Genomic DNA, 144179 nt, shown 5'->3' with positions numbered 1-144179 from the left:
TAATTTAAATTAAAAATTATGCTGTATGACTTTCCAGCTAAGGACCTTTGTTGCATGTCCATCTTTAATTAAAATTAAAATTTATGCTGTATGACTTTGCATTACATACAATGCTGATACCACCATTTTACTGTGGTGGATATAAACTGGAGGAAAACTGTTTTGGAGTGAAGATGGACAGGCATTGAAACACACACTTGTAGAAAACACAAGATTTAAACCAATTATTTAATCTTCCTGACTACATGATTCTATAAGACAAAGGTAAGTTGAAACAATCTTCATAATGTTTCCTCTGTGGTCTAGTGGAAATATCACTGCCGCGCTCCTTCAAAGGTTTGTGGTTCAAATCCAGCCTGGAACCATTTTTTTTCCAGTTTGTCCTTGAATGCTTATTGCTGCATTGATCAGAACAAACTGGAGCTAAAACAAGTGCGAAAGATGATGGTGCAGCAGGAAGGCGTGTGCCTCTCATGCACGAAGTTGCCGGTTCAAGACTAAGTTAAGTCTCTGAGGAAGGGACTCAGAAACGAACAAACAAATGAGATTCCCAACTGCTCATGAAATAGAGGATGATGGACAAAGTCAGCTGCAACTTAAGAACGAACGAGATTCCCAACTGTATGTGAAAGCAAAGAAAGATGGTGAAACTCTGCAAACAAAATGTCGTACGAGATTCCCAAGAGTACGTAAAATGTCATGGAATGAAATCGTGTGATAGCTAAGAAAATAAGTCGTCAGACAAGTGTAGAGGACAGTTGCCAATGGGAGCAGGATGTGAATACAAAAAGGAAGGAAAGCTTCTTCTTTTTTCAAAAGCAACTTTTTAAAAAAATTTCCTTTTAAACTCAATCAGGGTTTGAACCCTCAATCTTCTGAGTACCAACCTCAACCTTTACCACTGCACCACCAGCTCCTTCACATAAACATGTAGGTTTAAGATCTATTTGACAGACCGGAGGTAGGATGGGCAACCACAAAAAAAAAAAAAAAAACACAAAATAACTACAAAAACATAACGACAGAAACTCATTTACGTATGTATATACGTAAGGCCCAGTGTAAAGTCTGTTTTTCTATTTTTTTTAAATACTTATTTACACAGCCATTATCTTATATTTGTAAATGCAAAAGACATGAACTCATTTCTAAAAAGTGACACATTTTTCCTAACTTATGTCCATTGAAATCAAATCACTTTTTCATAGCCAAACAATAAGCTATGTGGAGACTTTTTACATAAAATCTACTGTATGTTGTAAAACTACCCTTTTCCTTGTAATTTGTCCTCATTCACATTCAGAGAGCGAGCTGAACGAAGATCTGCCAGGTGATGAGTGTATTACAGATAATCTGAACAGGGTTTAAGAGTCAGAGGAGGGGGCACTCACTGGTAAAGACGGATGAACTGGGGATGAGGGTTGACTGGGTCCATGGGTCCGTAGATCATGTGCACTGAAAGACAAGAAAGACAAAATGAAAAAATGAAGGGAGGAACACTGAGGAATGATGTAGATGTAATGGACTGAATGTTTAACTGATGGACTAATAACTGCATATGGATGATCAACCGAACTGACAAATTGTTAATTGTATTATTTTAAACCTGCATTAGCTGATTTTTTTGTGGCCACTTGGGGGCAGCGGAAATAAGCGGTAATCCCAACATTGACATATTAAGCCGACATGGCTAATTTGTTAGTAAACAGTTGCTTATTTACGCATCCAGCAGTTACGGAGCAACATTAGCTTTCATTTTGAGTCATGTTTCAGTGAATCCCGAGTCCGATATTCACTCTCCTTATAGCTCTGTTTTGGTCTTCACCAACTCCAGAGGGAAATATCTGGCTCATTAGTTGCTAAATGCTCCACTGTGTTCTCCAGCAAGTTGCTAACTTTGTCTATCTGCTGTTTGGTAGCTGCAGGTGGTGTACAGTGGGTGTTAGGAGCTTTAGCTTGTTTTTTTTTTGTTGCTAAAAACAGCTGCCTGTGTGAACAATGAGCTAAAAGATGCTATAAAGCTCCTTAAAGCTGACGGAAGATAATTATCTGTTTGTGCGACACCTTTTACATACATGTAGTCATTTCACCCATTGCTAATATAAAAATATTGATTATAGCAGCTTTAAGTACTCATTTGTTTTATTGGTTTTTTTCCCTCTTTTTGGTCATACTTTTGTGTACTTTGTACCTTTTGTTTAAAACTTTAAGTTATACTTTTCAGTTTCCCTTTGTTTCTCCTTTTCCTTTTCAAGAACACATATACATAATATATGTACATACGTAATGATCGTACGAATGCAAATAACTATACGATGTAAACAATTAACGCTTGAAATATTGAACAAACAATACTAAGAGTCTACAGCCATGCTAGGGACTCTGTGAGGCTGTATTTGGGCACAGCGGTGGCTTGAACTAAATGCTAACGTCAGCATGCTAACATGCTGATGTTCAGCGGGTATAATGTTTACCATGTTGACCATCTTAGTTTAGCATGCTAAATTTTGCACAAATTAAAAATTTGACTTGATGGTGCTAGAGCAAAATTAAGGGATTCCCAAAGTCATTAGGATTCATCCAACCTTTCAATCATTCTCATTTACTCACTGATACGATGATTCATAAGAACTGGCTAAGAAATCATTGCTAAAGCATTTTAACTGCATTTGACAGGATTTTTGTGTCAGTAGCACACACACATCCCTACCCCCACTTCCCCCTCCTGAGCTCAGGATCACAGATGGACGACGAGGCTTCTCCTCACAGTTTAAGCAGCTTAGCATCAGCGGCTTTCTGGCCGAGGCTGTTGGGTTAGTACACCTTAAGGAAGTGTTTAGTTTACAAAAAAAGAGCTTCAGCTCCCTCTGATTTATTAACATGCACATCACAATGTCTGATGCAACTGTGAACTCACGTGGGACGAAGGTGGAAGTGAGCGCGCCCACCCATCGCTCTCTGTGTTTTAATCTCTGGTTGATGTACTGCAGAATACTGGGAGAGAGGAAGAAGAGAAAATTAGAAATGAGTGAACAGAGACGAACAGCAGCAAAGATAATTAAACACAAAGCAAACACACACAGGCACACACCTGTCCAAAACTAAGTTGCCATCGTTGTAGCGTAAACCCGTCCACATGTCCCAGAACTCAGCGTCTGTGGGCTGCGTGTACGGACCAAACACGTCTCCAATCCTACCAGAAAACAATATAAATAATGGAAAGTATATTAATGCATTTACATACTGGTGCAAACATATATTCCAATCTCCCAATTTGGAACAAAACTGTGGTTCTCTTACCCCTTTTGGAAGATCATATAGTTGGTGAGACGTGTCAGAACTGGAGCCAGAAAACTGGAGTCCTTCAGAAGCTTTTGGAGACAAAACAAAAATGTCTCAGGGAGAACTTCGACAGCCAAACAGCTCTCCAAATTCCAGTTCAATCTCATCAGCTTTTTAAATTCTTACGGCTTACATTACATAATTCCACATGAGCTGAAAGGTAGGATGAAGAAAACAAAGGAGACTCACCGTCTGCAGCAGCCGTGGGTAATGTGTTTCTGGGAATATTCCTGTTGGAAATAAAAGTGTCAGCACAGACTGCGACTTTCACAGCAGAGCAGTCAGGTTTGGGTAAAGTTGGCTATAACTAATGATTCCCAGAACACAAACTGAAGTCATTAAATTGTCATTAAAACGTGTTTTGTCCGACCAATGGTGCAAAACACCAAAGATGTTCAATTTACAATGAAATCAAAGAGATAAAAGTAGAAATTCCTCATAATTTAGCTAGATCTAGAAAATGGGAATGGAGTATAAATGGAGTTCTTGTTGAGAAAGATTTACTCTTTTTCTACCTCACTGATTACAGAATGTAAAATCCCTGCTTTTGGTTCAGAAAAGCTGCTATCTACAACACGACCAAAGAAAATAGACCGCAGTGTACCTCCATTTGAGAGACACAGGCTATTAAAGGTCAGGTGACCTGTACGATTTTGGTCACTCCTGGTTTGGGAGCAGGAGAGAGAAAAAACAACACAGAGGAAGGGAGGGTTGGTTAGCAATTTATCTTTTACTTTTGACAATTTACATAAATACAATGGCACAGACACACCTGTAGAGCAGCTCCAGGGCCACAGTGTCTCCATAGTCATGGGACACCAGATTCACTCGCTGGTTGCTCAGACCCAAGTGAGCCACCAGGGCCTCCACCATGCTGGCCTGCTCAAAGATGGAGTACCTGTGGGGTCGCTGGAATGGTCAGGCACAGGAGGAAATGAGTTATGGGTAAGTGAAGAAACAGAGCATCATGCAGGAAATTTAAGAAACAGAATTGTAATAGTTATAGATCCACAGGGGGAAATTCAAAATATGACATTTAGACGGACACAAATTAGACTCACTGGCTTGTCACTAAAGCCAAAACCCAGGAAGTCCAGTGCAATGACTCGATGGAAGCGCTGGGTGAGTGGCTCCCAGATCTGTGTGGGGAAAAAACACACAAATTTGGTCTCTGGCTGGTTCACATAAGAGCTTTTTTTTAATTGTGTGTTGATTAGCTACTGAGCGCGTGCAGTGGGTACCTTGTTCCAGTCGAAGCTGGAGGTGGGGAAGCCATGGAGCAGAATGACGACATCGGAGCTTCCCAAAGCACCATAGGAATCTGGTTTGAAAGTGAGAAAAGAGAAATACATGTGTGCTAAGCACAGAGGCAAATATGTTTCTAACAACATGTGGTGAAAGAAGGCAAAGTGATATTTTTTGTGTGTTTTACTCCAAGCAGAAATGTGATTAGGTCTCTAAAAAGTCACATTTAACACTTAGATTTTAAGTAAATTAATCAATTAGTCAATGTCACAATTATCTGGCAACATTTTTAATAATCACTTCACTTAATTGATTTAGTAATTTATCAAGCAAAAATGACAGACATTTTCTTATGTTTCAGCTATTTAAATGTGAGGATTTGCTGCTTTCCCCTGATTTATATCATAGTAAACTTCATCTTTGCTGAGCTTCAAAGCAGGGTCCATTTAGTAGCTGTTCTTGAGCTTTCGATCATATTGCATGATCTTCGTTTTGTGCATTTTGAAGCCAACATTGGTAGGAAGTTCTTAAAGTGCTCAGAAAATGTGGAAAATTTCTAAACATCTAAAAGTTCCATGACAACTACGCAAACTCCATCTGCTGACGAAGATCATGTGATATGACTGAAAGCTCCAGAACAGCTACTAAACGGATTGTTCTTTCAACTGAATCTCACTGTGGATGGGGAGAAGTTAAAAGTCCTCTCTAACCTCTGTAGAAGATCTCCCTGCCTCTGAAGTGGAAGGCCTCTCCGGCGCTGTGCCACTTCTGCAGGGCAGGTGACAGCTGAGGGGGCGGGATGTGCAGGTAGACGGCTACCAGCGGGACGCAGATCAAACCCACATGAATCCACCACTCTCTCATCTTGAGCTCAGCGGTGGGGGGGTCTCATTCCTGCCTCTGACAGCAAAAGACAAAGCACACAACAGTAGATGACAGGTTCAAGTTCATTTCAATCCCTACAGGTGAGATCAAGGGTATGTGGAGGCGTGTTCAGAGGCTAACTCTGCCACCTACATTGTAGACAGTAAGATATTACTATACAATATGATAAACTAATGTGTACCTGTGGGGTTCTCTAACAAGAAACAGCTAAGAAATCCCGCTGTAGACGACTGACTTCACTGTCACTCAAATACGATAAACCGTTAGAGTAAGTTAGCTAACATGCTCGATTTCTAGAGAAAAGGCAACAACTCATGAGAGCCAAACAGCTCTAATCATCCACTATACTGATTATACTGCTGGTTATATTCCTTTTATTAGGCTCACACTGTAGCAGACTACAGTACTTACAGAAATGTTGCGACCTGTCACTGGCAGACCATCGCCCAGTGTTTAGGATCCATTACTGCACAACACATTCCTGCGGAGCGGAAAGGAACGACGGTTTGCAGAGAGGCGGAAAAGCGCAGACGTCTCACTCTCTACCTACTTCCGGGTTCCTCAAACGTTTATCGAATTTCATCATCGATACAAGCAGTCGATTGAAATTTCCGCAGGCTGGGAAATCCTAGCAGCGTACGTACTTGGTTGTGGTTATTGTCACCCGTCAAGAAGACAAAACCGAGTGACTCATCTTACAAATAAACAATCTTTGTTTAAAGGGATACAGGCCAGGCAGAGGCCCGTAGAGAAGTTTACCGCCCTCTGCTTGTCTGGATGTGCAATGACATCAGATGAGATATACAGTATCTTAATAAATCCAATATACATTATATTTAGATATAAATTCTAAGTGGATTTCGATTAATCAATTAGCAGATCATCAGAATATTTATTGGCAACAAGTATGATAATCTATTAATCGTTTAAGTAATTTTAAAGCCCTTGAAAAAAAAAACGTTGTTCTATATGACATTAAATCTTCATGACTAAATAAGCAACAATTGAAGCTAAAATGCTTTAATAAATTAGCTATATTTATTTTGAGTTTAGCAATCAAAAACACTGTGTGGGCGTTGTTTGATTAAAATGTAATTGACAGTGCTGGCACCATCAATCAAACTCAGTCCCGCCTACCAGTAAGGTAAGCAAGGAAAGCAAAACAAAAAATACTAAAATAAAAGCTGATTGAAAAAATAGTAACTTCTCTCTTGAATATTTTCTTAGTCTTCTATGTTAGACAAAAAAAACAACAACCTCAAAGTTCAGTTTACTCTAGGTTAGACAAAACAAGCAATTTGAAATGTGATGGGCATTTTTCACTATTTTCTGACGTTTTATAGACCAAACACTCGAATTATTGAGCAAAATATTTGGCATATTAATCGATAATGAAAATAATCAGTTGCAGCCCTAATTATACCTGCAGTACTTACAGTATGATACTGTCTGGGTTTGTTTTTGCCAAACATGCTTTTTTAAATAAATATGATTTAAGTAAATTTCACTCTTGAACAAACATTTTAAATGATTACATGTAATTGTGCATTTTCCTCCATGTTGCAGGGTACCAGATAAATAATTGTAATGTATATATGTTCATATATGAAAAATATACAGTCAAAAGAAGCCTTATGAATAGCTAAATTGGTAATTTGGTTCCCAGTGCTTTACCTGCTTCCCATCTGCAGAGAGATAGTAAGAAGTGGCCTACAAAGGCTTCACTGTGCAATACTCACTGACAACCAGCAGTTATCCTGACAGACCAACTGTTAACAAATATAACTTGGTTACTCCAGTCAATGTCTGTAACTAAAGAACTGTTCTGGAAAATTGATTGATTGATACACAATTTCAGGCATTTTCTAAAAGATCTCTGGACATGAATCTGACAAAAAGCTCTCACTTCATAATTTTTAATTAAAAGGTACAGTTATTACATATATTTATGTAGGCTGTTAAAAAATGTATGTTTACACTAGGCTATGTTTAGCAGTAATTTGGCTACTGTGTTCATTAGCTATAATCTAATCTAAGCAGATTTCTTGTGTGAAATCCCCCTCACTCAAGGCCGAGATTTTCTGCCACACGTCTGCACTCTGCAGCGTCCACATCTGAATGCATAACGCCATAAACACTGCATGGTAAATGAAAAACATGGCCCTGCCGTTAGGCTAAATACATTTTTTATTTTTAAAAACCATACACATTACTCGACAAGTTTCAAATGTAAATCCAATCACGATATCAATTTAAAATGTTCAAGATAAACAGACATGAAGTACTTTTATTTCCAAATGTTAAAAGATAAAAAAATAATAATCCATAAAACAGATGGAAAAAACATTCATTCCCATTACAGGAAGAAGCTACAGAACAAACTCCTCATATGGATTCCGCTTGTCTTTTCAATTTCTCACTTTGTATGCAATCCTAGCTGCTATTTTTTTCATCTGTAAAACAAGGAAAACAAACTATTTCCTCAGAGAACATTGTGATTTAACATCTCCACTGTCCTCTTCCCCTGTCCACAGCCCTTCAGGTGAAGACGGCCAGAAGGCTGCAGGTAGAATCTGCAGCCTGCTGCCCGAGTCATCCTGTGTGGTTGACAAGCACCGTCCCAAACGTTGAATTAAGTGTGGTAATATACAAACTATAAGAGGCCTGTTCTCTTTCACACCATTTGCACCCTGAGATTATTATGCCAGAACAACACACATTTTAGTGGCCAAAACCATCGCCATATAACGTGATTGGTGTCAAATCATCCAAAATTGATTTAGTATGATGAAAGGTATCATCAGTATCGTCATAAAAATACAAAGGTACATTTTTATTATGATTTGTATCAAAATTCTTTTTCCCCCAAGGAACGCTATGAAATAAAGTACCCTGTGCAGATAGATACCAGTGTATGCCTAGTCTTTATTCTTGAAAAATGCACATGTCCAATTCTTTAGCGTTTCCAGTACATCAGGTGTCAAAAATATTTTACAAACAAATCAAATGCAGCAACATTTATTCATGCTGAAAGGAGTCTTATGGGCAGGGTCGAAGAAAAAAATAAGCCTTTTTGTTTTTGATTTTTAAAATGTCAACAAACCAGAACTCGGAGGAGTAAAATAAAGTTTTTCCTAAGGCGTGATCTTAAAGATTGAATGAAATATGAAAATAATTCACTTGCTTTTTTTGACCAAGACAATGTTTTACTATCTAAATACACAAAGTCTGAAGTTAAAAGGTTCTTTATTTATAGATTCCTTTTAAATTAAATACTTTTTCTATGCCTGAGTAAACAAATTACAATATTGTACATTGGCAGGGGGCTAACGCTTTGCTGAGAAAAACAAAAATAGAAATTAAATGCACCAATTTAAAAACTGTTTTTTTTTTGTTGTTTTTTTTTTTTAAACAAATGACGACCAGGGTCCATATTTATCAAGCACCCAGAGAGAGAAACTCAGTCATAACTGGCTCAGAATGAGGCTTATTTGGTCCTACTTTTAGCTGTAGGAGTAACAGTTACCTGCAGGTGGCAAATGATGGGACAAAGCATCGTCTAAATTGTTATTGTAGCCAAGGCACATTCACGTTTAGTCTATATGAACGTCTTATTGAACAATAAATAGGTGCACTGGCTGAATAGCTCACAACACAGCGCTGGTTTGAACTCAAGTGGTCGTAAAAAAACAAAAACAAACAAGCTTTTTAACTGTAAGTCATTATAGTGCTTTTATGAGTTTTGGCAAAAACAAATTTTTAGCCTTAACGTGCATAAATTAGCTTGTCATACACCCACGAGGGAAGCTATTTTCTTTTTCCCGCATCATATAATCTGAATCAGCCTCTTTTGAATGTAACTAATAACTACTACAAAAAGACATTTTAATTTTACGGTCCAAAGTGTTGTAAAACCACAAAAGTCTAAAAGGAGAACTTCAACTTCCTGCTGAAAAGTGACTTCATAAAAAAGGACCTCATGTCACAACTCCGAGGTAAGACTTTGTTTCCTAGTCCAACTTACAGCATGATTCTAGGTGTCATCCTGAGATGCTTGCTAAATACGGGCCCAGAAAAATTCTTAACTCCCTTTAATGAGTTAACCTTTCAACATGTGGAAATCCTTGAACACAACATAATGAATGAAAAGAGAATCCAGAACTCCAGAAGGTTTTGTGCACATGAAAACTATCGAAGAAATGGAAGAAGTAAATATTTATAGCAACGTTAATGGACAGAGGCCTTAATAGTCTTTCCCGTCCCATCTCCTGTGAAAACACCTCGCCCCATGGACCTCTTTTCTATACAAGCCTTAGTGTTTATTGGTTTGGCTAGAAGGTTCTACATTTATCTACAAATATATAACAAATAAAACTTGCAGGCAAAAATAGTTAAGTTTCAATAGAAACACCCTTTTTTCCTGAAAATACAGCAGTATCTGAAATAATCCTCTCATTCATTTTTTATTCTGTCCCAGTTTTCTGCATCATACATCAGGAAGCTCTTTTGCCTACAAACAGAAAAAAAGTATCTACAAACTTTGTAAACAGACCTGCTTTTTCCAAAAACATAAATAACTCAAAATATTAACAGCCAATGGAGCAGAAGTAAGTTTTGAATGAGCAAGGGCCAAAGTGATAAATATACAACACCATTCAGATAAAAGAGAAGCTAAAGGTTCTTTCATAATTCTTACAGACAATCTTCAAGCCAGGAGGACCACCTCCCCTTCTCAATTAAAATAATAATAATAATAATAATAATAATAATAATAATAATAATAATAACAACAACAATAGAATAATAAAAACAGGTCACTTTCAATCTGAGTTTATAATCACCCCTTGTTTACCGAGAAAAACAAAAGTTACCAAGGAGGGAGGGGTTGAGACAGAGTCCTTGTGTTGCAGTGGGGTATTAATAAGAACCAAAAATAAAAGACCAAAGCATCCACACCAAGCCGTACATTCCTCTGAATGTTTGCTGTTCTTTTAGTCCAGCCCAAGCCAAGCTCTCACAAGACTCCGCTCTCCTTCTAGCCCTCCGTCTCTCCTCTCCAAGTGTTCGTTCGTTTTGTCTGAGTTGAGCTCCTTGGTGGTGGGCAGAAAAGTGGTGGTGACGTGTGGAGCGGGGTCAGATCAAAGGGAGGTCTCCAGGCTGTGTAGGGGGCTCCCTGGGGCCGAGGGGGTTCCTGATTTGGGGCCCTCTGGGAGGAGATGGTTACTGCTCTCCACAGCGTTATTGTTCTGGTTTGGGGAGGGAGAGACCGGCGTGGTGGGGGCGACAGTGGCAAGCGTGGGTGAGGGCGGCGTGGGCGTGGCGTTGCGGGGACTGGCTGAGTTGCGCTTGGTGGGAGCGTCGTCTTCTGCGTCGGTGTCGTCTATGAGGGGAATATGGGGCTCAGAGTCCTCTATCCGAAATTCGGGGTGGGTCATGAAGTTGTGGATTGATGTTCGCGACTCGGGCTTCTCCAGCCCCTCATAGAGGGAGATGGAGCTGCGGAATGCATTCACCACCCGGATCTGGAGGGACGGAGAAGGGACAGGGAGCGGGAAAGGCAGACATTTAGTCACATTCAGTAATGATACATGTGTGTTTTGTATTTTAACACCTGAATAACACCACAGATAAAAACCGAGGGCGCAGGTTTTATTGGGTCAATAATAGGTGAGTTTCAGGGACAAAAACTGAGTGTGAGGGGGGAAACTCTCAGAGACACGTGCAGGTGTGCAGTTATGCTGAGTTGTAAAAGTTCACACTAGCTTCAAAGTGTCAACAGGAACAGCCAATATTCTTCAGTTAAATTCACATTTCACTTCTGTCTCTGTGTGTCACTTCTGTTTCTCTAAGTGAACCTCTGTCCTGTCCTGAAATGTAGACATGTCACTGAATTAAAAGCCTATTTGATGGGGGGGCATAAAAGACTTCAGGTTGCAGTAGTGTGTGACAGACTGGACTGCAAGCCTGCAAAGAACCAGTTCAGATCGCAGTGTTGTTTAAAATAAAAGTGTTTGAGAGATCGAAAGCCTTAGTTGCATTCGGTGGAGACAAACCTGACACTTCACTCTGTGCTTGTAGAAAAACTATTCTTAAAACTCATGTAGTAAATTCAAGAATCAGCCTCAGGAAGGGTACAAACCAGTGTCAAACCCAATGCAGTGTATATTTTTTTTGTGAGTACAGTAGTAGTATTTCACAAAACACTTGGTAGAGGCCTGTGTCTGATTAATCAAAATGCAAAAAAGGAAACCAAGATATAAGAGGAATGCTGTTCTTTAGACAAGAACACATCCAAAGAGAAAAAAAGGAGTGTACTGTTGTTGGACATGCTTTGGAAAGAGTGAGGAGAGAGAAGGGCAAGACAGAAAGAGACAGGAGAAGAAAGAGAAAGAGACAGAGAAAGAAAGAGAAAGGAGAGAAACAGGCAGAGAGAGAGAAGACAATCAGAAAGAAAAAGAGAAAGAAAGACAGAAAGGGGTGGTCAGTTATAGCTTATGTTTGTGGAGGAAAAACAAAAAAGCTGCGGCAGCCAAGCATATCTACAAGCTGGTATACATGTCAAAAACAGCACAAAGAGAAAAAACTCACAAACGAGACCAGAGACTTTGAACCCATGCAGAGCGCGGCGCTACCTTGTGTTCAATGGTAGTAAACCTTTGAGTATAGCCCATGACACATTTCACAGAATCTAAAGAAGAATATGTGGGGGGTCAGTGGTATTCATTCTTTTTTGGGTCATTTTGGCAACACATTGCCAGATGGACACATTCTGCCAACAAACAAATATACACATAAAAAAAAAAAAATTATTTTCCAGAGCACCTGAAAGGAAAAGTTCAGAGTTTAGAAGGGAAGCACCCGCTGGCATGTCCAAGAGATTTAAAGGAGTCCCACCTGAGACAGAGACCTAAACATTACTGCAGCATTGCATAATGTTTCAACGTGCCAGGGAAAAACATTGGATCTGCTGTTAATGTGTCTGGGGAAAGTCCCACATGTTTACATTCAAGAGCACAGTCATTTATTCCATTAAGCTTTTTTCGTGACATCTGTTAGACATTTCAAATCCACTGCCGGTCAGACGGTCTCTGCCTGGGAAGATCTGAAAGAGAAAAAGAGTCATCGTCAAGAGCCACACAGTTCTTTTAAGGGCACGGTCAAGAGGTAGGTCTTTGGAAATACCACCATCAAATGATCCGTATCCGCTCTCGACGTAGTGATCTTCCACGACTGGCATGATGTAAAAGGCTGCCAGACCTTTCAAAACTATGCACAGCCTTGCATGCAAACACACTAACAAACTGTGTCATTATCAACTGCAGCTGCTTATCCACTATAGGGTGCTCTCCCCCCTCTGCCACCCTCCACCCCCTTTTAACATACCCTCTTTTTCACAGCAAAGTCCCAGAAACAGCCACAGCTGGAGAAGAAAAGGTCATTATTTCACCACTGACTGACAAGACATCCACTGACACTCGGTAGATTTTCTCACAGGGGTCCATGTCATGGTTTGTCTCTATTGTTTTAGACCGTGATCATGGGCGTATACTCAAAACATTTACCCGACTAGGGACTAGTGCTGAGAGCTGCGACACAGACCCATGGGTGCTACAGGGGTACAGAGCAGCTGCAGACAAACCTGGTGACTGTCAATCCAGAATGTAATTTTTGTCAAATAGAAAATACCCCCCAAGATAACAGTAAAATCTTTCCATTTCTGAGACCAAAGCAGAAGCAGAACAGAAAACATGATGACACAGAGAAAACACCTTGACACTAGCAGCGACCTGCTTACAGGGTACACATATATACAGCAGTGTTATCAAAGCAATATGGAAGATGTGGTATTTTTGGTGTCTTTTTTTTTTTTGGAAGAAAACAGGGGGGCACATTAGGAGAAGCATGAGAGAGTAAAAGTGTCAACGTTAGGTGAGAAGAAGAGTGGAGGAGGAAGATGTTAGAAGAACAGAAGAAATAAAAGTCTCATGCACTAGAGGAGAACACGCACTCACACCCCACAGTGGCAGAAGCGGTGTTGGCGGCAGTGGCAGCAGTGGTAGTAGTAGAAAAGGCTACATGTGTAGGGCTAGAAACATTGGTTACATCGTGCTGTTGTTGGCTGGAGTTGGAGGCCTGCCGCCTTAGAGCCCCCTGAAAGGAAGTTCCACTCTGGAACGCACTCACTACATCCATCTGCAAAGAATCAGACAGCGTGACAGGAGAAAGCCCAGAGGAAATAAAACACAACACAGCCAGAGGAGAGAGAAAAGAGAAAAAATAAAGAAAAGGCACCAGTAACCATAGAAAAAATGTCACTTGGAAATTTGATTCAGGCATTATAGTTAAGAGAGAGAGAGGACGGTTGGGTTTAAAGGCACTGATCGGAGGGAGCTCTCACAATCTGATCTCACTTTCACTCTTTTCTATGCAGAATCCTTCCATACTTCCAGCTATAGCCATGCCAATACTCTTTGAACATTCAGCTGTTCTAGTGTGCTTTCCATCCAATCCAATTGCTTCTCATCAGTACCTTCAAACTAGTCGTGTTTTAGCAGATAAGATTCAGGCCGAGTCAGAAATAGGCATAGGAACCCGCTTTAGCTCACAAGCAGAGCAGAAAAATTAGAGGGAAGGCTTTTGTTTTTAGGGCATAAGCCATTCTTTAAGAATGCCGAGAGAAAGAACAAAACATAGATTTTAAGCTGGAAGAGCAATAGAGAGTTAAAGGGTTTATGGCTTTTGATTCCCTTGGTGGTGGGTGCGGTGTTCGGTGGTACAGGGGACGGTCTGTAGATTATTACCTGAGTCTGGATGCGATTGAGGCCTCTGAACCAGAGGATCTGGCCTCGGCGAAGCTCCCGTTCAGCATGATCTATCTCTTCCATCTCGTCCAGCTCGTCCAGCTCCTCGTCTGGGATCTCCTCTTTCTGGGTGCCGTGGCCGGCTGTTTTCAAGAATTTTAAGCGGCTGGTGGGTATCGAGGAGATCACCTGGAAGAGATCAGGATTTACATGAGCAGCACTGACTTATGATAATGGTCATAAGTCAGTGCTGTTATAATCTTTTGCTCTTTCAAGCAAAAATGCCAAACATTCTGATTTCAGCTTCTCAAATGTGAGGATCTGCTGCTTTTCTGTGTCACAAGTGATTGTAAACTGAATATATTTGGGTTTTGGAGAAATAGTCAGATACAACAAGCAATATGAAGCTGCCACCTTAGCCTCTGGGAAATTAGAATAGACTTTTTTTTGACATTTTATAGACAAAACGATGATTCTGTTAATTGAGAAAATGATCAGCACATTAATTGAACACAAAAATACATCATCATATTTAAAAATGACCCCAGCAACTGCTGCCGAGAAGTAGATTAAGTACATAACAATGCTAAATAAATAAATATTTAAATCACAATGGCTGACCTTAACTTGCTTATTGCACACAGTAAAGTTAAGTTACACTTTATTAATAACCTATGGAAAATAAATGTTCTGCATACACCCCATCCTATTTGAAAGCAGAGGGCAGCAACAACTCAGAGACCAGCTTAAGGCCAGCACCTTGTTTAATGGTGACCTTCCTTTGGAACCAATAATCTTGGTCCTTCATGCCTTTTCAGTTCTACCACTGTCAGCTGTTAGTACTTACATGCGCTCAGCGCAGCCCTGTTTATTTGTGTCTTGTCAGAAAACGTTGGCGACATTGTTCTTTTTGAATTGACGAGAGTGGATAATGACATATGTGCACTGCTCTGTGGGAGGAGTGTGGGCAGTACAAGCAAACTAGAATTACATCAAACATTCATTATGACTCTCTGCCATTGTCAGCAACAGTGGTGAGGAATCTCAACCCCTCAATCTCTCACTGTCAACAATTACAAACAGACAATTATTTTAACTACAATATGGCAAACAAACTCAAATAATATACTTCACATTAGTCAATTCTAAAAGTAGATGATTATACAGAGTGAAACATTTTTAAATTGTTCAAAATTAAATAAAAGCATTGATAAAAATAATGTATATAGATTTCATCAATGTAAAAGGTCTTTGACAGTGTGACAAACAAATTCAGGTGGGTACATAAAAATTTAAGTTTGTCTAAAGCTATGTACTATGCAGTATAACTACACCGTATGATTTGTTCAAAATTGATTTAATATTAATTTTGAGTTTGGGAGTTTACCCATCTCTTCACAGCAGTGGAACATACTGTACTGTTACACCTCTTTGCCTCCATTAGATGCCCACTAAGCCAACTCCAACACAGGGGGGCAGTGTCACACCATAGTTTTTGTATCTGGCCAACTGAACTTGAAGCTCAGCTGTATAGTCCCATCATACCTGTCCCCATAGTAGAGAGCCAAAGCCTAAGAAAGTGCACCACAGCCACTGGTCGACAGTCAGAGCCACGCAGCTGAACGGCTTCCCTCCGAACTGCACTATGACGATCTAGAGGAGCAGGAAGAGAGGCAGAACTTATGAGAGCAAACCTTTAGATTTAACATTTGTAGGTTGCAAGTCTCAAGGGACTGATAATCTTTTTTCATGTATGAGTCACCAAGCACATTCACAAAACCCCAACAAGTTAGCCACAGTAGTCTTCAGTCTACTTTACCTGGATAATAAAGGTGCCAAAGACAATACTACAGAAGATAAGGTTGTTGAAGATGCCTTCAAAGACATTCCTTTCACCATGGATCTTGCGGGCATTGATCTCGTTGAAAAGCTGCATCATCACAAAGGTATTGAAGACAATGGTGTAGTGTTCAGAGGGAGGGGCATGGAGCGGCGTATTTCTGCCGTTGTCAATGTCAAACACTTTCTCTCCTACAGGAGCAGTCAGAGAGAATGTGTTAAAATAAATGAATCTATTTATCCAAGAAACACACAGTCCACTGGCTCTGTGTACATGAAGAACTACACATCGTTTCTTACCGGCAAAGAGCAGAGTAAAGATGATGATTAGCTGGTACACGCCCTGGCCCAGGATGTTCTTCATCATGGTGCGGGAGATGAGAGGCTTGTTGCGGCCATATGGCTTCCTTAGCAGCAGGGCTTCTGTGGGGGGCTCTGTGGCCAGGGCTAGTGAAGCAAAGGTGTCCATGATGAGGTTGACCCATAACATCTGTACTGCTTTCAGTGGAGAGTCCTGGCGGTAGATAGAGAGAGAGGCACCAAAATAGATGGGAGAAGAGGGGGAAAGATCATTGTCACTGTCACACATACTGTAATATCTCAAACATCATGGGAATTCAGAGCATCTATTTGAGATATTTCAACTGATATGAACCAAATTGCATGTGGAAAAACAAATTATTTTGTGGTTTGCAACATAACTGACGGCACATTTAGATAAGCTGTGGAAGTATGAGCATTGAGGAGTGTGTGTTTTGACCAAGTGGCTGAAAAATGAAGCCAACACGAAGTGCCAAAAACTGCAGTTCATCAAATGGCCGCTTGAGGCTGGCTACAAAAGCGAGTCAATGTTAAAATGCCCAACTTTAGAGCAGAAATAAACATGTATACAGCCTGATACAAAAAACAGTTTTGGTCTCTATAGCTAATTTCCCCCTTTATGACAACTATGGGTTACGTCACGGACACTGTGTCCATGTTTTATACAGTCTATGGTTTTGACATGAGGTCTAAGACTTCATAAGAGTGAAATGACATTTGGTTTCTGTTCACATGTGCGAATGGTGTCAAAAAAAATTAGGAGTTATGTTTACAGGACAGGATGTCTGGAAATCAAGACAACTTTGGTCTCAGAAATATATTGAATATTTAAGATAGATCTGCAACATTTTGGTAGAGATATAAAAGAAGAAATCACTGCATTAGGCTGCAGAAATAAAAACATGATTAACGAATTTCATTGCTTATATTGCTTTAATTGATTATAATTTCTAATGCATGAGGAAAATCAATTAAAAGGCCTCTTTAGAAACAAATTTTCAAAATAATATTAGACCCTGTGTTTCCCCTCAGATTCTATTGCTGGATCTTCACAAGGATATGGTAAACTGATTACTTCACCGATTTGTGATAAAGCTTTAGTTATTTCAATCTGTTGCTGTTTTTCTGTCAGTCAAAGTGTGAACTAGTGAACAAAACATTTAACAGTTTAAACCACGTTTCAACATGAAACAGACTCTTTTGGCGCTAACCTGTGTGATGCAGGCTCCTGTAAATGCTACAATGACAGCCACCACATTGACAGTGAGCTGAAATTGGAGGAACTTGGAGATGCTGTCGTAGACGTTGCGTCCCCACATGACGGCTTTGACGATGCTGGAAAAATTGTCGTCAGTCAGGATGATGTCAGATGCCTCCTTGGCTACATCTGTGCCGGCAATACCCTGGAGATAAAAGAGATGATGATCAAGAATATGTCTGCATCTGATCACAACATTCTTAACCAGTATCACTGAAAATTAAATGTTATGGCACAGTTAGCAAAAAATGCTTTCTATGTATAAAATTACCCATTTTGTCTTTTTTGACTAGACCTCTATTCTAATTAAAAGATAGTGAACACAGAGAAAACTCACCATAGCAAAGCCAACATCAGCTTTCTTCAAAGCAGGACCATCATTGGTACCATCTCCTGTCACTGCAACTACTTGTCTCTGTTCCATCACTGTGCTGTCAATAATACCTAGAAAATTAAAACATGAATATTTTAAGTTGAAACCTTGAAGCCTAAAACAATAAAACTAACAATAACTTCGTAAATTCTTCGTCCATTTTAGTCAAACCACAAAAACAGAATTACCTTTCACTAAGGTGTGTTTGTCTGTGGGGGAAGAACGAGCCAGTACTCGTAGTTTGGGCCAGATCTTGTCAATGCGTTCTTGTTCAATCTAGAAACATGACACAAAACCCTAATAGAATCCCAACAGTACATTTTCAACAGTCTCTGAGGTACAGTATTTTGCTGTAGCCCACCTCTCCTTTTTCATTGCGTATCCTTCGGTTGAACTCTTTGCCCTCCAGGCAGATGAAGTCATCTCCAGGCTGTAGGATGCCACACTTGGTGGCAATGGCTCGAGCTGTGTTGATGTTGTCCCCAGTCACCATCCGCACCGTGATGCCAGCACGCTGGCATTTCCTGATGGCGTCTGGGACCTGAAGGAAAGCGGAAACACAATGAATGAGGAAATGCAAGCTATTTTTGCATTTCACTGGGGATTTCAAAATTAAATTCCCTGTTTTGTGAAGTGGTCATAACATCAAACTCAGCTTTACACAGTTAGGCTTTTTTTCAGGTTTAGATTTATATAGAGACTGTATAGTGAAGTCTCCCTGCTCTTATCAAGCCCCGTCCAAACCACAGGAAGTTGTTTCCAGCAAACAAGTTGAGTGTGCTACCTGCCCACTCATTTAGTTGTGTCACTGTGGAACCACTCATTCAAAAGCCTCAATATCATAGCTCCTGTACTGGTTCAGTATTTGATGTCGCTTGCACCGAAGTGGAGCCACTCCTCATGTTATAAAAATGGCTGATGCAGCATCTCCAGGCATTCAATTTTCTTGCTTTACTGAGAAAGCCTTGGTGCCCAAAAGTCCAGTGGAGCAAGCTACCCCATTAAGCTGCCAGTGTGCTTCAGAAGTGCTTGTCGGATGGTTGAATACCCCCTCCACCCGCACCCGTTCCGAAACAGACAATGACACCCAATTCATGCTGTGATTGACCAGCTATGTGGAGGTGAGAAGGGAACGAAGGTTTGAACTTCTCTCTCTAGCTCTCTTTTGTCATTCTTGACACAACTACGGTATTTCTGTCACCGAGTGCAACACTATGCATGTCTTCTTGGTGAGACTGAAAATGTGCCCTGTTAACCGTATATATAAATGATATTGCGTATCCCTCCGCTCTATGATGGCTGGCTTTTCACCCCCCCTTCGAGTGTGGCTCTTTGGATCAGGTATAAACACTTTTGCCTTCAGACATGGTCGAACAACCCATCGTACAAACTACTACTTTTGGAGCATAACCTGCCCTGGGGCAGCGGATGCTAGCACAACACATGGAGCTGATAAAGTCACAGCACAGGCCCAACATCCAGTAGGACAGCGCAGCTTTACTTTGCAAATTGTGCAGCTAAAAAATCTAGCTAAAAAGCTAAAAAATCCCACCATGGGATTTATCTTTAGTGCTGGATGTCGTCTCCTGGACACCATATGAACAGTTTTGTTAAATCTGTGAAATTTATTAGTGATATTCACACACTTTCATTGAACCCACAAGCAATTTTGTCTATGAAATTAAGTTCTCTCTACCTGTTTCAATTAAAACAACAACTTTGATGTAACCCTAATGCTGATGTGCATCCTTGCATGTGTAGCCACCAACCTCGGGTCTCACGGGGTCTTCAATGCCCACCACGCAGACACAGGTCAGTCCACTGAGGATATCATTTTCATTGTCCCAGTCAGGCTCACCCTCAGAGGCAGGGAAATCTCTGTATCCTAGGCAGATGGTCCTCAGGCCCTCTGAGGCCATGGGCTCAATCACTTTCTTAACCATGTCATCTCTGTCCCGAGGGCGAAACACCTTGGACTCACCATTTGCTGTCAGGATTTTACAGCACCTGGGAGGTGAATAGGGGATATATTAACATATAAGTGTAGAAAAGATTATACAGAGGAAATAAGACATTAAGAGAGATGTAGCTGAGAAATGTGGATGAAGGAGGAGATAGGTACAGAATTAGAAATGGAGAAAATAATTTAGATGAGATAAAGGGTTAAGGGCAGAGGAGAAGACAAAGCGTTTCAATGGTGAGCTGCAGTTGTAAGAAATCACACTAAGCCCTCTGTGGGTTAAAAAGAAGCCTGCTTGGTTAAGAGGCTTACAGAGTTGTTACCGGCTCATTTTCTCAGCGCCTGTTTTTAAGTCGCAAAGTAAGGGGCTTGGGTGGGATGCACTTGAACTTCTTAGCTGCTTAAGCCATTACACTTATCATTTACTGCAAAGTCGGGCCAGCTGGAACAAGCAAAAAATCTACGGAATAACCTTTCATTCAGTAGAATAATTTATGTGGACAGAAGTGATCGCACTTCATACATCAGTGCATATCTCTTCAGTATAAAATTCCAAGAGAAACACAGATATAAAGATAAACCATACAATCCTATATATAAAAAAAACATAAAACATGCAAAGTGAACACCAAAGATGAAAACCGTTTTCTTACTTTTTTAGGAGAATTTCTGAGGCCCCTTTGCTGAACATACGGTAGCTGCCATCAGCCATCTTCAACACAGTGCTCATAGACTTGCGGACTGAGTTGAAGGTGTAGACTTTGTACAGTTTCTCTTCAGGGATCTCGTTGCGAATAGCCTGGTAGTCACGTTTCAGGTCATTAGAAAAGCCAAGCAAGGCACATTCGGTCTTGTTACCCACCTGCCGTGGCAGGCCCCCTTCTTTCTCTGGAGGCTGAAGGCAAAGGTGGGAAGACAGCAAGTAAGGCAAGATTCACGGTGATACATAGTGTATTTTAGAACTATTTTGCTTTCCTCATGCCTACCATGATCTTAGTAGTGTAGGCGCAATTGACTGCGATGCCCAGAATCAGGATGTCTAAAATGGAGGAGGGGATGTTCTCTGGTTCGGGGACCTTCTTGTAGTGCTTTTCAGCGATGAAGGCTTGCACCACAGTCATGCGGTTCATGGTGAGTGTACCAGTCTTGTCCGAGCAGATAGCGGTAGCGTTGCCCATAGTCTCACAGGCATCCAAGTGACGCACCAGATTGTTGTCTTTCATCATTTTCTGTAGGAGGATAAAACAAAATAGCAAATGATCAACAACTAAACATGAACAACTAAATTCAGAGTGGCCAATCAGAAATTTAGGCCAAAGAAATATGTGTAAAGGCTACAATATTGAAATTAATAGCTCCTTGATTGGATAAACCCCTCTGTTAGCTAACAAGTTCAGCACAGAGGATCATAGCTTGGCTTTAGGGTATCAGTTATCCAAGTCTCCTTGTCTTAACAGCCTGGCCTGCTAGTTTTAATAGGCTAAAGTGTAAGCTGGTCAGCACTGGACACAGGTCACTTGGCTAGGAGACTTTACCTTAACGGAGTATGCCAGGGAGATTGTTACAGCGAGTGGAAGGCCTTCGGGAACAGCCACCACCAGAACAGTGACACCAATGATGAAGAATTTCACAAAGAATTGGATGTAAATGGGTGTGCAGTCCTTGATCCAGGGCAGATTCTGGATCCAGAAGGTGTCTACTACAAACAGCACCACCAGGATAATAACAGTGATGGCCGACATAACCAGTCCTGAGGGGAATGAGATAATGAGAAAGAGGGTTTACCAACATGTTAGTTATAACAGAAGTAATTCTGAATAGAAAACATTATAGAATGTTGGAGATGTAGACATTAAAATGACAGTGAATGAATGCACATACAAATTTGTATGTTTTACAATCTACAGCATTCAGCTATGCCAGAATAACGTGTTTTTGTCTGACTCACCTGCTTTGCCAATCTGTACAGCTAATTTGGTCAGTTTGCCCTGGAGAACAGACTTCTCTTTCTTAGGCAGGCTGGTTTTCTTCTTCTCCTCTGCTTCTCCTCCCTCATCACTGTTCAGAGGCTGCATTTCCATTGCAGCACCATCCTGTGCTTTAGCTGCAGCAAAGAATAAGAAAAAGTTGTTAAATGAAATGACCTGACAGTTTCACGTGAGTATTGGCCATTACATTTTTGTGGTATCAAGTGACGCACACAAATTTAAAGTACACAATTTGATTTGTATACAAAGCAACATTGTGTTCATTGTCTTCATATTTTAACAGATTCCAGAGCATGTTTCTGAAATGAAAAGGATTTCTGATCAAACCAGTCTAGCAGCATAACCCAAATAACACACAAGAGCTGCATTCTTCAATCAGGCACTCAATGAAGCCTATTTAGATTTGCACATTTGCAAAATCTGAAATATTTACTTTGTTGTTACACTAGTGAATGGATAAACTGTATTTGGTCAAATAACAAATGAACTGTATTTTATTTAAGTATTTTCACCTTTAATATTTTCATTTTCTATATTCCCTGGTATGATTGTGTTAAGAACAAATAGATCAACAAGTTTAGAATAGATTTTATCTTGACATTTGGTTATCTGATCTGAAGTCACAGCAAGTTGCTTCAGAACAGCATGACAAAAATACTGTTTTATAGAAATATTTCAAGTATAAGACAACAGAGCACTATATTTCAAGATAACAGATTAAATGAAAAGTGACTTCCAAAAGATGAGATGTCACATTGCTCAAAATTTAAGCATGCTTTTTTGACATCCCTTTCATCCATGGAACTTGGGAAATGTCACTGTAATTATGTTTGCAGTGATCTGACTGCACAGTAATTAGCTGAAAGATTTGGAAATGTAATTACCATGCTCCCACCTAGAGATTCAAAGAACAGGTTAACTAGCTAGTAGCATTGGTATCTGTGAGGAATCACCTCCTCCTTCGACAGCAGCCACAGCAGTTGTTGCCAGTTAAATTCCCATAAATCTCTTTCATCTTTTCCTCAACATCCCTCTGGACCCCCCTCCCTCGCATGCAGAACTGACGGGAATCTCAAACCCACATCTAACCAGGTAACCTTGGAGACGCAAAGCCTCTAATGGCAAAGGAGGGAGGAGAGCCAGCCGGCAGGCCAGCGGGGGCTGGTCTCTGTCGTGTCACTCACCACAATAAAATCATTTGCCGGGCACTGCTGCTACTACTTCTGCTGCTACAGGACAACTGACAAATCTTTTCCATCTCTCACTTACTGTCATTTTTTTGGATATTATTACCATACACTATTTTGAGTGTCTAAGCATAGGCAGCCCATGTCCAATTTGTCAATGCTAAAAGCTCTATTTACTATGGTATGGACAGTAACATGGTATTGTGTGTGAATGTATGTAGCAGGAAGAGGAGGAAGAGGAGGGGCATTAACACTAGGCTACTGCAGCTGCTGTGGACTGCGGCTTGTACTGCACTTACATGGCCTGTGTAATCTCAGTCTAAAGGATTACTGTTGATTCCTGGCAGGCAGAGGGAATCTGTGCACCAGGGGCTAGCGCCAGGGTTGTGGTCACAGACCCAAGCACTACTGATCATAGTGTCCCAGCAGGACTACAAGCCCAGCTAGCTGGCTGAGTTACCACTAAAAAGCTTCATTATCACTGTTGTCAGTCTGAAACTGCACCAGTGCAAGTCTTACAGTTTGACTCTGAATAGTTCAGACTGGGACATCAATAGAAATCAAATTGTGGGAGCCTGAGGGAGAGTCAGAAAGAGAGAGATGGGTGGGAAAGCAGATGTTCTGGCCCCAGAATTGTTGCACGGCTTTAATCTCCTCACCACTAATCGCTATAACTGGATTCAGTAGCACCTGCTGCTCAAAGCGCAATGAGCCAGGGAAGGACGAGAAAAGAGGAGATAGAGACAGAAGGGAGGGCCAGACAGTACAATGGATAGGCAAGAACAGCCAGTACTAAGTATACACTGACATGGGGTCATGCAAAAATATGCAACTCCTCATTACTTGCCAACCACTGCAGGCAATTATTAACAAATTGAGGCTTTAACCTACATCCAGTGCTGTTAAATGGAGAGGGAGACACTGATAAAGCTAAATGCTAATCCATAAAAGGTAGGCGCTAAGCTGTAAGGCAATTATATATGGCTGTGTGTGAGAGAGTATGTATGTGCATGTAGGTAAGCAACTTACCTTTCTTACGATTTTCCACAGAACCATCCTGCTTCTTGTCTGTGGAGAAATACACCATGGAGTCAGTAGTAGTAAGTAAAATAAAATGATGGGCATTATACAGCAACTGTACTATTAACCACTATTGTAAAATATTATGTATGTATATAATTATGTCACTTCTCTTTCATTTAAAAAAGGAAAGAAAATCCTGAAATTCTTGCAAAGCAATACACCACTGCTGTGATTTTATGACATACAAAAGGTTCTCTTTATTCTATATTTTATTAAGCGTTAGTCCAACCATTCTTAGTGTTTCGAATGTCAAAGCTAAAAGAACTATGTCCATAAGTAGAGCTGCAACAATAAGTCGATTAATCGCTTAGTCAACAGAACGTTAACCAGCAACTATTTTGATTATCGAAGAATTGCTTTAGTCATTTTTAAAGCTAAAATCTCAAACATTTGATGATGGTTTTCTTTGTCTTCTGTGATAGTAAACTGAATATCTCTTGGACTGTTGGTCAGACAATACAAGACATTTGAAGATGTCAACTTGGGGTGTGGCAAACTATTAAGGGCATTTTTCACATTTTCTGACATTTTATAGACGGATTAATTGAGAAAATATTTGGCAGATAAATCCATAATGAGAGGAATTGTTAGCTGCAGGCCTATCCATAAGAAACTGCAAAACCTCCTGCAGCTCAACCCTGGACCTTGAATCTGCTGCTGAGCTCTTAGAGAGGCATGCAACTACCAAGTCAACTACACTTTTCTGCACCAGCTCAGCACTCACTGCTTTCAATATTATAAAAATAGTCTCAATGGAAGATGATGGAATCTTTCTGTGAGATGCAAAACTGGTGGTAGAAAATGGAAATGTCCGCACAAACACGTCCACCTGCTGCATACACTGATCAATACCAACAGAAATAGGAAGGGAAATAAGCAGTGAGCATACTAACTTTTTCTCTGTTTCTTCTTCTCCTCCTTTTCCTTTTTCTTTTCCTCTTCATCTTCGTCATCATCCTCGGCACTCCCAAGTAAAGTGAAGATAATTCCAGTTTGAGAGTTGACACCCACAGCAGTGACCAGCATTTTCCCTGAGCCTTCCATTACATGGGTGCCTTTGGACAGAGGAGGAAAATTAAATGTCAGTCAATAAGGGAGGGAGGGAGGGAAAGGGTATGTACACTATCTGACTAAATGAGACGTGATATGTTGCTGAGATTGCTTATACCATATTTCTGTTTATACTTTGGCACTAGCTTTAACCCTGACCAAATATACATTTCTAACTTATTTGTTGCTTTGACTTTTTCATTTTGGTTCAGACTAAATGTTGAGCTAGATTCCTTTGCTTACTGAGAAGGTGGTTTAGCCAGGCTTTCAAGTGGCATGTTCAGCTACAAACAAGGAGAAAATAAATGCAGGTTTTCAAATGGAGGCAATAAATACAAAAGGAATGGTGCACTTGCAAGTAAAAAGAGAAAGAAACACAGTCACTGATGCAAATACCCTCCAAACCTTTAATCAACAGCCTTTAATCAAAAGCCAATTGTCAGTCTGGGTGAATGAATGGAAATCTGCGAGGCTACAACAGGGTTTCTCCAGAGTTTAATATCTCTGGGTCTCCATCCCTTCCAGGGCATGGGAAAATCTTGTCGATTTACTCAGAAAAAGCAAATAACAGAAGAGAAAACAGATAGAGAGAAAGACTGAAAAGAGGCATGAGAGAACTTTTATAAGTTTTCCACTTCTCTGTGTTAACTAAAGGATGCTTTCTGTTCATTCGTGAGAGTGATGGCAGAAGGGATACAGCCTGTGCTGAGGGAAATCAAAAAGCAGTGGTAGAGCAATGTGTACACACATACACAGAGAGTACACTCCTCTGTCTTGGAGGTGTGCCAGTACACTTCTTCTGGGGAACTGAGTGGAGCAGTGAAGACAAAGCTATCTGACAGCACAAACACAGTGTTGAAGAGGCTTTGTGCACATGAAATGGACTCTCTACACAGCAAAATTGAAACTATTACATCTGGGGAGTGTTGGATGGCTGATAATTGATTACACTGAGCAGTAGGATAGGGACACCAATTCACTTTCAATTTCTAATCCAATACCACAATACACATAGAGACATATTGTTAAAAGCATAAGGAAATTAGCCAGAACAGGAGTTAAATACTGAATAATGATAAATTCTTAGGGTTCTATTACTTTCAATCTGCAGCTGCAATGGCTCATTTGTGAATATCAAAAATTAACTTAAAAATTCAGTTAGTGGCTTTACCTGTTCTTAGCTGATTTAAGTAAAATCTTCTGGCCTCAATAAAGCATCTTTGTGTCAAGCTAGTACTTGTCAAAAGGTCTCACTGATGGCACTGTGCCTCAGTCCCTCATAGGTCTATTTAGGGTGTTTTTCTTCTAAGACGTCTAAGAAGCTGAAGATAGCAGACCAAATATCAATTTAAAAATCAAGGCACTTAATGGACAATATTGTTTTAATTACTAGAATACATTTTTTAAAGTAAGATTAAGGTCAGTTTCCCCATTGAACTCCATGTGCATGTGACCAAGTCTTAAAAAATGAATTGCATTTTGATATGATGAAATTGCAGAAGGGTTATCTGTCATTTTATTTTAATAAAGACTGAACTAACATAAAGCCAGACTTTGAGCTGCGTTAATTTAAATAGAATAAACATCATCTTCAGTCAGTTTTACAGATGTCTACAAGCATTAAAGATCACGTCTTAATACCAAGTTAAGATGTCTGGCAAAACAAGTCAAAGTCATGTTTTCAATCAAACCCTCTTTCAAAAATCACAACCTTCATTCGTTGTCTTCTGGTAACAACCAGCAAGGAGAGAACTTTTGAGAAGTAAAATAAAATCGAGGCTTCGTATTACCTGATAACAGCATTGGATCTTTTTCTTGTGTTTTCTTGACATGGTCCGACTCCCCTGTGAGTGAGCTCTCATCAATCTTCAGATCGTTGCCTTGGATGAGGATTCCGTCGGCAGGCAAAAGGTCACCTGAAACACACACACACAGACAAAACACGTTTTTAATTTGGAAGAACTATAGTGTGAAAAAGATTTGAATTGTGCAATTATTTTTTAATGTAACATGGATTACATAATATTCATCATAAGCATTCTTAATTGATAGATTTATATTTTATCCACCAAAGAAACATTTACATTTAATTAAATGACTTGAATAACATAGTTGACAATCTCTTCTTACCATATTTTATTTGTGCAACGTCACCGACCACAATCTCAGCCACAGGAATTTGGATAACTTGTCCTCCGCGGACGACAGTAAATTTCTGTTCCTGCTCAATGCGGCTCTGGAGGCCCCTAAACTGCTTCTCTTTACTCCAGTCGTTGAATGCAGTCACCAGCACCACACAGATAACTGACAGAAGAATGGCGGCACCCTCGATCCAGCCCGCTTCTGACTCATTTTCATCATCCACACCACCAGCAGCCCTTCCACAGTCTGCAGAGGGACAGGGGTAACTCTTAATACTTTTTGTATTCACTGACAACTTTCACATAAGTCACCCCAGCTTATCACATCATCCCATCACTCAGGCACAATGAACAATGCACAGTAGGATTGTAATGTAGTGTTTTGCTTACATTCTCTTTCGGCATCTGGAGGTTTATAAAAAGAAAGGCCTAGTGAAACTATGGCTGCCACTTCTAGGATAATCAGTGTGACATCCTGTAGCGCCTCCCACACTAACTGTAAGAAGGTTTTGGGCTTTTTGGGCGGTATCAAATTCTGCCCAAAGACTGTTTTCCGCTTCTCGATGTCTGCAGGCTGTCCACTTAAACCTGGGGAGGGAAAGACAGAGGACAAGAGCATTTCATTCGTAAGATTTCCATTATGAAACTATCTTGAATCAGCTTTAGACTCACAGGTGCCCATGTATACTACTGTCCTGTTATAGAGTCATCTCCCTGACACATCACACGTCTGGTTGGCCTGAGACCCATTCATCCATGTGCACAGAGAGCATTCTGCAGCCACCCATTCAAATGCCTCCACATTCAAGGCACAGTCATACATTCAAAAGGGCCTTCGCACATTTGATGATGCATGACAGTTTTTCAGTTCTATTCATGCCGACTGACTGTGTGGGTGGCTGTGCAGACTGGAGCTGTGTGTGTGTGTGTGTGTGTGTTTGTGTGTGTGTGTGTGTGTGTGTGTGTGTCTGTTTGGCAGAGAGTAGGTGGAGCAGAATTGGGGGCCAGGGGAGAGTGACTGCGTGAAACTGCTACTGACAGGCAAATGGGGGTGGGTGGATGGGGGAGGGTGGCTGAGGGTGCAAGGGATTGAGACTAATAAAGAGTGGAGCTACTGATGGCTGAAGGGAAGCTGCACTCGGAATAGCAGCGTCTTAAGGATCAGTAGGGTCAACGTATGGACAGACAGACTAGAGGTACAATGCAAATCATGACACCACATTTGAATGATGAGTCTGTGCAGTGAATAGCATAGAGGGTAGGGTACATTGTTTTTCTTTTTTTCTTTTGAGAATGAGACAATTCTCCTTCTCATATGCAAAGAAATGCTGTCAAAATAGAGCACTGATGGTAGTCGAGCTGCAACAATTCAATTAGTTGATTGACAAAAAATGAATCAGCAACTATTTTGATAATCGATTTAGTCATTTTTCAAGTAATAATGCCAAAAGATATCTGGTTCCAGCTACTCAAATGTCAAGATTGGCAGATTTTTTTTGGTCAAATATGATAGGGAATTAAATATCTTTGGGGTTTTGACTGTTGGTCAAATAAAACAAGCAATATGAATCCACATTTCCTTTGGCCGTTGGAAATTGTAACAGGTACTTTTTCACTATTTTCTGACATGTTATAGACAAAACAATTGATTGAGAAAATAATCTCTAGATTAATTGATAATGAATATAATTTTGGTTATGTCAGGCAGAGGCAACAGATTTCGCTATGACAAGGCAAAGTGAGAAAGATGGGGCTACAACAGTTTCGTGAAGAACTGCTTGTTGACAATTTAATCATTAGTGGAATTTGTCCACGTTCCTGCCATCTTGAGATAATTAAATAGCTACACACTGCCTCACTGTCCTGATTATACTTTCTTTTCACTACAATGTGCCATCTGAGAGCACTGAAAAAAACAATTCATTTAATACTACCTGTATCAACTGTAAAACTGCTATCTATACATTTCTGATGTATCTGTTTTTCAACCTTTTAGTTTTAGACACTGTCAAGTTAACATTTTGATAGTTTTCTGACAAACAAGTAAAATTTCCATCCCCAATCAACTGCTATTAAAACACAGCCACTGTGTGCATTATCCAGCTGTAAAAAGGTTTCTTTTGGGATTTCTAGGTGGGTAGTTGAAAACAGTGTTAAAGTGATGTTTACATACCATACATACCAAATCTGATTCATAAATCAGTTTTTGAGTCAGTATTTATTTACTAGCCAGGAGTATTCCCTTAATTTCATCTTCCATGATTCCCAGAAGTATGTGACAAGTCTAAACCTCTGTTTTTTCCCCCAAATTACTGTTGTCCAATCCTATCCTTGAAGATGGTTTTGCTAGTAACCACTCAAATTCCAAAACAATCAATAATTATAATGACCAAGATAATACGATACTAATACAGTAATAATAGGACTGTAACTACATATTATTTTCATTATCAATCAATCACTTAAATAGTTTAACTTAATCAATCAGCATGTAAAATGTCAGAAAATAGATGAAAAATTTCCACAAAATCTCAAAGTGAATCAATCAGCTATCAATTGACTAAATGATTAATCAGTTGTCCATTGAGCTCTAAATAATTTTGAGATACTTCAGTAAATAAAATGAGCATTGCATTTACAGTCAATCCAAACTGTTTTGTCCCTGTTGATTCTCACTGTAAATTAACATTATAAATGCTCATAATTAAATTACATCAATGACAATGGGACTGCAATTTACTCTTGAATGAATTGTTTCAATATAATCCTAAAATGGGAGACACTGTTAAGCAGACTGGTGCATGTTGCGTACCATCATGTGTTTAGATCCAATTTAATTAAAACATGGCCTCTCTGGCCTCTCATATTTCTCTCGTTTCATTGCTTGCTTTAAACAATTTTGGTCTACTTCATTAAAGAAGAAAATAATCCTGTATCACTAGGTACATCGTTAATTGACATTACAACCTAACACTAACACATACTTTTCTAAAAGGGAGGTGAGAAGAATGACGATGACTCATCAGCACAGCACATTAAAAGGTTATGGGGTTTATCCTGCATAGCTGCCTGTTGCTGCTCCCTGGCTGTCTCTCACCGTCTGCTTTGATTCTCTATGCCTCTAATGAAAACATGTTGACAGCTAATACCCCATTCAATTTTACACCACATTTTCCCTTTGCATTAGAGCAATAAATACAAGTGACAGAGGGCGATCAACATGTCGTCTCTCCATTGGATACACAAACAGAAAATAGGTTGGCCTTGGCCCCTCACATCAATTTAGCACCCAGAGTCTGTCTCAAGTCAAGCAGCAAATCATTAACCATTTAATTTGGATGCTTGTCCCCAGTTGACCCCTCTGAGTACTGTCATTTTAGCCACCAGTGAGGGGTCAAGGTAAGCCTTCACACTGGGCCTGTCACAATAAAATTAAATATGGTCACAATTTTTCTTTTACTGCTTTCACATAACTGACACACACTGTCCAGTACAATGGGGCACCCCTCACTGGACAAACTACTTCAAAGCGAATATGTAAAGATTCATGCACATGATAACCCACTTTGTGTAAACAAAATGCAGCAACGAGAAGAATCGGTTCTGCACACAATCTTCTTACTTGTGGTAAATTTCAGTAAAAAAACTGGGGTTTTTGGGTCATTAGACCTTAACCAGACCATAGATGGGTACTCAAGGTAAGAACTGCAAGTATGACGAGACTGATTTCAAGAATTACTCGTCTGTCTACCCACCCACCCACACCCACACACTTCATTATATGTAGAGCTTATATACAAACAGATGACAGTCAGGGCATTTACATTTTGCTTTTCAGTTCCCATAAGAACTTTCTTTATGTAGATTAATTTGCTAAACAGTGAGTTGAATCCGAGAAATTGGTAGTTTACTTAAGAATTTGTTCTGTGTATTGTCAGTATTTTTGGATGAACGTCCTCCGTGACCTTTGTAACACAAGCAAAAATACAATAAATGGATTATAATGAGACAAAGGTGTTTGCAATGCTGAAAGGTTGACCCCAAATCTGGGTATGTTAATATGATATTACGTTCACCAGAGTCTAGCACGGATAATTGGATTATGGGATTCCCATCACCTCTGATCAAGTTATAGTATTACTTTTATCATGCAAGATTATTAGGGTTCACACAAGGTACCCACTGGGTAGCAACTGATACACAGTGAGAGTAGTTTTGAAAGATCTTTCATTTAGTGGAACAACAAAAAATGCTGCATCAAGAGACACATTGAGGTGGACTAAGTCCGCTCAAATGCTAAAAGTATGCCTGCTATTTTATAAAATTACCTGTTTTTTATAAAATACTAAAATAATATTTGGGGTTGTTTTTTTTTAACTACCATTAGCTATCATTTTAGCAATTACTTCCCAATGCTTCTTTCCCAATAACAAGTGATCATGGCATTTTGGGTGTTGTTGCACATAAGAAGATTCTGTGCTAATGAGCAGGGCTTTGCTCAACAAATGGAACAATAGTCCTGCACCCTCATTACTATATAGCATGATCATTTCACCTCCAAAAATAGTGTTAAATGAATATCATCATGCAATTTCACAGAAAATGGAATACACTTCTCTGAAACTAATATCATCACTCTACTCTCCCCCAATTGGAGAGTATTACCATACCATACCATCACCATACTGGAGAAGCAGGCTAGAGTACAAATTACATTAAGGCCAAGTGTCTACACAAACTAAATATCTGAATGGTTTGTACTAGAGAGTCTGATCAATCAGCAGTTACTCAAAGTGGCATAACTAACTCAAATCAGGTTTTAACTGTTATCTACATAACAGCTAAAGTTTCTAAACTCACCAAAACCATAACCTTTAATAACTAAATATAACAAAACACAAAAAACAAATTATTAGCGCCACTAACAGAAGTAGGGTCTGGCTATATTCTACATCCACTCACTAAAGCCCATCTAAGCACATCATTTTGAATTCAGACATGAAGACAAGCTACACCAGCCCCCTGAATTACAAAGAGTAAACTATCATTTAACAGTCTGAACCTTCCCATTGAATGAGGGGGTGTGGTGTCTGGAATGACAGATACAGAGAGCCTGTCAGCTTTTGTGAATTGCAGTCCAATTGTGCAAGCCTCTCAGCCCACAGGCGATTGGATCAATAGGCTGGAACCCAAATATTTGACTACACTAATATAGCAATCAACAGGGAATAACTGTGAAAAATAGGGGAACACTGTCAATAATACTGATGCGAAATAGCCTTGCCCGTTTTTAAGTCTCATTATGCAGAGGAAACAGAGGATCCCATTGGGAGAAAAGAAATGCTAGTGTTAATAGGGCTTGCTAAAAATATTGATACTATGGTGTGATTCTCCCCCCCCAATATTACAGCTGAAAATGACAAGATATTTCACACCTCTGTTTTTGTTTTGTTTTTACCCCCAAAACGAGCAATATCTCTGCTCCTGTAGGTATGTTTGCAAGTATTTTCTGGGCATCTACAGCCGCTTTTAAGCATCAACTTGTTTGGTTGCACAAAGAAAGCATCTCCAAGCCTTAATGCAGACATCTGGGTACACTTTGGAGTACAATACCATGACCCTGAGCTGCGATATTCAATGCTGAGAAAATGTGGTAAAAGGGTGGGAATTTTGCTATAACAGTACTACAGTGATTTAGTATTGCTCTTACAAACAGCTGGGGGACTCACGAGAGACAGATTAAAAAAAAACAAGAATGGTCACAACCGATGCAGTAGAGGCTCAGATGTTCTGACTCATCAAGCAAGACCATGACAAATAAGAAGAACCCACTTTTCACTGGACCCTCCCTGCCTGGTAAACACCCATGTTTTTCAAACTCCATGCCCCAAGTATGTAATGCAGGCTTCCAGTTAAAATGTCATCTCCAAGCCCAAGCCAATGTAACCCTGGTGGCATCACTGGTGTTATCTTATCAGGCTTGACAAAGCTCCTACAAAAGCCTCAGAAAACATTATACAACTATTTTCACAAGCCAAGTAGTGCTCCCTGTGATGAGTAAACTGATTTTGATGTGTAAAAACATGGTGGAGTTACCCCTTAAATGTTATTGACGTTTATATAACTGACTACACAACTAGGAAGATAAACAGAGAGAGGGCAAACTGAAACTTAACTGGTACTTATTTCATGACAGTTGCTTACTTAAGCAGAGAAAGCACCAGAAAAAATAGTCTGCATGCTGAGGAAGTGAACTCATACAAATAACACCAGGCCAACTGCTAGAGCTTCAGGTACTGGTCCTCTCTTTCCACCACACAAGGGGATCCTCCCCACTATGGAAACAGGGTTTGCTTGAGAAGTACAGCATACTAGCAAAACTAGAAGAAGAAATGTTATACAAGAAATATTTGATATAAATATTTGAAGAAGCTTTTGGCAGTGTTCATTGTCACAATTTAGAAAGCACATTGTGCACTGTGCATAATTAACTCTTTTCAAACTCAGAGCATTGGTATGTTAATTACCAAAATCAATTTGAATCACAGCCCAGTAAATTGAAATCTAATTGCATTTGGAGATCTTAAAGATACCCAGCCTTATGTGGTAGCATGGAAAATAGCAATGGCAGTGCCATGATAAATTGTATTTAGCATAATTCAGGCTGACAGGCCATGACAACTAGTCAAAGTAGAGTGGTACATCCATGCACAGCTGCAACAGAGAAGTTCAGTCAAACTTCTTTGGGTGAAAAAAGAAGCTTGGAAATGTGGGGGATTAGCAAAAGATTGGCTTAAGAGGTTCGAAAAATGACCAACCAACTAATTAGAAATCCCTTTTCAATTGTCAAGCTCCTGTAATCTTAAAAGATGGCTTAATATCCCAAACCACTGACGAATGAGCTGATTGAAAGTGGAAGTATCAAAACTTGGTGGCTGCGTACCAAGTGGAACAGCACCTGCTGTGAGGGGAAACAAAATGTGGACCTATTCAAGCGTATCAGTACAGTGGCAAAAAACAGAATTTAGTAAAAACAAAAATGTAGAAAAATTGCGTAAAAGCTGCCTTTGCTTTGTAAAGGAGCAAGCCATTTTATCAAACGATTTGCTAATCCAACTATCATCTTATCAACTATCCATTCTTTTTTTGTAGTATAGACTAGGTAGACAACTACACTCGCACCTGTTAAACAACCAATGTCACTCATGCTACAAATATGATAGGACTCTACGTTCACCAACTTGACAGAGCCTCATTCATGTTTGGATGCTATCTCTCAACAACCACATTCCTATTCAGCAATTTCTCCTCAGTTCAGACAATGGCCTACTAGTCTGCATAACAGATAGTGAAAGCAGCAAAAGAGACTGCACGGTGTACCTTCTACACTTAACATATTGTCAATAAATGAAAGGTCAAGAATTAAACAGTGAGGTGGTGATTCTTGAATGAGAGATGCTTTGTGCTGTCGTATACCATGGTATCACATTCCTATTGGTTTGATGAAGCCCAGGAATTTTTTTCCTTGCTTTGAGACACTGAATAGAGGACTGTTGCTGCTACAGTGAATATGTGGTGCCGTTTTAATCTGGGATCAAACTGAAAATCCCCTCCCATAAGAGTTCAGTCAAGGTCATACTGGCGATTAGGCAGACTGTCTATAGAGAGACAAACTGAGACAGAGAGAAAGCGAGTGGTAGAAAAGGGAAAAAAGAATGAGGTGCTGTCAACCACCACTGCCCCAGTGGGGTCCTACCGTAGCCTAACTAGTAATTTTTCCAAAACTCTTAGCATGGCCCTATCTTTATGATTAAGAGTTTGGTGGTGAAAGTGTAACAGAGGAGACTTTCAAAAGATGAACTCACTCCTTCCCTAACATGCCCAAGTCATTACTACCCAGCCTTACAACCTCCAGTTTTGTCCGCCACATGTGGGACATTGACCTGCCTGCAGCCTGGTGCTGTGCCCAGGCAGACAGCTGGTCTGTCTGAAGCCTACACACAGAGACACAGACACGCACACACAGAGACACAGAGGTGAAAAGGGAGAGAGGGAGGGTGTGAGGGACATATCCACAGGCCTTGAAATAGAGCAGGACTGGCCCAGGTCAGAGCCAGCCCGGCCACCTGTCTAGCATATGAGTTTTCCAAGGAAGTGATGTCAAGGTATCCACAGTGTGGATGACATGGCCAATGACACGCCTCCTAAACTATGTGTGCAACACATTAGCATTCCAACAGCACTCGCTACTAGCACTGTTGAGAAAACATCCTGTATTTGATCCAATTAAACAGTTATGTTGAGTGTAGTGGAAACGTTACTCTACCATCTATAGGTGATGTTTTTAACCGATTGCAGAGTCCTTTAATATCCTCATAAGTTTCCCCAATTTTGCTTATCGCCTCTGTGCCTCTCAGTTCCATAAGGGAGCGCAGTTCTTTGAGTGTGCAGCCAAACTCTCCATCATGGTTGGCCTCCACCATGGAGTTCTTCACCCCACTGTACGAGTTATTCGCCATTGTCTCGCCGCCTCCCCACTCTATTGCAAAGCGTTTCTGCTTCGGTTCAACAGTGGGGGTACAAAAGTGTTGTCCTGGAAAAGCTTAATTCCTCAAGAGTACAAACACAGTGGTAGTTCCCATAAACAGCTGACAGGCCCTTCAGAGGCAGCTGGAGTCATATGGCAGGTAGCAGGGCAGGGATATTACAAAACAAGCCATTTCCCTGGGAGAGCTCCTAGTCTTTCATGGTGACTGAGGATCACCCACATAGGCGGAGATCACCATGCATGCAGATCTGAAAGAGAAGAGCAAACATAAAAAAAAAAATTCATTAGTGACACTATCAAGTTATTTCATGTACAGCAAGGTTCCCCATACATTTTGTGATATCACACTGACTGAATGATATTTGGACAAAATGTCCAGGAAAACTTCATTTCAGGTTTGTTTCATGTTCTGTGACACACTGGATGATGTATCACACATTCCCAAATTAATTTTCACAATAAACAGCATAAAGAACTGCAATATTACAATGAGATTTTTAAAGCTGGAAAGTTGAGCGGAGGAATAGACTTTTTTGACAAACATGAGAGACATGGTTTCACTTTGTCTAAGATCTTTAATGCAGCTGTGTTCTTACAAGCAAGCAATGTTACAGAGCCAATCTTCTGTGTCCTCCAATATAAGGATTCATGATTCTTTGCTTTGCAATACCATCAGCTGTGTAGTTTCTCTTAAGTGTTTTGACCTATTACTGTATGAACTCTTGTGTGGACTTTTGTGATAACTTATTTTCAATGTGGCATGTTAAACAATATGCTCATGTTACCATTTCTGTTTCTGTTATACAGCTACAGTATACTAGCACAGACACTTTTGTTGGAACATTTTTCTGCTGCATAAGAGGAAAGACGGGAACCCTTAGACAAAACCACTTGGCTGCTGAGACAGGTAGCAAAGTAATTAGCAAAATTGCCTAAGGCCATTGCCAAGAGATTTTGATTAGCTGTACTTGAGTTGCAATAAAATAATAATAATTTTGTCATCTGGACAAAACGTCAAGTAATGTGAACTCCCGGTCAGAGAATGTGAGCAGAGAGGCAAATTAGAATTCAGTAATCACTCTACTCCGAGCTGCTCCCAGGGTTTTTCCTGCATAGAGAATTTGAAGGTAGTCCTTTCCTCTTTGCATTGTTTATCTACTGTTAATACAAACTTTTTGCAGCCGTTTCACTGTAAAGGGCTTCCAGCTGCAACTCCCTGTTTCTTGCCATTGTTGGATTTGAATTGACTCACTGTGTTTGGTTGCATTTGCTTTTGGTGTTTAACAGAAAATAAGGCATACAGCTAAAGAAACTGTAATAATTATTGCAGTCATAGTAATAACCACAAGATAAACTGATAATAACTATTCAAGATATTTGTAACTTTGGTCTAGGCGAATAGTCCTAGACCAAAGTCTGAAGGATACGTGTTAATGCACATGAGATGCTTAATTGCTGGTCAAAATTAATTTTCTGGCCAGTAGTTTATAACCTACTTATGAACCTTAACAGTAGCAAGACAGTAAACCACAAGACAAAATTCTACCTGCTCAACAAAAACAAGAATATTTTCATTTAAAATGTGTTTCCAATTCAAATTTGAGTTTCTACTGGCTTACATGGTTGCAGAACGTTCCACGGAGCTACTAAAATTCAATAACAGCACCATGTAACTATTCTATGATCCACTTTAAAATGCACAGTGCCTGACTAAAAGGGCACCTAATTATTTGTAGACTGACAACACAGGTATTTGGGGCTGTAATTAATACTGAGGTAGGTAAGGAAAATTACACACATGCTCTAAATGGAATAAGAAGTTACTGGATAGTGGGTGCAACTTGAAAATGATCTGTAGAGACTTAAATGCCTTAACTTTTTTAATTTTTATCATGTAATTTATTATTACTCACTATCTTGATTTTGTTCTTACTGGTTCATATGTTGTTCAATTTATATTTATTATTATAAATGTGTTAATGATTCCCCTTTATCCCTCTCCACCCCCACAGAGGACTCTCACGCCTATGGGAAAAGTTTGGTGATGATCTTACTTTTAAATACCGAGTGGACAATTACAATTACTTTACACACTCTAAGGGCAATCTGCATGATAAAGAACAGCAGAGTCCCTGATCTAGTATGACCAGTTGTTAAGTAATGCATTACAGTCAAATCCTTTCATCTAGAAAGCCATTTCCATAAGTCTGGTATCACAGTACCCTGCCATGTTCAACTAACATTGTCATTGAAAAAAATCAAAATCAGAAAAAAATCCACTAGCTTCCCTGCAATGTAACTGGTGTGGCAACGTAGTGAGCAGGGACCAAGTGACTGATTACCTCAGGAAAAGCCTTCAGTTTAATCTAATCAAGACTATCTGTGGCATCAGGGAGCTCCATGATACGCTACATGGGAGAGTCCATTCTAATGAGAGGCTGCTGTCCATTCAGCTTTAATCAGCGTAACACAATGAGGCTGATTCATTCATCATGTTGTTGATAGGAATTTGTCTTGGTGCAGCACAGATAGAAACAAAAAACAATCACTGCATACAACATCACAATACCATTGCAAAGGCTGAAGCACTGCAGGTTTTAATCTGTTTTAAGGAGAACTTGATTTGATTAATTTATTAATACCATTAGGGACAAAACTGGATTTATTGGAAAGATTCAGTAAGATGGGATTGATTTCTAGTCTGAAACAATTTTATAAAATATTGAACATACACTGTATTTTCAGGTGGAAAGCCATGTCAGACTATAATTTACACTGCACAGGGAACAGGGTATCTGCACATTTTTTAAGTACAAATTTAATGACTTTTAAGACCTTTTTAATAGGAAAGGAAAAAATAATACCATCACTGCGGCAAAAGAAATCGACAAACTAGACTACAGTATACACCATTATTGAGTTTTATTGAATTTGAATAACTGAAATATTCAGTGCACATTAGCTAACATAACAACCCACTCATTAACGAAAATAAAACTGTATGGCGGTAGTCTGATGAATGGTAGCTGAAGGCTTTGCCAGAGCGGCAGTGCTGGTATTCAGCTACTTCCCTGAAGTACTAATACCACACTGTGAAAATACTCCACTACAAGTAAAAGTCCTGCATTCAAAACCTTACTTACGTTAAAGTATGTTAGTATTTTCAGCTAAATGTACTTAAAAAGTATCAAAGTAAAAGTACTCACTGTGCAGTAAAATGTTCCCTGTCAGTGTTTTCCTATTATATCTGATGTTTCTGGATTAATCTTACTGCTGCATTAATGTGTATGTTATATTTTACTGCTGTAGATGTTTAAGGCTGAGCTAATTTTAACTACTTTATATACTGTTGAGCTAGTTTAATCTACAGCATTATCATATTCTATAAGATCATCATATGTTTGTAGCGTCACTGTCCTGTGAGAACCATGTTTCTCTAAAACAACTTTTCATGAGCTCAGAAAAACAGCCCTGTTTTCAGCTCTGTGACGATGCATTTTCCAGCTAATCCAAGGGGTGGGGTGTTTAAATAGTTTATTTATCTTAAAGAAGTATGAGTTACTACCGCAACCTACCAAGCAGAGTGTACGCTACCTATTTAACGTACAAAGCATATAAATAGATATTAGATGTTGTGGAAATGGTCATTGTTGTGAGATACAGGATACCAGTAAAATAAAACATAAAAATTGAAGAAAAAAACAAACAAACCCCCCCCCCCCCAAAAAAAACCCCAGAAACGCTCATTCATTCTGCCCCAGATCAAATGTAATGCCTTCCCTCCTACAATTCGAGACATTTTTAGACCTTGAATATCAAAAACTAAATTTACGAACCTGAACTCAGCAATCTGATTCATAAGAAAGGCACCAGTGCATGTGGACAGGGACGTTTTTCTTTGTCTGTACAAAATGCTGCAGCTATCTCTCAGCTGAGGAGGTTTTACTCACTTTCTGCTTTTCTGGCTATAACAAAAGACCAAAGCATTTTTAAGAGAACACCATTCATCTGTCTTTACATCAAACAGGACTTCAAACATGCAACTCCAAACTAACATCCAAAACTCAAAATGTCAGAACTTTAAACTGGGACGCAGATGCACAAGTACAGAAAATGTAGCCTTTATTATTGCTCACTGCACAAATGAATGCTTGCAGCTTATTCCATTGAGATTCTTGGAAACTATTCTGTCACATGTTGAGATTCTATTTGGAGCCATCTGCCATGGAAAACGGGACAGAATTTATTATTTATTACATGGCATAATTGCAGGGCCGGGTGTATTACTGAGGTGGGAGAGATTGCAGAAATCTCTATTTTGAAGAGGAAATACTGACTACAGGTTTAGGGTGAGGTCTTCAATGCATGCTGACATGACATTAAGATATTTCATCATTTTAAAATGTTTCATGACAACGTGACTCATCTATTAACATATGCCATCACTTATTTTTCACACCACTGTTCTGATTTCCATGAAAAACATAAAAAAGGCATTTTCTTGGGGCTTGGACAGAAATGCCAGGGAATACAAAACCAGCCTTTCAAAAAATGTTTAATTAAAAAGGTTCATCTCTCCATAGTACAAGTTAGATCCAAGGACTGCTAAGCAGTACCTGGCCTTCCATCATGATAAATGACATGTTAAAACTGTTGTCAAATCCTAAAGCAAGATCTTCGTGTTGCCCAATGACTAACGAGACAAGCATCCCATCTCTTGGATTAGGGAGTCATCCATACCATAATTTCCAACATACAAACTTTCAGTGCTTTTATCAGAATCAGAAATACTTTATTTTTATATCAGATTTTATATCAGATGGCCTGCTATGTTCTCTTAGCCTTCGGGGCAATTTTAAAAATTGTGATGTATTTTGATGACATATGATAAAGTAAAAATCACTAAATGAGAATGCTGACACTGCTCAGCTCTAATGTATATATCTTTTTATGTTTTAAAACACTACGTGCTAATATGTAGTTACTGCTTCACTGGTTAGAGGTTCATTATTTCCCATATGCCTGACACCATCATATTAAACTAAAAAAAATAAATTAAAAAAACTATACAGAATAAAATAGAAAACTAAAAAAAATAAAAAAAATTAGAAAAGAACAACTTGCCCAGTCAGCCTATCTCCAATTCACCATGTACACATCCTAACACCCAACCCTTTCACATCTAAGAACAAGAGTTTTTGAATTCCTTGTGCCCAACAGTAACCCTTTTTCACAAATTCCAACAAATGGACAAGTGAATTTCAGGAGCCATGGGTAAAGTGCATTTCATCTTGCACCTTGCAATAACGTGGCTTTTAAAATGTGTAAATGGTCTTTAAATTACTTAAAAAGGGTAGGAATATTTCCCTTGCCGCATGGGCAGCGCACATGTGCAGCCTATAGTAATGAATGCAATTCTCTGCCTTCTCCATTTCCCTGACTTCATGTCTTACTCTGTGAGCCCTCTCCCACATTCACACCCCCTAACCCCACGAGCAGCAACATCGCCAAGATGAACAAAGTGCCAACATTTGCTGCGCTGCTACAGTTTCGGGTTGCGGAGCAGGTCACATGTCACAACAGTGGAAAATCATTGTGATTGGATCTCCAAGCCAACAGCTGGCATGGTATGGTTGAATGACAGAGGCTAAGGTTAACCCTTTCCACACAACAGGAGCAAAACCATAGCTCAGCATGAATACGGAGGTGGTTTTAGAGTCTTGTAAGTCGCAAGTCTCTTCTCTACCCAAGCTATTTAAGGCTGCTATCACACATTAGATGCACACTAAATCCGCCACCCTGAAGGCTGTGGCAAGTGGAAACAAGTAGATAGGACAACAGTGGTGGGCATCTCAGAAATATACTCATGTCTTTGTTTCCATGTTAAGGAAACCCTCTGGCAGTTTGTACACTGCTACGTGCCAACAACTCGATGCAAGTCAAGGATAGCAATTCTAGGGATCCCTCTGCAACGGAGCTGCCTAATGCGAGGGGTGGTATTTTTAGCTTCCCCCAGACTGTCCCCTCCCCCCACTGCTAACCGTTGCTGAACTGGGTCAGGCCATGTAAATGTGGAGGGTACAAAGCAGAGACACCCAGCCCTCCTTGTGCTGCATGGCTCGAAGCTGATAGCGCTACTTCACCCCACAGACTGGATCCTCTACACAGCTCTCGAATGCTGTCAGACTGCCAATTCATATGAAAGCACAGTCAGAGGTGTCACCATCAACACACTTTTCCTCTTCAGCTATTCTTACTTCATGTATGGAGGGACGTAAAATGTAAAATGAAAATAAATCATAGTCTTGACCCGGAACTAAGGTGCTGCAATTAATTAGGGATGAGACATTAACTTGTTGTGTACACAAGTAAAACGTGCGGTCACTGGATATAAATATTATTTTAGATACTTCTAACACAACTGCTTTATTTGATGTGGTTAGGAATTACTTTTTTTTTTTTTTAAGTTATTCATGTATAAATAAGTAATTTTGTACAAGATCAAATTCCATCCCTGCATGCTCATGGGAAGGTGACTGAGTTGTTCCTATTAAATGTGTTCTTGTTAAAGCTAGGGTAGGTAACGTTGAAGAAACTAGCAAGAGACAGCTAGACTTTGAAAGTATCCAACCAAAAATCCCCCCGCCTTCCTTCAGGCCTCCCTCAAAGCCACTGAGTGCATGGAGTCCACGCAGGTAGGCCATTACAGGCCTGTGCCAGCCCCAGATAGCAGATTCCCCCCCACCCACACATTTGATTTATTGATTGCTGTCAGAATGTAAACAGAATTTCAACAAATACAACAAAAAATGCTTCTGAAACACATTACCTACCCTAGCTTTAAACATGAAATTGTCATAATCAACAAAATACAGCTGACGTGAAAGCTGGGCTTTTAATGTAAGCCAAAGTCAAAGGAGGAGGAGAATCCACGATCCATCAATTACTTGGCATTTGGAAAACCTCATCAATGTACCATGTAAGATGTAACACAAAGTTTATAGTCTTCTAGTGTTTCTTCAGATGTATATGAAAATGGTGAGAGGTCATATGGTGCAATCATTTACTTCTCATTTGCTCAACAAAGTCCTGAAAGACTATCCTGTTGATATGGTATAATTAATGACGGACACATTTTTTCACACCATTAAAAAACATGTATATTTTTGCAGAACAAAATGTACCATAAAACATTTTAAGTACCAAATATTAATTAGCTTTGTCCCAGCCTTGGTATTGTCAATAGTGTAGAGTCATCTTTAAACTGTGACTGTGAAAATATTATAATATTTTTCCTTTAGGTGAAAAGAAAACCAGGAGGGATGGTTTTATTTAGCTGTTACAGAGTCCTTTGTGTCCATAGGATGGAAAATATTCCAAAATGGAGCATCTTTCATCGAGCCACTTTGAAGATGAGAAGCTCTCTGTGCTCTTTGTTATGTGTGATTCTACATAGCAGCTCAGTGGCCTGAGGTCCTGCTGCCCTGCCATTTGCTGCCACAGTCTGACCTTGCTGTCGTTACTATTTCAATTTCAGGACACACTAGTGTTGAGCACTAAACTAATTTCACAAAGACCTGTGGTAGGGAAGGCAATTTGTGATAGATTGAATCGTCTATAGATGGTAAAAATAAATAAATAAAGTGTTCTAAAGACAAGACACCAGACAGCTAAATTTGAATAGTCTTTTGAAATTTGATTTTTCATATTTAGTGTCACTCAAGTAATGTCACCAAGCTCTTAACATTAGGATTATTACAAAAAACAGTTATTTGGCTACACCAGTATGACAAAGTAGCCATTGGCCTGTCTCCACTGGCCTGGTATAGCAAGGTTTTAGAAAACTGCTACAATGACATTTGGATGTGTGGAGAAGGTTACGCCAGCATAAGATTGTGTACTTCATGCCACCCGTGATACTGTTCATCACAACCAGCAATTCTTAGCAGTAAAACAACTCTGAAGTCTAGCAGTATGGTTATGTTTTTCAGAAATGCCAAAACTAATATAAATGCCTGATAGACCGTAGTTAGACCTTCTAGCTGTCTTGATGACTAATTCACGATATTTTGCAGTGTGTGCCTTAGAATTGTTTTAGTGGGCAGTATCAGAGCTTATCCATATTATTTTGGTCTCCCTGCAACTATAAACGTTAACTCCTGTGTTTTAAAAAACAGCAAATTAATGTTAGTCACACCTATGTAGTTCATTTCTACTGCTTTGCCAGGCAAGATTTAAATGAATAAGTAGTATTTGCAGTCAAATGGCATGTAACCTAAAACCTTTGCTTGAAATAATCTTGGCCTTACAATCCACACAGTAAGAAAGATAAGCAAAACTCCATCATAAGTAAATAGTACTATAAATATATTGTACTTAATGGTACAAAAAAACCAAACAGACTATGTTTAGCTTTCTTTGTCGGTTTACATGAGGTTCAATGTCACCTTAGATTAATGACCTACAGTGGCTTGCTCTCTAAAACAATGCTTTATACTAGGCAGTTACAAAAATTTTACTGAAGAATACAAACTGAACGGACGACAAATGTTAGCAACTGTTGCTATTAACAATATGAATTAATCTTTTTGAGGCTATGCTTGCAATTGGCTGAAGTGAAGAGCATGACACTGAAATCAGTGGACATATCAAGCAGCTTTAAGGGGGACCCATCCGTGATGAGTTAGGGACAGACTTGACAGGCGATAACTGCCTGGAAGAAAGTGTTCTCAGTGTACTGCATTACTTCGCAGTGACTATCGCTATGTAACTACTAAAACCTCCTGTGCCATGAGAAGCAAAGAGAATTTTAACAGCAAGCTATAATGTTAGATTAGTAGTAATAATTATAACAACAATAATAATAACAACAACTTTATTTGTATAGCACTTTTCTAAACAGTGTATATAAAGTGGATGGGTTTTACAGTATGTAAAAGCACTACAGAATAAAATGAAATAGATAGATAGATAGATAGATAGATAGATAGATAGATAGATAGATAGATAGATAGATAGATAGATAGATAGATAGATAGATAGATAGATAGATCTAAAAAAGACACTATTAAGAACAGATCAAAAACTATACATACAAGTTTATAAAAGTGTGTTTTTAGAAGGGATTTAAAAGATGAAACTGATTTTGCTAGCCTAATTTCCTTAGACAGGCCGTTCAAAGTAAAGGCACTCTAGTAGAAATTGCATCCTCTCCAGCATGGTTAATTAACCTCATATGCATTAAGGATGAAAACCTAGAGTTGTAGTCTTGAAAGGTTGTTGGTCTACAAATATAAGTAGGGAAAACACTATCCAGCTGAACCACACTGCCAAAGAGGTCAAGTGATCTTGCTTCTGAGATAAAACCCTTTTCCAAAAATAATTTGCACACCAAGTGTAACAACTACTGACTCATATCCTTTAGTCAGGGCGAGCAGTGCAGGCAAGTCAGCCATCATGAAAAAGCATGGTATAGCAAGGAATAAGAAAGGATATTTTTGTCATTCTTGAGTGACAGCAACAGTCTGAGTTCAAAGGGCTCAGACACAGCAACAGATTGTGTTACTGTTGGTGAATCATTAAAAAGGTGGAATGTGTAAGAATTGAGACTACCCTCCACCTATTGAATTCATACTTCAAAAAAATAGGGGGCGGCATATCACATGTCAGGTCATAATGGCTGCTAATTGCCGTTAGGTAGTTAGCTCAGTTAGCTGTGGGGGGGAACAGCGGGGAATGCTGGTAGGTGCCCGAATGGGCACCAGAACCGGAGCAGGCGAGCGGGCAATGGTACCGGGCTCAGCAGCCCCCCAGTGAACATAGCCGGACCGGGGGCGACAGAGGCCAGTTTGACGACAGGGAATACAGTACTGAGGTGATTTACAGAAGCTCCGACCAGGACTCTGACTCCGGGGACGACAAAGACATGGCTGGTTAAGGCGCGTTCAGGCGGGGGACAGCAGAGGCATTACGGCGGGAGAGGAGCGAGAGGCAGGTCGGGCATCAGAGAGGCAGCGACAGCGTGTAGAGCCAGAATATTTTTCACATCTAACTCGGTGAATTAAGGATTTATTTCGACCAAATCAGAGTTGATGATTGTTAGAACAGTGGAAAGACTAACCAATGACTAAAGACGGTTTTGGTGAGTTTTATTTAGTTTCTGTCAAGTTTGAATGAAGTGTGTTTTACGATGAATTAATAAGGCAATTAAGCTGGTCTTAGCTGGGTAAAAGAGAGAAACTGAAATTCAGAATGTGTACGGTTGTTTAATAAGGAAAATAGGTGTACGAATATTTTCTTTCTTGACATTTAATGAGTTTATTTTGTTTATTTGTTACTAAGAGAGCTTGTGTAACGTAGTGAACTTGTTGCTCGCACACATCTCCCAGCTGAAACTACAGGAAGGAGGCCTGAGCTATTCTGTCGGACTATCGCCTCTTTAGGTAGTTAGTAGTATTACGAGACAAGATGGGCTAGGGCTAGCTGGTTAGCATGCTAACTTCAGTAGATATATGTGCAATGCAATACATAGACGTCTTTGACATAACTTCAAAACTGTTATTTCTTGAATGTTTTAAACTCTTAAATTCTTCCACATTGCACCTTTAAACAAAATGACACTATGCTGAGCTAGATAGAATTAAATATCACTCATTGGTTAATGTCTAATGTAGTAAAATATAAAGAAAATTCAGACATATTACTATTCAAAACTGAAAGTGAATTCCATCAACTGTCATTACATCTAGCATATACTCTGCAACAAGATATTCTGGCTATAATGCTTGGCCATGGAATTGCTTAGCTGACATTATATTATGTAATAGGTCTACAGATACCATACTACAATGACTGGCACACCTTGTATCATTCATTCATCACAGTCTATTCACTTTAAGCTCAAGCTAAATTCTGTGTTCAAATGCATTTTGATTAAACTACGACACTATTTGCAATCCACTGTAGGATCACAAGTCATTGCACAAACGCAGGAAGACACTGCTGGCGCTGCAGCAAACCGGGTGCTATTTAATTGGATAAGGAGTGATCCCTTCAACTAGACACCAAAAGGTGCTCAGTGGCTGCACTCCACATCAACCTGGAAACTTGCAGGCAATGTTAGCAAGCGCGAAACTATATTACATTGTCCATCAAGGTCAAGAATGTAACATGTAATATACATAATCAACTTGCAGTAGCTGGAAAGCTTAGGAAAATACAAGATACAATACCGTTATACGGTAACATAGCATGGTAATATTAAAACAACATGCTACGTTCGAGGTTTCGCAGTTGCCGTGCTAGTCATAAAGTGAACGTTTTTTTCTTTTAATAGTGTTATAGCTTGCACTGATGAGAATGCCAGGCTGCAACTATGACATGTAGGCTTGGTAGGTAGCTTAACTTGATAAGACAGGCACGGTGCAAAATAGTGTTTCCCGTAGAGACGCCCTCCGTGCTCGGGGTTGGGGTTAGGGTTGGGGTTGGGGTTAGGGTTGGGGTTCAGCATCGACAGGCTGACGTTTCGGTTAAAGGCTGGGTTCTGGATAAGGTAAAGGGATAACACAAATCCCAGGGGAAAGAGAATTCGACACAACGCCTGTAAAAGATATTCCCCGAATGGATGTTTAACTTTGACATCATGGTAATTGATTTTCGCATTGAATTACACATTTACAGTGTCCACTCTCTAGTGACAATCAGTGGACAGAATAACTTAAAATGTGCCTACATGCGTGCCTCTCTGAGCTCCCCGAATTGTCCGCGTGAGCAGCGTCAGCGCGTGGAGTCCAACACTCGGACAATACCGTTCCAGGCCAGTTATCAATATTACCCCACAAACGATAGCTTACTGGCATTATCTTTCTGCCTGTAAAAGGGGATCCACATAACATTAAACAGACTGATTGACAGCTCGTAAAACGCACCCTAGTGTAGAATGAAATACAGGTAACTTTCTCGTAACGTTGCGGAGCAACGTTGTAGAGGTCCACATTTTAAGCGGGTAGCGTTTTTTCACAGGCAGTCTCTAAATGATGAGCCTCAATGTGTTAACGTAAATCGGCCGTCCACGAGCGACTGTCGCGTGTAGAGTCAAACGTTAAAAAACAACGTTCCGGGCTAGCGTACAATGTTAGCCAACTAGCTCCCTGGCGTTAGCTTATGTTGGTTGTAAAGAAGGAAAATACACAAAAGCCACTACCAACAGATTGACAAGTCGAAAAACTTCGCCCAGGGTAATGCAAAAGTCTAAATAAACTAAGCACAAGCAAAGAAAATCTGGCAGCATCTTGGCTGATTAGCTACCTGGATTGGAAAGTGAGACGCCCAATGTCAGTATGTATTCAAGATATAACGTTAGCTAACGATGTTAGCTTGGTATAAAGCTAACTACCCAAGGCAGCTACCCACCGGTGGCTGGCCCTCGTTGATCATTGTACACAAAAATGACTTGACCAGTAAGGTAAGGCTTTTCTATGCAACATTTAAAACACTTGGAAGCAGCCCTTATCTTGCGGCATTTTGTCGCGCTATCACAGAAAATATAACCAAAAATACTTACTCCGTTCTCTGAAGAGCACCCCAGATCCCTTTCTCTCTTTAACTCCCCCTCAGTCTCACCAAAGACTAGACTCTCTCCCCTGATCTGAGGTAAAATCCCGCCCACTGCGCTGTCACAACCACAACCAAAGTCCCCAAACAGAACTGTCAAGATAGTTACCATCCCATTTGAGTCCATGAATACCCATGTCCACCGGACCGGAAACCATTTAACACATGCGTACAGCTGTTTAAACTGAGCTGTCGCTATAACAGCTGTTATAACGGTTAACTGGCACCATGTTACCACAACGAATGTACCTAATAGCTAACTTATCTAAAGACTACTGATGAATTCAGTAATCATTCATAAAATATCACTTCATCATAGAACAGGTGCAAACCAGAAGCACCTGCTTTTTCATTGATACAATTAAATGTATTTGTGTGGTAACACTATCATCACTTTTCTGAGACTTTGGGAATTACAATCTATGTGAAAAGATATTGGACAAAATTTGGGACACAGCCAGCCAAACGATAAGGGGTCCAGTTTATCTAACGTAGATTTTGACGAAGGCGGAAGTAGGCTGACGGAAATCATCTCGCTTCGCCTAGTTCCTTTCTGTCACAACACCGCCGGGGACATGTGATGCACGTCAAAAGGAGGATGGGTATGTACCGCTGGTGTGGATTCCCATTGGCTTAGCCAGCATATCAGTCGCCTATGGAAACGGTTACGTCATGATTCCCCCGTACTCCCTCTTTGCTCCCCTGTCGCTTTATAATAATAGGATTATTCAACAGTTCCCCCCATCATATGATGCAGCCTCTAAAAAGTACGCACCGAAACCTCACTGCCGCATCGTTTCTGCTGTGTGGCCGCCTGAACTCCACCTAGGCTACACAAGGTTCTTCCCTCGGCGTCCAATCAAACCTGACGTCATTCTTTCCATGACGTAGCGCCTTTTTTTCTTCTGCGGATTCAATGCCTGTATTCTTTGCGATTCTTTAGTCCTGCTGAGAGGGAGTTACACACTCGACAATCAGCCCTCCTATTATTGAGGCCAACTGTCAGTGAAATGCAGTGAACTGCACTGTATTATAATGTAAGCAGAGGTCCATCTTTCCTTTTACCATTCCATTAGACTTCTATTATGCAATACAAATTAAACAGCACATTGATATAGTAACCAGAATATGCTTCACAATTATGGTGCAGAAAAAAGTCTCCTATGATCACCTAAGTGTATGTATGAGGTGCAAAGCCCCAGCAGTCTAACAAATCAGTGACTTAGAAATACAAAGTGGATTACAGTATTTTTTCATTCAAGGTGAATAGTAATCAAACATCTTGACTTTGCACAAACCAAGTCAGGTAAAGAAACCATCTTTTGACAAATGACTTTATCTTAACTTTTATGACTATGTGGTGGTGGACCCCAGGTTAAGTGGTGGTAATGATAAACAGAAAACAACTCCGGTCGAGGTCAAACCTCAGCGTAATATACTTGCTGTCTTGACATAATGGGATTTATCATTAACACAACAGCCCTAAGTGCACATATGCATTCACCTCTTCAAATTTTTAAGCAGGTCAAAAGTTCAACAGGTTTATGACTGTGTGCAATTTATAAGGTGGAAAATGTTGTTTCAGAACTCGTGTCACATCTCTGTCAAGAGGAGCAGAAATTTGGAAAGAAAGAGGAAGAGAAGAAGCAGGAAAAAAAACATGATTTTTGTAAGTTGACTTGTGCAATCATTTGGTCTTATGTCTGTGTGATTTGACTGAGTTGGTTCAGTCAAAAGAAGGAAGAGGAACAATTAGTCAAGATGCATAGATAGACAAAAAGATGTATACGATAGATAGATAGATAGATAGATAGATAGATAGATAGATAGATAGATAGATAGATAGATAGATAGATAGATAGATAGATAGATAGATAGATAACTACAAATGTATTATGTGATTATAATGTAAATTGGCATCTGATTTGTACATATTATGCTCTAAACAACAGTACAGACAGTATACTATAATAGATATTTAACCTTGGGTTCTGTAAAATATGGTAGCATTTGGTTGTGGTTAAAACATACAAGATTTGAGGAGTAATATGGGTAGAATTTTGACCAATGTGAGATGATACAGTCAGTCAAGTCTGGGTGTCACATATGCTTCCCCACACCCTTCACACATTTTTAGCTACCAGTCAATCTTCTGCTTTCAAACTTCAAACTAGAGCCGTTGCATAGCAGCGCTTCAATGCTGATGTGTTTCAGTAACACAGGCCTCAGCTGAGCTAGCGCTGACAAACTTCAAACCCCGGAGCGCCAAAGTAGAGTCGAGACCTATTTTTACGCCTACCATTTTTCCAGTTCACTGTCAGTGGTTTTGGTGGCTTTCCGATTGGCAGCCTGCAGTGCTTTGTGTTTGGCCAACCCTGAGCAGATGTCCCTCTAACATGACACTGATGCCGCCTATTTCTCTCTCTGTCTATCTTTGTCTGTCCATCAGTCTTTGTATCTTCCCTCCCTCTTTATCTCTTACTTGTTCAGATACAGCAGAAGCCAGGGAAATATGCTTATTCGCTTTCTAATGGAGAGTTAGCTGAGAAGAGCAATACCACTCTCATGTCTGTACGGTAAATATGTAGCAACAGCCAGCAGCCAGTTAGCTTAGCTTAGCACAAAGACTGGAAACAGGGGGAAACAGCTAGCTTGGCTCTATCCGGCAGTAAAAAAAAATCTGTCTAAAGATCACTAATTAACGTTATATCTCGTTTGTTTATTTTGTACAAAAACCAAAGTGTAACAAGGACAATTCACTGTTTTACAGGGTGTTATGTATAATTTAACGTGTTAATTAGTGATCTTCAGAAGTGCTAGTTAATGGATTTTTGTGTCAGACTTAACCAGACTAGCTGTTTCCAGTCTTTGTGCTGAGCTAACCAGCTGCTGGCTGTAGCCTTACATTTAACTGACAGATATGAGAGAGGCATCGATCTTCTAATCTCAGAAAGCGAAGTGCATTTCCCAAAATGTCCGACTATTCCTTTAAAATGGATTATATTTTAAGACAACCTTAAGTATGTAAAACATTAAAAACAAATCACACAAACATGAGAAGGGCACTCAAGCATGCACGCAGACACACACACACACAATTACACTATAAACCATTAGAAGAGTTCATAAAAATGTATATATATCAAGTAAAAACAGAATTCTTCATGCGGAACTCATCAACTTTCCAAGACAACATTTCTTTCCAGTCAGGGGCTGATGTTTGTAGTGTCTATTCTTTATGTAAATATGACAGACAATAAATTGGAATTCTTCCTTGTGTCATCATAGTCTGTTTGTTCAGTTGAAACCACTTAATCTCTGCTTCAATCCGTTTAAACACTTTGGGACCACAGAAGTGAGCAAGATGGTGAAGCCCCACACGAAGGGCCTTTTTAGCTGTATCCACACAATAATCTGCGAGCTGTTTGGTCTTTCGACTTGTTAATGGAGACAGTGAAATAATTTACTCCTGGAAATAAAAGAAAAAGAGAATATGTATCTGCAACAGAGGGTAGAGCAGCAATCTCAGGAAATTAACCACTGCAGAAAGATTTATTTTAAAGTTTTTAAATTGATTAGACCAATCATTTTCCCCACAGCTGTTGTCTGATTCTTGCTGTTGACTCAGTTTCTCAGTGGAAATTTGCCATATGCTCTGGAGCATCTTGTGAACTACAGTAAATGTCAAGTGTCATTAGCCTTTGTGCATGCTAATGTGTTGTTTATGCTGTCTGAGTAAGCATTAATGATGAGGCATGCCAAAACTCTCCCAAAAGGGGATGTTGCCTTCAGGGTTACTTTTACATTTATTAAAACACTCAAAACAGAACCACTTTATTAATTTAGGTTGAAAGAGAACACATGGTTTCACAGAGGAAGACAAAAAAAGTTAGGCAAAAATGTTGGTTGTGTGTGTGCTGTATGTGTGTGTTCATCCCAACATAGAACTTTAATTACTAGGGTAGAGCACTACACACCATGAGACAAGATAGCTTGACAAATAATTGCAGGTTCAGTTGAAGAGTGTCTAGCAACTGGCACCGCGTGAATGTGTCTGCTGTTCTAACTGAGAGAAGAACTTAGTTGCAGACTCGGCATCTTATCACATTTTAGATAGCACGCTGCTGTGAACTGATTAAGACATTTGCACAAGTAACCATGCACAATGGAAAAGCCAAAGGGAATGGAAAAAATAAATCATAAGCCACAGAGAGATTAACAGTTATTTCCTAAACAATTTTTAAATAAACATATGACTGCGGTGGAAATGCCTATGGTGCACTTGGAGATCATGTGCCTCTTGAGCAAAGGCAAGTGGAAAATGCGAGCGTGAAGATGTTTCATTAGTCGACTTACACAACCAGGTCCCTATCAGTGAGGACACGCTGTATGAATATTGCTTCCCATGGTCAACAGATCTTTCTACACCACTTTATTTCTTGAACGGACATTGGATTTTCCACTGGCTCAGCACATTGGCAAAGAGTTAGACGTGGAGGGGGGGCTTCCTTCTTTTGAAGAGGAAGAGGAAAAATTGTGTTGCATACTTTAGAGAAAGACTGCTGATCATGGGTTGATGATGTGTGAGAATTTTCCAATTGCAAATTAATCAAAAGTCCTGTTTTTAACCAATTCTTTGCTTGTATTTCTTAGTTTAAAGAGTGTGTCATCTTCTAAGCCATAGTGTTAGAAGGATGCATTAACATTAGACTCTTTAGACCTATTATTCAAGCAGGACAGTAGCTATATCAATTAGACAAAGTTTATAGTAAGGATGGGTCTTGCACATTGTAATAACAAACCTTTCTTATCTAACACGTCATTAGTCTGCCACAATTACTGTAATCACCTTTTTCCTGAAGTCCACAAGACTCCAAACACTGGTTTATGTCTGCTGGAGGAATCAACAATTATATGATTAACATTCACAGTCTGCTGACTGTGACACAGACACATGAATTACACCTATGATGCAGGTAAACATATAAGAGAAGATCTGAAGTGAGCCCTTGTGAAGCAGCCAGACACACAAAGACCCCTTGTGTGAAGGAAAGCTGAGAGGTGGTGGTGGTGGTGGTGGTAGGTGCGGTGGTGGTAAGGAGGGGTCTATCATGACTGAGCTGCTCCTCCTAGGCTTGTGCATGTTTGTGTTTCCAACAACCCCTGGAATTTACTGCAGGCACTGGCGAGGGCAGCCACAGAAAGGTGAATGGCCCGCAGGGTAAAGGCCAGAGTTGTTGGGAAAAGAGTAGTGGAGAGAAACAGAAAGAAGAGAAATAGAAGTTGTAGAAAGGGAAGAGAAAGATGGAGCAAAAGCACAGGCAGGACAGACAAGGAGTTATTGTAAAAGGCAAAGAGTCAGCAAATAAGTGTGAACTGGAAATAGAGATGGTAAAACAAAAGCTGTGTGTGCATAGGGCGTGTGTGTGTGTGTGTGTACAGGGAAGGAGACAGTGGTCTTACTCAGCCCTGAGCCAGCAGCACTGAGATTATCTGGCCAAGTTTCCACTCACAAACAATAATTCACCTCAAGTGCCCATTGGGTCTAGACTTTGTCAGGACAGTGACCCACCCAGCCCAATATGAGGGTGTGTGAGTGGAATAGACTGTATGGTTATAGTATGCCTTCACCATATAAACCTGTGTGTGTGTGAAGTCATAGAAGAGCCATAGAAGGGTGTTGGGGGGGGGTGTCACTGCCACTGCCCTCTAGGACATGTTTTCCATGGTCTGTTTTCAGTTGATATCTTCTGTATGTACATTTGGCTCTGCTAGCGTTGGGGCTGGAAAGTGTACTTCATTCAGGCCGGTGAACATTTACATGTCATAAAATGTAGGGCATATAAATAGTCTTGATTCAATTACCGCCAAAGCAGAGAAACCACCTGAGATTCCACATTTAGACTAGTGCGGTGCTCATGGAAAATACTGCCATTAGAATCCAACAGGAATGAGCGTGGAAAACAAAACATACAAGACAAAAATATTGCAGAATCAAACACTAGCTTTGTGTGTTTCAGGCTCAAAAACAAGTTTGCCAGAAATTATGTATACATGATAAGGAAATGTAAAGTGTTTAAAGTGTTTATACATGATTTATCGATAGAAAGGACAAATTATAAAAGAGAGGAAGCTTGTGTGCTTAAATGCAGCTAGACGGTGAGGGCTAGTTAGCTTTCTGACAGAGGTGACTTAGTGGCAACAGGCAGTAATTAAGAATCGTTTTCACTGTGTTTAGTTGTTCAGTTAACCGTGGAGCCCATCAGCCCTATAAATCTGCTGTTCTCTTCCCCCAAAGTCTGAGCAGTGCCACCCGGGACCAGGCAAAACAATTAATGGCAACTTAATTACAGTGCCATATCAGATTTTTGCTTAACCCACAGAATGTGCAGAGAGGAAGAGAAGAGGCACATTAAAAGTGCTTGCTTCCTTAAGCCAGCGCCGAGCTTTTGCAATGTCCAAAGCAGAGTGGCATAGACTGGGCACATATGGGGCATAGAGGAGTAGATCCAATGGGAACTCGGTGCCCTTTACACCCCATTTCTTCCCTTTCACATGTGGGCTTTTCCCCTGGGAAGGAAAGGCATGGGGAGGAAGAGAGGAAGGGTTACAGACTAGGACCTATGATTCTTGGTGCAAAAGAACCCTAGAGCACATGTAAGCACACACTCAAGATGCACATACGCACACAAACACACACCTTGCCCTGCAATAGGTGATGGCCTTGACCTTCCTAGCAAAAGGAAGAGTACAAGTGAACATACGTGTGTCTGGATGAGAAAGAAGGAGGTGAAAGGTTTCAAAGAGAAGCAGTGTGTGATATGAGAGACAGAAATAATTCAAGGATTAAGAAATAAATCAACTATCTTCAATAAAACAGATCACATGTGATGCTTAACTACAAAATACACAGTATACCGTATATATACACTATATACCAAATTACAATTTTAAAGCAATAGTCCTTCATTTTGGGAAATATGATTATTTGCTTTCTTGCAGAGTTTAATGAGAAGATCAATACCACTCTTATATCTGTCTATTATACAGCCAGCAGGCGGTTAGCTTAGCGCAATCACTGGAAACAGAGGGATATAGCTAGCCCGGCTCTGTCTGGAGGTAACAAATTTCACCTACTGCCTCAGGAAATCAATAATTCACAAGTTTTATTTAAAGCTAAGCTAAGCTAAGCTAACCGCCTGCTGGCTGTAGCCTTTCAATGGACAGATATGAGAGTGGTATTGATCTTCATATTATTAATAAAACGTAATTCCCAAAATGTTGAACTATTGCTTTTAATATCCATTCATAATCAGGGCTAGGTACTGATGTTAAATACTTTTGGTATCATCTGAAATGTATCTGCAGTACCAAGTATCAACAACAGAACTACTGAAAATTGGCATTCTTTGATTAGACAGTTCCTGATTTAAATAAATATTTTGCCAATTTAATTTTATTTAGGCAAAGTTCTTGTACAGCTGCTTGTGTTTTGACACCATTGAACATTTGAGGACGGTGGCTCCTATACTCTAATGAAAAAAAATATATAAATATTGGTTCACATGTTCATAGGGCTATGAGATTGCTCTGTATTGGTGTCAGTAGTAAAAACTCAGGTACTGTATTGGAACAGGTACAGAAAAAAACCAACAATATTTAGCATTACACAATCAATGTGAAACAAGCATTTAGAAGCGTTTAGACGTAAAATCGAATTGAACTGATGCACTCAAAAACGGAGAGGCAGAAAAAAATAGGGAGAATCTGTAATATGTGAGCAACAACAGACACAATCCATTCAGTCATCCTTATAGGATTAAAGGATTTTAAGAATTTCAACTGTCTTTTTCATTTTATTGTGCAAAACCAGGCCAATATGACATGTTGCTCCAGAGGAAATGTAAATGTGGGTAAAATCATAGCCCTGCTTAGTTACCAAGCTATGATCAGCCCCGTGATTACATGTCATGTCCCCATCATCATTACCACTGGCACACCCCTTACCCCGATTTAGAGGGAGAGGGAGAGAGAGAGAGAGAGAGAGGGGCAGATCCAACATGATCCTACCATAGCAGATGGATATGTCAGATATGCCTGCTTGGGCTTATGGAGATGCTTAGTGGTAAATGTAATGACCTGTGTGGGTTTGTGTGTGTGTGTGTGTGTGCGCCTACCCCTCAATCCACTGTTCCAATTACCCTGGGTCTCTCTGGGGAAAACGCAGTCACTTTGCTGTGACAGAAAGGCAGGACAGAGCCAGAGCCAGTTATAACTCAGATTCTCCATTCCTGATTGATAGACCGGGGGGAGGGAACTTTTGTCAGTTTGAGACAGAAAGAACGAAACAACTCTGTTTACTTTGTTGGTTAAAATGACAAATTACCAACTACTATGGCTGCCAAGATGACAGGGTGGAAAAAATTGCTTGAAATTGTCCTCTAACAAAAATGCTCATGGTTACAACCAGCTGGAGCATTATCAGCTGCATGATTAATATGTAAACATACATGTGAAATTTGATGGCTTCAGCTTTGTGGTTTGGCTGAGGATTAATCTTCTTCTTTTCTTCAATTAAACAAAGATAAAACTGAAGTAATTGTTTTTGGAGCCGAAGAGGAACGATTAAAAGTCAGCACTCAGTAATGTTAAAAACCACAAACCAAGCCAGAAATCTCGGTGTAGTCATGGATTCAGACCTGAATTTCAACAACCACATTAAAACAATTACAAAGTCAGCCTTAACTATATATCCAGGATTAAAGAACGTATATCTCAGGAGGATTTGGAAAAACTTGTCCATTAATTAATTTTCAGTCGACTTGACTACTGTAACGGTGTCTTTACAGGTCTCTCTAAAACAATTGATTAGACAGCTGCAGCTGATTCAGAACGCTGCTGCTTGCGTCCTCACTAAGACCAAGAATGTGGATCACATCACTCCAGTTCTGAGGTCTTTACACTGGCTTCCTGTCTGTCAAAGAATTGATTTCAAAAGACTGCTGTTGGTTTATAAAGCACTGAATGGTTTAGGGCCAAAGTACATTTCTGATCTTCTGCTACATTGTGAACAATCCAGACCTCTCAGGTCATCTGGGACAGGTCTGCTTTCTGTCCCAGAGTCAAAACTAAACATGGAGAAGCAGCGTTCAGTTTTTATGCACCATATATCTGGAACAAACTCCCAGAAAACTGCAGGTCTGCTGCAACTCTTAGTTCTTTTAAATCAAGGCTGAAGACTTTTCTGTTTGCCGCTGCCTTTTATTAAATCAAATAATGATTCATTTCATACACTGCACTGTAACTTTTACTCTCCTGTTTTATCTTGTTTTTATTTTCTATTGAACTCTTTTTAAGTGTTTTTAAATGTGTTTTTATATTGTCCTATGTTGCTTTTATGTTTTATGTAAAGCACTTTGAATTGCCTTGTTGTTGAAATGTGCTATACAAATAAACTTGCCTTGCCTTCTTCAAAAGGCCCACACAAAGGAGGCAAAAAATCTCTGCCCATTCAAGCGCATTAGTTGTCTTATAAATTGAACACACTGGGCGCTGACCTGGTTCACTGCAATTCAGGAAGTCAGTTTGGTCTACTTAAGTTTAAAAAGAACACAATGTGCCCTGCAATTAAATAAAAAAACACACTGACAAGGTTCAACGAGGCTGCGGTTCAATTCCTCTGAGTCATAATATGGGTGATGCCGAGCAGTCATTGGTCCTTTACCATTTTCCCCTTGCTGTTCGTTAATTACAAACTTCTAGGATTTATTTAGGCACAAATGACCTTTTCCGATATGGTGATCTGGTTGACGTGAAGGTTTTCCTCTCATCCATCCTTTACAGAAATGTTTACCTTTGGTTACTTGCTAGACTGCATAGTTCACTATAAACACAGTTTGTTTAATCTAATTCAGAAATATTGTCACAAATCTCCTCTCCCTTGTCCTTCAGCCCTCCCTCTCCTCTAAAGTCACAACCTTCAGCTGCTGTCCAACGGTTAATGGAAACTTTCCTCTTTGTTAGTGTGTCATATGAAGGGCAAGGCAGGAGTTTTCCAATGCTCTGTCTGTAGAAAAACACCCATCCCTGGTGTGATGCATCAGGAGCCTGGAGAAAGGAGGGCATGTTTGTCAAAGCTCTTTTGGTGGGCTTCCTGTTTTGACCTTCAGGAGGGCAAGGGTTTGTGTGTGGGTTTGTGTGTGTGTGTGTGTGTGTGTGTGTGTATATTCTGTTTGGGGTGGAGGTGTTTGGCCTCTACCTGGCATCGGAGCGTGTTCTCGGAAGGCTTTTTTTCTCCCCATGCCACCTGTGATGTAACGATTTACACCTCATTTCACTAATGAGCGACACAATGACACAAGTGATATCTAAAAATGTTTCTGTGGAATGGCATTGAAGTTGAAGCACTCTCCATCATCGTACCTCTCCTTGGTATTTGTTAAATGTCGGCTGGTGCAGTCTATCCATTAGCCTTGTCTATGTAAAATTCCACTCAGATCTCCAGTATGTGAGAAACCATAGAAACAGACTGGCCTTTGTTTCTTGTGCTCGGGAAAGTGTCGTGTGAGCTGAACTGAGTAATACTGCTGTGGCAGATGACTGGCCCACTCACACGTTCAGTGTCGAAGAAAAAAATGGGTGAAAAATTACATTAATAAAAGGTGTGACATTTCAAAGGGCTGAAGATGATTTTCCATCAACTCTTTCTTTCTGATAAACTCTCTCTTTGGGTAAAGACTCTTTGTAACAGTCATAATCATGAATTGTGATGTTTTGTTCGCCTATTCGCTTTTTGCAGAGAGAAGATTGATACCACTCTCTTATCTCTATGGTAAATACATATGTAGCTGGAGCCAACAGCCAGTTAGCTTAGTAATATATACGTAATATCTTGTTTGCTTAGTGGTAAATGTAAATGTAAATCTGCACAAAAACCGAAAGACTGTTTCTTGGCCAGTTGCAAGGCAACCAGTGAAAACTCCAGGAAGTTACCAAGAAATAGTCTGGCGCATAACCACCCATTAAAACGGCGAATTGTCATTTTTTTCACTTTGGATTTTGTACATATTAAACAAACAAGACAAAGGTGTTAATTAGTGAGCTTTAGAGATTTTGTTTATTTTGGACAGAGCCAGGCTAGCTGCTTCCCCCTGTTTCCAGTCTTTATGCTAAGCGAAACTAACCGGCTGCTGGCTCCAGCTACAAATTCACTGTACAGACATGAGAGTGGTATCGATCTCCTCATCTAATTTTTTAATAAACATATTTCCCAAAATGTTGAACTATTCCTTTAAGTGTCTATATGTCACCAAGTTAGACAAGTCGGCAGTTAGATTCACTTTTTGGGAAATAGAACTTAGCCTCATTAGAGTGACCAGACAACATGAAGCCTAGTTGGAGTAGTCTGCATATAGCCTAGTTAAGGGCTACCCTACTTTCAGCTCCAATAGCCCAGTTACAAAAACACCCAGAAGAGTCAGTCTCTCCATGAGAACAGAGTCCAAATAAGTAATGGCAAATCTGAGCTAATGCTTGCCCTAAAATAAAGAGGCATCTATCTGACAAGCTTGTCCTCAGTGACTTACAGGATCTTGCTCAAGGACACCTTGGCAGGACATATGGCTGTTAATGAGCACTGACTGCAGTTGTAGGGAGACTCACTGGCAAGTTTAGTGACAACTATACAATTATTTATATTTGATGGTATGGCTAAAATATCAGACTTTTGCCATTATATGTGAGAAATATTCTGTTAAATGAATTACAGTATTTTCAGGTCTCCTTTAATAACAGCGTGTCTAGCTGCTTTCAAGGTCTGGTTGGCAAACATTAGCCAAGACCATTGATGTGCTCCAGGCTGAAACGAAACATGGGTTCTTTCCAGTTTACTTCCCAATGTCAAACAAGTGCCTCTTGACTGTCAAATGCAGGGGAGCAGTGACTAAATACATTCCCCAGAGCAGTAGCATTGAGGAACTCCTTGCTATAAAAGGGAAAAAGGATAGAGAGGAGACCCTGGTTAGAGGCTGCAAGTCATCATTAGTGTTATTATCTGGAACTTTATGTTGGATGTTCTGCAAGCCGGCACAGTGCCAGTTTTAGTAGATGCTAATTGCTATCATTATGGATAGACTGTTTGCTCAAGGTATAAACTGTGCTTTGCTGATGTGAAATGGAAACGATCAACTGATAGGAACACCAAGCAAAATAAAATAAATGTGAGGGCTTGTTTTAGGAGTTTTAAATCATCATCATTATGATCACAGACTTTCCCTCCTTTCGTATGTCTTATCACCGTCCTGTTGAATCACTGCTCTGCATCGTTTCAATCCTCCCTTCCTCTTGTTTTATGTCTCACCATCCTATCGTTCCTTTATCTCCCCGAGATGTTGTCCCTCCTCCCCGTTTATGTAGGTCACAGCCCAGAGAGATGATAAAGAAGCTCCAGGGTGGTGAAGGTTTCTGGCAGGGCGGCAGCAGCAGTGGTGTTAGTGGTGGAAGGGGATAGCATTGGGAGTGTCGTTTCCGGAGCCATGTGGCATTGTACCTGCTCATCTATAATGGATGAGGGTCAGCAATAATGGATGAGGCTGGTGAGTAACCTGAGGATGCAGTGGGACATGGAGACTTGCTTCGGCCTTAGCCTCCTTTTCCTTTTCCTCCTCCTCCTCCTCCTCCTTCTCCTGTTGTCAGCCAACAAGCCTTTCTCAAAAAACACAGAACATGATGCTCACCCGGACACGGCTGCATTGAAAACAAACATGGTGGCCCTCAAATAAATCCATAATAGCATTTCAACAAACAAGCTGCCCAGGGATACATTTGTTGTTTTAATTGGCTCAGCGCCAAACAGCCGACCCACACAGTCAGCGACTAGCTAGTGAACATAGTGGAGCATTTAGCAGCTAAAGAGCCAGATAATTCCCTCAGGAGTTGGTAGAGACCAAAAACAGAGATAAAAGAGAGTGAATATATTCACTAGATGTCCAGAAACACGACTCCGAATACATGCTAATGTTGCTCCGTAACTGCTGGATGTGTAAATTAGCAACTGTTTGCTAACAACTTTTCAGTCAATGTTCACAACTTGTTTCCGTGGCCAAAAAAAAAAATCAGTTCGAGGAGTTTTAAAATCTCATTGTTCTGCTACATATTGTAAAAGCTTCTGATGCAGGCCATGAGGGAAAAAAATGTATTAAAGGGGCATTCCACCAAATTCAGTTTACTTGTCAAGAGGTGTAGAACTCAGCCTGTGAAAATAGTTGGCTCTGGAGGTAGCTTTGTCAAATCTGAGAAAATAACCCTGATGATGTCATAGTGATGTTATCAGGCTTGGGCATGAGGCTTACAATTTTTAACAGTCTGCATTGCAAACTGGAGGTGTGGGGTTTGTAAGAAGTGGACATTTACAGCATTATGAAAATTGTGGTGTCCAGTATTTCTGGAGCTTTACCCATATTAGGGATTAAAAAACAGAATATCTTGGCCTCTGCTGCTCCATTTTTGACTATTATTGTTTAAATCTGTCCTGTGAGTCCCCAGACTTGGAAATGCAGTACTAAATCGCTGGAGTACCCCTTTCAAGGCAGCCTTCAATTTAGCCAATTTACTGTTCATAATTTTAATTGGGTGGGATGAATCAGCCAGTGATCCAACAACTAAGTATTAACTGTCCATGATGAGATCTTTGAGTCAGCTGGCCCCCACAAAGAGAGCACTGTACCCAAACAGCTGCCACTGCCCACACCCGCCCCACAGTTTAATGCAGTCATTCGAAATTCAATACCACAGGGCCCATCCCCCCTTACAGTAGCAATCAATGACCAGCACTTTTGACAGGCGACACTGCTGTCTACTGAGTACAGGGTGACAGATGGGAAACAGGGATGGCTCTGTGTGTGTGTGTGTAGGAGGGACGGTGGGTGGGGGGACTAGTGAACTAGTGGTGCTCATCCTCAGTCACACTGACAATGGCATGCTTAGTCACACACCTGATGGACTGTGAGAAAGAGAGTGTGTATCCGCATGCAGGCAGGAGTCAGGGTATTTCAGAGGGTGACTTGACTCATGGCTGCACCGAGGGTGGGATCCCGAAAAGACAGATTGTACTGCCCTCCGCACTCTTCCCCTTTCACCACCCTCCTCATCAGCTTTGTACCCTTCCCCAACAATGATGCACTCCATTTATTCAATTAGAGCCCCCTCACTTCTAAGTGGCTGCCGATTGATTTCTTCAGGTACACAAAAGCAGAGGCAATGTCATTGGTGAGTGGGCCAAGAGCTAATGAACCTTTAGGTGTGAAAGTAAAAAGGATTTCCAACATACTTTGTGTGATTACATAGCAAAGGTTTTGGCTGTGGGTGTGTAGGCACAAATCTGCCAGAAAATCAATCATGCACATCGATCAGCATAATCAGAATCAGAAATACTTTATTGATCCCCGAGGGGAAACTCTTTCATTACAGCTGCTCACTATCACGTCAATGCACACTTGAGAATAGAAGGAATAGAAGTACTAAGCAAATCAAAATATAATACACTATAATACAGGTAAGATAAATTAAGTACAAAGTGGATATAAGTATAAAAGCTAAAATAAGTGTAAGTACCAAAGTGGATTTAGAGGTTGATAAGTATGTATGGTATAATACAATGTAATAATAAAATTAATAAGTAATAGTGCAATAATGAGTACTATCAAGCTAAGTGTAGCTTATTAAGATGATTATGAAACGGTGGATATAGCACAGCAGTAATAGAAGTATGAATAAATATCAATAAATAGGCACAGGAGTATTAAACAGAGAATATTGCACAATTATTTCAAGTATTGCAGTGATGTTAATGATCCAATGTCCAGTTTAGTGACTTAGGGTCATATAGACTGACACTTAGAGGGAGGAGTAAAAGAGTTTGATGGCCACAGGCAGGAATGTGGCGCTCTGTGGTGCATTTTGGGGGGATGAGTCTTCCGCTGAAGGTCCTCCTTTGTTTGACCAGCACGTCATGGAGTGGATGGGAGACACTGTCCAAGATGGCATGTAGTTTGGCCAGCATCCTCCTCTCTGACACACCCCCGACAGAGAGTCCAGCTCCACCCCCACAATGTCACTGGCCTTACGGATCAGATTGTTGAGCCTGTTAGTGCCTGCTGCCCCAGCATGCAACAGCATACAGGATAGCACTGGCCACCACAGACTCATAAAACATCCTCAGCATTATCTGGCAGATGTTGAAGGACCTCAGCCTCCTCAGAAAATAGAGGCGGCTCTGTCCCTTCCTGTAAAGAGCTTGAGTGTTCTTAGCCCAGTCCAGTTTATTGTCCATGTGTACTCCCAGGTACTTGTAATCCTCTACAATGTCCACACTGACCCCCTGGATGGAAACCCGGGTCACTGCAGCCTTGTTTGAGTGGAGCAGAGGTTACAGTTGGGTGAGGGGGGGGGTCGTCAGTCTGGAGAGAGCCGTTAGCCTGAGAGCCGGTTGAGGGGGGAGTAGGACCCTCCCAGGAAGATGAAGGAGGGGGGAGCAGTGTGAAGAAGAGCAGTAGGAAGAGCTGTATGCATCCTTTACGTTAGCATACAGCAGGTCCATGATAATACCATGTGAGCATACGACTCATGAGTCAGCCTGAGAGAAATAGGTGTTGGTACAGAGTGAGTGTGACTATCAGGGAAAATGACAGCGAGAAATGGGGAGAACAAGCAGATGCATTCACGGCTTGGTAGATAAAAAGCAAACTGTAACAATGGGACAGTCATTCACAAAAAGCCTGTGATGTTCAGCAGAGAAAGATGTGGAGGAGGACTGTGACATCTTAGGCATGTAACCGACACTTTTCTAGACTAATTCTGATTGATCTGAACATAAAAAGCAAATGTATGAGGAACTCTGTGTATAAATACGTTCCTTAGTCAAATACATAGTGGTACATTTGCTCAAACTTGACAATAGATTATTTCATCAGAAAATATAAAATTTACATCGACCACGCAGGCACCTAAACTGTCAGCATATATTATGCACTTGAATACAGCTACTGTTGATTCTAATTCATGGGTTGAAATCTTGACAAAAATGCAAGGTAGTTGGTAGAGTTGGCAGCCAAAGTATTAATATTTAACACAGCCAGAGAAATGATTGACCCTTATTTCCAACTCCCACAGCTCTACTTTTTTAGATATTTGCAATCAAAACAGAAATCATCAAGTTTATAACAATCCTCAGATTGTAGTTGTTACTGCACCTGACAAACATGTGTGCTATAGTATGATTATTATAAAGTGTTCCTTGCTTTCCACTCTTTAAACAGTGCTTAACAGTCCTATGTGCTTGTGTACACATGGGATGCTCTGAAAGTCAAGGAAAGGTCACCATACAATATAAATATGAAACAGCACTAGCAGCAACACTGTACTAATCCAACGGCACGTAAAGCCTTCTCCATGTTTGTGTGTACCGTGTGTCAACTATTTAATCTTCCCTGCAAAAAACAAACAAAAAAAACAAGCCATGTTCAATTTCTGCTGAGGCACTGATAATGCTAGGCCAAGAAATCTCACTTCCATTTGACACCCTCAGATTGCTCATTCGGAGTCATGTCAGAGAAATGATTTCTGTAAATCCATTTCCCAAGTCTGGAATGAGGTATCCATTGGGCTGCACCCCAATGGATACCCCTTGTAAAGCACTTCATTAGTTCTCTTCAACTGAATCACAAATTCACAACATAATGCTGTTGCTACAGGAATCCAGATACCCAAATGCATTAAACACACCATCTTTTGACATGATTTGTCATTTTGAAAGCTTATTTGAATTTTTGCTGTTGGGGAATCTACATTTTGGTCATTACTTGCCGTGACTTGACTCAGACATCTTTAGTTGACCAGTTACCATCAGTGGATTAGTCATTTTGAATTTCATTAGTCATTCTGTAAAGTGTGCACTACGTCCCAGATTAATATTTGCAGTCTATATCATTCATCAAGCCTACAGCTTTTCACACACACAGTATATTTAAATTAACATTTAATCCACTTAAGTACCTGGATGCATGGTTATACTAATTTCTGCAAGCAAAAAATGGTCACCCGACAAACATTATCAGAATCAGAAATACTTTATTGATCCCCGAGGGGAAACGCTTTTGTTACAGCAGCTCACTATCATCAGTGCACACAGGAATAGAGCAAAAAATATAATACACTATAAGGTGGGGAGGGGGGGAGTCATTAGTGTGAAGAGGGCCGTTTGCCTGATAGCCAGTTGAGGGGGGAGTAGGACTCTCCCAGGAAGATGGAGGAGGGGGGAGCAGAGGACTCAGAGGAGTCAGAGGGCTGACAGCAGCTGAGTTAGAGGGGGGATGAGCAGGAGCCGGTGTGTCAAATCTGTTAAAGAACAGATTAAGTTCGTATTAAAGGTCTAGTATGTAGGATTTAGTGGCATCTAGCGTTGAAATTGCAGATTGCAACCATTTAAATACCGCTCGTACCATACTCTCGTTCCGAGCGTGTAGGAGAAACTACGGTGGCCATGAAACTCACGAAAAAGGCAAAAGGCCCTATCTAGAGCCAGTGTTTGGTTTGTCCGTTCTAGGCTACCGTAGAAACATGGCGGCCTCTGTGGAAGGGGACCTGCAAGGGGACTCCCTCTGTAGATAAAAACGACTTATTCTAAGGTAATGAAAACACAACAAGTCTTATTTTCAGGTGATTATAGCCTACACTAATGAAAACATACTTGTAAAAATTATATTGTTCTTATATTTATACATTTCTGCCAATAGCTCCTCCTAAATGTTACATAATGGACCTTTAGGATTCCTTACTTACCGGAAATGGTGGCACAAGTTAATTAAACTGAAAGTAGTAAGCAGAGCGGGCACTGTGCACATCTACAGTACCTCCTACACCATGAAACCGGAAGTCCCCATGTGGTAATTCTAAATGATTGCATTTATTTACATGTAGAGCTGCTCTCTTTTCTACTCTATTTCTAATTATTTTCTGGATTAATCCATTAATTGGTTTGTCTATAATAGCGTTTCTCATCATTTCCATTGCAGCGACTCTTTACTTACAGTGTTTCTGTCAGCTTTCTGTGGCGCACCTCCATGCTGCTTTCACGGGAACGGGACGTCAGAGTCACATATATATTATTTCATCAACATGGCATTTACTGTGTCAGCTTAGGAAAATGGACACTCTCTTCTTTGGTATTCCCCATGGAGGAAATTAAGAGTTTCCTCCTCTTGAAAGCATTCATTTCTCCCGAGGATACACCGTGAACGCCGTATTATCGCTGTGGTTACACATTTACAAGAGGGATATTCCGCTGACTTCACATGAAAGCAATTTAGCATCTAACATCCAGATCTATTTTATACAGTCCAGACACACACTATAGGCTAACACTATTCAATTCAAGTGACTTTATTGGCATGACTGCATACAACATTACCAAAGCATATTAACACAAACTACAATAATAATAAAACATAAATATATATATATATATAACATAACTATTTTCTAAAACAATATTCTAAAACCAGACACCTGCCACCTGACAAGCTGAGCAACGCTTGATTCCTGCTGAGACACCTGCTGCAACTTTTCTCTAAAACGGTTTCATCTAGTCGTGAACTTTAAAGTCTTCATTAAACATCTTTAATAAGTCTATGAATGAAAGGAAATGTGAAATCCCAAAACATGGGACACTTACCAGGTTTTAATTTGCCTGGAATAGCACAAAACAATGTCAGACCAAACTCCATTAAAGAATCTGCTAAATTAATTCTGCCCTCTTTAATGCCAAAAGCTAGGCTATATTAACATGTCTGAAAATATAGGCCTATATATGCATTATAAATATAAAGAAACATTTAGCCTATTAGTAGACTAACTAGCAATAAAATAACCAGTTCAAAACTGAATAGGCTAAAAATCTGCACCTTTTGCTGGTTATAGGCCTAGGCTACTCAATGCAGGTGTCTGAGGCTCTTACCGATGACCGCCTCCTCATTTACACAGACCACCTGAGGATGGTTAAGGCCGACATGGAGATCCTCTAAAGGGACGTCCTGAACCTCGACGTTCCCATCTGGGTGGTGCAGCCATTTCAGACGTATACTATCCAGGAGCATCTTGTCGACATCCAGTGCGACGACGAGGCCCAGGCTACTTTCCGCACCTCTGGCTGAAGCAGCATGTGGGTCAAATATGCCCAGCGTTACCTGGCTCTCTGAGAGAAGGCCAGACTGCTTTTTCTTGCTTTCCCAACAAGTCGTTGTGTTATATCTCGTTGAGGTTCAGGGATTCAGCCAGGTCCTCCACATGCAGTCCAAGTACCGCAGTTGCTTGGCCTTATGCGCACTACGAAAGAAACTGGAGAGACTGGCAGGGTTCACACCAACTTTCAAAGAAATTTAGCTTATTTCCTTGAAAGTTAAGATAAATCATTCTGCTTTTTTCCAGTAGCCTCAGACCTTTTCCCTGGTAGGCTACTCTTGTTTCTGTTGCAACAATTAATAAGATTGCTTCTTGTTTGGCATTTCTGATTGGCTGCTGTTTGTGATCAATAACCATACCTAATTAGAGTTTGAAAGTCAAATATCATACCGTTGCATTTGTTTAACACTAAATAAAATTATATAATTTCTATTCACATGGCTTTTTTGCTCCCTGCGAAACTAATGATAATGATATTCCAACTGTCCAGCTAAATCAAATCTGTTATTTGGCATTCAATGACATGCTTTTTTAATGATATAACACAGAATAATAATCATAATCATAAAAATACACAGAAACAATAAACAAATAATACATATATAATATACATATAATAATAGTAATAATAATCATAATAATAAACACAGAATAATAATCAACATTAATATTCAGGTGAGACAGTTAGCCTACATTTTATTTGATGGGGGGCAGTAAGGGACCTGGATAATGGATAGGGGGGCATTGCCCCAAAACAGGTTGAGAACCACTCTATAGCACAGTGTGGATGTGTAGTTTGTTTGCAATATGAGAATCATCAGGAAACAACTTGTTTGAAGATATCCATTCAAATTATTCCATGGTAAAACCTTAATTTAACTGTGAGTAGATGAAATATTTTGGCAGGAGAGACATCTGACATCTTCAGTCTGATTAAACAGGAAGATGAAAAATTCTCCCATCAATCGTCAAGGTCCCTCGGATTGGATGTTTAACTACTGACAGTGATTGATGAGTCATCATAGGCAGAATCACCCACTGGCGGCGGCACCCTCGGGTCGACTCCTCCTGAGATAAAACACTAGCTGAATGTGGGTAGACATGGACGGACATCAGGGTGGGAATAGATTGGAATGGGGCCATTTTGTTTAAATCTAAATCTTTATTTAAATGTATTTATGGAAAATGACAGCAGCTCTGTGTTGTAAATGAGCATACTTAAACCCCCCACAGATACACATTCAGTTGAACACAAAAATACACACACACAGACACACTGCTGCTTACCCCTACAGGTCATTTCATTTCAGTAGTAAGGGGCAGCTTAACGTCCCTGAGCTTAACTGCTCCCTGAACAGCCACCTCAGTACAGCAGCCAGTCGAAAAACTCAGCAATGGAATACAATATCAATACAATTCAAATAAGAAAAAACATGAGTATATGTGTATATAGTATATGGCTCATGTTTGCAAATGATGGTATCGGCATGAATCATCTTTTACTACCAAAATCTTGCTCTACTGGACGCCGATAAGCACTGCTGGAGAAAATCTGTGAATGTAAAAAAAACAAACAACCTGTAATATCTGAAGAATATAAGAGTCTTTAAGTGGCTGCCTGTGTGTGCTGACATGCTGGAATGAGTAACGGTTAGCAGAACAACAATTAATTCATTATTCTCTGTGAAATATTTGATCTGTTCTGTGCAATCTTTCACGTTCACCACAAGACTGAAAGTTTTCGACAAATGAGCGAAACAGATTGCCTGTGAATTCTAGCTCTCAAAAGTCACAAGTTTTCCGTCTTCAAAAAGACCAAAAACCACGGCAGCATTTTGGTGTTGAACACAATTATACCCTCATACATGAAACACTGTAGTTTCTGATCTGGTCACATTAGACACAACATGAGAAACGTTTTTATTGTTACCAAATCCTCCAGTTAATTTTCAATATCTAATGTCCTGACGGGCTGTGGCTGCATCTGGTAATCCACAGTGATGTGATTGGTGAATATCTCAATGTAGTGACCTATTTTCTAGTAAGTTAACATGGCTGGCATGCCAGCATGGCTTAACTGATCATATAAACCCTTAACTAGATGGTCTCTTGTGTTGCAATAATGTAATTTGTGCTGCCGTTTTGGTGCACATGAGTATTTACAACTGAACAGAAGCAAAGAAAATGTGTGTATGGTCTCTACTCTTGTGTGTGTATGTGTGTGCATTTGTCTCAGTGTGTTTGTTTCCATGTGGTGACGTGCAAGGCAAACACAGCTTATGGCTTCAAGGAGGAGAGTAGACTGTCCTTTTAGTGTATGCGGCGTCGCCATGGCAACACAACAGGAAGCAGTGTGCCTGTAGAGAGGATGTGACCCGCTCACTCACAACTCTCTCAGTCTAGCTCACACACACACGTCTACAAAAGATCTGAAATATTTTACGCATGGTTATATATATCTGAATGTAGGTCTTTTGACAGACACACGACAACCCTGGAAAGCAACAGGAGTGTGTGCTGTGTCCTCACTGGGACATGAACGTAACGGGATGGGGGGGGGAGTTGTGTGTAGCCTTGAGCACAAAACACTTTATAAATAACTAAGAGACACATGCTCACGGCTCATTAACATTATCATTCCAACACACAAGTATGTGCACACATGCTGATACACACACACACACACACACACACACACAGAGGACATTCAAGATATTAATAACTGTCAACATGTATAATAAGCAGAAGCACCTACAGCAAGTAAAACTCTGTACAGTATATGTGGCCACAAGTTCCACACTAACAACCCACTCATATACACACAGATATGCAAAAAGCTATTAAAAGGAAAGCTGTGATGCCAACTATATTTTCCTAATGCCGAACTTTTCAGATGTCAAATATGTACAAAATTGATAGGCTTTGATGATTTAAATGTAAGCCTACTTTAAGGTAACTGCGCATTTGGAAGATTTATAATGCTGAAAAATATACATTTTGGATTAAAATGTGCTGATACTCAATATTAAGCCACTAGGACTGGGCTAAAAAAACTTGATCAGGACTTTCCTACTTATAACTTATGGTAGTCACACATGCCAAATGGAGATCACTTCATTATTGACTAATGTCATTATGAAAGGACAGCAAAGTAAATAGAAGCCCCTGTATGTTCTCATATAAAAACAGTACCATTCATTAAAACCAGACAACAGCTAACAAGCTAGCATCTCTGTGAGGCTGCACTTTCAGCTAAATACAGTTAGCATGTTAACATGCTCACAATGACCATGTTATGTTTGATTATAAACTAACTTAAAAATTTTGACCTGATGATGGTGCAAAATGAAACGTCAATCTTTTTATCACTCATTCTGAGGGGGGCATGAATGTCTGTGTCAAACTCCATCGCAATCCGATAGTTGAGATATTTCACTAAAAAACAAAAATGTCCACCTCATGTTGGTGAAAGAGGAAAAGTCGGGGTATTAGGATTCATCCTCTTGGGACCATGACCATCTTTACAACATTTCATGACAATCCATCTAATAGTTGTTGAGATATTTCAATGTAGATTTCAGACTTAATATTAAACTATTTGGACCTGATCAAGTCTTTCCTACTCATAACTTAGAGTAGTCAGAGATGGCAAATAGAGAGCATTTCTTTATTGATTCATGTCGTTATGTGTTCTCATATATAAACATTACCATTCATGAAAACGTTTCAGCATTTTCTGAACTATAACCATCCACTTAGCTGCTGTGTAAAAGGGATGGACAATCTTCCACACTTTGTACAATAATGAGGCCAAGGCCACTACAACTAGGGGGGAGGGAGAGAAAAAGAAAGAAAGAGAATACATGAGTGGTGAGTAGGAAAGAGAGCGAGAGAAGCGTAACTCAACCACTGTGACTGAAAGAATGTTGATTTGGAGAAAAGGGGATGTAGGAATGTGAAATTGCAGGGATGAAGGCTGGAATGAGGATCAGTTTGTGGTAGTACAATCAAAAATGAATGCCCCTGTGAGTAGCAAATAAACACCAGTTTCGGTTTACATTCTGAATTGAGTGAATCGAATGTGAATTGACCACAACCTCAACAACCACCAATGTGTGCCTCCCCTGAGGTGAAATGAGAGATGAGAACTGGCAAGGATAGGGTGCAGATGGGGGGGGGGGCAACTTCAGTCAGAGTGGAGAGGTGGAGGTGCACCATGGGTAATAATGCAGATAACAAGTTACTTCCTCTTCAACTGAACTTATTGATTAATCTGCTGATTATTTTCTTGTCTACAAAAATTATTTCTGTTTTTTGAAAGGCAGTATTTTGAAATTGCATTTTTTGAGCATCCATGTGAGAATTTGTTTGAATGAATGATGACATTTGTGTTTTAATCAAAATCAGAATCAGGTTTACTGCCAAGTAGGTTTACACATACATAAGGAATTTGCTTTGGTATATTGGTGCATAACAATAAACATAGTAATTAGACGATATAAAGAAAGATAAAACAAATAAGATATGAAAATGTATTGTAAAAAAATGCATATTTAAATATGTACAATATGACTCTTATTTAAATGAAAAGGCTGTATAGATGTGCAAAATAAGTTGTGCGTTAATGTAAAGCATTGAATAAAGAGTGTAGACTTTATGTTAATATAACGTGTAGTGGGGGTTTAGGGGGGTTAGGGGGGTATAGGAGTCAGTGTCAGTGGGGGTCCTGGGCCTTATTGATAAGGCTGGCTGCAGATGGGAAGAAACTGTTCTTGTGGCGTGAGGTTTTGGTCTTGATGGACCACAGCCTCTTGCCGGAGGGGAGTGTCTGAAAAAGTTTGTGTTCGGGGTGAGAGGGGTCAGCCACGATCTTTCCTGTACGTCTCAGGGTCCTGGAGGCGTACAGGTCCTGGAGGGATGTCAGATCGCAGCCAATCACCTTCTCTGCAGAGCGAATGATATGCTGCAGCCCTTGTCCTTGGCAGTGGCAGCAGCATACCAGATGGTGATGGAGGAGGTGAAGATGGACTCAATGATGGCGGTGTAGAAGTGCACCATCAATGTCTTTGGCAGGTTGAACTTCTTCAGCTGCCGCAGGAAGTCTCTCTGTGTCTGTGTGTGCATATAAAGATTTTTCAGGGACTGATAGCTGGTGACACTTTAAATATGCCTTTATATACTGTAGGGGCATCAGATGAATGAGATTCCCCCCACTTGTGTCACACATTATTTTTGGGAAAATTCTAATTTTCTGACTTAAATCTTTTACCGTCCATAAAGAATGCAGATTACTGGCCAACATGACTGTGTGTGTGTTTGAGTGTGTGTACAGTAGGTCTGTAGGGGTCTGTCCTGAACTGACCCCAGTCCAGTGATAACATCATTACTCTGCAGTGCTGCTACCTCCACCGGCCAGCCTGCCGTTTCCAAGGCAATGAACAGGGCCACTCACTTTCCACCTCAAATGCATTACGAGATGTGCGTGTGTACTGTGTGTTGTCTCGGCCATTGCACATTTACATACAGTACATGTGAGTGGTTGTATCCATCTGTAGTGTCAGCGTGTGCCTTTAGTATGTATTAGCACATGTCTGCAGCAGGTGGGTTGTTTGTGTTTAACCATTGCATTTTCTCTGTAAAGTAGCGAGGGTAAATACATATTTGTGTGTGTGCATCTGCGTGAGCATCTAATGGAGGGCTGAAAAGAAATCTGTATCAACAGGAGCCAATAGATTCACAGTGCCTCAGGGCAGGAGTAGGAAAAAAACCAAACACAAATGCAATCACATTGTGGCTGCTGAAATGCACAGCACAGATAATACAAAATACATTTCTGTGACTGCCCCCTCCCTTCCTCTGTGCATGCCTTTCAGCTGCTGATACAGGAATTCAGAGGACATTTTACAAGCCGCTGTGCTGACACCGTGCATTTTCCACATTTTTAACCAGGTCTCAAATTAGTGAGAAGCCAGCCATAAGTACATTTGTGTGTGTGTGTGTGTAGGACTGGTAGCTCCTGCGAGGTCTCCAGGTAATGAGAACCAGGCCAACCGGGCTCGGGTAATGACTGCAGAGATATTGTGTTCCTATTATACACTTGCCTTGGAATCTTTATGATGAATTTAAATGGATAGAACAAGCAGGAGGAGTGTGTGTTTATATTTGTGTGTCTGTGTGTATGTGTGTGTGTGTGCTTGCAGGGTTCTTTTAAAGCTGTTTGGGTGGTTATTGATCAGTAATTAACTGTGGCTAAATTGCTAGAAATGGCCTGTGGAGGCCTGCGAGGCACGCTTTTGTTCAGTTGGGGAAAAAAAGCAAATATGACACAAATTAAATGCTTGCAAATATATGAAAGGTCTAATTGACAAGTAAGTTAATCAAATTAAATAGAAGTTAATATGGTTTTGTGACTGCTGAATCACAGAAGTGAGATTATGCAAATATGAAAATGAATTCAGAATAGTGTAAGAGAGGGGAGGGCTTGTGTTTAATGTCTTTATTGACAGTGTTGTCACATGGCTGTGGCTGTGTGTGAGAGAGAAAAAAGCATGAGAGCTTCTGTGTACATAAAGTGTGTGTTTATGTGTATTAAAGCAGCAACGATTAGTTGACAGAGAATTAACTGACAATGATTTTGGTAATCGATTAATCGTTTCAGTCAAACATTTGCTGGTTGCTGCTCCTCAAATATGAGGATTAGATTCTCTTCTTTGTCATACATGATACTAAACTGAATACCTTTGGGTTTTGGATTATTGGTTGGATAAAACAAGACATCTGAAGATGTCAACTTGGTCTGTGGGTAATTATAATGGGCATTTTTTATAGACCCAAAAAAAAAAGGTTCATCAAACAAATATTTGGCAGATTAATCTGCAATCATTTGCGTGGTCGAAATGTTTCCAAATGAAGCATGAAACCATTTTATAACTTTTGTTACACAGTCCTTTCAAGGAAAATGCCATCTAATAAAGCTCACTGTCAAATACGCCTCGACAAAACGCTAAGACTATGGAGAAAGGCAGGAGAAAGAGGGAAGAGAGATAGAGATAACAAAAGACGAGACAGTTTGTTCATTTGTCTCTCAGTGACGGCTGCACATGATACAGGTCGGTTTTCATTGAGCAATGGAAACATGATGTAAGGGGCGAAGGCCAAGCAGTGTGCATGTGAGTGTGTGTTTTTGTGTGTGTGTGTAGAGGGGAATGTGGACAGGCAACAAGGCACACAAAGACATTTAAGTGTGAGAAAATCTAAACCAAACAAGGATAGATGACAATGAATGGGACCGACAGGCAGGAGTTCAAACATAATTTGTGATTATATAGGAAAAAGAAAATGTATGGCTGGCAGTAGAGTTCACTGATTTGGCATGTTCTCAGACTGCAGTTAGTGCTACAATCAAACTCCAACAACTCTGCTACTCCAGGTCTGTTTGTTTAATGGCGTTTACACCTGATAAAGGAGCTTGGGAGTCATGGTGGGACCAAGGTCCTCAATACAAAAAGCAAATACAAAGCTGAATGTGTTCAAGACGAACAAGGCAGTGGCTGCAAACAGCATGACACTTATCAACAAGACTAACAGGTGCAGGCCTACTGTATGTTAGCTATGTAGGCTCAAGGCGAGCAATGGGACAGGTGTCTGAGCAACAGTTGGCTCCTAAGAGTGCACATGCCAAGCCTACATTAATAATATCCCAAATTTTACATTTCTTACATAAAGGGTAGACATTGAATAGTGGGTAACATCAATACAAGTCTGAAAAGAAAACTGTAAACTGTGTCCTTAAACATAATGTTGACTGAAGGCTACAAAGATGGAAAAAGTCATCTTAAGAAGATTTCTTTTGTCTATACTCATCATGAATACTGCTACACAAACTGCAATTTCAAACCATTTGACGCAAACTACAGCAGCTACTAGTGACGGTGTACATTATTCATTTGTTTATCCTTGGAGATAAAGCTCTTTTCTCTTTTGTATATGTGTATGTATATAGACAAAGTGGTCTTTTAAAGCTAGCACAATAAACTGTTCATGTTTTGTTTGATTTTTTTCTATTTATGTTAAACTGGACTTGCATTCAGATTTGTATGTGTGTGTTTGTGTGTGTGTGGTTCTTAAGACGTATTTCTTAGACTAAAAGCATTGTGAGTGTTTGTGGATACAAACAATATAGTTTGTATAATGTGTATTTAAATGTGTCTGTATCATCACATGGGAAGTACATAATCATCTGTGTATCATCCCTGTCTGTGTGTACATCCTCTCTCTAAAAGCTGTAAATGAGAAAGTGATGATTGGACTGCAAACAAGTAGACAGCAGGTAGGAAAAAGACACACTGAGTTTAGGTTTGAGTTGGGCAACAGCCAGGCATGCTGGGATTGATGAGTCTCTGGGCAAACAGATGACCTTCCAGAGCAACTGTGGCAAAGAATATACTGCTTAGTGAGGAAAAGAAAAATGTGAGAAAGAGAGTGCGAAAAGGAGGAAGGAAGTGATAAAAAAAAATACACATGGGAGTTTGTGATGACAATGTGTGTCACATTGAAAGTATAATTTTACTTGTGTTGAATGCCAGGAGGAATGAGTCCTTTGGGTCAACTTTCAATAGTTCAACATTTGGGGAAATACGCTTATATTACACGTACAATAAATATGAAGCTACAGCAGCAGCCCATTAGTTAGCGTTATCATTCCTCCGTTAGCTAGAAATAATCTTGTACATATCCCCCCTGTAAAACTACAATCTTTTTTGTTTTTTACACTTCGCTTTTTGTACGGATTAAATGAACAAGATATAACGTGTTAATTAGTGAGCCTTAGAGGTGCTGGTAGGTAGATTTTGTTACCTTTGCACAGAGCCAGGCTAGCTGTTTCTCTCTGCATCTAGTCTTTGTGCTGACTAAGCTTGGTACAAGGACTCCCCATGCTACTCGGCATAACTCCTCGAGCAATTTCCCTCTCCAGCGATCTCCACACCAGAGAGTCTTCCCTCCAACAGACTCCCCCATCTCCATACCCGCACACCTGTCTTATCCTGAAAGGATTAAAGCCATGAGCTTCGCTGACCCCTACCAGGACGCGGTGGAGGGTCTCCAACGATATCTCTCCACCCATCCACCACCAGCCACACCAACCATCACTTCCGTCACTTCCTCAGTCACTCCTTCACCACTGGTGTATTCCAGCCTTATCGCCCAACTAGTGCCCTTCTTTGGCTCCGCAGAAAACTGCGACGGATTCCTATTACTGCGTTCCCTGGTCCTAGAGATGAAGCAGCAACTGTATCCCAACGAGCGATCCAAGGTGGCCTTCTTAATCTCCTTGCATCACGGACCAGCACTCCACTGGGCAGAATCCATATGGTCACGACATGGACCCGTCACCAAATCCTTTCACAGTTTTGTAACACACTTCAGGGAAGCGTTCGGCCCTCCAGGCGTGGATTCGTCAGCCAGTCATCAGCCTGCACCCCGACCTGCCAGCCCTTCAGCATACTAACCCGCGACTTGCCTGCACTGGTGCTCTGCCGCTCGCCTGCTCCGCTGCCCAGCTGCTCGCTTGCTCCGCCGTCTCCAGTTCCAGCGCTATCACTCCTGCTGGATCGCAGCAGCCATCACTCCCTGCCGGATGGCAGCAGACAGCACCCCCTGCCGGAAGGCAGCAGCTCCTCGCTCCCGGACTCCCTGTTGGATCGCAGTCGCCTCCTTTCCCGGCTGGATCACAGCAGCTCCCTGGACTCCCTGATGGACTGCAGTCGCCTCTTTTCCCAGCTGGATCGCAGCAGCACCAATCCCTAGCCGATCTGGATCGCAACCACCTCCTCTTCCGGTTGGATCGCAGCACGCCGCGGGACCATCTGCTGGGACGCAGCACGCCGCTGAACCATCGGCTGGGTCATAGCAGCAGCTATGCCGGAGTTGCAGGCTCCGGATTCCGCTCCTCTACCAATCTTCCCGTCACCAGCTTCCTGTCCTGCAGCCCTGTCGCTTCTGATCTGGTTCACCTCAAGAGGGGTTCCGTCTTCGCCGCCGGCCTCCAGAGGGTCTCCGCTTTCGCCGCCGGCCTCCAGAGGATCCCTGCCTTCGCCACCGGCCCCCAGAGGATCCCCGCCTTCGCTGCCGGCCTCCAGAGGATCCCAGCCTTCACCTCCGGTTTCCAGAGGATCCCCGCCTTCGCCTCCGGCCTCCAGAAAGTCGCCGCTGTGGCTGGGCGAAGTCGCCGCCTCCAAGGGATACCAGTCTTTGCCGCCGACTTTCCGTCTGGCCTCTAGATGACATTGATTTTTGTCACAGACCTCATACGGTGAGATCCACACAAGGCCAGCCCTTGGGTCGACTGCCCAAGGTCCTCAGCTCCGTGCCAGGCCAATCCCTGGGTCATCCACTTGAGGTCCTCAGCTCAGCGCCAGGCCAGTCCCTGGGTCATCCACCTGAGGTCCTCAGCTCCACCCTGGCTTAGCTCCCAGTTCGTCCGCCTGAGGTCCTCCACAACACCCAGCTCCAGGCTCCGGGACCTCCGTCCGAGGCTCCCAGCTCCACACCTGTCCAGGCTCTGGGTCGTCCGTCTAAGGCTCCCAGCTCCACACCTGTCCAGGCTCTGGGTCGTCCGTCCGAGGCTCCCAGCTCCACACCTGTCCAGGCTCCGGGTCGTCCGTCCGAGGCTCCCAGCTCCACACCTGTCCAGGCTCCGGGTCGTCCGTCAGAGGATCCCAGCCCCACACCAGTCCAGGCTCCAGGTCGTCCGTCCGAGGCTTCCAGCTCCGCACATGCCCTTGGGAGCTGGCCGTGGGGGTGGGGGGGTTACTGTCACGGATACGCCAGGCTCCACCATCAGTTAATCATCCACACCTGCTCACCATCAGCACCTAATCACAGCCAGCATAAAAACCCAGCACTCACCTCAGCCAGTGTCCGACCTCGTTGGGTACAAGGACTCCCCATGCTACTTGGCATAACTCCTTCTCCAGCGATCTCCACACCAGAGTCTTCCCTCCAACAGACTCCCCCATCTCCATACCTGCACACCTGCCGTATCCAAGTAACCAAGTAAACAATCATCTGTCTCCATATTGGTGTCTCCTGCTTGTCTGTCTGTCCAACGGGCTGCTGCAGTTTCATATTTACTATTCAATCTTCTCATCTAACTTTTGGCAATGTTTAACTATGTCTTTAACATTAGGGCTGCAATTGATAATTATTTTCATAATATTTTAATCTGTTGGTTGTTTTTTTCTTCAAATAATTGATTGTTTTGTCTACAAATGTGACCCTGAAGTGACATCTTCAGTAACTTGTTTTGTTCAACCAGCCATCCAAAACTCAAAAGAGATAAAATTTCCTCTGATAGTAAGCAGAAAATCTTCACATTTGAAAAGCTGGAAACAGCAGATGTTTTGTAGTTTCTGCTTGAAATATTACAATCAACAACCAATTGATTATCAAAATTTTTGTCTATTAAGCTTCTGTCAAATGACTAGCCAATTAATCATAACTAATTCTTTCTACCACTAACACATATCCTGCTTTCAGTTTGGACACCATTACATACTGTACCTGCTTTATTGTCTTTTGTATAGTAGGTAAAGAAATGCTCTCCTTTGTTAATACTAATAAAAGTCTCCTGTGTCAGGTATTGGGCATGTCATTTTTGCTGTTTGCTGTGTAGGAAACTTTGCACAGATTTAGTTTGCAAACTTTAGGCTCAGCAATTTCTGCAGGGACAAGGTTTATATACTTAGAGAAAAGTGGATAAGGAAAAACTGCAGAGGATTTTAGATTTTAGATTCAATTTGGGTGGCAGATCTCTGAAGATGCAGCCCATGGCAATGTCCTGTGGGCCTCCCACACAGCCAGAAGCCACCTTACTGTGTAGGAGTAAGACAGACTGATTGAAATTTGCCTCAAAGCGCCGCTCTGCCCTCACTGACATGCAGAGGGTAAACTTTGTCCGATTACTTTATGAGGTGAAAAGAACAGGCTGCGCTCCCTTTCATTGGACTGTTATGTTATTTTACTGACTGGCTGATGCGTCTGCCTTGATCTGTGGGACTCAGTGTGTGTTTGTGTGGTAGGAAGGAAAGTGCAGAAGAACATACAGAAAGAGAAAGAGAGAGAGAAGAGTGAGGATCCCACTAATGGTAAGAACAGGTAAAAGCAGTGTTTTTAAGAGTTTTACGGGGCCCTCTGTCATTTCAGACAGAACATTTCTCAACTGGAACTGATTTTACTGGTTGTGCTGTACTGTAACCTAAAAAAAAATACTCAGCTGCTTTTCGCTGCGTTGACAAGCCAGTGATTCACAATTACTCATAGGGAGGATGTGGCAACCATAATATGGCAGGAAATAGTTTCACATGGAATATCTTCTGTTGTGAAGCAATACATTTCTCCAGATAAAGACAGAAAACTCTTTTCACTACCACAAATGCTTGGAATACACTACCTATTGGGACTTTTTACTCCCGAAACAATTAGAAAGTGTGAAATAGAAGTTCCTGTGACCCTGAGAACCTCATTAACTGTGTTTATCATCATCTAGAGGTAGTTTGCCTGATCTCAAAGTGACTGGATGAAAAGCACATTTTCTATGCCGTGTTCAGTCACTTCCTTCATCTCGCCAACTGGGAATAATCTAATTTCATCCTTCCAGTTTATTTATTTCCCCTCAAATACAGAACATAAACACCTTTTATTGGGTCTAGGGAGATCATAGAGGGCTCCTAATAAAAGTATGGTTTAGATTAGAGCGCTGAGTGCGAGTGAGAGAGGGGGATGGTGCAGACAGGGACGGCACAGCTGATTCTATCACAGGGTCTACTTCCTCTCCACAGGCTTTCTGCTTCCTGTTGTGTTGCCATGGTGCTGCATACAAAAGAGGACAAGCTACTCTTCTCCAGGAAGCCATAAATAATGGATTGGCAAGTGGCTTAATCAGCCCTGAGGCTGCCTGGCAATTCCAAAGCTAATTCCACAGCTGGCTATAAATAACTCATTACGCTAATTATGGTATGTGAGCACGCAGCTAGCCTGCGAGCGCAAACACAGTCAAGCATGACTACTGTGGGTTCAAACATGGTGTCCGTATGGCAATGTTCAAGTTATAAACCTCCAGCAGCAGTGCTTGGAAGATGAAGGAGTGAGAGGAGCTGCTTTCACTTGTGCCTGGAAACTTTTTGAAACTAAATGTCTGCCTTCCTCATGGTCTTGAACGAAGGAATCCTGGCAGATTATGTTTACTAAAGATAAACTGCTCAGATCCCCTTATGCTTGACAGAGACAGTGAATGTGATTCTCTATGACACCAGCCTATCAGAACTCTCTCACCGTGACAGGCATCTCCTGCTGTGACTTTGACACATCTCAATACCACTCTCATTTTGATGGAGCCTGTCTTCCAGACGGCCAGCGGTGACAAGAGGATTCAGATGATGGTAAAGTAGAAGGAGAAGCACTTAAGAGACCTGGGAGAGGTCTCTCTCCTTTGGGCAGAGCAATAATGACCTTACTGTCTCTGTCTATGTCAATAGCACTCCAGTGTCCATCTATTTCAATCACATCCAGACTTCCTGCTAATGACAGGAAGTGCTGATAATGCAAAGGAAAGAGTCACACACCAAACTGTGAAGGCTGCATTTTGGAAAACGCTCCCAACTTCAAATGTTTATTGCCCGATGAGAGATGCAGCACAAAACATGCTGACGTCAACAACCGGGGTTGACGGATGGTAAGCGATCGAATCAAAAGCAGCACACATACAAACAAACACACAACCTTTTAGTACAGTTAGTTCCTGGGGGCAAAGTGGTCCTTCTTGTAGAGAGTGTTTGAGGACCCTCTATTATAATCTGCTACCACTAATGCAGTCTTCTTCCACAGAATCACAAGTTCGCCTACTCTCCACTATTCATCCCTCTCTCTTCCTGTTCACTTACAAACAAACTAAGTTTCAAAAAGGGACAATTTAAGGATCTTGAGGCAGAATCTCTTGACTCTCCAAGAGTGACCCAGGAACACAGTGTACTATGTTATTTAAGGGTCTCATGGGACAGGTTGTGGCTTTGCATTTGGCACCAAAGGATTCACTGAGGAGGTAGGGTAGATTGTGTCACAGTAGAGACCCAGCTATTGACTAACCTAACAGTTTAACTGTTTTTTAGTTAGTGCACTGGTGGTCTGGAGTTAGGGGTGGCAATGTCGGCTGGTCTTTCTGTTGATCGGCCAGTCGGTCCACCACTTTGGCCCAGACTGAAATAGCTCAACAACTGTTGCACTCATTGAAATAAATGTATAAATAAATGTGTCAACATTTAGCTAAACAGCTAAAATGTACTGTGTAAGGAAAAACTGCTTTCCTAAGGTAGTCCTGTCAAATTAGTCACTGAAGCACAATATGAAGGCATGGCGCTGTGTCAATCAAGTGTGAAGTGAAGACGGCACAGCGCCCCTTTATCTCCAACACCAACCTACTCATCTGGCCTCTTCCAGCAGTATGCCCACTCATGGGGAGGAGGTGGCAGCGGTAAACAGGCAGGATGCAATGCCAGAGAAGCAGTGACACAAGGCCGGCACCATGCCAACCACTCAGTGCCCACTTAGGTCCTCTGAAGTGGGATGAAACAGTTTTAACGGGTGGTCAGTAATTAACACACACATACAAACAACCAATATAGGAATAAATCAAGCTTGACATTTTATTAGGTTCCGGCCTAAAAAGTTCCATTACAGTTGCACACAGACATCAGCTCCTCCAGTGACTTCAAGTCTGCTCAAACCCACGCAGATCATTACAGCCAACGGATGCGCCACATTGGTATACAGAAAAAGATGCACATTCAGTCATTATTAAGTAGTGTGGAAGCTAGACAGAAGTTTTAGCGAGTGTTCAGACCCGAATCAGCTCAACGTTAGACACCCGATAGACACTGAATTTTACCCGATAGACATTGAATACTATCCAGGATGTTGAGTTTGAGTAATATATCCATGAATCCCTGGGCTTATCAGATGCCAAAACCCTGCACAGTGGTTTATAATACTCACAGGAATTTACAATAATCTTATCTTTTGTCACAAGGATCGTGAGGTAATATGCCGTTCATGTTAAAAGGTTATCTGCCAGGAATGTGCGTTTGCATGTATGCGATTGACCAATGCAGCCTTGCCGGATGATGTCATATTGTGTTGTGGCAAAAGTTGAGCCAGATTCAACTCTTTCTGCCAGACGACCCTGCATTATATTTGGCTGGAGCCCCCTGCGTTGGCATCCTCACTGCCCTGCCTGACTGGCCTCATTCAAATGAATGAGGGGGCTGCATTTTTTCATGCAGAGCTAAAGTCAGTCTGTACGCAGCCTTAGTGTTTAATGTACTTGTTCAGCATTATCAAAGTTTTAATTTGTGAGTAGGCCATGTGAATAAACCAGAACCAAACCTCCTCAGAGCCCTGCTGCTATTGTGGCTAGAAGCATAACAGCTTTAATCTGAAACATAAATGATCTATCACAACACAATGGCCCTGTACATATCATTTTATGCAAAGGAAAAGAAAATGAGCAGGAGACTGTTGGTGGCCTCAATATACATCCATCAGGAGGCCTGGTTTCAAATGATTGAGCTCTTCTCTCACCTTTTTGTCAGCTCTTATAAATGACCCCCAGGTGTATTGGGATGGGATGAATAAATCAGGTTGACACATAATGCAACAGAGGATATATACAAGTGTTCTATTATTAGACCCCGTGCTGAATGTGTGGTGAATGCAAATTATTATGCAACCATGCTTGATGACCTTATTTCATGATGACCCCGAGGGTAAACATGCCCTCACGCAAGTTTTGAATAAACATACATTTTTATAACCTCAGCTTGCTGGGTGCCAATGGGTTAACCACTGGGGATGCATTTATGTACATGACTCCATCTTAACGCTCATCTCAGAAGCTGGGATGCCTTAGACTCTTCAGACCATAAACGTAATTTTGTTAAGAGTAAAAAAAGAAAAAAAGAAAAGCCATTTGATGTTTATCAAAAGGAGTACAGAAGAGCTTGGTGTTAAGGGAGCTGTAGGGGGAAGGTCAAAAATAACCAGCGAAGAAGGGAGGGTGACATGGGTAGAGTTATTTCCTTTTCCTGAGGTCAATGCCAAATATGGTCATGGAGCTAGAAATAGGTATTTTCCAGCTCTTTGCAGAGATTGTGCCATCAGTTGTTAGGGTAGAGGTGCATTAGAAACATACTGTATTTCCAGTCCAAGAGAGTTATTTTCTTCCCTTTGCTGCCAGAGAGTAGGGTCCAAATTGCCCATCCTGCACTGTGGCTTCTAACATGAGGCTGACCACGTCTCCATCTGGCATTACTGCTTCCTTCCCAGGGTGCATGGCAGCACAGAAGAAGAGGAGGGCTCAGAGAAGAGTGACAGTGGGAGATGGAGGGTGGAGGCAAGCCTAAATATTTGCTGGTATTCGGTAGTGAAGAGGATGCACATCAAAAGAGGGGCTTGAAACTGCAAACACAGCGTATACACACGTGAGTTAAGTTTCCTGACCTTTCTCCCTAGTGACAGTTGTGTTCCTTCAGGACTCATGATAGGCAATGTGTGCATTTGTGTTCATGTGTGTGTGTGTCTGTATGACGTAACATAAGCCCTCGCTATGCCCAGATTCTGCACAGCTGGGCTTCTCAGTATTCCAGATTACAATACGTCACTGCTTCGCTCTCAGCCCTCCCTTCTGCCCAGCACACGCTCTAGTACACTCACATCTACTTTGAACACATGCATGCTGACACAAACCAAGTTCAGTGATGTCATTGAATTTGCTTCTGTCTTTGCCTCTCTCTCCATCTGCCTCCCTATCTCGGGCTCTCTATCATGCATACACATTTGTTTATACTTGCTCCTGTCAGTTAGGGTCTACATATTTACCCAATCTCCCCTCATTTCATCTCTGATTTTTGTGTGTGTGTGATGTGCCTCCCCGACTGTCCCTCGTTCAGTCTCTTTCTCTCTAACCCACACAGCTTGCGTCAAGGTTTGCCAGAACATAGCAAACCACTGGCCAGATGTCAAGCCTTTGTGTGAGTTATGTGTACCAAAACACATCCTGGGAAGGAAAAAAAACCCCAGAAAATCCAGCTAAATTCTTTGTTTTAGGAAAAAGAAAATAATTTAAAAAAGAAGTCTTAGATTTTTTTTAGTATGTGTGTAAAACTAAATCTTTTCTTCCTTTAGTTATCCTACGTCTGTAACACATTTGCTATCAGGAATTTTCCAAAATAAAACAATGACAAGCTTTGTTTTTTCCATCAACATTGAGGGTTGCAGTTTCTTTTCAGTCTAAGGTGTACACTGATGCATGAGTGTGTGTGAGTGAGTTAGGCGCGAACTGTGGGTGTGACGCCTAAACTGCCACTTTTCCAGAACTGCAGGGGTTTAAAATATTTAAATATTTATAGTTATGTACCATGGCATACTGTATAGGTCATGCACTATGCTCGTGTTTTACTCTGTTAGTGGGGATATTGCTCTGTAATGTTAGTAGAATAAGTTTCTCTACAGGTTATATGGTTGCGGGTAAAAATAGTGCTTTTACAGGTCCGTTAGTAGCCTGCATATGAGTCTAATAATAATTTGGTATACTGGATTGTCTATTGGATGTAAACGAATAAGAAATACATTATTGGGATAAGAACAGATATTGGCTCTTAATAGATACAAACAGCATCTGGAATTTTATGTTTTCACCTGATTTGTTGTGTAGTGCAAGATATAGCTAGACTGATGTTGCACAGAGGTTATTTTATTTTACCTCATGATCCAATGAAGCATATTGAAGCCTTGAACCTTGAAGACTTGACAGTAGTGTCAAAAAAAGTGTATGCAAAATTTCCAATAGAGCTTTAGAGGTTCTGCATAGACACTCCAAAACAAATTATTTTCATCTGGACCTCCAAAAACGATACAATGAAGTTTGTAATGATACGATACACTCTAATTCAAAGCAGATTCTGTAGGATTCGATTCAGCAGCCATTAGGATTTTATATTTTTTCATTAATTATAAGTGTGAATAAAATAAATAACAAATGATCTGCTTAATTTTTTATTTCATCAGAAATACCACAGAAAATTATGTCTTCTGCCACACCAACAGTAGTAAATATGGGCAGTGACACACTGGATAATGTTTTAACCAGTTCCTAAGGAATTATTGCCCCTAAAATGCTGCTGACTGGGTATTGTTTACCCCAGTCTCTGCAACTCTGTCATCCCTCTGAATTTGGTATTTTCAACAATGCTGTAGGGTGCATGTCCTTGTTCGAAATAGCATTAGCTTCTAACGTGAGCATTACTCTCCTTGTGTTGACTATTCCTCCCAGTAACTTTACTGTCAGCGCACACGGTGCCTTCATAAATTAGAAGCAAGGTGGATGGTGCCCCAGGCATATCTTATGATACCGCTGCATGTTCTGAAGATTGAAAATGCGATGTAAATGTCAGGCAGCGATGAACGTGGTGGTACCAACATTTCTTTTAGTGTGGGAATGCTGTGGGTGGCCGGAAGCAGGTATGTGATTGGGATGTGTAGTGAGCCAACAGGAGAGGGGCAGGTCGAACACACACAGCCATGCACACAGAGGCTAGGAGGGCAGAAGGAGAAATAGAGAGGGTACTTTGGAAAGATACATTTTTTCACAGTTTTTTTTTTTTAAATTACATACAGACTTGGAGCTGTGGTTGTGTATCGATGTAGTCAGATCTCTGGCTCTTCTATCAGTTTTCCTGATATGTATCGATTAATCTTTACACATCTGGCAGTTCTTAAAGAAAAACCATTAAATATGGCCCACTGCTACTCTGACTTGCATTTCTCCCACTCTTAAAACCTCCTGTTGCATTTCCACTATTCATTTCCACAGTATATTATGATATACAGTACTTTCAATGGCTGGCAGGACAGCAAACATTTTGTCACTTTTTGTCAGTAAAAATATGCACAAATTATAGAAACTCACCTTATCACCCCAAATGAAATGCACACACTCATTCACTCAACCAGGTAATATTTATCTTGGATAACGTAGCTGATGAAGGGTGCAGCTTGTCAGATGGTCCTTGTTTATTCTTGTGGGTTAGTATATTTTTCTTTCAATGTCTTAAGTGGACTTTTGTTTTCTCAAAATCCTAAATTATAGTACACAGTCTATGTATTTCCAAATGGAACAAAGTAGCACTATAAGCTTCACCCCTGCCCCCTCTGAATCTGTACAAAACTACATGTATTTTATACACTGAATCACAGAAATAACACCATCCAATTACATACACCTCTCTCTTTTTTTTTTCTTTCTTTCTAGCTTGCTCTCACAGTGATGTCCACGCATCTGAGAGAGAGCATCCTGCTGGACAAATCTATTTTCTACAAGATTAGGCCAATTTTCCAGAGGATTGAATCAATTTAACCCAACTATCATGCTGTCTCTTTTGCTCTTAGCTTGACAAGCCTTCAGTTTGCTGGCAAGGTCATTGTCTACTCCATGTACCCTGATGTTAAAGAACGCATACACTGGAGGAGAGGAGAGGGAAAAGGGAGAGTAGATGTAGGGAGGGGAAAAAAGTGGAGGAATGGAAAAAGAGGTGATGAATGAGAGAAAATATGGTGGGGATAAACATGTGAGGAACACAGACAGGCACAAAAACAAAAAGAAACTGCAAGAAGAACACCCACAAACAAGTGTTGTTGGCTAAGCTGTGCACCATGCCAGGGAATGGGATGATAGTGGACTGCAGGAGGTTTGATAGAGGCATTTGGCTGGTCTGATCCCTCTGTGTGTGTGTGTGTGTGTGTGTGTGTGTGTGTGTGTGTGTGTGTGTGAGTGTGAGTGTGAGAGAGAGAGAGAGAGAGAGAGCGCATCTGTGAGTATGGCACTCAATCATGGTATGGAATACTGCAGTGCACACATACAAGACAGGCAGGGAAACACACACACACACAAACACACAAATACGTCTTACACCATCAGACACACCAGGATTAGACCCCTCTCTCTCTTTTATACACACACACACATACACACACACACACATATGCACACACAGACACAGACACAGAGATTACAGTGCCACCGCAGCTCTACTATTCTAATGGTTTTCGAGGCATCATGAGAATCATGAGTATCAAACAGTGATGTCATCTCTATAGTACAACAGCACATACAACAAATACACACACATGCCAACACACTGCCAGACATACAAAGACATGAGAAAACACTGACATGCTTGTTTATGCTTGGGACTTTTGCTGGTGTTGCAATACAACCATCAACCAAACTCTGTTATAAATTATATTACATATATAAAATATTATATAGTATCATTATCATCTGACTTCAGTGTCCAAACAGTAAACTGAATTAAATCCTGAGAAGTTCGCTGTTTTTTCAATGAGTTAGCTGGGAATAATATGCTAAATTTTATTTAACAGTATTCATTTAACAAGTTGGTGTTGCCCAGAGAGCAAGTTGTACCATATTTTGTTAACTAAAGATGTATTTACAACACACTGCCTTTTCAAGCACTGATAGAATACATTTTGTTTTGTTCCAAATCTAACTGATGTTTTAATTTTACTTTAGTACACTCTTTAGGTATATGGTAACACTGATACTTTCAGATCATTCACTTAGCAAGACTAAGCAGCTCTGTGAGGCTGTACTTTGGCACAGTGGTTCTCTGAGTTAAATGCTAATGTCAGCAGGCTGACATGCTCACCAAAGGACAATAATAACATGCTGATGTTTAGCAGGTATAATGTTTACAATGTTCTCCATCTTAGTTTAACGTGTGCACATGCTAACATTTACTAATTAGCACTAAATACAAAGTATAGCTGAGGCTGATGGGAATGTCATTAGTTTTGCAGGTATTTAGTCAGAAACAAACATATTGGACAAATCGAAATTTTGCTCTGATGGGTGCACTGAACAGCTAAGGGATAACCAAAGTTATTGCAATTCATCTTCTGGGCACCATAAATCTCTGTGCAACTTTTCATGGCAATCCACCCAACAGCTGTTACTTACTTTAAAAAGGGACTATGTAACTTTTGCTGAACAGTGACCGCAGTTGCCAATTCCTGTGGATAATGGCAAATGCTAAAATGTGGCGTAACAAGTAGAGAACAATCTAAGTCAGTTTGTTTTACACTGACAACATGCGCCTCATATTAGCAACTGCATTTATACGCTTCCATAAATCACTGATACTGACCTTCACACCTCATTGAATTTGTTATCATTACTTACTTTAATAAATTTCAGTTTATTATTGTTAAGCTTGGCGTGCGTCTCCCTTCTTTATTTACACACCATGTTATGGTCATACCAAACCAAGTATCTTAAGTGAGGCTTAACAGTAGATGCAAAACCCCTGGGTGTATTGAAAAGAACAAGAATATGTTTTATTGCGTATGAATTTAACTTTTCATTTGTAAGAAGAAGAATGTGTCATGTTACATAGCCTTGCTTTAATGTTTAGGAATCTCTGCTCAGTCCTAGTAGAGGGAAGTGCTGTAACTGTAGGGGAACTTAAAGCTGTGGGAAATCGAGACACATAAGGAGAGGTCAGATAAATCCCAACAGTCAATCACTGTATCAAGGCCACAAAAAAATTTAAACTTAATTTATCCTACTAGTTTGTGTGTTTTTGTCCGTGTATTTGTTTGCGCTTCATCAGCTGCTACAGAAACTGCAACTTAATCTGGAGCACATGCACTAATGTTCTTTTAGGAATAGGGAATCACATGACAGATGATCAAAAATATGTTTCTGCTGTTGAATGTAGGACACCTAAGTACCTGTTGTAAACATAGAGCTCCTGTTTCCATCTGAACCCACTTGTAAATCCTGTATACTCATATTCTTATCTGGAGAGAGGCCTTATGTTTGGCATACATGCTACTAAAACAGCAGCATGTATACAGAGGTCCAGGTTAAGTACCATTAGTCAACAGAAGCAGCCACTCAAACAAACAACGTGGTGGTGCCACTGAAAGAAATGTTTGATTGATTCAGGGAGAGACTGCTGCACAAACATGCATGCTCTGTTTTCAGCTACACCGTGCTTCATTTTCACACAACTCCATGCATTCACACCTGGGTGCTGCCAAGTACAACCGTTCTCAGTGGCTGGCTACTGACTTGGGCTGCTGGAACAGTGAAGACTTTCATTGCTACAAAACATTGCAAACCTAAAGTCAAAGCATCAACTGTCACTTTTTAAGTTTTTAAAACTGAAGTGAACCTCAATGACGGTTTAATGTCCTTCAGCTGCATGCACAGCTACTGTACAATCTGTCTCTGCTCATGTTGTGGAGTGAGATTGTACATACAATAGATGTGAATACATTCTTGCATAAGCATACATAGTTGCACACATTGAATTTAACTACAACATTATGCTGTCAGACTGCACACACTTTTATGTATTAGAACAGCATTTTTGAGGTCAAGTGCAAAGTCTATGTGAATAGGTTTCTACTCCATTACTTCAATATAACAAGCAATAGAAAACACTTCAATAGAGCTACAATACTTGGGAACAGCCAGACAGTTTGCACAAGTCTAACAAACCCAGTGAACTGTAGTTGAACTGCTGCTTCTACATACATTTCCCTTAAAATAGTAAAAGTACAGGTATTCTAACAAACAGGAAGTCCTGTTTTCACCCCCCCGTCCTGCCCCAATCATCCCCTCTGTCTAGTTGCTAACATTGCCTTATGTATAGTCACCACCTATCCATAAACACTGAGAGGGAAAATGATATCACAACAACGAGTCCTGGCCAGAGTGACTGCAGGGAAGCTTACATCATTACCTGTCTCAGTGCCATGGCTCATCATGCTGTGTTTGCAGGGGCGGCACAAGTGTTAACGTGTTGCCACGAAGCGGTATCGCTGTCTGGACATATGGGGTGGCAAGCTTGTCATGCCCTGACACAGGCGAGCGGCTAAACTCTAAGTGCTGAGTGAGTGGAATGCCAAGGTCCAGTAAGCCCCCAGGGCAATTAGGGAAGGAAGTGGAGATTCTACCAGGGACCAAGCGTGTGTTTTTGTGTGTGTGTGAGTGAGAGAGAGAGAGAGAGTTGGGGGAGTGGGAGTTCAAGAGCTAATTTTCAGCCAGAAAGGTAACGAGTGAGCAAAGAAGTTCATGTGCTGTCAAGACAACGAGAAGGGTAAGACAGCAAAGTTCAATCTGCCCTACCTTCTACAATAAAACAGCACTTTCCCTGCACATAAAAAAACACACCTACATCGACACACACACACCCACTTACTACCCCACCAAACCAATACACATGCATGCTAACCCGGCCTCAGGGACAATACAAAATATATGGCAGATTACCTGAATCATCCTAACCAGAGAGCAGCTTTTTAAACCTTTTTAGCCTCGCCGTTAGTGTGTCGGTCGGTCAGTCCACCACTTTGGTCCAGACTGAAATATCTCAAAAACATTAGAATGGATTGCCACAAAATTTTGTACAGACATTTATGTTCCCCAGAGAATGCATCTGAATGACTTTGGTGACTGACTTGCCGTAGTATGTTGGGGGGGTAACATCAACACAAGGGATGCCAACAGACTGAACAAGCTGGTGAGGAAGGCTAGCTCCGCAGTTGGAGCTGAACTGGACAATCTGGATGTGGTTGTGGAGAGGAGGATGAGTAGGAAGCTGGACGCTATCCTGGGGAACCCCTCCCATCCCTTCGATGAGGAGCACGTTCAGCTACAGACTCATCCCTCCTCGGCACACCACAAAGCGCCTTGGCCAGTCATTTGTGCAAGTAGCCATCAGGCTCCACAACCAAGGCTTGACCCCCACATGAGAATTTTAAGACCTGCACTGTCTGTTATTTACTTTGGACCTTTAACTACTGAATCCTGCATGGACTCTGGCACACTTGGACTCATATATGACATGACTGGGACTGGGACTATTTATTGAAAGACCGTACATATGTACATATTTATATTTATTGACAGAGTGTACATATATACATATTTATATTTATTGACAGACTGTACATATGTTCAGTCATTCAAAGATCCAGTGCAGATATCTAGGGCCAGCTGCTCAGTGTTTTACTTTAACTTTATTTTTATTTTTATTCTTATTATCTTGGTTTGGGTCTGTAATCTTAGCTGTACCTCTCCTGTGTTTCATTCTCATTGCTGTTGCTGCTATGACATCTGAATTTCCCTCCGGGATTAATAAAGGTTTATCTTATCTTGTGTTTTGCATCACCATTAAGTTTTTGTGGTTTTGAGTGAAATGTCCCAACAACTATTAGATGGATTGCCATGAAATTTGGTTCAGACATTCATTCCCCTCAGAATAAATTTGTAATAGCTTTGGTGATCCCTTAACTTTTCATCTAGTGCCATCATCAGGCTCAAAGCACCACTGTATAGGCTCACAAAACTGCTAGCATGGCTGTAGACTCTTCTTGTTTTATCCAGGGTTTGTTGGCTAAGCAGAAAGACCCTGTTTCAGACGTATATATTATATACTGATTTATGTATATTATGTTATGGCTTTATATTACGTAAAACTGGATCTGCTCAGACTGATTTATTTTGCTTAATTCATATACTTGAACCTCAACTACCATATAAAGTTATGTAGGCTATCAATTCAGTTCAACTTTATTGTCATTATACAATACTTGCTTAAAATAAAACATGGTCTTGTCACTCTTAGATAATTGATCTTGCTAAAAAATTAGAAAAAATACTAGACGGTAAAGGAAGAGAGGCTGTTGTAATAAATAACAAATAGTAGTACATAATCTAAAAAAGTTAAATACTGTACTTCCAGTACAATAAACATAAACTGCTTAACTAAAGAATGCATACCATAAATAACCTCTTAAGAGGTCCATTAGATAATTTTTCAATAATTTTTTGATAAAAAATTATGTTGTCTCTTGCACACGAGTCAAAGAGGGCACTTTGATGAAACTTCTACTGATGTAAAATGGATCTCCTGCAAAGTTAAATGAGGTTTGGAAAGTTAAATGAGTTCATAGTGTTCAGTCACATATTAAGACTCAGCTTCTCCCTTGCCTCACATACAGGAGGCATCGTCATCGTGCTATGAGTCAACAGCAATTGGAGCAGAGGGATATTATGCACATGGTTAACTAGGTCAGCCAAGGACATACTGTAGCTGTCTAGTCAATTCACCATAGAATTATTTCCATACTGATTGGGGTTAACATTTTGCAGACTCAAACACACTCACTCGCAGATTAAAACTTAACCAACACTAACTTGCCACAGCAGAGAAATCTTTTGCTTATTGTAGACTTTTAATGCTTCATAAATTATGAAGATTAGAGCTTGAGCTTTTAAAGGCTTATCGACATACTGTATTAGCACAACAAGGTTATTTAGCTCTTAGGCTTAGGCTAGACTCACATCCCATCCCCCACAACACTCATCAAAGGGCCCATACAGCGAGTCTCTTCAATAAACCAACTCCAAATAGATGTCTCAACCATAACCAGAGGTTTTAGAGGGAATGGACAAGGTCAAGTATCTGCAGTCAATTTAGTGAGCAGACACACTTAGTCAGACTCCTTCTCTTCTCCTTTACAGCCATTTTTTCACCATTAAGAAAATATATTCCTTCTGCACACCACCACACTTTCAAAAATGACAGCAAAGCAAACAGTAATACAATTGCATTTAAAATAAGATATTTAAATGGTAACTGCTGGAAAATCCAGTGGCATATTTCACAGAGAAGGCAGAGAAAAAAATCCACTGTGAGCAAAAAATGAACGCTGTGCCCTATCTGAAAGAGAACATACTTTGCCCTAAGCCACAGTCAGTGCGCTGCCACCTTTGGTCTTTCAGGTTTTATAAGCACAAGATGGGCCAAACAGGTTGGAACAGTGTCATGCTTAGTGGACAATTTCCCTGTCCCTTGATGAAGGGTTGATGGTGCAATTTAGAAAGGTAATGCCTGTTTATTGCAAGGGAAGGAAGGAAATGACTGAATAAGTGGGATATGTGATGAGTGAAAGAAATAGTGGAGACCTATCTCTCTCTTGGCCAGAGTCCAAGAATTAATTACTTTGCCATAGCAAAACAATAAAAAAAGAGGCAGTATTGATTAGGAAATAGTCAGAGATGGCAGGAAATTCTGTTGCTGTTTTTATAGCAAAGTGTCCCCATTTATGACTCTTGTCTTTTGGGGTTAAGGAACTGAAAGAGGATGGGCCTCTTGCTGGGTTATAGTTCACTTCCTGTTGGCGAGCAAACACATTTGCCTGAGGTGTGACATGACCAGCATGCAGATTGTGAGCTACAGCAATCAATCAACACAGAACAGTGTTGAACAGTGGCAGCAGACAAGTCCTCCATATAAAACGGAAAAAAACAAACAAACGTCAATGCCCTCCAGAACGACACGCAGAAGCCTTTTTCTGATCTGACACCCCCCATATCGACAGAACGACAAGGTTGTTTCAAAAAGAAAACCGTTTTATGATGTGACAACGGGTGAATGGTCATGCTTAAAAGAAACTGATGTTGACTGCTAGGTAGCTGGTATTTCTGCCTCCGGAGCTGCAGAGTCTGGATCTATGATTGCGGGCCTCCTACTGCTCACATATTCCTGCTCGACAACCGCTACTACAATTATTATTATTAGTCTTATTACTATTATTATCCCTATCATTATTCTTACTATTATTATTTTATAAATATTAATATTACCACTACCATTACATTATTATTAATAAAAAATTCTTCTATGTAGAATTTGCATTGTGCTACTGTTTTCTCTCTCTCCCTGAGTCTGGTTCTGCTCGAAATTTTTGCCTCTTAAAAGGAAGTTTTTCCTTGCCACTGTCACCAAGTGCATGCTCTTGGCAGGAATTGTTGGGTCTCTGTAAATAATATTATAAAGAGTACGTTCTAGACCTGCTGTGTAGCTCTCTATATAAATAAAATTGAATTGAATTAGTGGGAAACAGGAAACAAACACTGGTCTCCTGTTTTAAAGTCTGATGTTTTGTTGAACCATCCATCCACCCGACTTCTTCCCTCTGCAGACTTTCTCACTCTTATGAGAACATCACACTACTTCCTGCTTTGCTACTGGCGGACAAGAGTCATAATTACTACAGCCGCTAAAAAGCTTTGACACTTGAATGCAAACATATGTAATTTTTGGTCATTTGCTGAAACAACTGATGCTCTAGTTTTTCTTGGACAGTCTCCAGCAGACAATACAAAGTCATGGTCAACCCTGCGTTAATATTCAGCACTACATCAGCATGTTTGCTGATGAGCTTAACATTAATGTTTAAGCTGCTGCTGTGAGATAAATTATTTCACAAAGCAGCTCTGATTCTCGCTGACCTCCACGGTTTCCATTTTACGATCAAGCTTGAAGCATCAAACAGGTTATGGCCTGTTTTCAGATTAACCACAGAAGCCATGCACTATAGCTAGAAGTGTGACACAACATCCACCGCCCTGCAACTCTGGCTGTAGACATAACAAGGACACAGCAGGTAATCAATTATACCCTCTATGGTATCCTTTCTGTCAAACCGAGGGAGTACAAATTATGAAATGGCTATTGAGAGCAGATTCTTTTGCCAACTACAGTTTGGACAGGTTTGCAGCCAGACCTTGAAATCAATCATCACGGTTGAGTGAGGAAGGGAAGTTAATTCCAGTTGAGGCATAAGTGGTAAAGCCTGCTGAAGGATTCACAGTGAGCTACAAATTGTTTGCTGAGGTTTGTGGCCTCGGACCTTGGAGTCTGCTGCAATAAGGACAATTTCAGTCCCCAAATGCTCAGCAGAAATTTTTTTCTGGTCATGCTTGGAGTCTAGATCTTTTCTGACAAAGCTCTACTTCCCTGTTAGTGTGGCTGTTGGTGGAAGGAAAATAAAATAGAAAACAACAACTGGAAATAGCTTTTTATTCAGATGGACATCTGGGCTCAGAGGCTTTATTACCAATCCGCAAGGTCCCTCCACTGATCTTCCTGCTGTGCTTCTTTCCTCTCTCTCCCCTATTATTTTACTCTGTCTGCCCTCCTATATCAGAGCCGCTGTTTCTGTTGTACCCTCAAGCACAGTCACAAATTGACATGCTGAATTCTCAACTGGGACATTAAACCCCGGGGATCAAGCATCCAGAGAAAGCTCTTTTATATTCTCTCCCTTTGGAAAATGTTTATGTTCATCACATGGTGCACTAGGTGGATTTCCACACAAAAGGACCAATACCAGGCTGCAAAGAAAAAAACCTTTTCCTCCTGAGACCAAAAGGCAGATTAAGACAACTGGGGTTTCAGATTTTAACTATATAAAGAAAAAGTTCAAATGAAAAGCACTTCTTGAACACTCGCACTTATTGCTTTCGATGCAACAACTGCTGCCTGAACTACATTATTTATCCAAGTGGAGCTTTGGCACAGAGGAAAACAATGTCCTCTCAAATGTAAAAATGTGTCAGTTTGATGCCTCAATTTGGTGCTGGATGATGGATGGAGGAATGCACTGGGATTAAAATGCTACAATATCTCTCCATCCTAGAAATAAAGGTTTATGTATTATCAAACCTAATGACCAAAAGACAGAGGTAGAAGTACAGTAACATTTTTACACACTTGTATACTGAAAGGTACGACTAGGACACATTAATACTATATGTACATTCTCTCAAACCTACACACACACACACACACACACACACACTCTCTCTCTCCTTGTCTTTTCAGGTCAGCTCAGTAGAGAACACTCTGCAATAATGAGCTGCTCCACTTTCACGACAGATGGAAAATGTGCAGCACGCCGCGCTCTGCTCCTCCCTTCCCATCTCCACTCCACCTCGCCCGGCTCGCCCGACCATCTACCCGTCAGCCCAGTTGCTGCCCTGGCGCAACGTCGTATCAAATGATTGGGACAAGCCAACGAGAGGAGGAGCTGCTGGGAGTTGAGGCAGTGGAAAAACCGCCTCACCCTCCTCATCAATATTGCAGCCTTACCTGGTGAAAGCTAACACAGGCCAGCATATTCCATCATGTCATTGGAAGAGAGGATCAGATGCCTTGGCTTGACATGCCAACATTGTTACCTGTACAAATGATGACGCAAAGCTTGCTTCATTATTCATGGCTTCTTTAAAAGGAGGAGGAGAAGTTTGAAGGGAATGGAAAGCAGAGGATGTTCAAGAGTCCAATTATCAACAAGTAGGTCGTGTTTGTTGTCGGCTGAAAAGCTGAGAAGCAGCAGAAACGTGAACACGAGCTCTGTGGTGCAACAGGCTGACAAGATTGACTCAGAATGGCCAGATCTTCTGGTGTACCCCAAAGTGGTATGAATGATGTTCGTCACAGATGATAAAGGCAATGATAAAGAATCAATACATATGTACAGTATTTCTTCACTGATCACAGCAGTGAAGAGATTCAATGGAAAGTTACAAGACTGGTGACATGTTCAAGCCTCTGTGACTCCTTATTGCAGAGATAAGACCCCTGAGATAAAAACACAAATGCATGCATATTGAAAATTTTAACTTTGAGCACAGCATCAAGTCGGCATTTGCTATAATACCTCATGTAAAATGTTGTAGTACTTGTTAACAATGTTATTTTTCATTCTTCTCTACCATAGCGCTTACTCCTAACAAACATATAAAACCAGTAGGCCAGGCCTATTCAATTGGTGGCCCGCAGGCTACATCCAGGTGTGCCCAGCATACATAAATCTATATGTTATCTATAGGACAAAATAAGTACACAACATATAAAGTGTATGAAAGTAGCTAACGAGTGAGCCATCTTACTTCCTTCTTATCTCCGTTGAGAGTTGCACATGCGCAGTACCGATGGGGCAGGATGTTTACGGATGTAACAACACTGCCAATCATACTGTGGTCTTTGTTTGACGAACAAAGTTAGCAGAGAGTGAGCAATGGACTTCACATGACAATATTCACAACTTTGATTCATTTTTATGAAAAACCGTTTTGATTCTTTTGATCGGTGGACCCTTACAAACTAAAGGAATATAAATAATTGAAAAATGGACACATATTCTGATTTTATGACCGCTTCAAAAGGTAGGGAGTCACCACTTTTTTTTCGTAAAATGAACTGATCAGTTAAATTGTGGAGAATCTAACAGATCTAACAATGTGTAGCATGTCAACAAAAGTTTAAACGTTTCTATCTGTATGCTCGATCTAAGCAGCTTAGAGCTCAAGCAGGCGACTGGGTGGGCTTAAAGAGGTTTTATACGTCCAAAGGACTTGATAAAAACCAGACCCGCTTTTAACTGAAATTGTACAGTATGTCTCCATCAACCCTGAAAAGTAAAACTGACAATGAAAGCCATAAGTTTAACCCTGCCTTGACCAGAAAGTACTTTATTTTGCTGCCATCTCCAAATGCCAAACCAATGTGTTTAATTTGTGTTAATGAATATAATATTCCGAGGCACCACACAGCAAAAAAAAAAGGTTTTAAATAAGCTACTGAAAATGTCTGGCCCATTTACATTTCCTGGTTTTAAAATCTGGCCGAACTGAATTTGTAATTGAATAGCCCAGTAGGCTATGAACTTTATCAAGCCTATTTATTTTGTTTCTATCAAAAGAAAACTCATAATTAAAAAAAAATGGGTGGGGGGGGGGCATTTAAGCCTTTATTACAGACAGTGGACAGACGAAAGGAAATGAGGGAGAGAGAAATGCAACAAAGGTCCCTAGCCAGACACAAACTAGTTTGTGGTCAAAATCTTAACCCCAAAGCTATGGGGGGAACCCCTTAATTACTTTTTTTAAGGTAATACTGAACCAATCATTTCCCTTCGGATTTTATGTTGTAAAGGAGCAGTGCACATTATAAATACAATTTTAGCAAAACACTGGTAAACTGAAAACAAACTGATTGCTTATAGCTGATAGCTGTTATACAGATAACCACACGTAATTACTTTTAATTAGCCCTGCCACTTTTGCTCCCTTAGCACCACCTGTACTAATTCTACCGCCTTATCAAACAATGAAAGTAACTTGATCGCAATGGGCTTCAAACAGACACACAATCACTATTTTCTGTTATGAAGCTGCTCCTCTGAGCTCTGGTAACTGCCGCTTATCTCATTGGTCAGTGGGAGAGTGTTGACATCACCGTGCGCATGTGAGCGTGTGTGTTTCTGTGCGTGTGTGTAACACGGCCTGGCTGAGGTCAGGGTTGGTGCACATTTAATCTGCTCTATGTTTCCAGGCCACTCCAACAACTTTGACATATCGCTTCTGTATCTATCATTCACAAGTGGTCGGAGACTTTCAAGTCTGTGCATGTCTGTGTATGTGCATGCATTTGCGTGCACGACGAATTGTCCTTCAACAGCACAACACGGCTCAAAATTCCTCTGAATTTTATTTGCAGCTATAATATCAACACTGTTGCATAATCACACCATTTTTACCACATACAAACTTACACTCACAAACAGGCACACTGTGCTCCCACTCCAGTTGCACAACCCCTGAATTTTAGGGATAGAATGGCCTGGTTTCATAAGCAGTCTGCTGCCTACTGGCAGCTGTGCTGTCAGATGAGGTCATTACTTGGGGCGGGCCACAAGCACAGACAGGGCATAATGTTGGACACATCAGTAAAAACCCACTGAGTGTGAAGAAGAGTGACAACCACAGACCACTGAGCCCTGGTCATCCTGTCCAGGGAGGTTGTTGGCTGTTTGCATTGTTTCTGTTTTCAGTCGTGTTACCTCCCTCGCTGGTGGTGCAGCGATGCATTGAAGTACACAGGGAACAGAGGAGTTGAATGATGCTTGTGTGTTGGTGTCTGCGTGCAGGCTGGCATTACTATCAGCTTAGTGCGAGGGTGAGGTGAATGGCCTCAGTGCTATCTCTGGAGCACAGCTTGTTTACCCTAATGAACACAACTCCAACTCCACTCCAGCCAATTGCAAAGAAGGCATTTACCTATTGACGTTGCTCCAAAAAAAAAATCACAGGGGATATGAATATACATGTGAACAATGCTGGTGCTCCTTATTGTAGTATAATGAATCATTTCTGTGGATGCTTACATGCCTGCTTATACAAACAATAACCAGACACTTTTCAATTCTCTGATCCCCATTGTTGAACTTGTACAGAGATAATTTTCTGCCTTTCTGAGAACTTCTTTGTGTTTGGTGATTGGGGCATGTAGAGCTGCAAAGTGCTGCTCTGTCAGCTGAACCACTTATTTTGACATCTGTACCAGGAAATGGTTTCAGCTCTTTCCATGAAGGTAAAGACTCAATGTCAATATTCAACATGTCCCTGAAGAAGACTTCTGCTAATACTGCAGGGGAGTAGAGCACTCAAATCGTTTCATCCAGTAGCTAAAGCTTCTTTAAATCCCTCCAAACATGAATTTTTGACCAATAGGAAAATAGTTAATATGACGGGAGTAAAACGCCACTCCATCCAATAGTCGAGCACCTCAGATGTTTACCCAAATCTCTGAAATCCCTCAATGACTGTTTATTCAGCCAATGTGAGCGCAGCTGCCGCGGTGCACAAGGACAAATGTCTGCCTGCGGGTCTATGGTGATGTTGTGCTGTGGCTGTGCCATGGCATGCGTGTGACCATTACATCATGGCTAGTCCCTGACCGGTCAGCACCACATGCAATCACGTGACTTCCTGTCGACATCTCAGGAGCACCACCGTGCTGATCTGATGATGACTTTTGTGGTGAGACAATTTCCCGCTGGCATCCCACTGTGTGTGTGTGTGTCTTAATCCCTCTGTGCACACTATTGTTTAGTGGAGGAAGTGACTACAGAGTGTGATGGATATGTCAAAGTGTGCACATGCTTGTCTGCCTTTTTACTCAAGTATTAATGCGTGTCTTTATATATGAGTGTGTTTATCTTTCCTCTTATTGTGGATTGTTTTCTACGTCACCTCTTTAACCTCTAGCCTCTCCACCCCCCTTCCACTCTGCACCCCACCAAAGCCGCTTTGAGCTCTGTTGCTCTGACATCACCACAGTCATCATCAGTGGGCATGGGACAGACCATTAGGTGAGTAACAGGGGGGGAGATTACACACAAATCAGAGCATTTTAGTTTGGCCTTGGCGTAAGAGAGTCGAGAGAGAAAGAGAAAACCCACCTTAGGATTGAAAAATGGTAATTCACAACTTGGAGATCTTTGTTTCAAACTCCTTGTATAAACAGCTGATGCTTTAAAAAACAAAACATATACTAACATCCCTTGGATGCAGAAGGAATGCTCTAAAAATCTCTGTATCAGCAGAAAAAAACTGCCATTCTCCCTCTGGCTCACTCTGCATCTTTTTGTTCTGAGTTGTTGTAAGTGGGAGGTCATGACCTGTGGATCTGTGCTGACATGTATTAGAGTCAGAGTCACAGAACAAGAGATAAAAACAAAGAGACAGAGAGAGTCTGTAAGTATGTAAGTGTATCTGTATGAGTGTGTTGATGTGTCAGTCTGGCAGCTCTCACCCTGGACTACATGACACTTTGGCACAGAAGCCAAAGATGGACAGCAGAAGTTTCCACCTGCTCTGAAAACCCATTCTTTGTTAGGTTGCTTATATGACTGAGGTGTCACAGTGACCTCCTGGACCGCTATTTGAAGTTCACTGATGTGATATAACGCAGGCATCTCTTCATTCCATTAATAGGGTGGCAATTTCACAAATAGCTCCCCCAGGCTTCTTAAGCCAACTGTGATATTTTAAGAACAAACTGTAGATTAGATTAAAGTGTAAATTGCAATTATTATTCTCAGCATTTGTTTTAACTAAAATGTAGCTAACACTGTGTCTACACAGGTTATTGAAATGACAAATTGATATTGTAAAATGGCTCTTAAAATAGAAAATCTTAAATGTTAATGCTCAAATTAAAATATTAAATGCAAAGCTTAAATTTAAATATCTAATGGAAAGGAAAATTATATATATAAAGTTTCTTATCTTGTCCTTTTCTTGCTTTTTTTAATTTTCTCCCTCCCTTTTGTCTTTTCCATTTAGCATTTAACATTTTCGGATTTTGATGTATATAAATGAGTATTAAAATATAATATATATTATAAAAATAAAATAATAGTTTATTTGCCATTCTCTATTTAATTTTAATTCGGGGGGAAAATTATTCTGCTAAAAAACAGGCAAGTTGTGAAACGCTAAATATTTACTGAGGTATCAAACACTTTACTGTTTGTCAGTTGCTGTATGGAGAAACCCCTTGTCAGACACCTTATTAGGATTAAACAAATTGTTACAAAATATTTGCAAATACCACTTGAATATCTAGTATCAACATAGTGCAAACATGACGTAAAATAAGCACCATGAATGCAGGCACGAATGTTAACATTCACAACAGCTGCCGAAGACACAAACACACCACTGACAAGATAGCAATGTTTCATTCCCTCTTTAAGTCTTGACCACAAGAGATTGGACCCGATAAGCAAGAGGCTCTACGTTTCCACAGACACATTTCTCACACCAACGACCGAGCACATCACAAATATCCGAGTGCCTTCACTGACACGCTGCAGAATATTAGTCTTTACGTGGGTTGCCAAAAAGTGTGTGTTCTGGAAAGCCACAGCACATGGAAACTATTTCACTTAGAAGGAACTAAAAGCCTCAAATGAAAGCAACACATAAACTTCTACAAACAGGCGCTCACACATACGCACATAAGCAGACAAATACATACACACAGACTCTGAAACACAAATTCATTTTTATCCCTGTAGTACTGCGGCTGACATAACCTTTGACACTGTAACCTAAACATTAACACCTGCTTTATCAAAGGAAATGGAAACACACCCACAAGCTACACCAAGTGGACACAGACAGCATATTTAGCTGTCCCCCATCTCCAGTTGTTAGGGCAACTTGTTGAAGGACTTTCCAGGTTGCATAAAGTTGCATTAACAGATCATGTGGATGGATGATTCACATTCCTGCTAGGACACCCTTGGCATGATATCACTACAGCTGGGAAGCCCCACTCTGGAAGCCCCTTAATATCCCCAGAAACTTCCCCCAGCAGCTTGACTTTAGCCCCCATTCCAGTGTGCCAAGTTCGCACTGGCTGTGGCCGGGCAGTTAAAAATAACCACAAGACGCCACATCGGCCCCCGATGACATGTGTCTCCGTGGAAACCCGAGATGACAGGTTGTTGGAGGTCAGAGGTCGGAACTTAAGAGAATCATGTGACCTTAGGGACATGGATGGGTGCAGGAACTGGAGGGGCAGAGAAGATAGGGCCACTCAGTCAGAGAGGCAGCTGCAGCAACGACAAGGAAAATCCCCTCAGAAAGAGAGAGAAAGCGAGAGAGAGAGAAAGAGAGAGAAAGAGAGAGCATGCCTTCTCTCTTTCCATCTCTGCTCTCTGCTATCACTTACTCGGAAATATAAACATGCCCTTTGCAATTGCACTAAAGTAATTATGTCATTAAGCTAGTAGGGGTTTTCAGCTGGACATTTTCAAGTTATGTACAATCCAAAATAGAGGCCATTCTTGCCTTCCCTCACTGGATACAAGAGGTCCTTCATTTTTTTGTGCATGAAAATGCATGTAATTTCCCTTAGGAGAGATGAAGCCCACAATCACTTTGTCTTATCAATTTAGTGATAGAGAGCTTCCATTTGTCTTTCTAAAAAAGTAAAATGTGTCCCTGGGTTTGACTATCATTGACTGCCTGCATGTAAAACAAATAGTAGGAAGTTTGGTTTTTATTCCAGTAGCCATAAGATACAGTCAAGGTAAAACAGATGATCAGTTTACTCTTTGTATAGATTGATGAGTTAGTCACTGTTGGTAAGCTATGGATTGGCCACTGATATTAACTGTTGTACCTTTCAGCTATTTTTGGCCATGCTAGCTTCTACTACCTTCATCAGGTGAAAATTTCACTTTGTCCATTACTTGGTTTGTGACCAAAAATCTACAGAACTAATGAGATTCCCATCAGCCTCTGCTGTACTTTGTGTTAAGTGCTAATTAGCAAATGTTAGCATGCTAACACGCTAAACTAAGATAGTGAACATAGCAAACATTCCTGCTGAACATCAGTGTGCTAGCATTGTCATTGTAAGCATGTTAGCATGCTGGCATTAGCTTTTCGATCAAAGCACTGCTGTGCATCAGTCCTTGATTAGTGGGGGGAACTTAGGGCTGTAGAAGAGGTGAAACCCCCCTAGTCTCCCCTGTGATGTGAAAACCTGAAAGAGTAAATGAGAGGAAGGGGGCGCGAGGTGAAGAAAGGCGGGGAATTATAGTAGCCTATATTAAAGGTTAGTTGGAAGGGTGAGCTAAGGGAAACACTAGGTTACAAATGTCAGTCTTTTTGTTTCAGAGCTGCCCACCCCCTCAGCCCTTACACACTTCCACATACCTTCATCCTCCGACCGATGGATATTTTGAGCTTATGTGTGTGACCCCACCACTGTTGTAAAAAGAAAGGAATCACATGTCTGAGTTGCGTAACGCTTTCACCTTTTGGGTTCAGCCAAAAGCCCAGACACTATATTCACACGGTTTCAGCCAGATACACATACTGACGTATTCCATTCTTCACTACGAGGATGTTGATAAATATATCTGACAGTATGGTAAACAAACCAAACTGTCAAACTATCAATTGTAGTACTTGGTTGGCTCTGCTGTTGACTGCTTCCATATTTCTCCCCACTTTACTTTCTGTGTCGCCAAAATAGATCAATTTCCATGGATTTCTGGAAGTATTTCAGTGCACGGTTATTTGTGGTGGGATTTTGTCTGCTCCTTTTTGTACTGTGTGTACTAAGAGTCAGAAAAGAGAGAAAGAAAGAGAAAGAGAGGGATATAGTGGTTGAGATGCTTTTATTAGCACACCATTTGAATGACTTGGTCTGGGTCCTCAGCAGAGACCCTGCAGCAGTCACATATGTACACAAATTTAGCAACAAGCAGGCAGACGTGGGGTGGACGACATGCCACTGTGGTGGTATATTCGCAAGGGAGAAGCTAGCAGAAATGTGTCAGTATGGGTGCTTCTAAAATTAAAAAATCAATGTAAAATGAATATTAATGTAACGTGAAATTGTGTTTTAATTTGTGTTTAATAATCAGAATGAGATCAATGACAGTCCAGCGAGTTGTTCACTTGTCCAAGCTGGTGTAGTAAGGGTTTGTGTCAGCGTCTGAGTAAATGAGAGACCTGTCATCTATTGCACAGCCTAATTGAAATGAAGTCTGTCTCAAACAAATCCTAAGTGAAACTGGACAAGTTTTGCAAGGCAAGCGGCCAACACAATTCTTGCTTCATGGTGCACACCAGCGGTCCTGAGTTGAATGGCAATGACACCATTCACACGGCAGCCACGTGTGTAGAGTATATTTGCATTGAAAAATCATTATTTGCTTTCATGCTTCAGGGATTTATCAAATACTTCAACCAACAAACCAATAAGTTTTTAAGTACCATAAGTACTAATTTTCAGCAAGTTTTGAGAAGTGTGTAGTGTAGTGGTACCCAAACTTTTTAAGACCACGGCACCCCTTCGAAGGAAATTTCTTGTCATGTCAATATATTATATCATATCAATATTAAGTTAAATAATATAGGCCCATTCTCAATCACTCAGAATGAAACATTTAATAAATTGCAGGTGGTGGTGAGACAGCTACAGAAATCTCTCACAAAACAAATACAATAGAATAAGAATAATAAAAGATAAAGATTTGTCTTTAGTGAAGATTAATTGGCAAAAATTGCAAATTGATTGACATCTGAGAGCACAAGTATTGAATCACTTCCTGTTAGCTTAAAACGATAAAGTATGATGATTTCTTGCAAACTAATTGCAAAAACAGTATACTATAAAGATTGGTGTATAGTAAACAGTGTATACAATTAGTAAATACTGTAATATGGCATTCAGGCACATCATGTGTTTCTCATAAAACTACCACTTGTGCCATATGCCATTGTGAAAATACGTCTGTCCTTAGATCCAGCCTTCTTAAAATATGGAGCACCCATAAGAAATCCGCCAGAAACTTGCAGCCACTGGAGCTATGTTGACAACGACTACTGTCCTAAAAAATGTTATTTGGGTTAAAAAATACTCCTCTTCCTCCTCGTCATTTCACAAATCCGGCACAAGCTCAACCCCCCCAATCCTCTTCCGTACTCCTAAACTCTTAATAACCACTGTTCTGCATTTTCAAAGTCGTGCAGGAGGTGGAGAGAAGCCCAAACTGGGTCAAACGAGGTGCAAAATTACTCCTCAGTAAAAACTGACGAATGTTTAGGTGGCAGGAGTTCTCATATTAATACCTCAAAGGAGATGGCTGTGAATAGAGTGAAGAGATCTTTGGGGGAGTGAGAGGTCAGAGGTGTGAATGACTGTAGAGGTCATAGGTCCTTTAACACTCTAGATCAGTTTCTACACAACCATACAGACACACTTTTGCCTTGCCAGTATTGTGTGCACCAAAACTTAACAAATATAGTCTCCATGCATATGCAAATCTGTGACGCTATAAATATCTAGATCACAGAAGCATAGAGAATTAATATGAAGAATGCGCACACACATAAGAACGCCTTATATTTATTCATGTGATCATGGGGGAACCTACACTGGGTGCAATTCACATATAATCTAAATGTAATGAATTAGGGCTTAGCCTGGTTAGATAGTATAGGAGATTCCCCAGAAGGCAATTTCGCCATCTAATTTCCAGGCGACAATAGCTCAAGTAAAAGCTGGGTAATGTCTTGCTGGTGTTAGTGCTGAGCAATTATCCCCTGGGCTGTAAGGTATGTTTGCATAGGCCTGCAGAATAAGAGATGTGCACAGGATGCTGTAGACAGCGTCTGTTTGGCTAGATTTTGATGCAGTGGAGGTGAAAGTGCGTCTGTGTGGGTGTACCAAGGTGCGTTTGCTTAATGAGTTGTGATTGCCAAACTTAATGGCTCGTGTTTAGTAAAACTAATGGAGTGTGTGCATGCCTACAACGGAGGGGTTAACATCCATCCAGCCTAATTCCTCACTCTCACAATGCCCTCATCCTCAGCCAACACTCAAGCATGTCAAGGTTGCTAAATAAAGCGCCACCGAACTTCTTTTTTCGAACAGGGGCATATATATTCAGCTGGCAGGAATTCCAAGAACCGACACAGGAGATAAACCTGCTCCTAACCTTTAACCTTCGCACTCCTTACCCTCTCCTCTGACCTAGATTAAGACTCTGAAGTCGCTTATCTCTGAAATGTTTGCCACCATTATGAGGCCTGAGCATGTGCAGGCCCTCATGCTACAGCGTTTAGGAAATGATAAAAGAGGTCACCAGGCATAAACCAAAAGCACACTAGCCTTATTTATGGTTTTATTATGTACAAAGTACAATCTAGCAGCCAGTCTATTATATTGTAAGCTGGGGGATACTGTGAATAAAAGAAAGAAAACAAAGAAGTACAGGGGACAAAAAGACAAAGCTTAGTCACTGTCTGCTCACAAGGACTCAGTAAATCACTGTTTCTGGGAACCAGCACTGTGACCTTTTGGAATGGTGGGATGCCATGTCCACAAGCACTATATGAAAATGTGAATTTCAGTATATTAAAAGAGGTACTACAGCGTTTGGGAGTTGATGAATGATAATAACATGTCATTGTGGCAAATTTGACCTTTGGTCTATCCTTGACTGTTTCAAAGAACATTTTAGTCTTGCAATTGTTACAGCATTTTAGCCAGCAGAAAGAAGTATCTCACTAAGTATATGATGAACTGGCATGAAATTTTGGACATTCATGGTACCCAGAGGATGAATCTTATTGACTTAAAGGATAGGTTCACAATTTTTCAAGTCTGTCTTAAAACAATAGATCCCCTCCTAATGAGCTTCTAATGACTGTGACGGGGGGACAAAATCCATGGCCCTCGTTCTGTGTAAAAATGTATTCATAACTACAGTTAAAAAAAAGGCTTCAGTAATCAGACTAGACAAATCAACTGGGTATCATACAAAGTTCCAGTTTTTTTTAGTGCAGAATTCCCTCTTTGTGTTCCCCTGAACAATGTTTCCTTGTTGATCTGCAGTGTAGGGATAATGACACAACAAGGGAATTTCAGACTAAAAAGACTAACTTTGGAAGATATCCACTTGATTTAGCTTAATCAGACTGCTGAAGTGCCATATTAGCCTCAGATAAACTTTGGAATATATTTTGCAGGGAACAAGGACAGTGGATTTTGTCCCCCATTACTTACATCGGATGCACATTAGGAAGGGATCTCTTAATGGCCAGGGCGAACAGGAGGAATGCAGCAAGAAAAACATGTTTTTCTTGCTGCAGTGGGTATGTTCACATGACCTAAGCAATTAGCTCAAAACACTACTGTGCTCAATCTTGTTTCCCAAAGTTCCCTTAAATGTCTCAAATGTCACAACTCTAGTGACTTGTAGCAGGATAGACGTCAATACTTCACCAAGCACAAATCAAACTCTTCATTTTAACACAGAAGAGTCCTACCAGAGAAATGACTCTTACCTATGTATTCAACTCTGATGAAAATTATTAAAATATTCTCAAAATTGGCCAATTCCATTTTAACTCATCATGTCCTTGTGAATGAGGTCAACATGTACGACACAGATAAAGCCTCTTCTCAAACTACATTTATTCATCAATGGAACAACCATTGCTTAATTTTATCTCTGTTACCTGAATAGGGTAACTGGCTGTCTTTGTAGAGTCATTAGTTTTCAAGTAAAACACATTCTGCTTTGATATTCAAAATTATCCCTGATATGAAGAGGCCTATTTTCAATAATTTTATACTTAAGAGGGAAAAGTCAGCAGAAAATTATTAAAGCTACTTTTGAAGTATTTTTGGTACCATGCTGTTGAGCAAAAAACAAAACAAAAACACATTGCCTCAAGAGAGAATTAAGGACAGAGTATAAACAAGAATCCATGATTAAAAAAATCAAAACATTGATTAACATGCTGGAAATGGAAATTCTATTTCCACTGATTCAAAAACACAATGCAGATACAGTATACGGCCTTTAACAAGGACATTGTAATGATAGTATCATGTTTTTTACTCTACTCATGTACTAGTGATTGACTTGAAAATCCTCTATTGTATTTGCTGTGATATACCGATAAATGTTATACCATATAATTTATGTACTGGAACATGGCATCTAGTTAGAGTTATATATCAGAAAGGCTAGAAGACGCAAGCTTTGGTTTAAATGTGATGATATGAGGACAACAATATTATCAAATATATACATAACAATAGGATTAAACTCAATAAAAGTAGTTCCACATCAGTTTCTTCTCCTCAGTCCAAACAACACTAAAATGTAACAAAATCATCAGTAAATTTAACATATTAAGAGTTTAAAATGATTAATTAACAAAAGATATTGGTTGGCCCAATATAAAATTATGTATAGAATTTATTATACCAGGGATAAAGTTCATTAATATGGCAGTAATATATCAGAGAATTGCTTAAAATGTGGAATTACATTAATTGATCAATGCTTTCTGGGACTGCTGTAAAATTGTGTTTACTTGTTTGTTTATTACTGTTGTTTAGGGTTTTTTATCTTGTGAGTTTGATATGGTGGTCACTGTTAAGATATATATTTGGAAAATTGTACCCAAAAAAAAAAAAAAAAGTATAAAATGATTCCTCCAGACAAGCATGACATGACAGGTGCGTCATAAAAACTTTCTAAAATAAAACTACGACTCACACAAATACTTGTTACATGTTAAGGAGGTACTTTTGGGTCTTTAAACGTGTGTGTGTGTGTGTGTGTGCATGTGCGTGAGTGTGTGGCGGAGCAGGGGAAATAACAATTCATCTGGGTTTAAGGGAGATTAAACTGTATTAGGAGACAATGGGATAGAAAAGGACACATGCACAGGCATACACATTCACACACACACACACACACACACAGCCTACTGAGGTAGCTACTCTCTCACTTCACACTCAGAGACTATTAAATTCACATACAGTGAACACACACACACACACACACACACACACACACACACACACGTCCATTTCCTAGACTGAAACCATTTCTCGGCTGGCGACAGCCCAGCACCAACCAGCCTTTTGGTCATTGTGGCGTCTCCCTCTGATTGGTTGGCCCTGCACCAGCCTCTGGGGACCCGCAGGGTTGTGAAGATGAGGTGGCTGCTAAGAGACTGAGTCACAACATGCAATGTCCTCTGCTCACAGCATCTCCCATGCACACCAGTGACAGTTACATAAAGACAGGCAGACAGACTCAAGACAAACACTTTACTCTCATTTCCCATCTAGTTTAGTCTTTATTATCTTACTGCTGCATTGCTTTAAACATGCTTTAGGAAAATGTGTTTCACCTGTGTCAGTCCTTACAGTTATTTGCCTAATAATCAACTGCTTTAGCACAATGAAACTGTTTTGTCAAAAATATAATCCTGAGGCATGAAATGACTGAGCAAATCCATTCTGGATCGATAGCACTAAATCAATCATCTCTTAGCTAATCACTGCTAAAAACTGCAATTGCGTGCTATACTCAGCTGTTGAGATTGACAGTTCATGCTTGACCTTGGAAACAGCAGTTGGCAAAACAAGGTCCCTGTTGTAGCTGTTCTGGAGCTTTTGATCGTATCACAAGGCCTTCCTCAGCAGTTGGAGCTTGCCCAGTTGTCATTTTTCTGAGCACTTAAAGGACTCCTTGTCCATGCTGGTTTAAAAGTATATTCAGCTGCATATTCTAATCAATATGGGTTACATATAGAGTAAATACATAATAGAAAATATTAAACATATATGACTTGACATGTGAGATCTCAATCAAAAAGAAACCGTGCAACCAACCTACAAAGGCCCTAAAAAAACTGGTAGCGACAGACTTTTTAATTTCTTGGCTCGGTGCTCTTATTCATGTGGATGTGTAATGAGACGGCCAGTATCAAATACAGACTGTCAACTTGAGTTAGAAAGTATGTTCATCCAATTTGGCGGAATAGGTGAAGGGACAGTCACTTTGTGTTTGGGCATCCGTTTTGACAACACACAGACAAATCACTACTTTATAAACATAATATCTACCTGCCCAAATACGTTTGGCTTCCTCAAAAGTTGTAGTAATTTCCAAAAAGACTGTGCTCTCAACCTCTCTAACCAATATACCTGATAATCCCTTAAAGGAATAGTTTGAAATTTTGGGAAATATGCATATTCACTTTTTTGCAGAGAGTTAGAGAAGACACCACTCAAATATGACGCTACTACCAGCAGCCGGTTAGCTTAGCAGCTTAGGTGCCTACCAGCAACTCTAATGCTCACTAATTAACATGGTATATCGCGTTTGTTTAATCCGTACAAAAACTGTGTAAAAACAGAAAGTTGTGGTTTTATGAGGGGTTATGTGCTGGACTATTTCTTGGCCTAGAGCAGTGACTTCCTGGAGTCACCTTTGGTTAGCTGACTCAAGGAAGTAACTGGGCAAGAAATATTCCCGTCATTGTTGTTTTCACACTTCGGTTTTTGTACGAATTAAACAAACTCAATATAACCTGGTAATTAGTGAGCTTTAGTGGCGCTGGTCGGCAGATTCTTTAGTCACGCTGGCTGTTTCCCCATTTCCAGTCTTTATGCTAAGCTAGGCTTCTAGCTGTAGCCTTATATTTATCGGACAAATATGAGAGTGGTATCAATCTTCTCAGCTAACTCTCGGCAAGAAAGCGAACAAGCGTATTTCACGAAATGACGAACTATTTCTTGAAGTTAAAGCAGACAGTCAACATGTGTGCATCTTGACAGGTAGAGCATGGTACTAACACTTAACCAGGCTAGAGTCTAAATTACAAACCCATGGTCATGTCACAATCAAAGTACTTAAAGACAGAGCCACTGTGTTGCCACTGACTAAATATGTGGATCTCAGCTTATAACAAACAGCGTGCTTTTGTGAGAGGGACACCAAACTGTTAAATACTGTTAGAATACTCTGTTTTTATATACGGTCACTGTGTAGTGTGTTTGCCCTAAATGAGATTATCTCAAAGAGTTCTGAAATCTCTACCGATCTCCTTAATTGGGCTGTAATGAGAAAAGAGGGCATAAACATGCACACACACACACACACACACACACAGCGGTAAGGCACAGTTAGAGAGAAGAAGGCACTCTCTTTCTTTCTCTGTGGCATTTCCTATTCCTCCCTCCATCCAAACAAGCCTGTCGTAGCTGCAATTATGGGAAGGAAACCATGTATTTATAGCCAGGCGAGGATCAACGGCAGAACAACTAGTTGTGTGGCACGGGAGGCGGTTATATTTAACATGCTGTGATGTCAACACGTGGCTGGTGCGTTTCCATGGTTTCTCCTCCGAGACAGGGCGGGCACTTTCTTATCAGTGCAGCACAGAGACAGATGAGTTGGTGGAGGAGAGAGAGACGGAGACAGACAAACAGATAGGTAGACAGATATATCAACGGTCAGACTCAAAGGGCAAAAGTAAGAGAAAATAAAGATAGGAGTGTGAGGGTTTAAAAAGGGAAACACAAACAAGATTTCAACATAATGGACGGGATAGGACATTGGACATTGTTTGGCTCTCAGTATACACTATACCATTCATTGACCTTGAACTGACTACCTATACAAGCTTTTCATCACCTTAGAGACAGAAAAATTCTGGAACAAACTCCTTACTACTGTCTTTCCTTCCTTCCTCACTCCCACTCACTCATACTCTTTCCCTCTCCTGTCTTTTAAGGTTATCTGAGATGCTATCTGCAGTCTGATAAAGGTTAAAGAGGCTTCTAGCTGGCAGCACCTTCAGTCTCCAGCTTGCTCGGTATCTCACAGTCTCCACAGTGATAATCCCTTGCCTCATTGCTCCACCACGGACAGTGGAGTCTGAGAAATATAAAGAAAACAACAAGACTTCTGCTGGCTTATTATCAAAGTGTTTAGAATATGTTTTTATTCAGGGGGTTGATCATGACAATGCACCATTTGAGAATGATAAAAAAACATTAAATCATCAACAGATTGCGCCAACAGTGAGAAAACAAATTTCCCCTGGGTGTTAAGTCATGGAAATGCTGACAAACTTGACTCATGATGCCTGCTGCTGCTTCTATTCCTTATTCTCAAAAATCTAAAACACACACCATCTCTGCAGAGTAAATAGTGATGATGGGAGCGGACAGTGTTGATACACACATGAGTCTATTCAGGCTTCAAACACCACAAAGCTGACTACAGTAATGAACCCAAGCCATTAGCTCCCTTTAGGCAGATTCAGCTAACAAACAGTTTAATATTTGCCCCGCGTGAAATGACTGTGAGTAATTCACACTCCATGTTTAATAGGCCTACAGTAGGTGTCAAGGCTCATGTCATGCCTGCACATTATGTATTCTATAATGCCGCAGTGACAGATCCCCGAGACTCCGAGCCAAGGCTGTGTTATCTACAATAGCACAGAGGGTTGTGTGGATTTAGCTGGAATGGGCAATAAACTCAGCAAGGGAGTCAGAGAGAAAGAGAGAGGGAGAGACAGCTTCCGGAAAACAGAGAGAGAAATAAAACCTAAAAAATGCAGCGATTACCTAAAGCTCCTTAAACTAACTGGTTTCATTAGCAAGACGCTACAGTGGATGAGAGGTGTCATAGCTGAAGATGCTCAGGCTAAAGGAGGTGCTACAATAGCTAGCAGATGGTAGAGGTGACGGTTTAGGGGGGAGCTGTGACTGGAAAAAGAGAAGGCAGACATATATGGAGCATGACAATATCAAATTATATCCTCTGTCTCTTCATGCTGAAGCTCACATATGGTTTCCTTTATTGTGAAAACTAGCCAGGCAATAAATACTGCCTTTTTAAAACTTAATGTTCACATAATGTTCACTTTTTTATTATTGCTAATATTGTAATAAATTGTAATATATATTGATGTTACCGTGGGTTCTCTCCGGGTTCTCCGGCTTCCTCCCACCGTCCAAAGACATGCATGTGTATTGATAATGTTTTTCTAATATTATGAATGGTTTGTCTGTCCTTGTCTGTGTCTGTGTTCGCCCCTGCGAACACTGTCCAGGGTGTGCCCTGCCTAAGAAGCACTTTTTTCTAATATTATGGGGTAATCTATCCAACATAATGTGTTGATGATAAACAGTACCATAGCTTTGAGTCATCACCTCTCTCAACTAAAAATCTTTATTTTCAAAAAGCTAGTGTTTATTGCAGCACTTTTATAGTGGATTGCATTACATGGAACACTTTCTGTTCTGTTCACTGAGTGTATATTTTATTCTGTGCATCTGTAATGCAGAAAGGTGCACGCACACGCATTTTCAAAACTGTCTGGCTGAAGGCAGTAAACAACGTGCTACCGTGACCTTCTACGACTGTTTTTCTTTTTAACATAATAACTACACACCTTTTGCAGTATTTGATTCAGAATTGTCTTGGACAGGGTCAAAAGTGTGTTTCGAGTGGGGCACAATAAACAATACAGGGGAAACTTTACACCCCTTGTTTTTGATTATACTAAAGACATAATTACTTTTATAAAATTATTACATCAAGAGAATGAAAAATTGGATAAGTAAAATAACTGATTAAAGCTAAAATCTAAAAGGATTAATTCAGCCCTTAATTTTATGGGGGACAATTGAGCACAGGTAGGCTGTTATGATGGGACATTTTATGTTTTAAAGGAATAGTTTGACATTTTGAGAAATACGCTTACTTGCTTTTTTGTCAAGAGAAGATTGATACCATTATCCTTTCTGCACACTAAATATGAGGCTCCAACCAGCATCTGATTAGCTTAGCATAAACACTGGAAACAGGGGGGAAACAGCTAACCTGGCTCACTAACACGTTTGTTTAATCTGTACAAATCAAAGCAAAAAAAATGTCAAGTTATAATGATAATAATATAAAGACTAATAATAGTAACTGTAGTAGCGGTTGTCGGGCAGGAACATGGGGGCAGTAGGAGGCCCGCAATCATAGATCCAGGCTCTGCAGCTCCGGAGGTAAAAATACCTGCTGAATGCAACAGAAGGAGAGAGGAGTGAGACGAGAAAGCACAAAACTACGGGAGAAAGAAGACGTCAAGTTAGTAACATGCATTAATGGGATAAGAATGCATACAGATCGAGAGGGAGAGGAGGAGAGAGGTGCATCATGGGAAGTCTCCCGGCAGTCTAGGCCTAACCCAGCATAACTAAGGGATGGTTCAGGACTCACCTGAGCAAATCCTAACTATAAGCTTTATCAAAGAGGAAAGTCTTAAGCCTACTCTTAAAATGTGGAGATGGTGTCTGCCTCCCGAACCCAAACTGGTCAGTTTCATCTGACTTGATCAATAGATATAAGTGGATATCATCCGGATAACAATAAAAGTTTATGGAGTTTTTCCTAATAATATTGCCTTAATGAAGCATATAAAAGGTGAAGAGAATTGGTGTTGCTTGGAGGATTCATTGTTAACGTGTACAAACTGAGATCAATCTGATAGATGGGATTTAAACTAGTTTTGCGCAGTTCCTTTAATGCCAATTAAATGTTCCAGCTTCTGTAATAGGAGGTGATGGTTAATGGTGTTGAATGCAGCAAGACAAGTCCATTGTCTGATGCAATTATGTAGAAGGTAATTTGTAATTTGCTGTTTCTGTGCTATGATACACTCTAAATCCTGACTGAAAATCCCCATATAAACTATTGTTGTGTAGAAAGTCACACAACTGATAGGCGACTGAGGATATTAGAGAGAAAGGGAGGGTTAGATTATATATATATATATATAAAGTCTATAGTTGGCTTAAATCCCTGTATCAAGAGTGGGCTTTTTAAGAAGAGGTTTAATTACAGCTATTTTAAAAGACTGTGGGACATAGCCTGTTAATAAAGACAGATTGATCATATCCAGTAAAGAAGTGCTAACTAAGGGTAAAACTTATTTAAGCAGCCTAGTTGGGATGGGGTCTAAGAGACAGGTTGAGGGCTTAGATGAAGAAATCATTGAAGTTAGTTGAAGAAGTTCGTGTACATATCAGGTTTTACAGCTGTTTCTAAGGTTCCAAAAGCCAATCAAATCTAATAATGAGATAAATGCAGTACTAAGGCTATCATTATCAACGTCCACATGACATGTTAAAATCACCTACAATAATTACTTTATCTGTTTTAAGGACTAAATTTGATCAAAACTCTGAGAATTCTGAGAATTCATAGTGTACACTTCACACTTCATAGGGTACACTATAACAAATGTCGTGTTTTCCAGGTTGGGTGTGACTAAGAACAAGGCTTTTGAATGAGTTATAATTTAGTTTCGGTTTAGGGTTGATTAATAGGCTTGAGTCAAAGATGGCTGTAACTCCACTTCATCGGCCAGTGCAATGTGAGCATTAAGTTGACTGGGTGGAGTGGATTCATTTAGGCTAACATCAGGCATATTGGTTAGAGAGGTTGAGAACACACTACATGTTTTAACAAAGCTAAAATTATTTGGGCAGGTAGAGATTAAGTTTAGTGAAGTCATGATTTATCTGTATGTGGTCAAAACTGATGCCCAAACACAAAGTGTTACCTATTTCTCCAAATTGGATGAATATAGCGTCTAACTGAAGTTGACAGTATTTGAAACTGATTGGGATTTTCTCAAAATGTCAAACTACTCTCCTTTAGGGAGTCATTGTCATAGTGGTGTGACCAAACTCTGCCTTTTGGCATTCTGTAACCCTTTATAAAGACACCTTACAGTCCTGCAGTAACAAAAAGTCTGTGTCCAAGACACGTACAGGTTTCACAGATATTCAAGATTAATAATGACAGCCTGATTTGAAAGGTGGCAAAATGAGGATGACATGCAATGGTGAGAACCCTTTCCCTGCCCCTCACTTTCCTGTCTGCACTGTACTCCATCTATAATCTCCTGCTCAGCCCTGGTGACATGACTCTCATACACCATTACATCAAACAGGCTACTCAGGGTGCCCTCAAAGAGCAGAGGAGGGTGAGGGAAGGAGGGAGGGTATCTGGAAGCATGAGAAACTATGGACAGTGTTGATACCCAGAATCTAGAAGTACAACTTATAGGCTATACGACGATAAAAAAGGGTGACATTTGAAAGAATTAAAAGGATAAAATAAGGAGATGAAAACAGGGAGCAAAGGAGGAGGGTCAGAATGACTGAACGACAGAGTGACAGAGTAAATAAGGACAGAAGAATAGAGTGTAGACTGAATGGATGTTGGAGAGCAGCCATGGTGAGTGATTCACATCTATTTTCCACCAGCAGGCAAATGAATCGCACAGTCAAAAAGAAAAAAAAAAGTCATCTCAAAATAGTTTCTCCCCCATTATGTATGCATGTGCGGCTTTTTCTCCCTCAGTGAGACAAAGGGCACACATCAAGGGCGTTTTATTACCAGGCACGTGAGTCCCATGTGCTGTTGCACAAAAATAGATTGTAAGTCTTCTGCAGCGGATCTTTGCCTAATCAAAGTAAATCTATTCTCCGTAAAATGCTGATACATAAATATAATGCTATGCTCAGTGGAGAACTGGAAATAAAGAGAGCCGAGGAAATCTGAATGAAAATGGTTGAGTGACAGGACCCTGAAGGATCTATTTGGGGAAGTTCATGAATAAGCCAATTATGTATTCACAGGAATGATTCAGTTATTCATTGACCTTTGGGTTGACAATGTCTCCACACAAGAAGGCAGAGAAACATAAGCAAACACATAAAAACAGAGTAAACAGGCTCGTTAAAAGTATATCCGCTAAAGCATCTTTAAGAGGAGATTATGATGCACAATACAAGTAGGGTGGAAGTAAATAAGCACATGGCTGAAGTGCATGTATATAATATAACACCATCTAGTTAAAATGGCCCTTCCTTGCAGGTGAGTAAAGGTGGAAACAATAATTTGGGTGTGAGGGTGGCAGTGGAAGTTTGCCATCTCCGAGCTCTCAGACAGGGTTATGTAAGGATGTTGTTAAAGTCAGGGGATAATTGAGCCGATGAGGCTGACATTTGGAGCCTAGAGACGAGGGTGTGGTGTGTGTGAGTGTGGGGTGTGTAGTGGAAAGAGATGTAATTACTTTGTATATTACAGAGGAAGAGAAGAAGCCAGGGTGAGTTACTTAGATCGTACTGTTAACACTGGCGTCATCTGACACCGACCAGTGTATAAGTATGAATAGAAAACAGACAGACAACAAAAGAATTTGGAAAATTTTAACTTTCTGTGGCATCCTAGTGCATTCAAATGGATACTTACAAATAGGGCTGCAACTAATGAGTATTTTAATTTGAGTATTTAATCTTATTGGTTATGGTTACGATTATTGTTATGCTTCATTGTAATAAGAATCAAAGATTATCTGACATTCTTTATAATCAATTATTTGTCAGTGAGTCATCTCATGCAACATATAGACAAAATATCAAATACTTTAAGTGCTCAATAACGATACATGCAGCATTGCAAGTTTTTTTTGCATCCTTCAAGAGATCACTCCTGAACTGTGAATAGTGAGCAGTAATAAAAACATTCTTGCATCATAATCATCGTAAGTGTGCTGTAACTCCTTATTTTACTTTTAAAATGAACAGCAGGCATACTGTAGTTTATCATTTACTGACACACTGCTTTCTCCACCCCCCTCTCTTAAACTGTAGTCTGTAGTTGATAGTGTCAAAAATCATAACCAACACACAAATTTGTGCAACAAATGGCCTGCTGACCTCAAGACTTATGTCACCTGCAGATTACACTGAGTTTTACCATGACGGTTGGTTCGGTTTCACCAGTGTGGAAGATTCTTGGCGATCTACAGGGTGATGATAAGGATTCAATGTAGCCGATTATTATTATAGCCGAGCAGATTGCCAATTTGTGCAGTGAGGAGGACACATACGTGCACACATTCAATGTAATGAGAGCTCTGCGGGGGGAGACACTATGACAGGTGTCCTTTATGGTAGCAAGGATGACCCATTATGGGCCTCGCTCACCTAACCCTGCACGTGATGGAGCATGATGGATGCTGCACCTCTAATATGCAGGCAGCTATATTAGTACGCAACATGCAAATAAATCTGCACAAGATAACTTTTGCACACATGCTATGCATTTATGAATGATTTGTGCAGTGGTATATGCATAGCAACGTGCACATTATTACACACAGCAACTGGGGCATGCTTGTGCAGCTTTGTTTGCATAACCCCCCACATACACACCCACAACATACATTTATTTTTCCCGCAAGCCTTCAAATTGATTTAACCATTTGATGCTCTGTGAAGTGTGAACTCTAATGGGCCCTAACTGCTCTTGGCCACACACACACACACACACACACACACACACACACACACACACACACACACAACTGAGTATGAATTAAAGAATAGGAGACCTATTGTATAGCTTTTGGTCAAACTGGCCTCATCAGAGAACAGATCATGTTCATTCTAAATTAAGGCCCAAATATGGACACAGACATAGAGAAATATAAAAAGAGAAGAAAGAAAGAACCAGGGAGTGGACTGACAGCTGAATTTACACACAAGTACACATTAAAGATGGTGCTGCAACAGCCAGAAGTGTTTTAACTGCAATGAACCATACAAAGGCATAGATGTTTCCATCAGTCATCGACGAATTAGACCAGATTCAGAACGCAGTAGACCTGAACAGACCCAAATAAAGAGAGAATACCCACACCGGCAACAGCATGATGTGCAATCAATTAGCAGGAAAAAGAGCAGGAATACAATACTAATGAATATAATAGAGTCATAGAAACAAAAAAAAAAATCAATGATTTATAACCTTAAAAGACTAATTCATAGAAATCATTTGAAGTCCTATTTTCACATCCTGCACCAATAATAAAAAATCCTATAGCCAACTGGGCGATAGATAGACAGAAGATAATCATTTCCTCACCAATTTAATATCTGAGACAAATCATCATCATTCAGTAGCATACGTTTTTTTTACATGTGACTGACTTCCTAAGATATTTTCTCCCACTGTGTGACGTACCGTGTAATCAGAGGTGATAGTACGCTCGAATCCACTCGGATCCATTCAGATATTATAGATATTTTTGACACACAGATCTGAAACTTGTGGCAGTAAAACAAGACCCTACTCATCCAGATTAGACGCAGTACAGTTTAGACTCAATCCAACACAGGTCCTCAGAACCGAGTATACTTGTGAAGACGTCTACTTTGAACTAAATGGCTAATGAAACAGGACGACTGAAAAAAAAATAAACGACTGGCCACAGAGAAACACATATGCAACCATTGCCAGTTAGGAGAGGTGGAAAATGTGAATCTCTTTGTTCTCCTTTGTGAAAACTACAAACAGATAAGAGACTCCTATTTGACAAAAACCATTACTTAGATCTCCAGATTCTCTTAAACTGAAAAGCTGAAGACTTCAAAATAGTACTAAGACTTCATGGGACAATTACTGGACGTTTGTAATTAAGACAAATAAGACAGATTCACACTTCTTTTACTACTGTGATTTCCTCAAGTATTTTCTAATGTGTCTTGTTTTAAAGTTTATTTTCTTATTTGACTACTTTTTACTGTTATCAAATTTCCCTTGTCTCATTATGTTTTGTATTGGATACTACTGACTAATTCACTTACTGTAATGAACTTACAGTACATCTGTATGTGTGTGTGTGTGTGTGAAAGAGAGAGAGATGCAGAGCAAGTATTATCGAATTATTATTGAAGGGGCAGTGTGATGTGATTTTAATCAAATGTGAAAACCACATTAAGTCACAAACCGCCCACAATCTTTGCAAACTTGCATTAGCATGACGAGAGAAGATCATAAAAAACACACATGCCTACATGCGTGGACAAATGCATTCAGACATGTAGCCCACTCTGCCTACCCTTGCTATATTTCAGAGGGAGCAACCTTCTATGAACCGTGTGTTCATTAAAATGAATGGCAGAATGATAGAATGCTGTCTGCAGCATAACAATATAAAATACTTTTTTCCTACATGGTTACTGGTGCCCTTATTCTTGCCTGAGGGTGCACATAGTGCTCCTTCCTATTAATTAGCTTCCATCAATGTGCAGTCACAATCAAACTGAGATTGGAAGGCAGTGTGGCCTCATTTTCTCATTTGACAATGAGTAAAAGATGATTTCTGCTAAGCTTTTTGGGGGACACTGCAGCATGTAGTTGTGTTGCTAAAACACTGCTAGTGTTACAGCTTGCAGTCGGTGAGCTCAAACTGGACATGACTGATGTAGTTAAGGCCGGGGTATGCTTGAAATTGTTCGTTGGGCTTTGGAAAGTGACCTGTGACTTGTTTTTTTTAAAACTAAATTTTATAGGAAAAATGATTAATTGATTAATCAGAAAATGATCAGCAATTACACGATTGCAACCTTTATAATGTTATTAGCATGCAGACTAATTCTCCTAAACTGTAAATACCTGCAGCCTCCCAGATATATTTTATGGTTAACTTAAAACTAGAGAAACTCAGGTTTATACTTTGTGGTTCATGAATCTCTAAAACACAAAAACATTATTTGCATTGAACTTATCTGTAAAACTGAAAACCAATAAACACAATTAAAAAAGAGAAAAAAATTATCAGCTGATTAAAGCTAGGGTAGGTAATGTATTTCAGAAGCATTTTTTGTTATGTTTATTGAAATTCTTTTTACATCCCGACATCAATCAATAAATCAAATGCTCTGGGGGAAAAAAAGAGAAAAATCCGGTATTTGTGGCTGTCGCAGGCCTGTAATAAACCCATCCAATCATTTTATTTGGCCCGAATGAAAATGTGTTTTGGGTGGGATTTCTTCGGTTGGATACTTTTAAAATCTAGCTGTCTCTTGCTAGTTTCTCCAACGTCACCTATCCTAGCTTTAATGAAAATAATTGTTAGTTGCTGAGCTATCTGGGAGAAACAAACATATTCAAATACATGAGATGATTCACTGTTAATGATGGCGGTTTGTCCTCAAAACAGAGAGCATTTCTGTTTAAACATCCACCAAAATATTCTCAAGGCAACAGATGTAAACTTAGCTTTAATTAGTGTTTATGTGCACACATTTCCTCTCTCCTCCAGACTCTTAATGTTTTTCTCTTTCTCACATCCTGTTTGCCTCTCCATCGCTCACTGTGTTCTGCTCTCGCTGTGTCCTACCTGTACACTCATAATGGTCAAGTAGACACAGACGCCGGGCAGGAGGTGGATGTGAGAACTGAGCACAGTCAGAAACCAATTTTTATCATCTTCTCCCGCAGCCCCCCTGACATGGCTCTCATTTCCAAACCGTTTCCAATCTCCACCACACATCCACCCGCGCATGGTACAGGCTCCTTTTAAAATGTAATCTGTTACGGATTACTGAGCACCCGCTCGAGATTTGACCCAGCAATATAATCCTTTGTGTTGATCTAACATAATCTGATTTCTCTCAATTACTTTGTCTCCAAAATACATGGAATATGACGCTAAATGAACAATGTACTCCGGTTATAGACTCATTTGAATAGCACAGTTATCATCTAAATTTATTGCAAACTGTGTACAGTGACGCACAATCAAAAAGATAAAACATGATTATAATCTCCTAGTCAAATGTGTCGCTTTGATCCAATATTTTTTAAATTTTTACACAAACACTAGCATATTAAAGTGACCAATTTAATATACTCAGATTACTGTAATCCTAGTACATGTTTTGTATTATTCATCGTACCTTCACAGACACAGACACACACTCACACCACAGCCACCCACTGTCTCTCCCCTGCAGTGATGTTTTTATCATCCCTCCTGCACACCAGGAGTTGTCTTGAATTCGTTCTCCACTACGGCGCCTCTCTGACAGCCTGATGATCTGAATCGTTGCTCTTTATCTCCCCGGGTTTGAGCTGAATCAAAGGAAGACAGAGCACTTCTAATGTGATCGCGATAACTTTGGAGACCTGTACAAAACTCAAGGACATTTAAGATTTTTTTCCAGATGGATTCAAGGGAGTAAATGTCATTTGGTCTTATCTGAGAAAATCATCATATAAACGAGAGTTTGTATGATGTGCTATATGTGTACCAGACTTTCTAAGGCTGTCAAAAATACAAATACTTGCATCCCACACTGCAACAAGTTTGTATCTCAGGTCATTCCACATTAACTGACTCATGCAGATGTTACTGTGGTAAAACATCAAGCCAGTTTTATATTATCATGAGGCCTGAGGGTAACACAGCATGTGTTTTTACAGATGCTGATGGTGTCACAAATAAGGGTCAAAGCAAAATGGTTTATTTTCAAAGCCTTAAGAAACGTCATCTATTTTTTCATTCACTGTGTATTACATTGGAGAAGAAACTATGTATGCATATATGTTTGCTGTATGCATAAAGCTTGCTGCTGTCGATTTGTACTGATTTTCAACAAAAAAATTCCTGGATTTTTCTTTCACTAAAATGTTATGTTTCCACACATCCCAAAATTACATGTCCTGCTGTTAGAGGACAGTGATCACTGTAAATGGTTTTTTTATAAATCCATTTATCATGGAGATTTTTGAGTTATTGATGTTTTTATCCAATTTTAACCAGTTATAAGCAAAAAGGTAATAATCAAAATAACAAAAAATCTGTAAAGTAACCTTAAGTAAGTACATTTACTTGTACCTGTACCTGAGTACTTCTATGCTACTTGTCTGTCTCAACTATACTACATTTCAGAAGGAACTATTGTACTTTTTACTTTACCATTATTACTAGTATTTACTTTACAGTAAAGTTACTAGTTACTTTACTAATAAAGATTTTACACAAAAAAGTATAGTCAGGCTATGAAATGTGACATGTGGTTATAGGTTAAAGTACCCAGCAAAATATAAACTGAAAATGTAAATAAATATAAATCTATATCAAAGTAATAATATAGTAGTATAAAGTTAAAATTAGCTCCACCTTGATTAGTTACAACATTAAAATGCTACACATTAATGCATCTGTAATAATGATCCAATAATTTAATTTGCAATAATATGACTCATATGCCCAGTTTTTTTTGTTTTTTTTTTACTTTTGATACTGAAGTACATTTTGCTGATAATACTTCTGTACTTTTACTTAATGCTTTTGAATGCAGAACTTTTTACTTGTGATGAAGTATTTTTACATTATGGTATTAGATCTGAATACTTCTTCTACCCCTGTTATATACTACATACACACTATGTTCAAATGTCAATATATGAGAGATTGTCTTGACCAAGTTCAAAGCCGACATCAGGAACAAAACTCGCAGAATATAAAACACTTGGCTGGAGCAGCACTCATTCACCAGCCTGAGGGAGGGAGAGAGGATTATTAGCAGAATATTTATAGCCTTTCCAACACTAGAAATAAAATTTCACACGCACATAAATACACAAACGCATACACACAATGTGACTGCAACGTGTTTCTTGTCGCCAGAGGCAGATCTTTTAGCAGTGACTGTGAATAAGCTGACCTAAATATGACATCAAAGCATGTTTTCAACATTTTTTTATATATCAGTTATATTTTTCCCTTCATATTCTGTAGTGTGGTGCCTTGTAATGAACTGAATTACAGTGGCCTATAAGAAGAACAGAAATTGCGTCAGCAGTCATGAGGCGAATAAATCCTATTGGATACTGAAGCTACAGCTAACATCCAAGAATGACTAATGCACCAGAGCTGTATAGCATCATCATTGTTTGATCGTAATGATATTGATGACCTTCCCAGGTCTAGAATCTATTGATCTGATCTTCAAACCAATTTCAGGCCAGATAGGAGTCTATAACAGTGCCCTCGTAATGCAATTTGGGATGCATGTCCCTCATTTGTCATGGTAACCAGACTTAGATGAGTTAAATATAGAGGCTTCCGGTTTAGCAGAGGAGGGTTTTAAGGTCTATTCTTAGACTTTAGAGCTGCTTTATGCACAGCAGCATGCAAGCTGCCCTCTGTATAAAGCAGATGATGACATTTCAGGAAATATATAATGATATATATTTTTAATGCAAAATACACAGAAATAAATCATGCTGCATCAATCTAAAAAGACAGTTTCAAAATCCAGACTCTAATTATTGATAAATATATAAAATTAGCATGTCAGTCATGCTTAGGAAGCAGCTAGAATCATACCATCAAATGTGATTTGAAAATACTCTGTATGAGGGTTTGTATTAAATATTGCAATTAAGAAAAAGGTTTATGAGAATTACACTCCATTTTGATTCATTTTACACCACAGACTCAGAATCAATGTAAATATGTATTCAAGATACAAGATAGATTTATTGATCATTTTACAACACATGGTTGTATAATAAGATTTTGTTTTGTAGTTCCCTTTCTGCTACTCAAAAAATTATATACAGTAGATTATATAATTTTTTATATATATATATATATATATACATATACATATATATCGATTGAAAGTTAATTAAGTAATTTTTTAAGCAAAAATGGAAAAAATTCACTGGTTGCAGCTTTTCAAATGAGAATATTTTCTGGGTTTCTTGGTCCTCTATGATAGTAAACTGAGAATCTTTGGGTTTTGGACTGTCGGTCAACCAAAACAAGATGGGCTCTGAGAACTTGTAAAACAATTAAGTGATTAATATATAGAATAGGATAGATTAATTGATTAAGAAAATAGTCGTTAGTTGAAGCTCTAAAAATATACTGTGCTGGAGTAAAGCAGCGCTTGCCACATTACGTCATTACCAGCAAGGCCCTTAACCCCAACTGCTCCAGCAGAGCTCCTGTGGCCAGTACTGGACAGCTTCCAGGTGTGAATGTGATCAGGGCCTTCCTGAAAAAGAGAGCACTGCTCTCAGTGAAAGTCCCTCCTGAATAATAAAGGTAAATAAAAATACAAAAAACCCTGCCATGCCATGAATGGATTACCATTCAACTAAGAGAAATCTCCTGTGTTTTTACAGCTGCAGGAAGGTGTGATGCCCAGCAAACAAACAGATTTCTATACAGGATTTCCTATAGAATGAGCTGACACTGATACTAATGACCAATTTGAGTGAAGCTGGTAAGAATGGCAGTATCGACCATCCACACCCAGTGACAGGTGGTGTGGTGAGTAGCTCACCCTTCAACAAGGGAACCCATTTACACACACACTCATACACACACGCAAGCACTGGGGCTCAGGTGTTTCTGGGACTTGCTTACACACTTGCCATGTACCATGTGTCTGGCTGTTTCCCCTGCCAACAGCACACAACACACACACAAGCACAAACGCACACACACATGCAGCCTGGAGGCAGGTTAGGAGTGCACACAAACCCATACGCACGCATGCAAACCTTACACACAGTGACACTATTATCCCTTGGCCTTGGATGCCAAAATGAGTACAGGGAAGCGGTAGGTGTGTGTGTGTGTGTGTGTCTACAGCATGTGTGTGTGGACAGATGATATGCTTAAAACTGACACCACCCACACCCTCTCAGTGACAGCAGGTTTCATCACAAGGCCCAGACCTTTGTGAACTTAGATGGTAGACGTAGATTGGGAACAAAACAATGTGTCATGGTCACCTTTTCACATAAAGCCATAGTACAGCATCTGTGATGGAAAATTATTGTTTCCATGGCGCACGTAATTTATCAACTGTACAATTATAAACAGACAGAATGTGATGTAGCTCTGTCAGTGAATAAATCAGTGAATGCTTCTTGTTTGCGTAAAAAACAAGAATTGTTATGCTAGTCATGATACAACAACAATTGATACAACAGAAACTCATTGCTGGGAATTGAGGTATTTACAATTGTCTTTATGTTTATCTGTGTGTGTTCACACATATTGGTGTTTGCCACTAATATGGAGACAGCTTAGGGATGTAACTTTATATTCGAAATTTGAACTACTTTTAAAACTTGGGGAAAAATCAAAAATCCAATCTGTAATGATTGGTTTGAATTCAAAATTCTCAGTGTAGTAGGTAAACTAGGCTAATGTTGTTCTCTTTGCTAACACAAAATGGAGAGAACTAGTGAGACACGCTAAACAGATAATTATTACACCAAATCATGTGAGAAGTAATGTGAGAAAGCACTTCGGATTAAAGAGCAAAGATGGAGAAATCGTGAATAAAGGTAAGGCTCTAATGAGGCACAGCAAAGGAATGTTATGAATATTTTAGCCTGTCTGGGTTGCCTTCAAATTAATTTGAGCAAATTATATGGTGGATCGTATTTGCTCACCAACTATTGGAGAATCACGCACAGTAGGAGCATGGCTCTAGGATTGTCGGTCCTCCTCTTCGGTCCAGACGGAAATATCTCAACTACTGGATGGATTGCCATGAAATCTGGGACGACATTCATGTCCCCCTCTGGATGAATTGTAATTACTTTGGCGATCCCATAACTTTTCATCTAGCATCATCGTCATCAGGTCAAATTTAAATTTATGTCCAATAGTTTGGTTTAAGACCAGATATCTGCAAAACTAATGATATTTTCTATCAGCCTCAGCTGTATCTTGTGTTTAGTGCTACTTAGCAAATGTTAGCATGTTAACACGCTAAAGTAAGATGTGAACATAGTAAATATTATATGACATGCCTAAGTACAGCCTCAAAGCCACTAGCGTGGATGTAGACTGTTAGTCTTGTTCAAATAATATAGCTGTGTCTTTAAATTATTGTATTTATTTATTTATCTATCTATTTATTTGGGGCACTGTATGTCAGCCAGAATCAGATATAATGCTGTCTGTTGTTAGCTAACGCTTGATATCATATCATCATCAGGGTACATAAAGAAAAAACTACTTCTAATTCTACTGTGTAGCCGCAGAAATATAACAAATGCCACATCAAACTGACTAATAAAATAATTGATTTACAAAATTTTCAACAGCTTATCTTGCAAGGTTCACCCTTAACAAAACTTTTAAACTGTCTGTCAAGCCAACAACATCAATAAAAGGACGACTGTTGCATGAAAGAACAACTTAGGTGAAGCCAGACAGGGGCATTTCCATATCTAGGTTTGTGGACAGATATTATTAAGGCACCTAGATATATTGTATGAGCGTGCGTATGAGTGTGTGTACACAATGGCCTTTGCAGTGGATTAAATAATTTAGTGAATCAAAGCAGCATTACGAGTGTTCCCAGTTTTATTTGATGAAATTGCATTTCATAATCATGGGTGGTGATAGAGTAAATTTAACCTCAAAGCAGACCCCTTTTACCTTGGCATTTCATCTCACAGAGAGAGACAGACGGTTACTTGCTTCACACACATCCATTTCAGTATTACATAAGACAATCTCTACTTTCAGAATGTCAGTCAGGAATTGTGGTGAACAAAGGGCTGAAAGCACAAGTTTGACTCAATTAAATGTCACACCATAAAACTGAATTCCCCTCTAAGTTGTGTCTGAATGAGCGTGATAGGACATTTTTTGTTCTTTCACACGTGTGTCCTGCCAGGATGTGACATGTCTCTTGCATTGTTCGGCTACCAAGGCTGGGTGTTACATTAGCTAAGGCAGTTGCTGTTGCTAGCTAGAGATCTGACGTGGTGGTAATTAGTTTTCCTTGGCACAGTGGAGGCAGGTGGGGAGGCGCTGTCTCCAAGTTGACAATACCAGCTGTCAGAGTGCCAAGCACTTCAGCTTCAACTCTGTCCCTATCCTCTCGGTTTTTACGCATCTCCATTGAGACACTTTCCCCTTTCATTCCCTCCCCCATTATCTTGTCTCTCCCCTTATCCTTGAGACAGATGATAAGGTAATAAACAAATTTCACAACTTCAGATGGGTTACATATTAAGGCATCCTGGTGGGCCAGTGGTCTAATATGCATACCATGTAACTAGGGTATATAGCTAGGGTCCTTTTTTGCAAAATGCAAATGTCTCTTGATGATGACATTTGCAATTTCTACCAAACTGTAGGAGCAATTCAAACTTTGATTTTGTATTTGTATTTCAAAAAACAAAACAAAAACAAAAACAGTAAAGTAGACCAAAAGGGAGAGTTTTCTTTGAAATTATTTGGGATATTTGCGAATTTTAATATGTTTAGATTCGATTCTTGAGTGAACCTTTGGCACTTTAAGGTACATTTTGTCTTACTCAACTTCTACATTTTCTTCATGGCATTTTGTGTATTTTAACATGTTTTATTATATAAAGGCTTCATTTGTATGTTGTGTTGAATGGTGTCCTATCTGTCCTGTTGCATTATGAGGTCACCAAGGCAAGTTCTTAACAACCTTTGTTGTAATGGAAATAAAGTTATCCCGGAAATAAGCAGAGGCAATATTTAGCCAGGATGGTTTATGTCAACAACCCATATCCACAAAGTCAGAGAGTGAGTTAGTGATAATTGTTTTAAAAACAGAATTACTAACAAAAAAGTCAATAGGCAATATGGCTGAAATCAGTACCCCAATGTTATCAAATGTTATTATTATTATTATTAAGAAGAAGACCGTTAAGGACATAGAAACCTTGTCAACAGCAGATGGTAGAAGTTATACGCACTATATATATTATATATATATATATATATATATATATATAAAAAAGTTGGTACAGCTTTCAAATAAGGCATCCATTGTAAAGGGTATATAAGTTGTAACAAATGTTTTTATAATGGTTAATATATTATATAAGCATTAGTAAATTATTTAACTTTTGGGTTGCCTGGTTTGAAAATTAACAAAAGCTTTGGTTTATAACTCATTAGTAAATGATGTATTAACCATTAATAAAATTGTTTGCTGCAACTTATAAACTCTTGTAAACAGTGCCTTATTAGAAAGTGGTACCCATTTCTGTTTTATTGTAAAGATACAAAAACAATAGGTTAAAGGCTCAAGCATATCTCTAACAACACTTAATTCAACATAGTGTATGTATATACTATGAGAGGCAGATACAAGAATGGAGTATCTGTGGGTCGAATATAACGGGCCAGTCTGGGTCAAATTTACAGTGCTGTTCCTTTTATCCCCCTCAGTGTTGTCCCTGCAGATTTGCCCTGCTGTATTTAATCCTTAGAAGACACAAGACAGTTGTGACCTTTGATACAAATCCATAATTCCACACAATCTCACCCAGCATTGGTGATAGTATTTGATAGCAAAAACATAGAGTGGGAGACAGTAAGACAGTGAGATAGATACAGTAGATAAATGGGAATGAAGGGGTGATGGGGGAGAGAAATACAAAAAGGTTGATCTATTTCAGGACTGGTAATCTGTCTAGAACACACAACGTCAGCAACGCCACATGTGTCTTTACATGTCACCATGACACTGTGAAGGAAATAGCAGTGCACTCAGTGGTTGGGATGAGCTAAAAAGGAAAATAGATCGGAGAAATCAATGGATGCAGGAGCTTTTCTTAGCATGGACTCACTTCACAGACCTGCAGCACGCATAATGGGACGGCCTCAAGTGTGTATGTGTGTGTATTTGTATGAGAAAGACAGAGCAGGGACCGATGTAGGTCTAATTCTGTCACACATAGCACAGTTACTGTCCATACGTGGCTATACAGTACCTGTGGAACATGTACAACTAACATGCATTTCTGTACATTGGGGAATTTGGAGTCCACTGACATTAAAGGCAGACATTAAAGAGACATAAGAGATGGGTGGTGGGTAGTCTGAGGTCGATGTGACGAATGAACCATGAACCTTTGATATTCTCACTTCAAGAACATCATCGGTGGGGCCTGGAGAGAACAAATGCTAAGAATAAAATGTGGAGCATCTCCCCTGGTGGATGGTATGTGTAGAAAATAGAGCATTCAAAGGAGTGTGACTTTGACAGGGTTACGATCGCCAGCGCTCGCCAGTCCTCAAAAGCTCTTCTCTCACTGAGATTGATTCTGGATTTAGATAATTAAACTGTTAAACCATAAACTAATGAATTTATATTTTATAAGTATTTGCTACTAACAGAAAACAAAACAGATAAAAATTGATCAGGGTTTTTCCCTGTTCTGCAAAGTTACTGCAGAAAAAGGCAGTAAATAAAGGTTACAGGTCAAGTCCTCTTAATTATTAAGTCAGTGATGACTTAGTGGGTGAGAAGCAAGCATTGGGGAGACGTTTTATAGACTGCAGGCTTCATTGGGTTAAGTAGACTCATCCGTATTGGCTGAGCTCAGAAATGCAAATTTCCGTGCTTGGATTCACAAAAATGAGCAACTATGCCGATAGAGCCCTTAAGCTGCTTTCAAATTTCTGCCAGAAATGCAAGGTACATCAACAATAGATGTTTTGAACGGTGTTTCAGTGCTGAGTTTTTATTTAAGGATTGTAATGCTACATCAGAATTGGATGGCCTTTCCTAACCTTCCTGCTCTGAATGGAAGGAATCAATTCCTTGTTTAGAGAGAAGTTTAAGTGGAAGTATAGCTCATACTAGCTTTAGCAAGATGCTCTCCTTTGTGAAATAAGCAACAAATACACTAGTGTTGAAACGATTAGCCAATATATTCATCTTAAAATGACAAGATGAATGGTTTACGTCATTAAATCAAGCAAAAATATCAAACATTTGATAGTTCCGATTCCCAAATGTCAGGATTTGTTGCGTTTCTCCACTGTATTATTGTAAATTGTAATGTACAACATTTGGGTTTTGGACTGGACATCAGATAAAATCAAGCAATCTGAAGATGTCACTATAGGCTCTGAGAAACTGCAATTGGCAAAACCTGAAATTTTATAGCCTAAACGATTCATAAAAAAAACAAACCAAAAAAAAAAAAGACATTCATCGATAATGAAACAAGACAAAGAGTGTACAGCTAAACTATCGGCTCTATGAGGCTGTACATAAGCACAATTTATTATTTTATATTTTGTTTTATACAATTTGCCTCTCATTCACCCATTCACACACACATTCACACACCAATGGCAGCAAGTTACCATGCAAGTTACGCAAGGTCTGACCATCGGGAGCAATTTGGGGTTCAGTGTCTTGCCCAAGGACACTTCAACAGGTGGACAGGAGGAGCTGGGTATCAAACCAGCAGGTAAATAGGCTACAACACACTTTTGCCATGTTCTGCATTTCATCCCCTCCACCTCTAAATGATATGTTAAGGAGCAGTTGTGCTTTATTAGAAATTTCTTGCAAACACAGTGACTATGCATTTTTTGGACTAAAACCATGACATAAAGCATCTATAGATGTAACAAATTGAATGTTTTATACAATATTTAACAAATCTTCCCTATTAGAACAAAAACAAGTAATACTGAATGCAGACAGTGTTCATCTATTTGTCAGAATCCTCAATCATATTTCACAATAAGGCCTCTATAAAAAGAGAGACATACTGCTTAACACCAAGGACTGATACTGATACCCAAATCTGTTTAAGCTGATCCAATCCTGACTGGCTTTCACTGCGGATGAGTGCAATATGATGAAGTCATTCACTACCCCCCGTTTCTCGGCTGGATCTCTCAAAGTAGTACAAGAAAATTATCTTGCTCATCCAGAACTATAATCCATCCTTTCCAACAATGCTCCTCCTGGACTCGACTGACTGTGTTCCAGAGAACCACGAGCAAATGAAACACCGTGAACTCAATCCAAACCAATCTTCCCAAACAGCCCAGTCGTTAGCCACCCCAGATGTTAATACATGCTGCTCATTTGTATATGGTAATGAGGACGATGATTCAAAAGTGAAATAAGGGGTAAGTGCTTGTTGCTGTCTGAGTATTCATGTCAGTAGTGAGATTTTGTCATCTCGCTCAGAGCTGAAACTATTCTCTTTTGTGTTCTTTAATAAGTGTGCAGCTCCTTCGGGAGGAGAGTCTCCAGACTACACATGCAATCTCAAAAGATTAATGCAATTGTGTAAGCGTGTGTGTTTCTAGCATATTTACTGTATTCGTATCTGCACACAAGATACTGCCTTTAGAGACAAAGCGGGATTTTCCTCAGAGAGGCATTTTGTTTCCCATAGATAACATGGAATATTCAATGAAGCCAACACTGAATCACATGGTAGACAGCATTACATTGATTTGGGAGCTGGCTGATGAACAGAATGCTGGTTTTGTTTTAGCCGCATATAGTTTTATGCCATCAAGCACAATGTCCATTGATTTGTGTGTGAAAGGCCTTCAGCAGCGTTAGATGAGTTTAAAATTACATTCCTAAGAGATGCCAAAAACTTCCTGCGGGAAGAAATATGGCCAAAATGGGCTGATGAGCATAAGGCATTTTGTGCTTTCTGAAAGTACCATATGCCTGAATATGGGACAGTAAATCAAGCTTCAAATTCAAACAATGCTTTATCATGACCCTGGAATTCAGAGAGTGAATGTAAGCCATCTTTCTAATAAAGACAGTACATTATTCCCGACTCTCTGGGAGGCATGCTGCTTCTCTGTCTTGATGAAAAGATGCTACCTTGGCAAATAACAAAGTGAGCTTCTTTTTTAGACTCTGCTGCCGTCACTCATTTAAGTACTGCCTTTTCAATAGAGGTCTTTGTAAAGCTTCAGTCCTAATGCAACACATTCATCCTCCCTTGCTTTGAAGGGAATGCAGTCATTTCTGTGTGTCTGCTGGGTTTTTTTTAATAATCCGTCAAGTTGAATACAGGTGACTATCCCTTATGTGAAGACAAAGCAGTATTGTCTTCTTTCTCTTTCAAGGGCGTTCAGTCAGCTATCATTGGTGAGTTTCAGCAAACACGTCTCGTAAGTATTTTTCAAAGTGTTGTTCTCAATATTAGAAATTCATAAGTGGATACGCTGAAGGACACAACATGTTATACAAACATCCCAGTTTAGAAAAAAAGTCCACTGCTTTGAGTCAACATTTATTGAAAGAGTCAGCTTTTGTGTTGCGTGATCCAATTTTATTGATGCTTTATATTGATACACTGGCATGTTTACTTGCAGATGAAGACAAAGTAAACTGTCCTGACTGACAAACAGGATTGTTATCGCTTAATATGTAGTCATGTAATGTTTGATTTAACTACTGCTGACAAAAATCCACATATGATTTGTTTTAAAATGCACAATATATATGATATATCTAAATACATGTAAAAGTAAATTCTCACTTTTGTCTGTAATGTCAATAATAAAGATGATAAAGATATAGCAAGCCATGAATATATCATGAAATAACAGATTTGGGGATTTAGCCAACAACTTAATTGAAATTGTGTTAGTAGTGGAGAGGAAGGTCACCCACAAGGACTACAATTATTTTAAAATATTTCTTTCTCAGCTAGTTCAAAGTCAGATAAGACGAGCCCTTTTTAAAAAATCATTATTTGTTGAATTGCCTGTGATTATAATGGAAAATGGCTGGGAGTCAATTTGGTGACATCAAAACTCTGACGGCAATGAAAATCACGAATACCAGGCAACAAAATAAAAATAGAAATATTGCATCACAAGAAATTGCTGGAATGGACCGTTCAAATAAGTGTACTGTTTCCATGGTAAAAGCACCTCTCGCTGCTGCGTGGCATTTACTGACAGCTGCACATGCCCGTTATGTGACGAAGTATCATTTAAGAAGCTGTATTTTCTGCCTCTGTCCTACTTTCTAGTACAAATTGATCGGTGATTATATGCTGGCATTATTTTTCTGTCATCAAGCAAACAATCAATCAGACAAGCACACCCATAAGAGCCTCGTATGTCAGTTTGTTGTGCTCACTATGCATTTAGATGTATTGGTGGTTCCATCAATAGCATAGTGCACCATGCTTCCATCTCTAAACAGTCATTTAGACTCTCAGTCCTCAGCTACGGGAGACCCTGCCTCACACAGAGCACTCAGATGAACCATCAGCCCCCTACTGATGACCACATAGTGACTTCAGACTCTGAGGAAGGCCTACAACCAAAACATCAGCCGCTCTATTGTCCCAATAAATACTACCTTTCAGTGCAGGCCTTAACAAAGGGCCAAAGAGAGCATGGTTAAAGATTTTCTTATCACAAAAAACTTGATTTGAGTCAATATAACAAGTCTGTTTTCTTCAATATTGTCATTACAAGAAAATAATTTGTCATATTTATTTGTAATCTCAGCAAAACAAGCTTGTTTGTTGAGAAAAATTAAATGGTAACAAGTTTTACCGAAGGTGTTACTTTACCATTACAGTAATGTGCATCTGTTTTAGCAAGTTACGAGATGAATTGATTTAATTTCTAATGAAGGTTTATTTAAAATTGTGAGCAACAGCCGTTTGCTCATTATTGAAAAGGTAAAAAAAAAGTATTTTGCAGCTGCAAGAAATGAAGATAATGAATGCACTGAGGAGGCCAACATGAACATTTGTGACTCAAAACACACCACAGTACAGTAAATAAAAATGCAGCTGTTTGCTGGCGAGCATCTAGTCAGGCTGTATTAGTTAATAATATCACATATGCATATTAATGTAAATTTGCTCTAAACATAATTAAAATAAAATTGCTTTGTGAGGATTCTGCTGGCTTTGTGTCATTAATGAACTAATGGTACATTTCTAATTAACACTAAGTAGCTACTTGTCAGTTTGGTAGGATGATGTTCTACTTTACTTGAGGGGACACACAAATGGTAAGTAATGGTAGCAAGCTAATCATGATATAAACATATTGTTAGTATCAACTCAGTATAATGCACCACTTGAAGGGACACAAAAATAGTAACCGATGAACATGTAAAAAGGCAACCCTGTCTCCTAGAAATGATGTTTCTATACTACCAATTTGTTCTGCTAATTACATTTAGCAGGAAACATAATAGTAACCTGGATTATGTTCAGTTGCAACATTTTTTTTCCATAATCGCAGAGAGATGGTCGGGTCGGATGGTGGGCATACAAAGCGCAGGACCATGATGCCACAGAGAGCGTCGCATGCTGAGTCATGACTGTGGTTAGTTTTAGGCAACAAAAGCACTTTGGTTAAAGTTAGCAAAAGATTGTGGTTTAGCATAAATGTTAATAAAGTAAACTCGTCCTGTCTCGTGCTTCAAATCACTGTTGACTTTTTTGATATTAAACCAAGAAGATGAACTTTTCGTAACCAAGTACAGCGAGTGCCTAAATATAACCATAAAAAAGTCGAATCATGTTGTTACGATATTGTTTCGCAAAAGTGTATATTGTAGGTAAAACAAGTGAAATATGCTGTCAGTGAGTGAACATTTAGCAGATTTGTTCAGTATCAACATTAGGGCTGCGACTAACTTTTACCATTGATTACTCTGCCAATTAACTAGTCTATGAAATGTTAAAATTACGCGAATGGCATTCACAATTTCTCAGAGGCCAGGGTAATGTCTTCAATTAACTTGTTTTGTCTGACTAACAGTCTAAAACCTTAAGATATTCAATTTACTGTCATATTTGACAAAGAAAGGGAGCAATTCGTCAAATTTAAGACGCTGTAGACAATGAAATTTTTGACATTTTTGCTTGAATGCAACACATTCATCCTTCTTTGCTTTGAAGGGAATGCAGTCATTTCTGTGTGTTTGCTGTTTTTTATTTTGATTATTATATGAAGACAAAGCAGTGTTGACTTCTTTCTCTTTCAAGGGCGTTCAGTCAGCTATCATTGGAAAAAAATGACTATCAAAATAGTTGCAGATTGATTTTTTTGTCAATCGACTCGATTAATCGAATAATTGTTGCAGCTCTACTCAACATTTTGCGACTTGTGTTCATTAAAAGGTTTTCCTCATTACGTGCATAAAAAACGTAATTCGGCATTACGTTTCCCTTAATATTTCCTGTTGCAAATTAGTAGTATATAGAAATAATTTCTAGGAGATATGGCTGAGTGAGGAAGAAAAGATTAGTTACTGTTTACTGTTTTATGATCTAGCAGTCTGTTATAAAAGTAGCTTATTATCTACTGTATTGTACTTGGATCAGGAACTACTTGTTAGAATTTGTATTAAATACAGTAGAAGTTATTTGCTGATTTGTTCCTTTTACCAATCAAATTGTAGTTGACTTCCCTAAGATTGACCTCATGTACTTATATGGTGTTTTACACATCTATCATTACACGTATAATGCCAGTAGTATAGTCATGAATCATTCTGTTAGCACACTACATAAACAACACATTGATTACAACTAAGCCTACATCATGATCTTAAGCTTGTGGGGTGAATTATTTTTAATAGTATTTTTCACTCTCAAGGCTTAATTACAGATGAATAATGCCTGCTATTTAATATGCATCTATTTTTGTCAATTAGCAATAATCAAACACTGAGGTAAGATTATGTGGAGCCAACAGAGCGTAGTGGTGTTTATCTCACTACTGTGATAAGGGAGAAGCATTTCTGCGGAAAATGTCAGTAGTCAAAGAAGAAGCTGGGAAAGAGTCATGGCTGGAATAACACTAGTGGGAAAAGTTTAGCTGGCTTTGCTGGGCGCAGACAGAGAGCTGATCCAGTGTGCAACATCGCCCCTTTGTTGTACCAGAGCTCTCATGTTTATTCATTTTGGCATCATGGCCAAGAGGTCAACAGAGGTGTGTTTACAGAATTTCCCCAATTCCCATAATGGTATGCGGGCAAAAGATACTATCACAATATAAGGAGGCAGCCAAGTTCAAGCCCTAGCTAATTTGCCAGAATTAGCATAAAATTATATAATCTACATTTTTGCAGTGCCTTTAACACACACACACACACACACACACACACACACTTTGCATAACTGAAATGCTTTGTTTAAATGCATTATTTAAACACTCACACGACCTTTGGCTGACCCCAAACATTCAGTCTTTAACAACTGCTGATGTGACCTTTGAGCTTTTAGTTGACAAGGGCAGATCTGAAGCGGCTTCACCTGGCTACACCCCCCACAGCATAGATATAGGACACTGGCCATTGGTTATTTTGGACAAAAGTCACCCTCCCTGCAGCCAACAGTGTCAACCTTCCACCAGACAGTCAGGAAGTGCGAGTTCACTGTGAGGTACTCGCATCCCTTTGATTCTCTTCCTGAACCCTGCAGCATCAAACACCTCACACCTTGCTGCATGGTTAGCTTCACACTCAGTAAATACAGCAGACTTTCAATTTAAAACACATTCAGAACACAGTCAGCACTTTGACACTGATGCATTAGTCCACACATCCCTCTATATACAACATAGGGGCATTGACAGACATATTTGATATCTACACTGACATCAGCCACCCTCTTGCAGCACCATCTTTCTTCAAATGTCATATGTGAAGTGCTCGCGTCCTGGGGACAATGAGGGGTATAGGGTTTCCTGGCAAGACTTAGCAGCACCCAAACTTAGAACTGACTTCCTAAGGATGTTGGTATGTGTGTGTGTGTGTGTGTGTGTGTGTGTTTGTGTTCGTCTGTTGTTAGGTGGGAGATATACACCAAACAGTAAAATTAGCTTCTTGCCAACAGCCTTTGACAGTATGTTCCAGTTATATCCTTCATATGTTGTGGAGGTTAGAATACCAGACCCCTACACACACAGATACTACATTCAATGTTAAGAAATAGTTTTTGTATGGTATGTTGTTGTGAGCAACATATTTATTTTTATGAGTGAATGAGGATCTTTTTAGTTCTGCTGCCAGCAAATTACATTTTAAGTCCAAAAAAATCCTAGGCTATGTTCTTGGTGGTTGTATTCATTCTGGCCTTTAAATGATCCCTTAAGCTTTGTTTATACTCGCGCGAGACAGCGTGGCGCGTGCCTTGGCAGACCATGCACAGAGGCCGTTGTCCATTGCAATATTCTCCGACATGCCAGGGGGCGTACAAACAAAATCATGTGAATAAGCAAGAAATCAACAAGTGTTACCGGAAGAATGTTATTATCAAACATGGCGAGCCCTCATACTTTTCCACACTTTCTTAGAAAATTACTCATCTTTTGCTAGTGTGGTGGTGGCGATCTCTTTCCATGAACTGAGAGTCATTTGGCTGTCCCTGTGGTCTCTCAAAGAAGGATGGTAGAGGTGTTTGTAGGCAAACCTGCTCGGCCAGTCTACCTTTGGCGACCTCGTTGAAATGAAAGTGCACCGTGAGCCTGGGACGTCTAGTTACAAAAATTCAGAGGTGCACGACGAAGCGCAGCGACAGCTTGCGGCCCGATGCAACAGGCGTGATGATTTTTGGCCCGCGAACCCTACCGCCAGGGACACTGCGTCGACCGTAAACCAGGCTTTATTAACACAACTACACTGTAAAAGATGGAGGACAAAATACAGTGTCCTCGTACAAGTCCAGTCAAAGCTACTATGAAACTCAAAGGCTTGGGCAGTGGGTGGGTATCTCTGGGAGCACACTGGACTGCTCTTTCCTGTGGTGTGCCTCAGGGTTCTGTCTTGGGCATTATTATTATTATTTTCTTTGTATATGCTTCCCTTAGGTCATATGGTCAGCAAATTATCGCTGATCACTGTTATGCTGATGATGTCCAGCTGAATGTCTCTTTTAAGCCCGTTGAGACTGACAAACTGACTGTTCTGCACAGTTGTCTGACTGGATGGCTAACAACTTTTTACAGCTCAATGCAGATAAGGCTGAGGTCCTTATTGTTGCTTCAGATAGCTCATGGTTGCTCAGTGTATTGGGTCCCTTTCTACAGCTGTACAGTCTAATCTCAGAAATCTTGGCATTGTCTTTGATCAGGCTATGTACTTTGACCAACATATCAAAGCATTGACCCATACATGTTTTTTCCATTGAAGAAACATTGCTAAACTCAGGGCTGTTGTATCACAACCTGAGCTAGATATAATCATTCACGCTTATATTATCCTGGCTAGACTATTGCAGTTCCCTTTTCACCTGCCTCAGCAAGTCGTCCCTGGACTTCTACAAATGGTCCAGAACGCTGCCGCAAGGCTAATGACCAGGTCCAGCAGGTCGACTCACATCATACCCATCCTGTCGTCTTTACACTGGCTTCCCATCAGGTCCAGGATTCATTTTAAGGTTCTTGTTTTCACATAAAGAGCCCTGCATGGTCAGGCATCTGTGTACATCTCTGACCTGCTTGACTAAAAACAAAAGGTGATCATGCCTTTGAAGTGGAGTGCTCCTACACTGTGGAACGCTCTTCCTATAGACTTATGTTCCGCGGTCTCTGTTGACACCTTTAAAAAGCAGCTGAAGACTCTTTTATTCAAACTGGCCTTTGACTTGCCTCGTGCTATGTAGTGTTTGTAATCTTGTGTGTTTTTAAGGTCTGTTGTTGTTGTAATGTTTTATTGATTCTTTTTACTGATTTTTATGGTGTTGTTGCTTATGATTTATCGTTGTTTCTTTTACTGTTTTTATGGTCTTATTTTTAATTATATTACTCTTGTGAAGCATTTTGTGACCTTGCTCTGAGAAAGGTGCTATACTAAATAAACTTTACTTACTTACTTACTTCAGCAGTCAGAGTTAGCCAAATCAAGTTACAGTCGCTTTGGTAAGAAATTCCCTCTTTTTGTTTCAGTGTTTCCTTTAGAGCAATTACTTAATCAACTAGTTGGGTCGACAGAAAATTAATCTGCAACTATTTTGATAATTGATTCATCGTTCAAGGAATTTTTTGAACAAACATGCTTAAAAAGCTTCTAAAATGTGAATATTTCCTAGTTTTCTTAGTCTTCTAAAATATTAAACTAAATATCTTACGATGGATTTTAGCCTCTTCTTCCTTACCATGTTGTCATGAAGGAGATCACAGCCAGTATGGAACGGAGAACTGATTACAGCAACCAATACCTTTCTCTTAACGAACATATGGCACGTGAGTATTACTACTAAAATCATTAAAAATCCGAACATATCCATTAATTTGGAGAAAATAGAGACTCTTATTTTGGCTTAATCATACCAGCCAGGCTCAATCAATTTCAAACATGCTTACAGAAACAACAGGCTAAACCAACTAATGTAAGCAGTTGCGGCAGAGAAGGAAACATGAATAAAAGATTGACTTCCCACACCACTGTAATGTTCCCAAAGGGTGTTTGTTCACAGACCAACATTTCAAACCTATTATTATTTGAGATCAAAACATTGATTTATGTGGTGATAATAATGACCTCTGGGGGAATTATGGCAGTATGTGGCAAGAGGTTTCACATAATTTTGGAGCTGGCAGTATCAAAGAAGCAGCAAACCTGACTATCTGCTAAATGACAGCAAGGGTTTTTTGGGCAATAAAGGATCACAAAGTATTTGCAGGCCACCTTCATCCTCTCAAATACACTAATTTACTTAAACTTTAAATCACAGATCTATCAGTGTCACTCCCAATTAGAATGACACCAAGAGCATACAACTTGAACTCTGTTCAACTCTAAGGGGTTTCGATTTATGTGTTAATGGTAAAGAAAATGACTGAGGTGATGCTATCTCGTCTCACTGAAGTCCCTGCTGTCTTCGATGGCACTACTTCATGCAGCGCTATCAATCACATCAACCTTTCCTGCAGAATATCTTGGTTGTAATTCAAATAGAGTGTGGAGGATGTATGAGTGGGAGAAACAAAGGACAGCAGGTGTAGCTTGGTTTGTTTGGTCCAGACCAAGGAAAAAAATACTATACGTAGTTACTCTTTTTTTTGTTCTGGTCCGGTTCGTGTTCACACTGACTTTTTACAAACAAACCAAGAGCTGTAAGCAGTCACATTGACTAATAGGTAACCGAGACCATCCTTTTAAGGCAGTCTGGGTCTGGTAGTTTAGTCCGCACCAGAATTCAATTGACAGCTTTCACACCAGCCCAAACGAACCAAACCAAGCAGGAAAATGCCCCAGAATTAGTTTTAACTAAACCAAACAGGTTAGGTGTGAAAGCCATTAGCCCAATTTAAGTAATAGTGGGGCTGCATAATTAATCAAATAATTACTGTGATAATGGTTTACCACTTCCATAATTAATTAAACTTGATTTGGTGAGATATTTACTTTGTGTTTACTGGTTGGTACATCAAACCAAGCACTTCATATTCATAGTCTATTCACAGTCACAAACTAAAATGTCAGAGTGCAATAGAAAGTATTTTGTTCCTAAAAATGAGAAGACCTCTGTACTAAGAAAAATAATCTTTTTTTTTTTTTTTACCATAATAGTACGCTCTGAGTCAGAGATTGTATTTCCTTGTATATGATAATGGAAAATGGAAAATGACTGAAATGTACTACAATTACTGCTGTGGAGTGTGTGTGCATTCCTACTTCTAAAGCAATACAGTAACACAAGTGAGCCAGACTACAGGACAACATTATTGACAACATGAGCATGTGTTTGCAGTTTAATACATTGTCACTTAATTACCTGAAGCCTATAGCAACAGTGCATAATGCATCACACAATAAAGACCACACCCATGATGGGGGAAAACAAATGGAGCCATGCCAAAGTAAAACAGACAAATAGTCAGGCACACTAGCACAGGTCACCACAATACAACATGTTAGCCTTTACACAATCCATCTAATCCTGTGACTGCCACTACTACCACTGACTTTGAATACAAAGAACTGGCAAGTGCAGCAGCTCTGCTCAAACTAAGGCCAAAGTCAGTTGTACCAATTTTATGAACTTGTCCCTAAGGTGAAGTATATAGAGAAGAATTTTTCAAAAATGAATATGTATTTAAAGCTTTTTCCTCTTTAAACTGGTGAGCTTAGAAAACTGTCATTTTAAAACATTACTGCCTGCAAAACACATTTTATGGCTTACTGCAGCCCCGCAGGTAAAGTGGCACTCGTGTGATAAAAGCTACTTTTCAAAGTCATGCGGTATTCCATAAGAAGACATTAAAAACATATCAGCTTAAATATAGCACACTTATAATGACTAAAATTGAAACTCAGTTGCACTCACCTGAGACCTTGTTGCTCTTTATCTCTGCCTCTGTCCTCTTGTCCCTGTCCTGCTACTGGTACCTGCTTTTCTGCACCTAATAGATTCATATTATAATGTATATAAACCAAAAACAGTTGGAGGACTATAACCGTTTTATTTTCTTTATATAATGCATTTCCTGATGAAATGGGTTCCTGGGGAAAGGACATAAACATTATCATGAGGAAACAGCACAAGAGGCAATAATTGTACTGGTTTCCATGAATTAGACTTCTAAGAAAACATATTCTATAAATCATTAAGCATTTACTGTTAAATAGATGTACATCATGGAAAACTACACAACAATTGGCGGGAGAAAAATCATCTGAAAGCCTCACCTGAGAACCTGCAGCTCCACCTGTCTCCACTGCTGCTGGTTCCTGTAAACTGCTAACGTTTAGAAATAAAGTAAGCGAACATTAACCTGTTAACTGTTGAGTAGTTATCCTTCACAGTTACTGCTTACACTTAGGACAAAGGTGCTTTGCTACATCAGTTGGAGTGTTTTTGTTGTGGTTATAAAGGCCTAACATACCTTACATTATGGCAACGTTGGTTGAAAATATCAAAACAAAGGAAGCTAATGCGCACATACTAGCTGACTGGCTAGATGTACGTTAAAGGTAGTTTAAGTTGGTGCGCTTCCAAACTAAATCACCTAGGCTAATGTTTTCAGAGTCAAAAATGGTGTCTACACGCCAAGTTTCCGAACTGACCAATCAATTGATCAATTGAGTGATTGAGTCGGGAGGAGAGTTTGGCAGTTAACCCCTTGTGGAGCTCATAAAATTATATTTAAGAGAAACATAGGCCTACATACAGTATGCATATCGGTAAGGACCATATACAGTCTATGGTGAGGACAGGTTGGGACAGCCACCTAAATCTACTTCATTTGGGCTTGATTTGATATGCAGGCAGACCATTATTTACTATACTCTTATACTGAAGTCCAGTGGTACAAAAAAGCTTAGTAGTCTAGGCCTACTTACTTGTACATACTTGTACTGCACTACATTTGAAAGGGATATATTGTCTTTTTATTCCACTACATTTATTTTATTTTATAGTTAGTAGTTACATTCCAAATTTTACATAAAAATCATATGATCAGTTTATAAAATATGATGCATTATTATAGATTACTCCACCTCGACCAGCTGCAACATTAAAGC

General features: G+C 40.0%; 2 protein-coding genes and 1 long non-coding RNA gene across 9 annotated transcripts in view; all 3 read right to left on the bottom strand.

Annotated features, from left to right (window-relative positions):
- Nucleotides 1-6154, bottom strand: part of mest — a 6905-nt gene extending 751 nt beyond the window's left edge. Inside the window, exons 1-12 of one of the 2 annotated variants that reach the window (XM_044185809.1) lie at nucleotides 5884-6117; nucleotides 5298-5487; nucleotides 4584-4663; nucleotides 4404-4481; nucleotides 4115-4251; nucleotides 3947-4005; nucleotides 3532-3572; nucleotides 3301-3371; nucleotides 3092-3193; nucleotides 2918-2994; nucleotides 2711-2806; nucleotides 1392-1455 (exon numbers count right to left, since the gene is read on the bottom strand). In XM_044185809.1, the coding sequence (XP_044041744.1) occupies nucleotides 1392-1455; nucleotides 2711-2806; nucleotides 2918-2994; nucleotides 3092-3193; nucleotides 3301-3371; nucleotides 3532-3572; nucleotides 3947-4005; nucleotides 4115-4251; nucleotides 4404-4481; nucleotides 4584-4663; nucleotides 5298-5451 (959 nt within the window). In that variant the 5' untranslated portion in view covers nucleotides 5452-5487; nucleotides 5884-6117. Of the gene's footprint in view, nucleotides 1-1391; nucleotides 1456-2710; nucleotides 2807-2917; nucleotides 2995-3091; nucleotides 3194-3300; nucleotides 3372-3531; nucleotides 3573-3946; nucleotides 4006-4114; nucleotides 4252-4403; nucleotides 4482-4583; nucleotides 4664-5297; nucleotides 5488-5883 lie in introns of both variants that reach the window. The other variant, XM_044185810.1, reaches the window with a different exon arrangement.
- Nucleotides 6155-7641: 1487 nt separating this feature from the next.
- Nucleotides 7642-48740, bottom strand: atp2b1a (ATPase plasma membrane Ca2+ transporting 1a). 5 transcript variants are annotated; one of them, XM_044185798.1, is made up of 22 exons: nucleotides 48584-48740; nucleotides 35800-36269; nucleotides 27864-28061; nucleotides 27463-27720; nucleotides 27123-27248; nucleotides 25176-25337; nucleotides 24229-24267; nucleotides 21973-22128; nucleotides 21560-21774; nucleotides 21011-21253; nucleotides 20678-20919; nucleotides 19834-20071; nucleotides 18426-18605; nucleotides 18253-18340; nucleotides 18029-18135; nucleotides 17645-17836; nucleotides 16413-16626; nucleotides 16093-16304; nucleotides 15819-15926; nucleotides 14274-14462; nucleotides 13576-13665; nucleotides 7642-10994 (listed from the first exon to the last, which is right to left on the bottom strand). In XM_044185798.1, the coding sequence occupies exons 2-22, from the start codon at nucleotides 35990-35992 to the stop codon at nucleotides 10611-10613; spliced, it is 3834 nt and encodes a 1277-aa protein (XP_044041733.1). In that variant the 5' UTR covers nucleotides 35993-36269; nucleotides 48584-48740; the 3' UTR covers nucleotides 7642-10610. The 5 variants fall into 5 exon arrangements, with proteins under 5 accessions (XP_044041733.1, XP_044041734.1, XP_044041735.1 ...); XM_044185800.1 differs by having other exon boundaries at nucleotides 10812-10994; nucleotides 13485-13665; XM_044185803.1 differs by lacking the exon at nucleotides 13576-13665 and adding an exon at nucleotides 12105-12160 and having other exon boundaries at nucleotides 10933-10994.
- A 33668-nt stretch (nucleotides 48741-82408) lies between these two features.
- On the bottom strand, nucleotides 82409-143925 carry LOC122871509. Of its 2 annotated transcripts, none has more exons than XR_006376883.1 (4): nucleotides 143540-143925; nucleotides 143343-143394; nucleotides 142981-143056; nucleotides 82409-84375 (listed from the first exon to the last, which is right to left on the bottom strand). It is a non-coding gene; the product is annotated as an uncharacterized LOC122871509 (long non-coding RNA). The 2 variants fall into 2 exon arrangements; XR_006376884.1 differs by lacking the exon at nucleotides 82409-84375 and adding an exon at nucleotides 121351-122988 and having other exon boundaries at nucleotides 143540-143924.
- Between the last annotated feature and the right edge of the window lie 254 nt (nucleotides 143926-144179).

Source organism: Siniperca chuatsi, linkage group LG23 (genome assembly GCF_020085105.1).
Source record: "Siniperca chuatsi isolate FFG_IHB_CAS linkage group LG23, ASM2008510v1, whole genome shotgun sequence".
NCBI lineage: Eukaryota > Metazoa > Chordata > Actinopteri > Centrarchiformes > Sinipercidae > Siniperca > Siniperca chuatsi.
The sequence above is the reverse complement of the archived record's forward strand: the minus strand, read 5'-3'. Positions and strand labels throughout refer to the sequence as shown.

Bases quoted from the DNA above. Each gene is read 5' to 3' on its own strand.
- atp2b1a (XM_044185798.1), bottom strand. From the start codon at position 35,992: ATGGCGAATAACTCGTACAGTGGGGTGAAGAACTCCATGGTGGAGGCC. The intron at 21,254-21,559 runs GTAAAGTCTCCT...ATCCTCCTACAG, and splicing joins CCCTGGCATACTCCGTTAAG to AAAATGATGAAAGACAACAA. The intron at 20,920-21,010 runs GTAGGCATGAGG...CTTTGCCTTCAG, and splicing joins CCTACACTACTAAGATCATG to CCTCCAGAGAAAGAAGGGGG.